The sequence below is a fragment of the Phacochoerus africanus genome, chromosome 7 (genome assembly GCF_016906955.1).
Source record: "Phacochoerus africanus isolate WHEZ1 chromosome 7, ROS_Pafr_v1, whole genome shotgun sequence".
Taxonomy (NCBI): Eukaryota; Metazoa; Chordata; class Mammalia; order Artiodactyla; family Suidae; genus Phacochoerus; species Phacochoerus africanus.
The window spans coordinates 65,954,731-66,074,382 of NC_062550.1; the positions used below are offsets into that span (position 1 = coordinate 65,954,731).

Genomic DNA, 119,652 nt, shown 5'->3' on the forward strand with positions numbered 1-119,652 from the left:
AAATCAAAACTTCAATGAGATATCACCTCACAATTATTAGAACAGCTATGATCAAAAAGGCAAGAAATAACAAATATTGGCCAAAATGAGGAGAAAAGGAAATCCTCATAAACCGTTGGTGAAAAGGTAAATTGATTCAGTCGCTATGGATAAAAGTATGGAGATTTCTCAAAAAATTAAGAGTAGAACTACCACATGATCCAGCTATTCTCATTTATGGTATTTATCCAAAGAATACTGAAACTAATTCAAAAATATATATGCACTCCTATCTTCATTGTGGCGTCATTTACAATAGCCAAGTTATGGGAAAAAAACACTAACTGAATGGTTAAAGATGTTGTATATTCATACAGTGGAGTATCACTCAGCCATAAAAAAGATGAAACCTTGCCATTTGTGATGACATGGATGAACCTTAAGGGTGTGAAGCCAAGTGAAATAAGTCAGACAGAGAAAGACAAATACCATATGATTTCATTCATTTGTAATAAATGAACAAATAAATAAATGAACAAACCAAACTAAACAAGTACAAACATATAGATACACAGAATAGAATAGTACTTAACCCCAGGGAAAATGGTATGGGTGGAGGGCAAAATGGGAAAATAAGTCAACTCTATGGTAAATAATGGAAACCAAACTGTTGGTGGTGAGCACACTATAGTGTATGCAGAAGTCAAAATATAATGTTGTACATGTGAAATGCCAATAAAAACAAAATAAAATTTAAAAACTCCAATAAAAACACTTTTTTGCAGACATTTAAATTTGAACTGCATATAGATTTCTTATATCATTATACTTTTCCTTTGATTTTTTTTCAACAGTTTAAATGCTTTTAGTTTGTAGGCTATAAAAAATCAGGTGACAGGATGGGTTTGATCCAGCGGCCTATATTTGCTGATTCCTGATGTAAAGATTATAAACTGGGAGAAAGTTACCAAAGGAGATTGAGTCAAGTGATAGCAGTCAACAGTTTGAACACATACCAAAAAACTCTTAGAAATACATTAGGGCTAAAAAGGATAATTTCCTTAATATATTAAGAGCTCTAAATAGTCCTTACGAACTCCTCTGAAATTCCGTATCAAAATAGTCAAATGACAAAAGCAGAAAATTTCCCAGAACGATCCACAAATAGCTCTAAAGCACTGAACAGATACTCAGCTTCACTCAGAATTAAAGCAATGTAAATTTTCATCCAAAATGTAAAAAAATATTTGCCACTAAAGACTTTAATAAGATTATAAACTTTCAAAGTTAACAAAAGAAGGCTGTGCACCTACATGCTATTCAATCAAAGGAAATATAGACCATATAGCAAAAGGTAAGCATAAGACACACACAAACAAATAAGGAGATGAAATAATGGGTTCATCTTATGTGATTCTTGTATAAAATAAAACCTACTGGTTATGAAATTCATGTAAGCAAAATGACTAAAAATATATTTAAAATAAAATTATGGCCAAAAGCATGTTTGAGACCTACAGTGGAAAAAAAAAATCAGATAAAGTGATTCAAAATAATATGGCTCATAGGTAATCAAGAGGGACCTACTGTAGAGCACAGAGAACTTTACTCAATATTCAGTAAGAACTTATATGGGATATAAGAATATATATATTTTCTTCTTCAGATTCTTTATACATACATATATATAGAATCAAACCACTTTGCTGTATACTGAAACTAGCACAACAATGTAAATTAGCTCTACTCCAATATAAAATTTAAAAATTTTTAAAAAGCAAACAAACAAAAAAATATGGCTCACATATCACATACATGAACACTTTTGCCCATATTTTCTTCATATCAAGTTAAATAAAATGTACAAACACAAATAAAACCATTTTGGAGTTCCCGTCGTGGCTCAGTGGTTAACGAATCCGACTAGGAACCATGAGGTTGCGGGTTCGATCCTTGGCCTTGCTCAGTGGGTTAAGGATCCGGTGTTGCCATGAGCTGTGGTGTAGGTTGCTGATGCAGCTCGGATCCCCCGTTCCTGTGGCTCCGGCAGCTACAGCTCCGATTAGACCTCTAGCCTGGGAACCTCCATATGCTGTGGTGTGGCCCTAGAAAAGGCAAAAGGACAAACAAACAAAAAAAACATTTTTCTCCATTCTGCTCTCCCTGAAGTGACACCTAATCTGAGGCTGACACAGATAACTTGCACACATGTTTTTTTATGCATTTACTATAAGTTTTATTGATAAATATTACAGAGAATTGTTTTATGTAATTTTTTATCTTGCACAGTGTTCAAAACCCAAGTCTCTTGGCCTATTGCTTTAAGACTTTTTTTGCTGTAGATAAAGTCTCTTTATCCCTAACACTGCAACCATCTACACATTAGCTGGAAATTTGCCCTACTTTTTTATTTTGTGAAGACCTAGGTTGTACTGTATATTTTTGGTTGCTAAGTTTGTGTCATGTATGGATGTTTTCTATAGAAGTTTTAATTACATAACTCGCCAAACAAATAATTTGGAGTGTAACACAGTAGATGTTTTATGAATACAGACTGAATGACTCTACTGAAGTAACCTCATGATCAAGGGAGCATATCACTTTATAAAAAGACTTTGAGATATCTGATTTCCAGCAGCTGCCTTATCTTCTATCCACATCCTCTGTATTTAATAACACAAAAGCAGTAGGAGAACTGTGTTACTCTAAAAATAAATGCAATTCTTATGTTGTAAAAGTAAGTTTTAATAATGTGGATATGCATTTTAGCTATTGAACTTCAGGTAAATGCTAAACAGGGACACCATTAGTTGACACCTTAGCTGTAAATGTTTCTACAGAGATATTTGTGGTAAGTATTTCCTGTGCATAAAGGTAACTGACCTAATTTTGTTGGCAGTGGAAACTTCTGAAACTTAAACACAAAAAAAATTCTGTGCAGTATCTTTGTCTCAATATAACATTGAACATGTTCTAAATGTGGGTATAATCCATTACAGAAAAATAAAGTACATTTACAGTTTGAAAGAGTTAGTATTTGCTCTTGTGTTAATCTATGGTTCAGTTGGTGTGTAGAAATTTTACTCTCGCAGTGTGACCTGCTCCCCAGTACAAATATGAAGCACTGAATAAGGCCAATAAATACATCACTATTAATTTATTTCATATATATGAAATATATATATTCATTTATTTATGTGTTGTGGATAGATAGATAGATGGATAGATAGATAGATAGATAGATATTACACTATCGAGTCCAAGCTTGTACTGCTCACTGCACAACAGGCCAATAACTAAAAGATGAGTTGGAGTTCCCGTCGTGGCTCAGTGGTTAACGAATCTGACTAGGAACCATGAGGTTGCAGGTTCAATCCCTGCCCTTGCTCAGTGAGTTAATGATCCTGCATTGCCATGAGCTGTGGTGTAGGTCGGAGACGTGGCTCAGATCCCACGTTGCTGTGGCTCTGGCGTAGGCTGGTGGCTACAGCTCCAATTAGACCCCTAGCCTGGGAACCTCCATATGCCGCAGGAGTGGCCCAAGAAATGGCAAAAAGACAAAAAAAAAAAAAAGAGATGAGTTGTTGAGGCAAGAAATCACGATTTTATTCAGAAAGACAGAAGATGAGAAGATGGAGGACCGTTGTATCAAAGAATTGTCTTACCCGAGTTGGAAATCAGACGTCTTTTACACAAAAAGGGAGGGGGTGTAGCTGGTTGTTGCAGACTTCTGGGTGCTGGCCAGACCCCAGCGGTAATGTGATAATTATTTATTCTTATGACTATCCACATAAGTCTGGTTCTGATGCTTCTGTAAAGCTCCAACAAAAGTTATTCTGTTTTGCAACTTTTAATCTTTATGTGAATGGGAAATGTCATGACTTTAGAGGTCAAGCCTGGGAGGCAGAGCCTTGAGAAAAGTCTGAGACTAAATATTATGACTAATATTTCAGGCAACATTTTTTACAGAAGCACAGAGCCAGGAGTTCCTGTAGTTAATGTAGTTCATTCAGTGGAAATGAATCTGACTAGCATCCATGAGGATGCAGGTTCGATCTCTGGCCTTGCTCAGCTGGTTGAGGAGCTGGCGTTGCTGTGAGCTGTGGTGTAGGTTACAGACACAGCTCTGATCTGACGTAGCTGTGGCTGGGGCTAGGGCTGGCAGCCACAGGTCCTATTCAACCCCTAGCCTGGGACCCTCCATATGCTGTGGATGCAGTCCTGAAAGAAAAACAAGAGACCAGAGCCACTAAGACTAAGCTCAGGCAATAGTACAAAGGTTAGAGCTAAAGAATAGATCCAACATAAGTCAAGTTCATTCTTCTCTGTTTCAGTATTCTTCTGGCATTAGAAAATAGTCATGATTCAAGGGAAATTTTCCAGTTAATAGCAAAACAGACATAAATTGCTATTATCTCATTGCAAATCAATTACAAATATGTTCTGTGTGTAAGAGCTACAGAACACAGAGGAAGAAGGGACAAAATGTATTTGATTTTACACTGAAGTACTGAGACTTAAACCAAAATCTGATCCTTAAACAGTACCACTGAATGCTAATGAGTGAGAAGGCCAAGCAAAATGATAATCCTGGGGTTCCCAACATTGCTCAATGGAAACCAACCCAGCTAGTATTCATGACGATGCAGTTTCAACCCTGCCCCTGCTCAGTGGGTTAAAGATATGGCATTGCTGCAAGCTGTGATATAGGGTGTAGGTTGTAGATGTGGCTTGGATCTGGCGTTGCTGTGGCATGAACAATTCAACCCCTGCCTGGGAACTGCCATAAGCTGCACCTGTGGCCTTAAAAAAAAAAAAAAAAAGTTATAATCCTTAACCAAATGATGGATTCTTGAATGAGCCGACTTTGTCTTCTTTGGAAACATATCTCATCTTCCATCATTTAAAAGCCTTCTTAGAAGGCATTAAGTATTAAATGTAGCAGGAATCACTTTGTTTATGATTCCATATCTGAATAAGCTGGTTAATGGTACACTCGGGTACATATGTCAATCCAGAACATAAGTGGGGTTATTGCTGCATCCTTCAATCCTTAGAGGCTTCCACTCCATCTCCCATCTCCATTGTCCCACTGCATTCGTCCAACATGAGACCATTTTTCCAATTCTCTGGGTGGGGGAGAGGAGAGATAGACCATTAAAAATACTGCCCTTATGTTTTGGAGACTTTTAGATAATACACCCTCCCTTCCTTCCTCTGTCATTACTGAACACTAGTTTTCCCTCAGATATGCAACTTTCCTTTTTGTTGTTGTTTCTTTTTGTTTTTCTATTGTGGTAAAAAACCCATAACACAAAACTTACCTTCGTAACGTTTAAGCATACAGTTCAGTAGTGTTAACAGAATTCCTGTAAGACAGCTCCAGGTATTTTTCATCTTCCAAAGCCAAAACGCTATACACACTAAAGAACTCCCTTTTCTCTCTCCCCTCACCAGTAGTCTACTTTCTGTTTCTGTGAATTTTATTACTTTAGACACCTCCTATAAGTGGAACAATACACTTTTTTTTTATAACTGGTTTATTTCACAGAATATAATATCCTCAAGATTCATTTATGTTGCAATATAGGACAGAATTTCTTTCCCCTTTAAGGATAAATTGTATACCACTGTATGTATATGCAACATTTTCTTTAACAATGTATCTGTTAATGGATATTTGGGTTACTTCCACTCTTGGGTATTATGAATGGTGCTATTAGGAACATGAGTGTGCAAATATTTCTTTGGGACCCTGCTTTCAATTCTTTTGAATATATTCCTAGAAGTTGGATTACTGGATCATATGATAGTTCTATTTTTAAATTTTGAGAAACTATGCCATTTACTATAGTAGTTGCTCCCTTTTGCAATCCAATCGACAGGGCACAAGTCATTCTTCCACATTCTTGCCAACACTTATTATTTTCTGTAATTTTCTTTATATTAACCAACCTACCATACGTAAGGTGATATCACATTGTGGTTTTGATTTGCATTTCTCCGATGATTAGTGATGATGATCATCTTTTCATATACTTGTTGGCCACTTGGATATCATCATTTGAAGAAATGTCTATTCAAATTCTTGCTCATTTTTAAATCAGGCTCTTTAATTTTTTTGTGGATGAGTCATAGAAATTCTTTCTATATGCTGGACATCAATTCCTCATCACATATATGATTTCCGAATATTTTATCATATTTTGTAGGTTGCTTTTTCACTCTGTCGATTGTGTTCTCTCATGCATAAAAGTCTTAAAGTTTGATGCAATCCCATTTATCTATTTTTGCTTTTGTTGCCTGTGTTTCTGGTATTACATAAAAGAAACCTTGCCAAATCAAATGTCATGAAATTTTTCCTATGTTTTCTTTTAAGAGTTTTATAGTTACAGGTCTTACATTTAGGTCTTGAATATGTTTTATTGAATCTTTGTATATGGTGTAAGATAAGGGTCTAAATTTATTATCGTGCAAGTAGATATCTAGTTCTCCCAGCATTCTTTGTTGAAGAGACTGTCTTTTGCCCATCTTGGCATTGCTGTTGAAGATCATGTGGCCATATACACTGTGGTTTATTTCTGGGCTCTCCTATTTCATTGGTCTGTTTATCTGCTTTTATGTCATATACTTGGTTACTGTACTTTGTAATATGTTTTTGAAATAAGTTGTCTCCTCCAAATTTGTTCTTTTTCAAAATTGTTTTGTCTATTTGAGGTTCCCTAGAGATTCCATGTGACTTTTAGAATAATTTTTATCTATTTCTGAAAAAATCACCATTGGGATTTTGATAGGGATTGCAATGAATCTTTAAATCACTTTGGCTGGTAAGCACATCTTTTTTTTTTTTTTTTAGCTGAAGTATAATTGATATAAAATATATGTTTCAGGCATATAACATAGTGATTCACAATTTGTTTTTTCTCTTTTTTAAGGCCCTAACTTGTGGCATAAGGAAGTTCTCTGGACTGGGGGTCAAATAGGAGCTACAGCTGCTGGCCTAAACCACAACCACAGGAACACCAGATCTGTGTCTTATCTGCAAACCATGATGCAGCTTGTTACAACACCGGGTCCTTAACCCACTGATAGAGACCAGGGATCAAACCCACATCCTCGTGGATAATAGTCAGGTTCTTAAACTACTGAGCCACAATGGGAACTCCATGATTCATAATTTTTAAAGGTTATACTCCATTTATAATTATTATAAAATATTGTCTATATTCCCTGTATTGTACAATATATCCCTGTAGCTTATTTTATACATAGTAGTTTGTACCTTTTAATCCCCTACTCCTATCTTTCCCCTCCCCTTTCTCTCTCTCCCACTAGTAACCACTAGTTTGTTCTATCTGTGAGCCTATGTCTTTTTTGTTATATTCATTAGTTTTTTTTCTTTTTAAATTTCATATGTAAGTGATATCATACAGTATTTGTCTTTCTCTGTTTGACTTATTTCACTTAGCATAATATACTCCAAGTCCATTCATGTGGTAGCAAATGCAAGATTTCACTCTCTCTTATGGCTGAGTAGCATTCAACTAAGCATACATATATCAGATCTTCTTCATCCATTAATCTGTAGTTAGACACTTAGGTTGTTTCCACATCTTGACAACTGTATCTAATGCTGGTATAAACATTGGGGTGCATGTATCTTTGTGAATTAGTGGCTTCATTTTCTTTGAATATATACCCAGGAGTGGAATTGTTGGGTCGTATGGTAGTGGCTAGTATGTACATCTTAATATCAAGTCTTCCAATCCATGAACATAGGATACTTCTTCATTTATGTCTTCTTTAATTTCTCTAAGCAAATTTTTGTATTATTCTGTGTACAAGCCTTTCACTTCCTTAATAGCTTTATTCCTACAGATTTTATTCTTTTTGATGCTTTTGCAAATGAATTAATTTCTCCATTGTCTTTCCAAATAATTATTAGTGTGTTAAAATTCAATTGATATCTCTGTATTAACTTTGTATTCTGAAACTTAGCCAAATACATCTATTTTTATAGGTGTGTGTTGTGTGTGTGTGAAGTCTTTAGCACTTTCTGCATGTAAAATTATTTCATCTCTGAACGAAAATAGTATTTTCTTTTTTTTCCAACTTAGATGGACTTATTTCTTTTTATTGTCTCATTAGCTTGGTTAGAACTTCCAATACTGTGTTGAATAGAAGTGCTGAAAGCAGGCATCCTTATTTTGACCTTAGAGGAAAAGCGTTCAGTCTTTCACCGTTGATTATGCTGTTGACTATGGGCTTTTCAAAAATAACCTCTATTATGTTGAGATAGTTTTCTTCTATTCATTCCTGGTTTGTTGAGTGTTTTTATCATGAAAGAATGTTGAATTTTGTGAAACATTTTTTTCTCCATCAACTGAGATAATCATGTGTTGTTTTTTTTTTTCTTCATTCTATTAATGCAATGTATTACAATGCTTGATTTGCCTATGATACACGATCCATCTATTCCAGGAATAAATCCATTTGGTCATGATATATAATCTTTTTAATGTTCAGTTGAATTCAGTTTCTTAATATTTTGTTGAAAAATTTTATACGACTATTCCTCAGCAATATTTGTCTTTTTTTTTTTTTTGGTAGTGTTTTGTCTATCTTTGGTATCAGGGTAATTCTAGTCTCACAGAGCTTGAAAATGTTCCATCCTCCTCAGATTTTTGGAAGATTTTCAGGAGAATTGGTGTTAATTTTTCTTTAACAAATTCCTAATAGTCACAATCACGCTTCATAACTTGAAACTAAACTTCAGAGCACTAAAAACACTATTTTAAGCTAAGAGTAGTCTATTGATCTTTAACTCTTTGCTTTCTCTGTTGTTTTACTCAGCAGTCTTGCCTACGTTTACAACTCCATTTTCCACATTTTGCATCTTTTTTTTTTAGCACAAACATTTCAGGAAGATTTTAGAGCTTTTGAAAGGCACCCTGTAGTTTTTTCATTAGTGTTTACTTTTTACAACATTGCAGTAAATATTATTTATCTTGATTCCTAAGTTTTTTGGAAGCTTCTTAAATTTGCACTCTAGAAAACTGCCTCATTTACCTCATGCTAGTCCTAACATGGAGAAAGGTACTCAAAAATATAGAATTATCATATGACCCGGCAATTCCACTCTTGGGCATATATCTGACAAAACTTTCCTTAAGAAAGACACATGCACCCTCATGTTCGTTGCGGCACTATTCACAATAGCCAAGACATGGAAACCCAAATGTCCATCGACAGATGATTGGATTAGGAAGATGTGGTATGTATACACAATGGAATACTACTCAGCCATAAAAAAGAATGACATAATGCCATTTGTAGCAACATGGATGGAACTAGAGATTCTCATACTAAGTGAAGTAAGTCAGAAAGAGAAAGACAAATACCATACGACATCACTTATATCTGGAATCTAATATACACCACAAATGAACCTTTCCACAGAAAAGAAAATCATAGACTTGGAGAATAGACTTGTGGTTGCCAAGGGGGAGGGGGAGGGAGTGGGAAGGATGGAGAGCTTGGGGTTAATAGATGTACACTATTGCCTTAGAAATGGATTAGCAATGAGATCCTGCTGTGTAGCACTGGAACCATGTCTAGTCACTTATGATGGAGCATGATAATGTGAGAAGAAAGAATGTAAGCATGTAGGTGTAACTAGGTCACCATGCTGTACGGTAGGAAAAAATAAATAATGTATTGAGGAAATAATAATTTAAAAAAATATAATGGTTACAAAGACAACAAACAAAACTTCCCAGAATTTTGTCAAACAACGGACCAATTAATTGCATGTTACGTATTATGGACACCCAGTAAGTGGATTTTCTCACTAATCTAACCGAAAAAACCCACAGGTTGAAGTGCGGTGACATAAGAGAGACAACAGGGTTTTTCAAGACTGGTCACTTCCTTTTGCTGGTCTTGCCTCATAGAACTTGGAGTTTTTCCTTTTACCCAAGTTTAGTGCTACATTCTTCTGTTTGCAATGGAAAGACAGGTGATATATGCGGATTTAAACTTATCCAGGGATTCCGGCCTTGAAAGCTCGTCAGCTCCTCAGAGTAAGTGCCTCTGCTTTTCCTTTGGGCATTTATATATTTTCCAGAGTTAGATTTTTTTCTTTTAAATTCATGGCTTTAAATCATGGTTTTGAAGATGAACAGCAGTGTATGTTAATGTTAAGTAGGTTTAGCATGGCTGGTCTGTAGGGAATCACAACTGTGGGGAAAAAAACACATACCTCATAAATTTATTTTTTCTCAAGATACCAGTGTGAGAAGTGAACATTGCTCCTATTATTGAGACTTGGCTAAAAGATCCTGAAGGCTATCTTTCATGTTTGAACAAAGGAATATTTTTAGAGATACATTACCTTACTGTAATAGTAAGCTACCTTATTACGATTCCCTCTACAAAATACTGTGATTAAGTTCCAGTGCATTTGCATCCATGGCATTCCTTTCAGATTGTATGGTATAAGCGTAATAATTAACATCTTTCACTCTCCAAAGGGAAGGGGAAAAAAAGTGTTCTGGAAGAAAATTATGTTCAAGATCACAGACTTGAATATAATTACGATCTGGTGATTTTTAAATGAAAAAGTATAATGGTTTAGGAGAAAAAGACACAAGATATGGGAGAACATCACTGATGAACCTATTCTGTATTTGTTGTTGAAGTTGACACTTTTCTGTTTGTCAGAGGAGTTAATATTCCAAGTGAAAGAAATAAGGAATTCTAAGGTGATGGATTCCACGGCCTGGGCTTGGATAAAAAGAAATCAAAAACTAGGCAGAAAAAAAAAAGCATAAAATTATCATGACATAGTATTATCTCGTGAAGTCTAACCAAATTTACTAACATTTAAAACATTGCAATTTGTATCCCATCTGATATTCATTCCATATAAGTGCTTAGCAAGTGGGCTGTATCTTTTTAAGATGATTCATATAATTTGAAACTATTAAATTATCAGCATCCTAAATTGGGGTTTGAAAAGTCTTGGAGTTATCAAATAATTTCATGATCCCCTCCACATGGGGGTGAAAGGAAATTGGAAGCTTTGATAACTACAGTGAGATTCCAGTCAAGCATAAGTTATTTTTTGATGGAAAAGAGCAAGACTTTTTATTCCCTACTCAGAACTAGCAAAAGTGAGGAGAAGGCAGGATGGTCTTGGAAAGAGATTTTGGAGAAAGAATACAGAAAATGACAGCTAGAGTTTCCTCAAAAGCTACAATCTATGATCCCCAACCAATGGGGCCATAAAATGTATCTATCTTGATTGCAATCATTATTCCCCAAAATATGGTTCTATAAGTAAATCTGAAAAATAGCAGAGTTCCCATTGTAGCTGAGCAGTAACGAACCTGACTAGTATGCATGAGGTTGCAGGTTCTATCCCAGACCCTGCTCAGTGGGTTAAGGACCTAGCATTGCGTGAGCTGCAGTATAGGTCACAGACATGGCTCAGATACCACTTTGCTGTGGCTGTGGCATAGGTCAGCAACTGTAGCTCTGATTTGACTCCAGCCTGGAACCTCCATGTGCAATGAGTGTGTTTAAAAAAAGTTTTTTTAGGAGTTCCCATCATGGCTCAGTGGTTAACGAATACGACTAGGAACCATGAGGTTGGGGGTTCGATTCCTGGCCTTGCTCAGTGGGTTAAGGATCCAGCATTGCCTTGAGCTGTGGTGTAGGTAGCAGATGCAGCTCAGATCTGGCATTGCTGTGGCTCTGGTGTAGGCCGGTGGCTACAGCTCCGATTTGACCCCTGGCCTGGAAACCTCCATATGCCACAGGAGTGGCCCTAGAAAAAGGCAAAAAGACAAAAAAAATAAAAAAATAAAAAATAAAAAAATATTAAAATTTTTAAAAGTTTTTTTAATTTTTTTAAAGAGTTGCAACATTTATTTCAGGTTCTCTCTCTCTCTTTTTTTGTATTTTTTTCTTTTTTGCCACATAGGCAGTATGTAGGAATTCCTGGGCTAGGGATTGAACCTCCACCATGAAGCAGCAACCAGAGCCATAGCGGTGAGAAAGCAGGAGCCTCAACCTGCTAGGCCATCAGAGATGCCCTAAATTTTTTTATTAAAAAAATTTAAAAATTTTAAAAAAGTAAATCTGAAAACTAGTAGAATAAAGTCAGAACAAAATAGGTGACTCTAAAAAAACACTTGTCAATTGAAAAAAAAAACCCCTAACCTAAAAGCTGAGAATTATGTATTCAGTGGCTTCACCTAGGATTATAGCCGAGAAGATAGACTCTCAGATAGCTCTGAGGAACTATTCCCAAGAGGTAATGGAAGAGCCTGGATATATAGGAGATTTTGCTGGGGAAAAAAAATGCAGTCAAACATCAAAAATTACTGGTAATCACAAAAACAGACATTCTCAAGTTAATGATTTTAGTGCTTTTCTATTTGTGAGAAGATGCAAGAATCCAGACTTACCAAAATCATTCCTTTGCTATGCATCTTAACTATCTAGGGCTTGTGTCCTATTTTTCTCCATCTCGAATCCCCTCAGGGTGCACAGTTCGGGGGGGGGGGGGTGCGGCTGCAGCGTCTGATGGCTTTAAGGCCACAATATCCTTTGTTTAATGAAATAGCAGGCAACTTTCTCTCCCCCCCCCCAACACTGATCTGGTATTACAATTATTGTGAAAGTACTACTGAGCTCTTTGGCTAAACTCTTCAGGCTGCGGTAACTGTGTAGAACAGTGCTTTTATCGAAGAGAATCAGGAAAGCCAGAGAAAGAGATGTGAGTTGTGACCTATTTTGCTTACAGGCCCGGAATTGATCTCTTAGAAAGGTAGATAGGTGTTGCAAAATGCCTCTAGAGTTTTACTCGTTCACCCCAAAATAAGCACTTGCTCTGTGCCAGGCATGTTCTAGGAGAGAGCAGTGAACAAAACAAAACATAGTTTCCTTCACTGCATTTATGTTGTACTACTATAAAGGCATACAAATAAACAATAGCTAAGTATTATATATAGAAGCTCAGATGGCATTAAGTGCAATGGAGGAAAACCTTTTTTAAAATGGAATTGAGAGGTCGTTTTTGGAGAGGGTATCATATCAAAAAGAATTATCATAGAAGGGCTGCCTGACAAGATGATGTGTGAATCAAGATCTGAAAAGGGTGATAAAGGCATGCTTGCTGGGGGAAGAGTATTCTAGAAGTTGTAGCGGCAGGTGAAAAATCCCTGGGATGTGAACGTGCCTGTCCTACTTTAGAGGGAGCACGTGGGTTTGTGGGAAATGGCAGCATGTCTGTTTGGAAAATAGCAGGAGATAGAGTTAGAAAAATAATGGGAAGCTGGATTGAACAGGGATTTGTAGACAGGTTTATAGACTCATAGACTCAGATCTACTTGATAGAAAGCCATGGGAAAGTTCAGAGCAATGAAGTGAGATGATGTAACATACTATGTATATCCAAACAAAACACAGCCCTAAGTGGGCATTTCCAGATAACTAAATATTCCATAGCCTCTTCACTTTATTGTTGTAACTCTAATCCCATGTCATGTGGCAGAAAAAAAGTAACCCAGGAGAGGCAGAGGCCCCTCCATTCAATTCTTTACGTTTTAGATGCATAGTTGCTATGTGCCAGGCATCATGTCTAAGAGAATGATTTCATATCACCCTTTCCAAAACTTCATGAAGTAGATAGTATTCCACACTTCATAGCTGAGGAAATCTGTAGGTTATGAAGGTTCATGACCAAAGTATTATGCTCAAATACCAATCTGTTAGATCTGAGAGCCTCTCTCTTCACCACCATGATACTTCAGAAAAAAAATACTAACATAGTGACTCTATGAAGCTTTCCCCATTTCTCAAAGTTCCAAGGGAGGGAAGGAAGTATAAGAAAAGAGAGAAAAAGGTAAAATAACATACACTGTAGAGAAAGGTCACCTAGGACTAGGCTTAGGCTTTATGAGTTTGGCCCCTCTATGTCCCACTGGTTTGCATTAAAAGTTTTAAGTCAATATCCTCCCATCTGGTTCTGCCATTTTTGGAAATATGACCTTGAGTCTCCTCTAAGTGCCTACTATTATCTTTTCCTTCCTGATGATAATCCATCTGCCAACAACTTGAATCTACTCTATTATCTGTTTCCTCCCACAATCTTTTATCACATTTAGCTACCCTAATTTCCATCTCTCCAAGGACATTTTAACTTTTTTTTTTTTTTTTTTTGGCCTTACCCACGACATGTGGAAGTTCCTGGGCCAGGGATCGAACCCGCACCACAGCAGTGATGAAGCTGGATCCTTAACAATCAGGCCACCAGGGAACATCCCCCAAGGAATTGTAGAAAGAGCTAAATGTCAGCATCATAGCAGAAGAAATCATTAGTAGTTGTCTGAAAACTGGCGTCACACAACTTAAGCTCCAGGTAGAGTGTATAAAAATAAAATAGAAAAGGACTTACAGGTACTGTGGAACATTTAATGAGAATAAAGACTATATTTTATTACAGACATATCTGATACTAGAATCTTTAACAAGTGACGCAAAGCAAGTGTCCATTTATATTGAGAAATAATAGAAAATACATAAAAGGAGTAGACACTATAAATAAAGAGCTATAGATAAATTAGAAAACCTTTACTTGTTAAGACCCTTGGCTCTAGTAATACATTTTAGAAAACAATTACAATTGTAATATATCTAACTAATCAAGCCAAATGGGAATAAAAGGGGTTTATAATTAAGTCAGATATAGAAATTGTCTAAGCACAATTTGAAGTAGAATAACTGAGGTATGAATTATCAAAATAATTCCTGTCAGAGCTGCTTTAATTTTGGAAGTTGTATCTTAGTGTTTCCCAAGAATTTTTGTATCAGTAAGTTCCTCTTTTCTTATTTTTCTGTATGAAATCCATGTTTTTAAAGATGTCTGGAAGCAAATACATTGATAACATTATCATTAATTTATGATTCCATTTTACTAATTAATAGAATCTCAACTTTTTCTTTTTATGACCACACCTGCAGCATATGGAAGTTCCTGGGACAGAGGTTGATTCAGAGCTGCAGTTGCTGGCCAACACTACAACCACAACAACAAAGGACCTGACCCACAACTGCAACCTACGCCACAACTTGCAGTAATGCTGGATCCTTAACACACAGAACAGGACGAGGGATCAAACCTGCTTCCTTATGGAGACTACATTGGGTTCTTAACCCACTGAGCCACAGCGGGAGCTCCTATAATCTCAACTTTTGATGAACATGAGATACACAGAAGATTGCTATTGACGTGAGTGCAGAGAAAAGCAAAGATTTGACATTTTTTAGATGATGCAATATTGCAGATTTAGGTTCACATTACGGCATACTCATTGAAATATTGAAAACAATGTGCAAACTCACAAACTTCCCTGAATTCCATACATTTGGTCCAAGTTGGAAATGACTGTTTCAGACAACAGCAAAGTGGAGGAATCCATGTCTAAAAATAGAATTGTCCTGGGAGTTCCCATCGTGGCGCAGTGGTTAACGAATCCCACTAGGAACCATGAGGTTGCGGGTTCGGTCCCTGCCCTTGCTCAGTGGGTTAACGATCCGGCGTTGTTGCCGTGAGCTGTGGTGTCGGTTGCAGACGCGGCTCGAATCCCGCGTTGCTGTGGCTCTGGCGTAGGCCGGTGGCTACAGCTCCGATTCAACCCCTAGCCTGGGAACCTCCATATGCCGCGGGAGCGGCCCAAGAAATAGCAACAACAACAACAACAACAAAAGACAAAAGACAAAAAAAATAAAAAAATAAAAATAAAAATAGAATTGTCCTATATCACCAGCACATTAAAAAAAGTTGTTCGGCACAAAATAGAGCCTAAAAAAAAGTGTCTTGAAGAAATAACGACCATCCTTTTAGCCAAAATTCTTGGACTTCCTACAATAGGACACATACTTCATTTTAGTATAGCACTTGGCGCTTTTCAAAACATCGTCACGTCTATTTCATTTGCTTCTTATACTAATCCTTCACATACAAGACAGGCAAAAATTTTTCTGTTTTATCAATGATCAAACTCTCAGCTGAATCTGAGGTTCCTCTTTGTGGGACCCTACTTTAAGATGATTGATGAATATTCTCTCCTGCCCCCACCACCCCTACAACCTGAATCTAACTGTTCTTGTGTGATCCAAACAACCTTTGCTTTTTGTACCAGATGGACTCAACTGAGTTAACCTAGTATGTTTTCTTAATGTCTCAGATGTTTGTCAGGGTCCACCTTGGCATAAATTTGCTCTGAAACTTGGTTGTGCTGGGATTACTCTTCTGGCCTTGGCTGTGATTTGGTTGAGTATTTCAGGTAAGTGATGCAAGATAATTTATATCTTGTTCTACTTTTTCGACCTATACCATAAATATTCAAGTATGTTAGCATCACTTGGCCACCCCAAAGAGTGAAGACAAGTGACAGACCAGTGAAGGAGAAGACAGTTACAAAACCATGCTTCTAACAGTGCTCAGCCCATAGGTGCTTTGTCAAATCAATCCTCTCTTATTTTTCTTCCAAATGGTTCTGATAGTCTTCACAGGGGATTTTACATGTGTTCTAAGAAGTTTTAAAAAATCACAATTATGATTAAAAAAAAAAGGGCACAATAACAAAGAAAAGTTTCCAAATAGTTACAGTTTCTTAAGTGCTCACTCAATTCCAGATTGTCCTAGGCAATCTCTCCCATGAGATAAGCCATGGGCTACTCATGATGAGGCTAGAACGTGCAGGGAGGAGTGTAAGCAATTTAAGAATTTAAGTAACACCTTCGGGTTTACTTATCCATCAGATGACAGGTAACTCAATGTCTGCATGTGTTCACTGGTTATGTGTTCGTTTATGTATGCTGTCTTCTAAGTAGACCCTTTGTTACTACTGCTTTTGCCTCTCTCTTCCATCCATACTCAAGCTTGTTGAGAAAACAATTTGCTGAAGTGATAAATATAATACATCCTTTGCCGTGCATAATGAAGCATTAATCTTTCTTTAATGATTTCTCCTTCTTTACTAGTGATATTCTTACGACAAAAATTGTCAATAGAAAAAACCAGCATGGATGTTCCAGAGAGCAGGAACGAAACCACAGGTATATTTTGTGGCTCGAATTTCCGAAGAATAGCAGCTACCATTCCATAAGTCTCATGCGTTACCTTGTGTTACCTTAGTTAAGGCTCATAACACAGTCCAGGCTCACAACACCCCTATGTTCAGATACGATTATCACTCTGATTTTACAGTTGATAAAACCCAGGCAAGGAAAGGTTAAGCAACGCACTCGGGGTCCTACAAGTACTAAATGGTGACACTGAGAATTGTACTTTGGTGATCTAACTCAGAGCCTATAATCCTAACTACAAGAGCGTACCGCCTTATGAGAGGCTACTGCTAGACAGTCAATAATAATAGCCAAAAAAAAAAAAAAAAAAAAGCTAAAAGACAAAGTATATATTTAAATGGAATATTGATGATTTTAATGATTGTACCAGACAGATAACTTTAGTCTGAAGTTGATTAATGAAACACAAACATGAAATGAACTCTTTAATCTTTATTGTATTAATCAAGACGATCTTGTTGTCACACTTACTAAGTAGTGTGTGTTAAGAAAGTCACTAGCAGCATGTGATCATTTATTCTGCGCATTTGTATGGAACAGAAATGTTAAGAAACCTAGAGGGAGTTCCCGTCGTGGCTCAGTGGTTAAGGAATCCGACTAGGAACCATGAGATTGCGGGTTTGATCCCTGGCCTCGCTCAGTGGGTTAATGATCTGGCATTGCTGTGAGCTGTGGTGTAGGTCACAGATGCGGCTCAGATCTGGTGTTGCTGTGGCTGTGGTGTAGGCTGGCAGCTGTAGCTCCTATTAGACCCCTAGCCTGGGAATCTCCATATGTCATGGGCATGGCCCTAAAAAAAGCACCAAAAAAAAAAAAAGAGAAAGAAAGAAAGAGAGAGAGAGAGAGAGAGAGAGAGAGAGAGAGAGAGAGAGAGAGAGAAAGAAAGAAAGAAAGAAAGAAAGAAAGAAAGAAAGAAGAAAGAAAGAAAGAAAGAAAGAAAGAAAGAAAGAAAGAAAGAAAGAAAGAAACCTAGAAAATCCTTCTGGGAAATGCTATTTAAGAGATCTCACTAATAGGCAAATATATAACTTTGCAAATTAGAAATTTTCTTGTGGGGAGTTCTCATTGTAGCTCAGCAAGTTAAGAACCTGACATAGTCTCAGTGAGGATGCAAATGCAATCACTTTCCTTGCTCAGTGGGTTAAGGATCTGGCATTGCCGCAAGCTGTGGTGTAGGTCACAAACGTGTCTCAGATCTGAAATTGCTGTGGCCATGGTATAGGCCTGTAGCTGCAGCTCCAATTTGACCCCTAGCCCAGGAATTTCTATATGCTACCAGTGTGACCATAAAAAGAAAAAAAGGGAGTTCCCGTCGTGGCACAGTGGTTAACGAATCCGACTAGGAACCATGAGGTTGCGGGTTCGGTCCCTGCCCTTGCTCAGTGGGTTAACGATCCGGCGTTGCCGTGAGCTGTGGTAGGTTGCAGACGCGGCTCGGATCCCGCGTTGCTGTGGCTCTGGCATAGGCCGGTGGCTACAGCTCCAATTGGACCCCTAGCCTGGGAACCTCCATATGCTGCGGGAGTGGCCCAAGAAATAGCCACAACAAGAAAAGACAAAAAAAAAAAGAAAAAAAGAAAAAAAAAATTCCGTGTAATATTTTCTCCATGGTATTTGCCCTAATTTAGTGAAATGAAGTATTAGTTTCTTTTCATTTTACATTTTGTTTAAAGTAGACATTTTAAATGTAAGTTTGAGATTGTTGTCCATGTAGTAGGATAAGCACCAGTGATGAATTTAAGGAAACTCAGAAAGAGTTTGACTCTACCAGCATCTGATTGTGTGGACTTGAACAAGTTATTCTGTTTGTCGGTGATTCAACTGGTCACTCCTTTCTAAATCTTAGTACCGGAACCAACAGTAAGTCTCAAAACCCTTCACCAATCGTTGTAACAGTGATGACCAAAGACCTCCCTTTTTTCTTTATAGTGACCTGTGCATGTATAATTAGTCACAGTGGGGTGGGGACAGGTTAGAAATATGATACTTATTTATGTCTTCTTCCCCTTTCTTATTTTAGAAAGACCAGCTCTGCTAAAGTGCCCAACAAATTGGCAACCATTCCAAGAAAAATGCTTGTTTCTTCATAACTCTTATAAACACTGGAATGACAGTCTAGCTGACTGTTCCACAAAAGAATCCAGTCTGCTGCTTATTCAAGATAATGAAGAATTGGTAAATAATTAAGTAAAAGGCTTTAATTTGACTTAGCACTTTCTTCCAGCCATACTAAGCTCTTCATGCTTTAGCCTGTGCGTTCTATGCAGGTAGAAGTAGTAACTTTGACTTTCAAGAAGCTCACACTCTGAGAGACTAAACAGATGTGTAAGCAAATGATTAGACACAATTTAATGAATTCAACAATATAAACATATAGATAGATATAGCACAAAGGGAATAATTAACTCTGATGGGAAATTAGGAAAGGCTTTATAGAGGAGGTGATACTTGAACTGGGTTTTAGAGGCTGAGTAGAGAATGCAAACCACAAATAGAGAAGACAATTCCATGTCCAATCATTTCTTCTGATTTATTTATAGAGACTCATACAAAATCTGACAGCTAGTGGAGGAATTATATTTTGGATTGGACTAAATTTTTCCTTACCAGAGAAGAACTGGAAGTGGATAAATGGCTCCTTTTTAAATTCTGAGATGTAAGTATTAGAAAAGCTAATATGAATATGCAGTTTCCAATGATTCTGAAGTTGGTCAAAAAATTCCGTATGTGAAAAGACATCAATCAGCCCTTCATAACAATATGTATTTTTTTATCTGCAATGGAGTTTTAGGAAACAAGGAAGAGATTAACTCCTTTGGAAGGGGCACATAAAAAAGTTTTAAAATAACAACATTTAAAAATCAAGAAACTTCTAGGAGTTCCCATCATGGCTCAGAGGAAACAAATCTGAGTAGCATCCATGAGGATGCAGGCTCGGCCCCTGGCCTCACTCAGTGGATTGAGGATCCAGTGTTGCCATGAGCTGTGGTATGGGTCACAGATGTGGCTTGGATCTGGCATTGCTGTGACTGTGGCATAGACCAGAGGATACAGCTCCAATTTGACCCCTAGCCTGGGACTCTCCGTGTGCTGCAGGTATGGCCCTAAAAAGACCAAAAAAAAATTAAGAAATTTCTAGCTGGAAGCTATTGGCACAAAGAATGGTTTAAACAGTGTTCTTCAAACTGTGGGACCATGTATCTTAGTGGGTTACAACCAGCATTAGAACAATGAATAGGAAAGGGAAAAAATAGAGTTAATAGCACAGTGTGGAACCCAGGCATTTGAGAGAAACTACCCACATTATGACAACTATTGTAGACTATTTTAACCAGTGGTATAAGAGAGAGAGTTGTTTCAGGGGATATGGTGGAGAAGCACAAACCACAGAAAAGCTATTCACAGATTCTCGTGTAAGATGGTCGAGATAACCATAGGTGTTACAGGAGGATTCATGCTACACAGTTAAGTTACACATTTAAATGGACTTCATGGTTATTTACACAGAAGAGGGCAGGACGTCTTTTTCCCTTGAAAGCAAAAAACCTGCAGGCATACAAATTTCTGAACAGAACTTTGGATGAGTTTTTGAGAACAGATGCCAGTGTTATGCTGTTTGAGTCTGTGAATGAGTTGTTCACATTTATATAAATTGCAGTTTAAATAAATTTTTTTAAATCACTCAAAAAATAAGAGCTTAAAATTTAAAACACAGGAGCAAAGGATTTCCCTTGTGGTGCAGCAGGTTAAGGATCCAGCACTGTCACTGCAGCAGCTTGAGTCACTGCTGTGGAGAGGGTTTGATCCCTGGCCCAGGAACTTGTGCATGCCATGGGCTTGGCTGAAAAAATAACAACAAAATCATAGGAGCACGTTTATGTTTATCAAAATATAGTAATCATTTAAGTATGGAAAATTATTAAACATTGAAAGAAATATTTGTTTAATCAGCAAATTTTGATATTGACTCATGTTCTAAAATATTTTTTTTAATGCAGCACTTAAAAATGAAAATTATTTTAAAATAAAGTGTTTAGAGTTTCTGTTGTGGCTCAGTGGTTAAAGAACCAGACTAGCATCCATGAGGAGGTAGGTTCAATCCCTGGCCTCGCTCAGTGGGTTAAAGGATCTGGCATTACCGTAACCTGTGGTATCTGATATTGCTGTAGCTGTGGCATAGGGTGTCAGCTACAGCTCCAATTTGTCCCTTAGCCTGGGAACCTCCATATGCCATGAGTGCAGCCCTAAGAAAATTTTTAAAATATAAAATAAAGTGTTCTGGACTAGAAATAATGTATGAAAAGGCAAAATATATTTTATTAAAATCTACTCTAATTTTTTTTTTTTTTGGCCTTTTCTAGGGCTGCTCCAGCGGCATATGGAGGTTCCCAGGCTAGGGGTCCAATCGGAGCTGTAGCCTCCGGCCTACACCAGAGCCACAGCAACGCGGGATCCAAGCCACATCTGCGGCCTACACCACAGCTCACAGCAATGCCGGATCCTTAACCCACTGAGCAAGGCCAAGGATCTAACCCGCAACTTCATGGTTCCTAGTTGGATTCGTTAACCACTGAGCCATGACGGGAACTCCCATACTCTGATTTTTTATGTTTTCTGCAGATTATTTTCTATACTTTATTACATATAAATGTAACTCTGATACTAACTTATTTTTATTTTTTGTAAATAGTAAAGGTTAACTTTGGTTTGTATGTGTGTTTCTTATTGGGACATTATGTTTATTTTTTGTAAATAGTAAAGGTTAATTTTGGTTTGTATGTGTTTGGTTTGTTTGGTTTTGGTTTGTATGTGTTTCTTATTGGGACATTATGTTTATTTTATTAAGGTTTATAATAAAGTTGGAAAACACTGAAGTGTCCCTATGAGCAGAAATATAGGCAAAGTTGATGGATTAAATTCAATTGAATATTCTATTTTATTTTGAGGATGAAAGTGATGGTTTGGTTGAAACAGTGATCAGGTAAACCTGAAAGGTATGATTTTATAGTAGAAAGAGCAGCAGCTAGACTCTGCTTTTATTTCAGTTCTCAGCCCTGGTTTTCAGGTAAAGCAAAACATAAAGGGTGATGATAATTTTTTTTCATCGGACTGTTCTGAGGGTTTAATAAGATAACGGTAGAGAATGAGGTAGAGATCTCATCAAGGAAGGCCTGGGGCAACACCAAAAACTTTTTGGAAAGGGAGTCATCGACTTGGTCAAATGAGCATTCAAAAAGTTCTCTTGAAAACTGAAGCAAAGACCAGAAGGGTGCAAGAAGCCAAATATAGGGCACTTACACAATAGCTTGGTTGAGAGAGGTTACTCATTCAAGCAAAGTGTCAAGAGAAGGAAACCTAATTGGCATCTCAGGGCCAAGGGCCAAGAACCAGAACAAAGTAGCAAAGAAAAGCTCTGAAAGAGTCCTGCCCACGGCCACCACTTCTCTTGCTATTTGAGACAAAGAGGTAAATGGCTTGCACTCAACCCATGCTGGCATCCCAAGCCCAACTTGCATCGTACCTCCCACCTGCAGGGAGCCATATGACCAGTGTTTCTTTGGACCTGATAGTACTGTGTATCATCCTAGAAGAGACCCACCAACGTATCTGAAATGGGAATAAAATGAAACTCCAAGTGCATATGACATGAGCGGAGCCTCCTTTCCCTACTACCTTCAAATTCCTTAGACCCTGCGTATCCACCACCCTCAAAGTACTAACTAACTTTCCTGAGCATGTGCTCTGTTTAAGTGTGATCATGCTTTCACATGCCTCCCCCAATACTAGGGGGCTATATCCTATAACATTTAAGAAAATCAAGGCTCTGTGAAGTTAAGAAACATCCACATGACACTTCAATAGTAGGAAAAAGGAGATTCAATTTCCGGTTTCCAAAGCAGCTCGTTTGTATGTATCGTTATGTCATTTCTTGTTAAAACCATTCTTGGCCAGTGAAGATGGGCTTGCAATTTCCAGAGGTTTAGAATAGCTTTGCATTCAAAGTTTATATCAATATTCACTTGTGACTGTGTACTTCTGCAATGCTTAATAATTGAGCATCCCATTGTTTCCAGAAAGTTGTAGAAAATACCCGCTGGGTGAGAAGAATTACGTGAGAAAAGTCACAAACACTAAGTAGAGGCTTTTCTTCTGCTCCACAGATTACCTATTACTGGTGTTGCTGGGGAAAACAACTGTGTCTCCATCTCAAAGACACAAATGTTTTCTGAGCCCTGTGATACAGAAAATAGATGGATCTGCCAAAAAAACCTAAAACCTGTCAGAAATATAATAAAGAAATAAAGTATATTCTGCCTCTTAGCCATCCATTTCCTCTCCATTTCTTTAATTTCCATTTCAGGTCTCTGTTATTTTTAACTCAGGGTTCTGTTGCAATAGCGGAATGTGCATTTCTTGGTACAAAGTGAACGAATCCTGAGACTTCTCTCATGAATCTTACAGAAGTTCATGTTTAACTTCTTCATTCAGTAGATGAGAAAACAAAGGGCCTGGATAGCTCAGTTGGTAGAGCGTCAGACTTTTAATCTGAGGGTCCAGGGTTCAAGTCCCTGTTCAGGCGCTTCCTTCTGGAGTTCCCATCATGGCACAGTGGTTGACGAATCCGACTAGGAACCATGAGGTTGTGGGTTCGATCCCTGGCCTTGCTCAGTGGGTTGAGGATCCGGCGTTGCCGTGAGCTGTGGTGCAGGTTCCCGAGTTGCTATGGCTCTGGCGTAGGCCGGTGACTACAGCTCCAATTCGACCCCTAGCCTGGGAACCTCCATATGCCACAGGAAGCAGCCCTCAAAAAGGCAAAAAGACAAAAAAAAAAAAAAGAAAACAGAAACATAAAGAAAACATGTATCATTTGAAGTGATGCTCCGTGGAAAAAAAGCCCAGACCAGCTAAGGGGAATGAGGTCTAACCCTGACATACAGATGTGGCCTTCACGCATCCTCTCTACAGCTTAGCTCACTTCCAGAAAAGTTTTAGTAAGTGATTTGTAAAATCCTCTCCTTCTCTCATAGCCTGTGATTTTTTTCATAGCATCACACACCTGTGGGTTGTAGAAGAAACTGGTTTAATGCCCATCGTCGTGACTCACATCAGAGACCCATTACTAAAAGAGTTTGGGAGGGGACCTTAACTCGTCCCATCATTTCAAAGTTCTTCCCATTTTAATTTTCTCATTGCTCTTTGATTTTCCTTCAGCGTCCTTTCTATGGCTCACACACAAGCTGTAGGAAACATAGCATCAAATTTTTCATTACTCTGATGTAAATGTGATTCTTTTTTTCAACCCTGCAGTTGGGGAAATGGAAGTTAAGAGGCATGTTTATTCTGATAGATCTCTTGAGTTTTCACTTTTTAAAACCACATGCCAAGTTTCTATGAAAACAAACAAAGGCCAACATTGAATTTACTCTCTAAGGAGACACATACTAAAATTTCAGAAAAGTAGATATCTACTTACTCTCATAATTCAGTGCAAAGTTGAATTATATAAATTCAAGTAATACTATGGTGACCAAAATAAAAATTTAATTCCAGGTATAATCCCTAAGTGTAATTCTAATTCTGATGGAAATCGCCCTCCACGTATTGCTGTTGTTTCCCTCATCTGATGTGTGAGAGCTGCTCATAGCCAACTTGAGTAAGGTTCCCAAACTGGACATTGATAAAGCCAGGACTAGACACGAGACTTCTCCCTGAAGCAAAGATCCATCCTAGCTTCTTCCTACGTGAATGTTTCTTCCATTTTCCAGCGTGTCTATTTCAATATTAACCGCTCAACTGGGTTTTTACGCATTTCTTCTCCTAGAACCAGCATCTGAGGAATTAAAACATTAAGAAATGTTTTTTTTACCGGCCCCTCCTTTGACAGTAGGAGCGGTCTCACACAAATTCAAAAAGTGAGTCTATCGCCACCTTGTGACCATTATGTACATCTGCAACTGTGAGAGTGCAGTTAGAGGAGCAGTGTCGCATTTACAGAACGGTTCAAGAATAGTTCATTTAACATCAGTATTTTCCTTACCTAGATCCAACAATTATTACAATTTTCTTGCTTTCTATTACCTTATTTTTTGAAAGCATTAAAAGTAAGTTGCATATATAAACAAATCTAAGAAAATTAAAAATAAAGTTAATAAATATTCCAAGATGTATTTTACATCCAGATTTTCCCCAAACGTCTTTTATAACCCCTCCCCTCCTCAATACAGAATCTAATCAAAGTTTACACTTTGCACTTGGTTATTGTCATGTTTAAAGATAATTCGAGCAATATTAAACATTTCTGAGTTTATTTGAGGAAAAATTGATTCACATGAGGCAACATCCAATCTAGCAGACAGAAAGGAGCTCTAAAGGGCTTTACAAAATGAAAAACTTTTATAGGCAGAAAGGAGCAGGACCAAGGAAGTCGTACTTGGCAAAAAAAAAAAAAAAGTGGCCTAGTTATTGCAAGGTGACTTTCCTTTAAGGGATGGCCAAAACCTGTCAAGGAGATGACCTTGCCAATGCTGATCAGATGATTCCTAACTGACTGATGTAAGATTCCAATTCTGGGAGAGCCAAAACTGTCGTTAACATGGGGCTTAGCACAAGTGAATCCATTTTGAGTCTGTTGTTTATTTTATTATTATTATTATTATTATTATTTCCTTTTAGGGCTGCACCCACGGCATATGGAAGTTCCCAGACTAGGGGTCGAATCTGAGCTGAGGCTGCCAACCTACTACAGCCACAGCAATGTCAGATCCATGCCGTGTCTTCGACCTACACCACAGCTCACAGCAACTACCAGATCCTTAACCCACTGAGCAAGGCCAGGGATCGAACTCGCATCCTCATGGATACTAGTCGGGTTCATTACTGCTGAGCCACGCCGAGAACTCCTATTGTCTTGTTTTTTAACATCACTTTGGTATTTTTTATTAAAGAATTGTCCATCTGCTCTTTTTCCCCCAGGGCATTTACTTATTGAAGAGTCTGGGTCACTTTTATTACAGGATGTCCTGCATTATGGTTAGTGATTTGATTGTTTCCTCATAGTTTTAGTGTTGACTTATTTTCTTTATCATTTATTTTAAAAAGTTTTTTTTGGCTGCCCCATGGCATATGAATGTTCCAGGCCAGGGATCAGATCCAAGCCACGGTTGCAACCTACGCAGCAGCTGTGGCCATGCCGGATCCTTTAACCCACTGTGCCAGGCCTGGGATTGAACCTGCGTACCAGCAAACAGAGACACCACGAATCCTGTTGCACCACAGTGGGAACTCCCGGTGTTGCTTTTAAAATGCAGCCCCCACTTTTTTTGACATTTGCCATTGAGAGTATGGATCTGTGCCCACCGCCCTTGAATGTGATTTCAATCAATGTGACATCTCTGGCTAGGTCATAAAACTTTGCTTACTTTGAGAAACTCTTAGGAAGCTTGCTCTCGGAACTCAGGCTGAGACCAAACTTCCCAGGTCTTCTTGACAACAGTCCAACCTGAAGTTCTAAGTGATAGCCATCCCCGTCTTCCACTTGTAAGTAAAGAAGGCATTGCAGTGACTCCAGACCCAGCCATCACTGGATTGCACCTGCACTGGAAACTCTAGGAGAGAATCCCTTGTGAGAGCTGTAAGAGGTAACACAGTCATCATGGTTGAAATATTAGTCAGCCACAAAAAAAGGAGGATGTCCTGCCATTTGCAACAACATGCAAGGGACTCAAGCCATCATGCTAAGTGAGATAAGTCAGGCAGAGAATGATAAGTACTTTATGCTCTCACATGTGGAATCTGAAAAAGAGAGAGTAAAGCAGTGGTTACCAGGGAATGGAAGGTGGGATGTAAGACTGATAATGTTTAAAGGTACAAACTTGCAGCAAACAGTAAACAAGCCACAGTGATCTACAATGAATATAGACAATGATACTGTCCTAGAACTATGCAATATAATACATATCACCACAATGACAATTGTATTACGATACATAAATATACCAAAGTGATGCATCCTACACCTTCAGTATACACAAGTTTCTATGTCAAAAATATTCAATAAAAGTAATTGTGGTTGTTTTAAGCCACTAAGTAATTTGGTATTCAGCGCCAGTGTAATTTATATTGTCCTCCTTCCCCAACTTCAAATCCTGAGGCTGGAGCCACTAAAGATGCCTCGTTTTAACCACTCTTATTTTTGTTTTCCTAAAACAAAACAAAGAACCTAGAGGGGTTCCTACCCTGGCTGTTTAAGTGATCAGAGTATTTGTTTTCAACAAGATGTATCAATCTGTGAAATCTTGTCTCAGTGTTTATGGGAATATTTATATGACTTTCAATATCCGTACTAATTCATTTCTTGTTTTTTATTCTTTAGGCTTGCTTCAGCGGTGAGATAGGAGCTCTGAGAACTGTTGGTTAGCTATTCTTTTTTTTCCTTAAAGTCTTTTATAAACAGGACTATCATACAGTTCGTGTACTGAAAAAATAAATAGGTTCAAGTCCTAATCCAGCCTCCTGAACTCTATGTTCCTGAGCAAGTAAATATCCTGGAAATGTAGTTTGCTCATCAATAATAAGAACATTCAAGGCAGTGATGTTTGCTCTGTGAAGGACTTTGGCCATATCTCATCCATTTAGATATTGCAATGCTGTCAGTATCATTTTGTATAAATAATCTGTGTTTATTGTTTGAAATTCTCTTCAGTTCAAGAATTATTTAGAGGAGTGATTTTCTTTCTTCCAACTATTGAGTTTGGGGTTTAAAATATCTTAGTAATTTCTAAAATAATGACAAAATATTTAACTCTGGAAAAGAACCTGAAAAAATGGATATATGTATATGTATAACTGAATCACTTTGCTGTACATCTGAAACTAACACAACTAAAATAAAATTTTTATTAAATTGAAAAAAATATTACTATTTTTTGGAAAGGAAATGATGTGTTCTCAGAGGTGCGTAATTTAGAAGCCTCATAAATCTTCCTTATTGTTACCCAAAGTGAGGTCCGGCTGCTCATTGCTCAAAAGCCAATTGTCAAGAAGTAAGATTGGTGGAAAGGAAAGTTTGCTTTATTTTGGAGTCAGGTAGGGAGGGCAGACTCGAGTCCAAAGGCTAACTCCCCCACTGACAATCAATAGGCAAGAGCTTTTAAAGGGTCTTTTCAGGAGTGTAAAAGCGGAAGAAGGGGGCTACATGCAGAACACTACAAACAGCTCTGATGGTCACTTTGAAACTGGTCATATGCCATGATGCATCAGTGTACACTTCCAAACATAGCCATAGACAGATCTGCCTGGATTTATGATGGGGCTGTGTCCCAATAAACCCATAGTAAGTTGAAAATATTGCAAGTCAAAAATGCATTTAATGCACCTAACCTCCCAAACATCATGGTTGAGCCTAGCCTACCTTTAACAGGCTCCGAACACTTACACCAGCTTGCAGTTGGGCAAAATCATCCAACACAAGGCCTATTTTAAAATGAAGTGCTGGAGTTCCCGTTGTGGTGCAGTGGTTAACGAATCCAACTAGGAACCATGAGGTTGCGGGTTCGATCCCTGGCCTTGCTCAGTGGGTTAAGGATCCGGCGTTGCCATGAGCTGTGGTGTAGGTTGCAGACGTGGCTTGGATCCAGCGTTGCTGTGGCTCTGGTGTAGGCTGGGGCCTACAGCTCCAATTGGACCCCTAGCCTGGGAATCTCCATATGCCGTGGCAGTGGCCCAAGAAATGGCAAAAAGACAAAAAATTAAATAAACAAACAAATAAATAAATAAATAAATAAAATGAAGTGCTGAACATCTCATGTAATGTACTGAATACTGTACTGAAAGTTATAAATAGAATGACTCTATGAGTCCAAAACATATGTAAGTGTATGGATGGTTTACACTTGTGAAGGTGGGCTGATGGAAGCTGGGTTCATGGCCACTGCCCAGCACCACGAGAGAGTATGGTTTTACCCATTGCTAGCCCAAGAAAAGATTAAAATGCAAAATTCAAAGTATGGTTTCCACTGAATACATATTGCTTTTGTACCACGGTAAAGTCAAAAAATTGTAAGTTCAGTCAAACCACTCTAAGTCAGGGACCATCTGTACTATGGTTGCATATGCTTTCTCTCCAAACCTTTTGTTCAACAAGTTGAATGTAGTGTAGATATTTGTTTTCCACTGATATAAGTTATGTCTCTAATTTGGGGCTGAGATCTCTACCTTGATTTTCCACATTGATGCCTACAAGCCCGAGACCCACAAGAACAGATCTAAGTTAAAGCTGCATTTATTACGAGCTATAGCAAGTACCACACACCATGGGAATGCGTGGGTGCAAGGTTTTGCCAATTTGGATATTTGAAAGCAACAACAAGACTCCACAGAGCATGCTCACCTAAGGCCTTTAATCTAAAGTCCACAAATACTGTGCCACAAGAGAAAGAGAATGCAGGCAAACATTTGAGAGGCCAGAGAAAGGGAAGGACAAACACCATATGATATCACTTATATGTGGAATCTAAAATATGTCACAAATAATCTCAAGTTGCTGTGGCTGTGGTGTAAGCTGGCAGCTGCAGCTGCAATTCAACCCCTAGCCTGGCAACCTCCATATGCCCACAGGTGTGGCCCTAAAAAAAAAAAAAATAAGGCATAAATGAACCTATTCACAAAACAGACTCACAGACACAGAGAACACACTTGTGGTTGCCAAGGGGAAGGGGGAGGGAGTGCGATGGACTGGGAATTTGAGGTTAGTAAATACAAACTATTCCATTTAGAATAGATAAGCAATGGGGTCCTACTGTGTAGCAAAGGGAACTATATCCAGACATCATAGAGCACGATGAAAGCAAGAAAAAGACGTATATATTATATATACTGCTCCTGGGTCATTCTGCTGTACAGCAGAAATTGGCACAACATTGCAAATCAACTCTACTTTAATTAAAAAGTAGAAGTTCCCACTGTGGCACAATAGGATAAGCAGTGTCTCTGTAGTGCCAGGACACAGGTTCGATCCCGGACTTGGCACAGTGGGTTAAAGGATTCAGTGTTGCAGCAGAACTCCATATGTGGTGGGGCAGCCAAAAAAAAAAAAAAAATTAAGAGATTATCTTAAAAGGCCGCAGATATCATACAGCAAGAGAAAGAGAAGGCAGGCAAACATTTGGGAGGCTAGAGATTTCTAGGGGCAATCACCCAGGGTTCGTTTCACATGTCTTCTATGTTCTGGCTCTGAATTGAACTCCCAAGGTCATCTCAAGGAGTTGTAGCTCTGGGAAATTTCAGGGCAGAAGTTCTCATGTGGGTTCTTATTCCCCACTTATCCCGTTGTCCAGGTTCTCTGGTTGGGCCAGTTGGAAACCATCTATCAACAAACTGCTCCAAGGGTCACCATGGGAGTTTCAAACTTTGAACAACACATTATGAATTCCATTGCACATTTTTTTTTTAGCCAAGAGTCAAAGCCAGACCAATAGTTCCCAAAGCTAAGGCTATATATAACTTTTCTGGTCCAGTTCAGCTGAAAGTCAACTTTATCCTAAGCAGTCCAGTATGTCAGTAGGAAGGAATTAGGAAAGGGCTGTTATAAGATTGAGCCTTGTCCTGGGAGGTTTGGGGTAGAATTCTATAGAGTGGGGCTTGCTCTAGATCAGATGTCATCAGAAACCAGTATTTTAGTTCACTGGGTAACTTGGTTTACTGGGTTACTGGGTGTTGTAGAGAGATAGGACTAACTTGTAGCTGTTTTATGGTAACTCTATGATTATCTCCAAAGGCACCTGAAAACATGGGCAAGTTAAGGATGAATGAACTAGTGATTTACAAGACGAGGTTTAATGTGCCAAAAACGCATGCATGCATGCATGCATGCATGCTTTATCAGCTACGCTACATGTGTTGCTGAAAATGTACAGATCGGTGTTCTACATCAGGTTTATCTGATTACACAGGCAGGTATAGGATAAAAGATGTCTTAACAAACTCATGCTTTGATTTCCCAGAGACTGAGATATTACACACACATCTTGGAGGTTCACAGTCTAAAAGACAAAGCAGGTGTCATGTCCAGGGCCTTCCTGATATTTTCCTGTGATTTCCTTCTCCTAGGGTATCAGATCTTTTGCCTCCCCCTTTTTAATTTATTTTTTTTAAATGGCCTCAACTGTGGCATAGTGACATTCCCGGGACAGGGACTGACTCCAAGTCACAGCTTCAAGCTACATCACAGCTGCAGCAGTACAGGATCCTTTAGCCCACTGCGCCGGCTGGAGATTGAACCCGTGCCTCCATGGTGACCAGAGCCCCTGCAATGTGATGCTTGACCCAATGTGCCACAGTGGGAACTCCTCTCTTGCCTTTTTTAAATTTTTTAAAGTTTTATTGACGTATAGTCGACTTACAAGGTTGTGATCATTTCTGCTGTACAGCAAAGTAATTCATTTATATATGTACACACATCCATTCTCTGTCAGATTCTTTTTCCATATAGATAATCGCAGAATATTGGGTAGAGTTCTCTACTACACAGCAGGCTTCCATTAGCCAAAACGTCACTTAAGCATACTTTTTGGAGAGTTTTATTCCTTTAGCTTGTACAGCCCTGTGTAATTGCTGAAGATTTCTTAGTAGTTTTAATACATTAGGCAGGGAAAACATACCAAGACTTAAGCGGTAAACGGCAAAGAAGCTACAGTCACTGATATGAGCTGGGAGAAGGACATATCTGGTTATTTGTGTAGTTACACAATGTTCAGATTTCTATCTGTACTTAGAGATGATTGATGAGTGACCTTGTTTCTGTCTCAGTCTGTCTGGCTCCAGAGTGACCTTGTGGAATGTTTGTACTCTGTGAAATTGGTATGTTCAGCAGAGAACTCCAGCTAAGAACTCTCAGGGTGCTTTTTCATATCTTAATCCCCCGCTTTTGGTGAAAAACAGATGGCTTCAGGTCATAGGCTATCAATCTGTGATATGCAGATCTTCATCATTGCTAAAATCAGGAGATTTTCCAGAGGACGCCGTTTGTAGCTGGATGAGAGGTGGCCCTTCATGCTGCTGTTACAAGCTGGTGAACCACGTGATGTGATAATAGCCGTGGAGTAGCACCTAAGACTTTGGGCGGGATGCAGAGTCCAGTGCAACAGAGACAGCTCCCAGCAACAACATTGTTTTACTCCTTGAAATAGACCACAAAGCCAAGAACTGAGATCATTAAACCTAGACCAGTAAAACACATTCCAATATCCTCGTAAGCTCATTTCAGAAAGCCGGGTGGTTTTATTCTTCTAGCTTAGTCATACGCTGTTCATTTGTTTGTATTTCTTTAATGAAGTACAGAAAGCATTGTTCACTGTATTTGCTATAGCGTGAATGTCCTCCCACCCTGAGAGTTACTTAAGAGAAAACCATAAGCCATGCTAAACTTGGCTAATAAATTTAAAATGATTTGTTGGGTTTTAAGAGTAGAAGTGACGTCCTCGGAGTTCCTATTGTGGCTCAGCAGGTTAGGAACCTAACTAATATCCATGAGGATGCAGCTTTGATCCCTGGCCTGGTTCAGCGGGTTAAGGATCCGGCAAGCTTCAATATAGGTCACAGATGGGGCTCGGATCTGGCGTTGCTGTGACTATGGTGTAGGCTGGCAGCTGTGTCTCCTATTGGACCCCTAATCTGGGAATTTCCATATACTGCAGTGGTGCCCCCTTCCCCCAAAAAAGAAATAATGTCCACACAAACAATAGTACCCTAGATGGGCACAACCCTAACTGGTAGAATAAGTATCCTTCATTTTAATAGGAGGGAATCAATCATTGGTCCTTTAAGGTGGTCAGATTTTCTGAGTAGAGGTAAATAATTCCTCCAAAGTTGTTAAGGATATAGTATCCTCAATAGAAGTATTTTAAGGCAAGTGGTGGTGGCAGTGGGGTGTTCAAGGTTGAATCTGTGAAAGATTAACTGTTGGGAGTTCACATTATGGCTCAGAATGTTAAGAGCCCAATAGAGTCTCCATGAGGATGCAGGTTCAATCCCTAGCCTAGCGGGTTGCATTGCCGAAAGCTGTGGCATAGGCTGAAGACATGGTTTGCATCCAGTATTGCTGCGGCTGTGGTGTCACCCAGCAGCTGTAGCTCCGATTCGATCCCTAGCCTGGGAACTTCCATACACCCAGGTACAGCCGTTAGGATTAATGATGTAAAAATAATTTAAGTATCACACAAGACCTGTAAAATATAATCCACTTTTTGAAATATTTTAGCAACGTCTCTCAATCCTTTTTCTATTTTGTTCCCTGAAAAGCTTTTTAGACATTTTGTTTCGAATGGCCATAACCAAAAGATTTTAGTACCATAGATAAAGACATACTGTGTACTGTTATATCCTATGTGTACAAATAGCTTATACATAAATAGAGCAAGACATCCTCAGCCCAGAAGAACTAATTTTTGCCCCCTTGGGGGTGATGTTACCCTTGCTGAGAATGCATGTTTTAAAGGAATAGCTATTAGAGGATTGACAGCAGGAACAGATAGAAGATAATGGAAATGCCAATCAGACAATTCAAATTGGTAACTATTGTCTGAAGAAAATGCACAAGATCATTTTGTTTTTCCTTGGGTGATAGAAGAACATAGGTCACCAACAATAAGATGAAGAAAAACTCAGAGAGCTTGTCGAGAAATCATTCAGTCCACACTAGGTGTCTACATTATATTACAGTTAACAATGTTTTAATAATATAGAACAATATCTATATTATGTTACCATCTTAATAAAGTGTAAATATGTCCTTTATTTAATAAAATATTCTGGTGTTTTTCTTTCCCAGAGCTCAAATGCTTTGGTATTCAGCCTGCAAATCTTTGGAAAGCTAGGATGATTATAGGTATTTGGATTTTTAAAAATATGCGTGGGAGTTACTGTCATGGTGCAGCAGAAATGAATCCATCTAGGAACCATGAGGTTGTGGGTTTGATCCTTGGCCTCGCTCAGTGGGTTAAGGATCCTGCATTGCTGTGGCTGTGGCGTAGGCTGGCAGCTACATCTCTGATTCAACTCCTAGCCTGGAAACCTTCACATGCCGAAAGTGCGGCCCTAAAAAGCCAAAAAAAAAAAAGCTCCATTTCTTTCTCTTTGATGTGGATGATAGATTGGGAACCCTTCTCTTTACAATACTTTAGACACATCACAGGTTGAAGGGAAAACTGAATTTCAGATCTTTCAAAGGCTTTCAAGAGCTCCTGTCACGGCTCAGTGGTTAACGAATCCAACTAGGAACAATGAGGTTGAGGGTTCGATCCCTGGCCTCGCTCAGTGGGTTAAGGATCCAGCGTTGCCGTGAGCTGTGGTGTAGGTTGCAGACGCAGTTCGGATCCCACATTGCCGTGGCTGTGGCGTAGGCCGGGGGCTACAGCTCCAATTGGACCCCCAGCCTGGGAACCTCCATATGTCACAGATGCAGCCCCAAAAAGACAGAAGGAAAAAAAAAAGCTTTCAACAAAGAACCTTAGTGATTTGTTGATGCTAGAAAATTTTCTAATCCCAAATAAGTGATTTCTTACTTACACAATTGTTAGTTCATAAAGAAAAATGGCTGGCTTTCTAAGACTTTGGCTGCACTTGGATTTTTTTTTTTTTTTTTTAAATGCTGGTAGAGGAAGTTGGTAAGAAAGAAATTTGCCCATGTTTGTGTTGGACTAAATTAATGAAATATTAATTTGCACAATTTGTACTAATTTTCACATTTCCAGACCAATTAGCCAGAGTCAAAATCACAGCAAGCAACTGATTCTCCTTCCTGGAACAATGCAAATCATTCTGGCACCAAGCAAATGACCACGTACTTTGCCAAACAACTGATCCTCTCTGTGTCTAGAAATATCAATTAATCTAACCACAGACATAAGATGTATAAACATAGAAGGAATCATAGAAATTGTGTATCGTACAATGGCCATATTCTACAAAAGCAGTGATGAGGCCAGATAAATGTTTTACTTTGATTAAGTCCAATCCTTTACCTCACCTTATATGTCCTAATATTTACTGAGTTTTTACCATGTGCCAAAGATTGTTCTAAAAGCTTTATCTCCAAGAACACAGTTAATCCTTCTAAGATGCTTGTAAGATTAGCATTATTATTTTCTTCATTTTGCAGATGAGGAAATTGATTTCCAAGAGATTTCAACATGCCCAATATCAATTGGTCTCTAAGTGAAAGAACCTAGATTTGAACCCTGTCATCCTCCACAACCCATTTTTTAAACACTCCACCTCTCAAGTTATTTTATAACTAGCAAGCAATATTGCCTAATGAATTTACTCAGAGTGAAACTGTGCACAAATATTTTCATTATTATATCAATACAATTGTAGTCACACTTTACATATCTCATTTTTAAATGGTGGTAACATAATGTTTTTTTCTTTTCTCTTTTTTCTTTTCCCAGCTCCACCTGCAGCATATGGAAGTTCCTGGGCTGGGGTCAAATGGAAGCTGCAGCTGCAGCTGCAGGCCTATGGCCACAGCCAAGGCAACACCAGATCCAAGCTGCATCTGTGACAAATGCCGCAGTTTGTGGCAATGCCAGATCCTTAACCCACTCCGTGAGGCCAGGGATTGAACCCACATCCTCATGGACACTATGTCTGGTTCTTTACCCACTGAGTCACAACAGGAACTCCAGCAACATATTTTAAACTGTATTTATTTAATCTCGTTTCATAAATATTGTATTTTTCAGTTTAGACAATGGTGAATCCCTTTCCAACATTTACACTCATCATCGATGCATCTATGAAATGTAGCAAGCTGCTCAATACTAAGTCCATTAAATACATCACACCTCAAAAATAAGCAACAATGTTCCTTAAAAATTTTCTCCTTTTACCAGTCAGCTAATAGTAAGAAATTTTAATTTACAATGAATGATGTATTTTTCCCATGAGGCGTACACAAAACTCAGCTTATTTCTTTCCAACACTTTTAAAAATGATGAGTCCCAGTGCTTGGTATATAGCAGGTACTCAGTAAAAACGACGAATTTATGAGTGGACGGGAAGGGACAAATTCATTCATGTCACTAAAATCTGAATTTTCTCCCCTGCAATTACAATCTGGTGAATATTCCACCTAAATGGAGGTGAAAATATATATATCTGGAACTACATTTGTGGAAAATATTACTGTATCGTTGAAAAATTCACAAGAATCCTTTGAAATAGTCCTATAAAACAAGTTAGTGAAATATAAAGGAAACATTCAAAATTCAGTGGTCTTCAACAAAAAAATCAGTGGTTTTTATATGAAAAATCAAAAATTCCTTAGGATCTGCAATAGAAGATACCATTTAAAGTGGTAACAAAAAAGACAGAATAATTCAAAATAAACTTAACGATGTATTAAAAAATTGTATCAGGAAAGCATTAAAATATCCCTGAAAGATACAAAAGAGACTTGAAAGAATAGACAGACATACAATATATTAAATTAATATAAAATATTAGCTCTGCATACTGAGGTATGTGGAATGATTGGCCAACAGGGACCTGCTGTATAGCACAGAGAACCATGCTGAGTATTCGGTGATGATCTATTTGGGAAAAGAATCTGAAAGAGAATGGGTATGTGTATATGCATGAACGAACCACTTTGCTGTACAGCAGAAACTATCACAACCTTGTAAATCAACTGCACTTCAATTAAACTTTAAAAAATATTTTAAAAACTCAACATTTTTTAAAAACATCAATTCTCTCTAATGCAACTCCAGTAAGACTGACGAAGGAGGGAGTTTCTACTATACTGGAAAATCTGGATTCTAAAATTGCTATGGTTAAAAAAAAAAAAGATTAAAAATAAAATAAAACTGTTATGGTAAAATAAAAAATCAGGAAGAATCTAGAAAACTCTAAAAAGGAGAAGCACTGAGATAGGGCATGGGCATTAGAAAGAAAGCAGGTATGACCAAGTATTAGAGTCTATTAAAATTTTTGATAAAATAAATAGATGGCTGTTTATGTTACATGAGTATAGAATTAGACTAAAGGAATGGAACGGAAAAAAACAAGAAATAAACCAATATATATATGGAAATTTAGTGTTTGGTATATACAACATCTAAAAAGCAACAAGGTAATTTGATATTTGAACAACTGGATAGTCATCTCCAAGTGGGAAAAGTTGGATCCAAACTTCACACTGTACACCAAGATAAATATCAAATGGATCCAAATTTTTGTTTGTTTGTTTTAAAAAAAAAAAAACACACCAAAAAAACCAATGTACTGTAAAAACTCTAGAAAACAGTATAGGAGAATGTTTTCCTTATTTTGGATGGGAGACCTTTCTAAAGATAGCTCAAAATCCAGAAGCCAAAAAAGAAAAAAAAATTAAATCTACTTTTAAGGTTCTTGCAACAATTTTTTTTTCAAAAAAGTTGTAAGCAATGTCCCCCCAAAAAAGATAACGCTAAGAGCTTATTTTCTTTGAGCATAAATTACAGCTACCAGAAGTGGAAACAAAAAGTAACATCACTCATAATTGATACCCAGGTTCCAAATTCAAATTTTTGGGAGGTGGGGAGGCTTCCTAGTCTAGCTTCATCCAGTCTCATTTATTACTGTACCATTAGGCCTAATCAGGTTAAAGAATAACTGTCCTGGGTATGGAGTACAACATCTGTAAGGCTTCTAAGTTTTAGATAACAATAAAATTAAAAACCCGAAGATTCTCAAGTGTCACCTCTTTGGTGGAATTCTCTTTGATCCTGTCCTCCTCCAGAGAGAAAACATCCTAAAATTCATGCTTCTCTGTTATTGCATTTACATGGTCTAGAATCGATTTTGTGTTTATCTCACCAATAATATCAACGTATTCTCTCTCTCTCTTTTGTATTTTAGCTTTTTAGGGCTGCACCTGCAGTATATGGAAGTTCCTAGACTAAGGGTCAAATCAGAGCAATAGCTGCTGGCCTAGACCACAGCTACAATAACAGCAGGTGTGTCTTTGACCTACGCCACAGCTCATGGCAACACTGGATCCTTAACCCACTGAGCAAAGCCAGGGATCAAACCTGTGTCCTTATGGATAATAGTCGGGTTCATTACTGCTGAGCCACAATGGAACGCTTATCAATATCTTTTAATGAAAATAGACCATATATTATTTTTCTTTGTTTCTACCCAATTGTGGGAACTAAAACACAAATTAATAAATATTTTTGGAACCAATGAATAAACCTCTTTATTTATGTTTTACTCATCCTACAAAACTGAGAACTTCAACCTGGGTCACAGACTCTCCCATGACTCTGAGAGATTATTCCAAAGAGGCAGGGGGAGGAATCAGGATATACAGGAGTTTTTAACAAGAAAATCAGGTAGTTGGAACATCAGATGATTACTGTTAATGAAAGACAAACCTACTATCTCAAGTTAAGGAGTTTAGTGCTTTTCTACATGTAGGAAGATGCAAGAGTCTAGGCTCACTGAAATCACTCTTTTGATATGCACCTTATGCCTTGGTCAGTTTCCTGTGTTTTCTCATCCTGAGTCTCCTCAGGATGCACCATCCAGAGGAGTGGTGATTGTTGTGGCTGATAGCTGCAACATCCTTTGTTTACTGATATGGCAGGGGGTATTTTTAGTTAACAATTGATAGCGTTAGTTGGAGTCTAAATGTTTTGTTAAGGTCATGTTTCTCCAAGGACTGTGACAGAAATTTCCAACCAGATGGTGGTTTCAGTGATGAATTACATAATTATGAACACTGCCTTATATTTTTATCATGATTACGCATCCTTCCCCCATTCATCTCAAGATTTTAATATTTTCTCTAGTAAAGAAAAGCGTCATGGCCCTGAGATGTCTAACTCACCACACAGGTGGTAGCATTTGGTAAGATGCCATTTTGCAAAAGCAAGGATTAAAAACCCTGACCCTCAACAAGGTTGGATAAAATCTTATTTTTGACACTGTTGAATTTTGTTTGTGAAACTTAAAAAAACATAGCTCTGTAAACCTGGCCACATCATACATATTCACTTGGCCCTTTATTATCCATCTGTCTTTCCCCCATGACTTTTTTTTAATTACCTATCAATAGGTGGGTGTTGTATGATTAGAAATTTTCTTGGCAACCCTAACAATCAGTTAGTGATGAAAGAGATAAACATCTGAAAACAAGAAGGGCAATTTCACCTGTCCTTTCTGAGGAAAAGGTGATTTCCTTTTCAATGGATTGCAACATCAGGAACTGAATAGTTTTGTTTATTTTAAAACATAATTCACTGTGTATATATTACTGGTCTTGGGCAATATGCCTTATTCGTAGTGTTGACTTAAACAATTCAGAGAGGTGAACTGGAATTTCAAGATGTTCACAAGAACTCTCAAATAGATTTTAAATTTCTTTCCCTTAACAATGACCATCATGGGGAGTTCCCATTGTGGCACAGTGGAAATGAATCTGACTAGTATCCGTGAGGATGTGTGTTCGATCCTTGGCTTTGCTCAGTGGGTTAAGGATCCGGCGTTACCGTGAGCTATGGTGTAGGTCACAGGTGCAGCTTGGATCCCATGTTGCTGTAGCTGAGGCATAGGCCAGCAGCTATAGCTCCAATTTGACCCTTTACCTGGGAACTTCCATTTACCATAGGTGCAGCTCTAAACAGGAAAAAAAAAAAAAAAAAAAGAACTTCATTAAAGATGCAGTTGGGAAAATCAAGAAAATGTTTTCTGTTTGTTTAGAGAAAACATATCACATACAAAATATGTATGATGTCAAGAGAGCATTTCAGATCACTACCTCAGATTCCACTCAGTGGAGCCAGGGAAATAAACCAACATTGCCCCTCACCCGATCAATATCACCCAGTTGGAGTAGCAGGAGAGCCATTCTCTCTCTTCCATTGGCTGTCTTTCCCTTTGCAAATGGTTTTCCAGTATAATTTTGGCAACATCCCTAGATGTAGGATATTAAATATCATTTGCATGGTGCAAGGATTCCCAATTGATAGCCACATCTCTCACATTTATCAGAACACCAGATTTTTTTCAACCCTCTGCTGGGTATCGCCTCTCTGTTGCATGGCAGTCACCTCATACTTAATACACACCGAACGTAAAGATCACATCATCTGTGGATTCATTTTGTCTTCCCTGACTACATGCAATAGTATTCACCAACAGTGTCAATCTCACTCTCTCCCGCTTCTTCATCCTCAAATCAAAACTGCCTCACCTTCTAACAATTGGAGTAAAAAAAAAAAAAAAAAGTGTTTTGAAGACATATTGCCATTGTTCAGGGTCTTAACTCTGTAACCGAGACAAGCAGACTCATCTAGTTCTCTTTCCACTGTTTCACTCTCTCTTTTGTTTTCCATGGTTTACCAAGTTATTATGTTCACAACTCTGCAAAATAACATTCAAACTCTTTAGTCCAAGACCTTTTTCAAGAGGCCTATTGAATGTCATTTCATACACTGTCTTTTCTCCAAGAGAATGGAGACTACCATTATTTTTAAAACGCACGCAGTATTTGATTATAATTTTATAATTTTCTTTCCAAAGCTGTTACCTTGGTTTCTACTCTACCTGAAAAAATTCATAATCATGTTCATATTTCCAACTCAAAACTTCCTTATGAAATTCTTTTCAACTTCCCACTTATCATTTTAATGTGATTCCATTGAATGTTGTTCATAGTTTCAATATAGGCTTTGTATCACATGGATTTGCAATTTATGTTTACATATCCTGCTGAGTGGACAGTGAGCTATTCTAGGAAAAGGTGGACTTATTCATCTATTTATCACCAGGACCTGGTTCAATACTATGTCCCTCACCTAACACACATTTTTTTTTCTTATATTTAGGAACCAAAAAGAAAAACTCACTAAGAAAAATCATAATAAATGTTGAATACATATCAATATTTTAAATGTATTCTGTATTATGAAATTATAGAAAAACCACAGTTTCAATGACCTCTAAAATGAGCCCATATTGAGATAAATATTTGCATCCAGGTTTTGGCAATATGGCACATGGTACTCCTCTCAGAAGCCTGGAAAACTTACCTTTGGAAATTCGGAAAGATAACAGCAATTTGGAAGGGTATTTTTCTTCCAAGTGCTAATTCCTATGTGTACTAACCCTTTGGATGCTTGGGGCAGCCCTATGAGTGAGGTGCTAAATTAAACCTATGAATGCCTAAGTGCCACACAAGTGTTTTCTTTGTTATTCTCCTTCTTCCTGTTAAACCTGTGCTGCTAATTCCAAAAACAGATCAGCATCCAGTGAACTTAAGAAGGAAGTGGTACCGTAAAGTGACACCCCCACCACCCCAAAATAATGGAAGAGGCAATCTAAATGTGATTTGATTGGTGGGTCCATGATACTTGCTCCAAAAAAGCAATTGATCCCTCATTGTGTGTGACTATATAAAAGCAACAATATGTGGAGAGAGACAGAGTGGAAGGAAGGAAAGAAAGTAGAGAGTTAAGACAACTGATGTCCAATAAGAAAGACAGAGAGGAGCAGAGAATCTTTATTTTGAAGTTTTTATTGTTCAGGCATCAGGATAGAATGGTGCCTATCATTTTTCTGAGCACCTTTCTGCTTCATTTCACTGTTTCTGTGGCTTCAAAACCGTAAGGGAATATTATTTTTTCTACTCATATGAAAGTACCAGTGAAGTGACTTTATTAGCTATGCTCTGTGTTAAGATGTGATTGTATTTTACCATTTTAACTTTTGAGACTGAACTTTGGTTTCCCTTCTGAATTTTAGGGTTTTTGTGGGGGGTTTTTGCATGTTTGTTTGTTTTGCTTTGTTTGTCTTTTTAGGGCTGAACCCACAGCATGTGGAAGTTCCCAGGCTAGAGGTTAAATTGATGCTGTAGCTACCAGCCTACACCACAGCCACAACAACGCTGGATCCGAGCCTCTTCTTTGACTAAACCACAGCTCATGGCAACACCAGATCCTTAATCCACTGCGGGAGGCCAGAGATCGAAGCCTCATCCTCATGGATACTAGTTAGGCTTGTTACAGTTGTTCCCCCCCTGGAACTCCCTACCTTCTAAATTCTAAACAAGTGTAGGAAGGGAACTGACAGCTTTTTCTTAAGATACCTCTCTCTGCATACTCAAGTTTATTGTAATACTGTGAAAAAAAAAAGTATGTTTTAGGACTATTTCAATAAGCTAAAATTGCTTTTTATGCATGTTCTGCATTTCTCCTACACTTGTTTTGAGTGTTGATGACTCTCTTTGCATAGGCAATATATCCTATGGGTCTCCTCTGTGATGCAAAGTCATTCTACAGAGCAAGCTTGTCTCCACCTTTTAAACCTTAATGAATCTGTATCCTTGAGTGTTGTCTTAGAATATGATGGATCCAGTACCACCATTTTTGACCAGTCTGTGGAAGAGGATAACTTCTATGCTTGTGCAAAGTTTGAGGTGAGGCACCACCAAATTTGACATTTCAGAGCTTCCGATGGGAAGAGAAAAGGATGGCTTAGAATTATTTTTAGAGAAATAACGAATCTTGATTTCTAGATTGGTTGTGGAGGCAGGGAGGAAAATTGGGGAATTCTTGAAAAGCAAATAAAAGAAAAAGTTATATGTACAATAAAACTTGTGAAATATCGCACTTTCTGATTATAGGGAATGGTATTTTTAGATAGGAGACCTGTTTCACCATATGAAGCAAGAGAATTAGGTAAAGGATTGGGACAGAGGGGAACATGAAAAGAAAATGGAAGACAAGAAATCACAAAATAAGTGTATTAGAAATGGGCCCCATGCTAGCTAAAAGGATGGTAAAAATTAATCCCCAAGTCTCTCATTAAGAAATAATGGGTTTTCCTTGAGCATGTTGGTGGCCTTCTTATGTGCTTCTATGTGCCTCGGAATACTGGATTTATTTTCTTTTCTTTCTTTTTTTTTGTCTTTTGTCTTTTTTGTTGTTGCTGCTGTTGCTATTTCTTGGGCCGCTCCCGCGGCATATGGAGGTTCCCAGGCTAGGGGTTGAATCGGAGCTGTAGCCACCGGCCTACGTCAGAGCCACAGCAACGCGGGATCCGAGCCGCGTCTGCAACCTACACCACAGCTCACGGCAACGCCGGATCTTTAACCCACTGAGCAAGGGCAGGGACCGAACCCGCAACCTCATGGTTCCTAGTCGGATTCGTTAACCACTGCGCCACGACGGGAACTCCGGGATTTATTTTCTCATTGTAATTATCTTAATAAAAAATAACTTAACCATTTTACAAAAAGAAATAATAGGTTTAAAAGGCAAATTAGGGTATCATTTTCCTTCCTAGTGCCTAAAAGTAATTTTCCCATTCTCTGCTCTTTAATGTAAATAGGTTTCTCACAAGTCCTTTGAAAATTTGGCTTTTGTGACCTTGTTGGCTAAGGGAGCTACTCTTAAAATCTTTGAGAGGAGATCTGTAGCATTCTCTTCAGAGGAGACAGTAACGTTTGTGCAGACAAATAAACCCATCTATAAATCTGGAGAGAATGGTAAGTCAATGCTTATGTTTCCTTCATATGGTTGACTTTAGAAACACATTCTTCCAATTGTTAGCCATCCAAACACATAATTAAATATTAATCCAAGCACACAGTCTTAAATTTAATCTTAATGTCTCAGGGTCAAGAATTTCTAGAATTTTGACTGGTTGTCCAGGTCAGTTATGAAATAGTGCCCTTCACATCCAGAGACTGAATGCTTTGTTTTCCAGGATTTGGCATGCAATTTCAGCTTACAAATTCTCTTGACAAGCTTACATAACACAATGGCTGTAAGCATGGGATGCGTGGCCCCGTAATTTATCAGTTGGGCAAGCTAATTAAATTTTTATTTAAACTCGGTTTTCCCTTCTCTAGAATGGAGGCAGTACAAGTAGCTGTGTTATAGAAATATTGTAAGAGTAAAATTAGTTGATGAAAATAGTACCTAGTACACAGTAAAGAGTTGTTATCATCATCATTCATACTAGCAGAAGTCATCATAAATCTAATAATCTAGGCAGAGCCCTTCTATTTTCTTTATTAGTGTTATAAATAAAAAGAGTTGAAAGAACACCAAATGAGGATTCAGGAAGATATGATTTTCATCTTAGCTCTGTCAATAAATTATTGACTTTTGCCAAGTAAATTCTGATCTTGAGTTTTTTTTGTTTTTTTTTTTTTTTTTTGCTTTTTAGGGCCTCACCCATGGCATATGGATTTTCCCAGGCTAGGGGTCCAATCAGAGCTACAGCTGCTGGCCTACACCACAGCCACAGCCACAGACAGTCCTAGCCCCGAATGCAACCTACACCATAACTCATGGCAAGGCTGGATCCTTAACCCACTGAGCAAGGCCAGGGATTGAACCTGCATCCTCATAGATCCTAGTTGGTTTTTCGTTAACCACTCTGAACCATGAAGGGAACTCCTGATTTTGAGATCTTTAGTTTTCTCCTTTATAAAATTAGAGGTTGGATGAGAACCTCTACACACTTTGTTCTGACTGATATGTATTTGTATCATTTACTGAAAAGAAATAAGAGAACTACAACAGAATCTTAGAATGAGATTTTTCGCTACATTATGATTTCTCTTCTGAACTTATTAAAGTGCTATGATGATAGCTAAAATGCTTTTTCTGGAATTCTGCTAAAATTAACTAATATTTGCTAACATAAATACATTTTCAATTTACATCAATTATGCGTAACCCCTACCATACCTATTTCACATTTGTCCTTCTGCAACTAATTTTGCCAGCTGTTGTTAAGCCATTTCAATGGGCTGTTAGTGTAGGAGTTTCCAACAATGTCAGCTTTGGTAACATCAAATCTTCGACAACAGAGGATTATTAATGTGCAATAAGAGATCTTCCCAAAAGGACCCCAAATCTTTTGAGATTTGGTTAAATTAGAGGAGAAGGAAGTGCAGTATTCTAAGATAGAAAGGTAATTAATTTCTATGTCTATTTATGAGCAATCACACCTGGGAGTGAAATAATAAAAGTATATTGTCCCCTCTTCTTCCTTCTTTCTTTTAGTTAAAGCTCGCATTGTGACACTGGATACCAAATTCAGACCTGTCAAGGATTTGGTGAGTTCAATTATTTCAATGGGGCAATGACCTTTAAGCAAATTAAATAAATCCATTGCTTTGTAAAGTAAAATCAGGAAGCTTTCCATAAGCATGAAGAATTATAGGTAAAATTGCAAAGATAAACCTCAAATTTAAACATAGAACTTTCCTTTACAGTGCATTGATTTATACTTCTTTAGGTCTTTTTGTAAGACAAGGAACAAAATAGCTTTTCTGAAGCCTGATTTCCACTGCTCAAAGGAGATTTTTCCTGGCATCTTTGGCTATAGAAACTTTGCTGTCTGGGAAAGTGGGGAATAAGCCAACATTTAAGTCAGATGATTATCTTACGACTTATATTTATAATGCAGTACCTAGCAAAAAAAGAATGAACTATTTCAATATTAACTTGCATTTTTCTTTCTTCTTTCAGTATCCCTTGATCACACTTCAGGTAAGAGATCTTTTTCACACCCATCATTTAAAATTTTCAGACAAATAATGTTGTGTGTCTAGTTTTCATTAAGAATAGTTAGAGGAGTTCCCGTCGTGGCGCTGTGGTTAACGAATCCGACTAGGAACCATGAGGTTGCGGGTTCGGTCCCTGCCCTTGCTCAGCGGGTTAACGATCCGGCGTTGCCATGAGCTGTGGTGTATGTTGCAGACGCGGCTCGGATCCCGCGTTGCTGTGGCTCTGGCGTAGGCCGGTGGCTACAGCTCCGATTGGACCCCTAGCCTGGGAACCTCCATGTGCCGCAGGAGCGGCCCAAGAAATAGCAACAACAACAGCAATAACAACAACAAAAGACAAAAAAAAAAAAAAAGAATAGTTAGAAATTAAGATAACTGAAATAAGGGGGAAGAGAAATCCTTACACACATATACAGTGTAAGGTATCAGACGACTATCTAAAATAAAGTGTCAGCTGTGGGGAAAATGCACTAACTTGCATTTTTGTGGAAAATAGAGTGGGGTCTTTCTAAGGAAGACATGTTCACAATTGAGTGATTTTGGCTGCTGGCCCTTCTCAATTTTAACTTAGCTACATCTTTTTGAAGAAAATAGAAATCATAAACACCTAAAAATTTTAAAGTATGCCAGAAGTGACCTTATTATAAAATGGACTTTCCTTTCAGAAAATAGTTCGTGACTCCTTCTACTAATTCAAATCTCTAGTGTAGTCACGTGTGGCTTTCAAACAGATTTGAAATCTCATGCTTTTCAATAAATAGATTGTATCGACCAACTCCAATATGTGTATTTTAGTATGAGTACCATTCCTGTTAACTAATTCTGAAGGTTAATGCTGAGATTGAGTTCATCATTCATGATTATGTATTTAAAGGTATACTTCAGATAGTCTTTGTAATTTGACTGGTTTCGACTTTGCTATATGAGTAAAAAATAGTTCACACTTCTAGCAGGATAAATAAATATAAAGTTAGCCATTTTCATATTTTCTGCATTATTAGTAATCCATAAATACAGTCACATTTCAGTATTTTAATTCAGCTGGTGCTGTGTTCTATTGAAAGCAACAGAAAGCTTAACTAACTGAAATTGATTTAAATGAAAAGATAGTTTATTGTTTTTACAAACTGCTATATCTGAAGGTAATCACTTCAGGGTTAGGACTGGAACAGGATTACCCAGGATTCTTCTATTTAACCCCTCTGACATCCTCAATGTGTTGCTTCACTTTCAATGGCCTCTGAGTCTGATTCCTTCTGAAAGAGTTTTCTACCCAGTGACTTCTATTTACCTGTAATTGACCACCCCCATCACATGAACAATCCTTAGTGAAAGAAAGAGTAAAAAGTTAATTTAGCTCTCTAGAATTTATTGTAGAGATAAGCCAAAAAAAAAAAAAAGCAATGTTTTTGCTTCTTTGTAGAAATCTTTTTATCAGGATTTCTTTATCACAGTTTGATGATATTAGTACACTTATTGAACCAGGCTCACATAAGTTGCAATATGCCACAAGCAAATAAAGGAGAGAGGGTGGCGTTACCGATGCTTTCTTATTGTAGAATTTCCATTTAACTGCTCTTGCATGCAGTATGTAATGCATGACCAACTTACACACCAAATACAAACCTTTACAAGTATTTGGTGGGATAAGTATCTCCTGTGCACCTGTCAGTGTGTATCCACCTGCTTTGAAAAGCACTACCCCAGAGCATGCACATTAGGTTTTAAATTCCTTAAGCAAGTTCCCTGGTGGCTGAGTGGGTTAAGGATCCAGCATCACTGCAGTGGCTCAGGTCACTGCTGTAGTGTGTGTTTGATCTCTGGCCAGGGAATTTCTGCATGCTGCAGGCATGGCCACAAAAAATAAAGTCTTTAGGAGTTCCCGCCATGGTGCAGTGGTTAATGAATCTGACTAGGAACCATGAGATTGTGGCTTCAATCCCTGGCCTTGCTCAGTGGGTTAAGGATCTGGCGTTGCCATGAGCTCTGGCGTAGGTTGCAGACGCGGCTCCAATCCCGCATTGCTGTGGCTCTGGCGTAGGTGGCTATAGCTCTGATTCAACCCCTAGCCTGGGAACCTCCACATGCCGCGGTCGTGGCCCAAGAAAAGGCAAAAAGACAAAAAATAAAATAAAATAAAGTCTTTAAGGATTTAGAGATTATCCTACTAAGTCAGTCAGTCAGTCAGAGAAAGACAAAAATTACATGATATCACTTATAGGTGGAATCCAATAAAAATGATACAAATGAACATATTTACAAAACAGAAACAGACTCACATATCTCAAATTCAAACTTATGGGTTACCAAAGGGGAAATGTGGAGGGAAGGATAAATTAGAAATTTGCGATTAACAGATACACACTACTATATGTAAAATAGATAACTAACAAGGACCTACTGTATAGCACAGAGAACTCTATCAATACTCTGTAAGAATCTGAAAAAGATGGATACACACACACATACACACATACATGTACAACTGAATCACTTGGCTGTATACCTGAAACTAGCACATTATATGTCAGCTCTATGCCAATAAACTTTTTTAAATCAGAATCATTAGTTACAGATTTTTTTTTATATACTTTTGGACTTAAGAAAGATATACTGTAAGGATGAATTTGAATACCTGAGGAAATTATGCTGTTTCTACAATTTGAGACATTAATGCCATAAAATGACAGAGCTTTGTTACTTGAATCGATGACCTAAAATACCTCAAATAGGGAAGGAAAAGATAATACTTTCATAGGACTCCTGCTTTTCTTTCTTCTTTATTTCCCAGGACCCTCAAAACAATAGGATTTTTCAATGGCAAAATGTGACTTCTTCTCAAAATATTACCGAACTCTCGTTCCAATTGATCTCAGAACCAATGGTTGGAGATTACTCTATTGTTGTGAAAAGGGAATCGGGAAAGATGTTGATGCACCAATTCACTGTTAATAAATATGGTAACCAATTCCTACTATGGCTGTTGTCCTCTATAAATGGAGGGTTAAAAGGACCATTCAACAAAACAACTTTCGTGTTAGAATTAGACAAGAGTACATGAAGCTTCATTTGGTTTTCTGCCATCTCTCTTTCTTGCCTTTCTATGTTTTGTCATCTCTCCTTTCTCGTTCTTCATTCCTTGCCCAGATTCTTCTTTAGAACCCTTCCTTTTCTCAGGAGGAGAAATCCAGATAATTTTCTGGAAAGGATCTAAAAGGATCACAGTAAATAAAACGTGATGTTCCGAGAATAGGGAAGAGAAAGGAAAGGGGGAACAAGTAATCATTAATGGGACATCATCACCCTTTGGTGCCATACAGAATTTAGGACCTTTAGAAATGTGATCGCTACAGAGGCACGCATGGGAAAATGTTATGCATGGAAACGCAATCACATGACTGCAAAATTTTTGCTCAACAGTGATTTGGAAGTTGAAGTATATTTGTTTTTGTTTCTAGTGTTGCCCAAGTTTGAAGTTAAAGTCAGTGCACCACAAACAATAACTATTTCAGATGATGAATTCCAAGTCAGTGCATGTGCGAAGTAAGTATTTATTCAGGCGATCTGACTCCAGAGAGAATGAAAAATAAGATTAACCATGTAACTTACATTAAAATTATTAAAGAAGGGATTCTTATCGTAGAATATTTGAAAAATATAAAGAAAAACATGAGAATTACTTATAATTAATTCCATAAACTTCCATCAACATTGCAATTTATTTTCTTTTGGTCTTTTATGAATATGTCCCACAATTGCAATCACAGTCTTCTACCCTTATAATTAAGAAGACATATCTGCATATTATACTAATCTTTCTGTGAAGTTCAGTTCCTTGCTACATAAATACATCTCCCTCTTTCATTTTGTTTTCCTAATGACAAAGAATGTTATAGTAATGTCTTTAAATGCACAGAGTAGCTTTTGTGTTAAAAATTATTTACTTAAGAAAAATTCCCAGAATGGGATTTACTATGACAAAGTGCGTGACATTCTTTTAGTCTTTTGATTGTCATATCGATCACTAAAATATGCTGTGCCAGTGTACAGCAGAAATTGGCACAGCATTGTAAATCAAAAATATTTGAGTTCTTTACAAAAGAGAAATTTTGAAAATGTCATAGTGGAAAAACAGGCATTTCATCAATTTAATTTAAACTAATTTGAATCCTCTTATGTAAAAAAAAGTCCTATGAGGTTTGAGAAATTTTGATTTTCTTTTGGGGAAGTTATCTCTAATGCTGCTTAGCTTTTTAAAGTGGTGGTGCCTTTTCTCAAATTTTTTTTTTGTCTTTTTGTCTATTTAGGGCCGCACCCAAGGCATATGGAGGTTCCCAGGCTAGGGGTCTAATCGGAGCTGTTGCCACCGGCCTACACCACAGCCACAGGAACCCGGGATCTGAGCCACTTCTGCAACCTACACCACAGCTCATGGCAATGCCGGATCCTTAACCCACTGAGCAAGGCCAGGGATCAAACCTGCAACCTCCTGGTTCCTAGTTGGATTCGTTTCCGCTGCACCACAGTGGAAGCTCCTCAAATTTCTAATTATAGTTAAAAATTTATTGAGTGCCAATTTCCATGCTAAGCATTACACCTATTATGTTCTTACCACATCACTATGAGAGAGGAGCTATTATCACCTCTATTTTACAAAGAGCAATAATAAAACACAGAGACTTGAAATAATTTATCAACATTAATGGAGTTTTTGAAGGCAAAACTAGAATTTAGACCCAACTATTTGTCTTCAATACTACTGCCCTATACAAGACCTCTGCTATACTTTATAAAAATGACTAAAATATTAATATTTGCCTTATTCATTAAACATGGTTTATTTAATTGGTGACATGAAAATTACTTGCTTTTGAATGTTTTCAGCCATATCTTAAAGATGCACTGGCTGCCTTGTACAATGAGGGGGCAGGGCTAAGGGTGCCCTGGAGAATCTTAGAAACCATTTTCTAGTCTTTTTTTCAAAAAAATAATAATATTTAAAATGTTCTTTGAACTCTATGAAAATAATTATAATGTTTTTCTGCTTTTCAGTGAAGAGAAGCTGACTCTGTGCCAAAATTTCATAAATGGAATATATGAGAGACTGTAGATTATCTATGTTAGAAATAATGGGATAATCAGGAGTTTTCTGGTGGCTCAGTGGGTTAAGGACCCAGCATTGTTATCACTACAGCTCAGGGCACTGCTGTGGCGGGGTTTGATCCCTGGCCCAGGTACTTCTGCATGCTTTGGGAGCAGCCCAAAAAAATATAATAAGATCATCAATACATGCATGAAGAAATCTAGGCTTCTAAACTGGCTTCACTGGAAAAATCCTACAGAAAGTCAGAACTGTCAATGAGATTAACATCTATAATTTATGTCCTGAATAAGATGCTAAGAAACAACACACATTTATCAACTGAGTTAAAATATCTATCAAGTACCACCTTTTTTTTTTTTGCCTTTTCTAGGGCCGCACCTACGGCATATGGAGGTTCCCAGGCTAGGGGTCAAATCAGAGCTGTAGCCACTGGCCTACGCCAGAGCCACAGCAACACGGAATCCAAGCCACGTCTGTGACCTACACCACTGATCCAAGTACCACCTTTCTAAAAAACTTCTCAGCTACGTGTTGATATGGAATTGGGATGCATTGAAACCTCCTTACTGTTATATTCCACGCAGTTCTGCCATGAAATAATATGGCAGCATCAGCAATAATAATATTTGCAACAGAACCAGGCAGTTGAGAGGGGAGCTGTGCTGGCTCCAAAGTTATTTCTGGGCCAATTCTGAGAACATGAGGAAAGCCATCTGTGTGTCCAGAGATTAACATCAGTGAATGATGTGCCTGCCTTAGATTGTATAAAAGACTGTGTCAAGGAGTTCCCGTCGTGGCGCAGTGGTTAACGAATCCAACTAGGAACCATGAGGTTGCTGGTTCGGTCCCTGGCCTTGCTCAGTGGGTTAAGGATCCAGCATTGCCATGAGCTGAGGTGTAGGTTGCAAACGCAGCTGGGATCCCGCATTGCTATGGCTGTGGCTGTGGTGTAGGCTGGTGGCTACAGCTCCGATTGGACCCCTAGCCTGGGAACCTCCATATGCCGTGGCAGCGGTCCAAGAAAAGGCAAAAAGACAAAAAATAAAATAAAATAAAAGACTGTGTCACTGTTCCTTAAGTACTCCCTGGGACAGAGCTTGAAACAACTAGAGAAAACAACAACAGATTAGATTATTTTAACCAACCACTTCAGAGTTAAATTAAGCTTTTCAGAAGGAAGACATTTCCCCACAGGCAAAGGTAAATTTTAATGAACTGCATTAGTACCCACCAAAAGCTTTTCAAATTACAAAAGTAGAATATTTATTCTGTCCTGCCTGAAAAGCTTAAGCTATATATTTCATGGATGTTTGTCCACCTGTGGATCAAATGATGATGAGTTTTATAAATAAAAGACAAGAAGAAGAAATAAATAAGTTCAGATATAGTATTTGAGGCCTGATGGTAGTTTTGCCTCTATTTTACATGTAATTGATATTTAGAGCTGACAGATAATTGTAGCTATTTTGGGATGAGTTAAAATTTCAGGAACATTAAGAATTTTTGAATATAGAGATAAACAAATTAGTGGAATGGAAAGGTTGTGGAGTGAGAATGATCTAAGTTTGAATTTTAATCCCATCAGTTACAGTATGAAGAAATTTCTTTTTTTTTTTTTTTTGAAGAAATTTCTTGATCTCAATTTACTAATCTGCAAAATGAGATAACATACCTACCTCCTGCAGTCGTTGGGAAAAATAAATAAGGTGATGGGTGTGAACACCAGTGTCCAACAATTAGAAAAAAGTGTTAAAATCAATGAATTTAATGATACTCAGTTTTACTATATACTAATTTCACATTTGTTATGTTTTTCTAAATCCTAGTAGAAAGAAGCCTCAAATAACCAAAAAACTCAGACTACAACTGTATTTGCCTTTGAACCTTTAAAAAACTCGTGTTGTAGTTTTTTGTGTTTTAAGGAAAAAGTGAGATATTTATTTAACTCCATCCCAAAAGACATTATACTTTTAATTAAAGCATGTCCAGTACATGCCAATCCTTTGATATGCAATGAGAACTTTTATTTAAAATATTGATTTCTACTTCAAGATCCTGAGTAATTCTAGTGTTATTTACCGGCATATAAAACACGTGCTGCAAACAATTTTAATATTTTTATCAGATTAAAATATAATTTTTAAAACTATTTATTTATTTATTTTTGGCTCTGCCCACAGTGTGTAGAAGTTCTTGGGCCAGGGATAGAGCCCGCATCACTACATTAACCAGAGCCACGGCAGTGACAACACTGGATCCTTAACCCACTGAGCCACAAGGGAACTCCTAAAAACTCAATTTATTCATTAAAACCTATTCGCTGAGATTTTAGATTCCACATTACCTTGAACTTGATTTTTTTAAAAGCAGCTTAATCCTTCTAACAGATCAAATGCCTACTTTTGCCTAAATTCCCTGGGGAAGATAGCCCCAATAGATGAGGATTCCTAATTGAATTTGGTGTTGGGATAGTCGTTTAGAGATTTCATATATCATCTCTGAAGACGTGACTATAAAATATTACCATGGTGTTGTTCATCTGTTATTACCAGTCCACTTTCTCCGACTAGGTACACCTTTGGACAACCTGTACAAGGAAGAGCCCAAATCCGGGTGTGCAGAGAACTTTTTTCCTCTGGGAGTTGTGAGAACAATGAAATATGTGAACAATTTGTTGCACAGGTACAGATCATGACCTTCACTCCAAAAAAAATTCTTGTTCATTTTCATTCTTCTTCTTCCTTTTGATTCCATTTATAAAAGGGACTGAACAACATTATTTTCATTTTGTGGATAACAGAGGTTGCAGTTTGATGAGATGAAGAATGAAGAGAAATGTGTGACTCATTCTCTAGGTCAAGGAAATCTCTGTTCACCTACACAGAAGTTTTTGAATTTGGAAGATTTACTGGCTTTCCATTTTTACATAATGTGAGACAACCTATCTGATTTTTCTTTCTTTCTTTTTTTTTTGGTCTTTTTTTTTTAGGGCCTCACCCATGGAATATGGAGGTGCCCAGGCTAAGGGTCAAATCGGAGCTGCAGCTGCTGGCCTACCCCACAGCTCACGGCTATCCAAGACCCTAAGCCAGTGAATGAGGCCAGGGATCAAACCCATGTCCTCATGGATGCTAGTTGGGTTCATTAACCGCTAAGCCACGACAGGAACTCCTGACCTCTCTGACCTTTTTTGGGGGAATCATTAATCATCCTTTACATAAATGAATCCTTGATGGCCTTCACCACGCAACCTAGGATTGCCCCTACCGAAGAAAGTTCATTTGCAAACATCTGCAATTCAGAGTATGTATTTCTCTTCCTTTAGATGTGGTGTTCACTTTTGAAGCCACCATTTGCTTTTTCAGTCTGTAACATCGTCACTTTAACAATCCCACTCATCTCTTGGAGAATCACCTTTGAGCTTCAAAAGTGAAATCTGTATACACCAACCTGTTTATATTTCAATTCTGATTTTCCTAAACTCTCCAACTTTAGTGACCATCCTTTAAATATCAATACTTGGTTAAGATGGCTAGAAATTTATTTTTGAGGTAGGAATTGCAGGCTGAGAAAGGTTGAATGGAATCCTTTCAGATCAGCAGCACATTATTCTGCTGTGTGGTTGTAATGTAAGTTACTCCATTTTACCCAAATGATGGGTGTGCATTCAGCTGTTTTATTTTTTCCCCAGTGGGAAAAATGCAACAATAAATAATCTGCTAAAACTATCTTTATTTATTTATTTATTTGCTTTTTAAGGCCACACCCACAGCATGTGGAGGTTTCCAGCGTAGAGGTTGAATCAGGGCTACAGCTGCCAGCCTATACCACAGCCACAGCAATGCTCTATCCAAGCCATGTCTACAACCTACACCACTGCTCGTGGCAACGCCAGATCCTTAACCCACTAAGCGAGGTCAGGAATCAAACCTGAATCCTCATGGATACTAGCAGGATTTGTTTCCATTGCGCCACAATGGGAACTCCACGCTCAAACTATACATGTGAGATTGTATTTATTTGAAATAGATTCCTTGGAACAAGTTACCTGAGTCAGAGTAGATGGATGATAGATAGATAGATAGATAGATAGATAGATAGATAGATAGATAGATAATAAATAATAGAATCATTTAAAACTTTAATTAAAAAAATTTCCTAAATTACTGCCAGCAATATATGAACTTAAATTTTTTTTGCCATTTTGATAGGCAAATATTTAGTTTGTTTTAATTTGAATTACTGGTGAGTTTTGAGCATATTTTTATATTTTCATTATCAGTTTGGATTTGTTCTTTTGAGAACTCTTAATTATCCCTGTTTTCTTGTTTCTGTGAAACTGACCCTCTGCTTAATTATAGATATTACCCTCTAGTCTTTTTTTTTTTTCCAAGTCTGTTATTTCAATATTGACCTTACAGTGTTTTTGAAATTCCAGAGTTCCTAATGTTTCTGGGTTCTCAGTCTTAGAAAAAGGTCTCACTTGCCTCTGTGTTGTACAGGTAGCTAAAGTGTGCTTTTAAGATTTTAAAAATTTCTCTAATCAACAAAACGTAGTTTTTTATTATGTTCTAAAATAAGAAATTTTCTTTTTCTGGACACTCAGTTGTTAGTACCTAATCTTATACAATTTTGCCCTCCCTCTTTATTCTAAATTATGTTCATAAAATGTTCATCTGTTTTACTGGTCTTGGACTTTTGCTTTCACTTTTTCCCTAATATTTTTTGTTGTTGTTGTTTCTAAGTAATTTATTGTAGTTTCCTCTGTATTCTTTTCTCTAAAATTTTAGTTGATTTTGTTGGTTTTAAAAAAAAAAAAGCTAGTTGCTTCTTTCTGTTAAAACACAGTGTTTTATATTTTCATTTAACCACAGCTTAACAGCACACATTTTGATGCCAAGTATTTTTCCCTTGACACTAATAACATCTAGATTCCTATTGATTTACTTTGCATTTTCCCTCTGACTCAGGGATTACTGAAAAATACTTTTCTTATAATTCCAAAGCAATTAAGTTTCTTCCGATTACCTTTTATTATTTCTTTTTAATTTGATTGTATCATAACTAGACAAAGTAAAATTGCCCTTTTTTGTTGTTGTTGATAGAACAGCTGATAGTTCAGAGGAGCCTACATTCTCAAATCAGAATGTCTGATTAGTTCCACCACCTTCTGACTGTGTGATTTTGGGCAGGTTGTATAACCCACCTGTACCACGGTTCATTCATCCATATTATGAAGATGATAATAGTGTCTAGTTCATAAAGTAGTTCTAAGTATCAATGAACTGAAATCTCCTTCTAACATTTTTTTTTTTTTTTTTTTGACTGCACTCATGGCATGCAGAATTTCCCAGGCGAGGGATCAAACCCACACCACAGCTATAACCAGAGCCACAGAGGTGACAATGCTGGATATTTAACCCACTGAGCCACCAGGGAACTCCTCCTTCTAACATTTTAATTTTGAAATTAATAAACCCTTCATTTTAAAAGAGAACTAAATCTATATTTTTCTACTGATGTCTCTACTGAAAGATTACTCATCTTTTTCTCCTAATTTTAAATGAACAATTTACCTTAAAAATGTTTTGGTGTTACACATTTGAAGAGTGCTTCTGTTTCATCCATTCCTAATACCTCTCAAGCTGATTTTGATTTCTTTTTCTTTTGTTGTCTGTGCCCACAGCAGGTGGAAATTCCCAGGCCGGGGAGCAAACCCAAGCGACAGAGATAACCCAAGCCTTGCTGCAGTGACAAGGCCGGATCCTTAACCTATTATACCACAGAAGAATTTTATAATTGCTTAATCTTAAAATATCATTCAGTTCCATCTTCATTCTTTGTTCCCATTCCAGGAACTATATCCCTGAAATCTGTAAAGCAGACATTACCTCCTTTGTTTTAATTGCTGATGCAAACACCACCTACTTCCTTCTCCTTGTTTTCATTTTTTGGCATTTCAACAAGTTTGTGAAATGGAACCGTGGGGCAGTGGAAGGAGTCATGTATCTGTGCTGAAATTACATATTTTAGGAGTTCCCGTCGTGGCTCAGTGGTTAATGAATCCAACCAGGAACCATGAGGTTGCGGGTCCGATCCCTGGCCTTGCTCATTGGGTTAAGGATCCAGTTGCCATGAACTGTGGTGTAGGTTGCAGACGGGCTCGGATCCGGCATTGCTGTGGCTGTGGTTTAGGCCGGCAGCTACAGCTCCGATTGGACCCTAGCCTGGGAACCTCCATATGCCGCAGGTGCGCCCTAGAAAAGGCAAAAAGACCAAAAAAAAAAAATATTACATACTTTAATAAGACTTTTAAATCCCTAACTTTTTCATTATTCTATTTTTCAGTTGAGAAATGGTTGTGTTTCTCAAACAGTAAATACAAAAGTCTTCCAACTCTACCGTTCTGGACTTTTCATGTCATTTCATATCACCGTAACAGTTGCAGAAACTGGGACAGGTAATGCTTGTTTTATGGGCATCCTGGGGGATATGCAGCTTCCTGGGAGAAGTTATCCAGTTAGCAGTACTCACTAAATACAGATCAATACACCTAATCCCTTGGGGTAGAACATGATGGAAGATAGTATGAGAAAAAGTATTATATAAAACTGGGTCACTACGCTGAACAGCAGAAATTGATACAACCCTGGAAATCAATTATACTCTAACAAAACAAAAAGGAAAAAAATCATGAGATAAAAATTTTGTACTCATTGGATACCAAGATTAAAATGTCGTGAAAAAAAATAATCATTCAATATAGCAAAGTGGAATACCTTGTCCATAGGTCAACTTGACAGCTGCTTTTTTTTTTTTAAAGGTGCTGCACCTGTGGTATATGGAGGGTCCCAGGCTAGGGGTCGAAGTGGAGCTGTAGCTGCTAGCCTAGAGGGCTGCTTTTGAACAAGATTTCCCTAATAATACTTAAAATTATTATCTAAATGCTCCATGTTTATGTCTGCTGTGTGCCTGCATCAATCAGACAAATGAGCTCCCCTCGAAGGTAGTAGAGCCAGCTAAAGAACAAGGAAAGTATCTCTTTCTAATTTTGTGTCAGTCATTTGATAATCACTTGCCAAGGTCTAATCTTTGTTGTTGTTCATTTGTTTGTTTTGCTTTTTAGGACCACACTAGTGGCATATGGAAGTTCCCAGCCTGGGTCAAATTGGAGCTGTAGCCACTGGCCACGGCCACAGCCACAGCAACTTGGGGTCTGAGCTGCATCTGCGACCTACACTATAGCTCACGGCAATGCCAGATCCCCAACCCACTGAGCGAGGCCAGGTATCGAACCTGCATCCTCACAGGTGCTAGTCGCAGATGGAACCCCCTAATCTGTATTTTAATGCCGGAGCTCACAGTCTACATCTGGAAGGTCAAATCCAGGTCCTTGCCTATTTATGTAAATGAAGTTTTATTGGAAGATGACCATTTTGATCACCTTGCTTAAGAACTACGACAACAAAGTTGAGTAGCTGGGACAGCGATACATCAGTCTTAGGCTTGAGTTATAACTGTCAGATCCTTTACCAAAGTTTGCCAACTTCTGATTCACTATAATTGGGTACATCTGCAAGTGTAAAAATTATTTGTGAAAAATTTGCAAGATTGCACATGGCGAGGACTCATTAAATATTTTTTAAAAGAATGACAAAGCAGAGGAAAGTGAGATAAAATTTGGATTGGCAAAAACGAGACTCAATTACTAATTATTTCTTGTTACTTAAAGATCGTTAGGGAGTTCCCTTGTGGTACAGTGAGTTAAGGACCTGGCATTGCCACTGCAATGGCTCTGGTGGCTGCTGTGGCGCAGGTTCAATCTCTAGCCCAGGAATTTCCACATGCTGCAGGTGCAGCCAAAAAAAAGGATTGGGATGGTATTATTTATAAAGTGCTTTATATAAATATGCTTGATCAATATTGTGATGGCATTCATAATGGATAAGTTTGACACATTTATAGTCCTACTTAGATATGTTTGCCTCTACTTGTCACACGCTTTGTCCATATCACGATGCATTTCTATTTACTTTGCTATTAGATATTTTTGAATCTGGTAAAAATCTGGAAACAGTTATCTTGTAGGCTAAAGACATTCTCTGTCTATGACATTGTCTGCCATAAACAAGTGTTCCAAGCCAGCATTGAGTAGAATGGTAGAACAAAGGATAATGTGTTTTCTCCTGGTTCTGACTAAAATATTTTCATGTTAATTACATTATTCAGTTTGATGAATTCTATAACCAGAGAGTACTCTGAAGCCTGCTCCCAGCATCCATACCTCCCTTGCAACACAGAATAAGAATGTCATTCTGTCTACATGTGTTTGCACACATACAAACACAATCTAAGCTATTTGTTCTGTTGAAATTCTTGATCAAATGATTTATCTACTCAAACACTGTCTTTCATTTCTAACAGGTGTGCAGATCAGTGAAAAATCTTCTATTTTTATCACTCAACTGCTTGGGATTGTGACATTTGAGAATACGGACACTTTCTATAGAAGAGGAATTCCTTACTTGGGAACTGTGGGTTTGACTTTAAAAATATATGCTCTCATTTCATTTTATTAGATCATAGATTGTCCTTTGAAAATTTCTGGACCCTTTTTCCTACTTCCAAACACCTACATAGCATGACTGCATCTGATATATTGGGAAAAGTCCTTCACAGGAAGAAAGCAATAGATAAAATTATAGCTGTTTCCATACTGTGTTTACTTAATAAAATATCCTTCTGTCTATTGGAATTTAAGAAAATTCAAAATAAACATTTGTGAATAGAAAACTCCTTCTTTGTAGAAATGAGACATTTAGAATTTTAAAAATGAATGTCTCTTTTGGTTTGTGTGCAGCTTAAACTGTCCGGTCCTGATAATGCACCGATGGTAAACAAGTTATTGCAGTTGGAGCTCAATAACAAATTTGTAGGAAATTACACCACGGATGAGAATGGGGAAGCTCAGTTTTCCATCGACACTTCAGATATATTCGATCCAGCGTTCAGCCTAAAAGTAAGGCATCAGCATAAATGAGATCTGGCAGGGGATTTCAATGTTAGCAATTCTGACTATTAGGAATCTCTTAAAAGATAACTTGTGGGCATTCCTGCTGTGACACAGTGGGTTAAGGATCCAGTGTTGCTGCAGCTGTGGTATCACTGAGATTCGATCCCTGGCCCGGGAACTTCCATATACCATGAGTATGGTTGAAAAAGGAAAAAATAATAATAATAATAATGTATTGGGAATACCTTTTAACAAAGCTTTAACTTGTAGTGTATTTTATGTTTACTTGTTCATTAAATAATACATGGGAATACTTATTGAAGATAACAGCCTATTATAATTTTCATAAATTCTCTAACAATCAATATTTTCCTCTGAGAAACTAGAAATAGCTCGTGAAGGTGATTTGGCTTTTTTCCTTTGATCGTTTCACACAGAGATGAGAGAGATTCTGTGCTTTGTCTTTTTCTGCTTAAACAGAATTTTGCAAACAATCTAAGTGTTCAAATGTAGCTGAAAGACATAGGGCTTAAAGCCATTCCCTGACTTCCATTACAAAGTAAAAATAAACACTTTGTTGGAGGCCTAATGAAATATACATAAATTAAGGTCCTCTTTTTATACGCAAAAAGAGGAGAGTGCTGTTACTGTTTTTACTTCCAATTGAGAGGTCAGCCACAAGCTAAGATGCCTCCCTGCTTTGAAGAGATAAGACGCCTTGCTTTCTGCAGTGACTGTGCCTGGAAGGTCTTTGGAGTGCTGAAATCCTCTGCTGCCTCTTATCTTCTCAGGCCACGTATATCCGGCCCAAGAGCTGCTACCTTCCCAGCTGGTTAATGCCAGAGTACATGGATGGTCATCTCTCAGTCCAACGCTTTTACTCCCGAACCAACAGCTTCCTAATGATTGAACCTGAACCCAAGCAGCTTCGCTGCGATCAACAAAAGATTGTTACTGTGCATTACTCCCTAAACAGGGACGCTTACAGAGATGAGCCAATTAACTTCTTCTATTTGGTAAGTCTCAGTGGGTGGATTCCTGGATCTTGTCTAATTGTCTGCTTAGCCCAGAACCTGTACATCCATCCTTGACAACCAGAGTGAACCAGCCTTCTCACTTTGCTGGTCAATACTACTGGGTCCATTAAGAACGAACTCAGAAACAAATAAAGGCACACATCAGAAGTTCCAAGGCAACTTCAGTTTGCCTAAGGTTGAAAATCTTATTATTCAGAGTCTGTTCTTTTAAGCTTTCCACTCTAACTCATACCAAGTATACATGATCTATCAGGAAGATAAACTGTTAGGCAGCTACTAGGGAGTAAGGTACAAGGCTGAGCTGATGAGCAATAAAAAGAATCAGCCGTTTTGGTTCTGTCCCCATATTCATCCCTTTTTGTCTCTACAAGGCTATGGAAAGAAGAAAAGCTACAAAGTTGGATACTAAGACTTCCGATTGGAATCCTCCCCCCTCTCCTGTTTTATCATGCAAACCAGTTGCTCTTGGGCAGATTGTTTAAACTCTCTAAGCTTTAGTTTCTTCAGCTGTATATTTGTGATTGGAAATAATAAGACTTACCTCAGAGGGTAAGTATTTTATGTCAAGCAGTGTTACAAGGGTTTTTTGTATGTGTTCATTAATCAGCCCTACGAATATCTCCTTTCTCCAAATAAGGGAACAGAGCAAAGAAGTGAAATGACTCGGTTTATTGGAAGCCAGATGGTCTAAATGATTTCAGAGCTTTATGCACCCCTTAGACAGTGATTTGCATTATCCTTCACCAAGTTTCTAGCACATAATAGACTCTCCATCCATTGCAGTCACGTTCTCTGTTCTTTTCCAAGTTGTGCAGAGTCCATTTATAATAGTTGTTGGTGGAAGCGACCTTACCTTATGAATATAATGATCATTAGATCATTCATTATTTAATAATTTATGATGTATTATCTGACATGATATCACATATTGCGTTTTTTCCACACAGATAATGGCAAGAGGATCTATCTTCCTCAATGGACAAAAGGAAATCCAAAACAAAGGTGTATATGATACATTCATATATATTCTCCCTTCACTTTTTTTCTTTTAAAGAGTCAAGCGGTTAGGAAAGGCCCTTAACATTCCAATTTGTGGATGGAAGGCAATAGTGAGAATACTTTGATGAAAGAGATTTCAACCTGTTTCAGTTATTGCCAGGTTATCAAGTACATTATAGAAAATTTATGTCCAAAACCCAAACATGGTTCTTATCTAAATTTTACAGCCTTCTTCATTTGTGTATGTAAACCTTCCATTATTTATTTGCCTTTAAAATAAAGCCTACTTGCTCTTTCTATGCATGCCATTCTCTTCTACCTAAGTGTCCCACTGAGCTGGGAAACTGGTGGCATTATATCTGCTGATGACCTCTCCTGTCTACACAGCCTGGACGGGAAACTTCTCATTCCCCATTGATGTCAGTGCTGACCTGGCGCCCATGGCTGTCATGCTTGTCTACACTGTTCACCCCAGTGGGGAAATTGTAGCTGACAGTGTCAAATTCCAGGTTGACAAGTGCTTTAAAAACAAGGTGACGTTTCTTCTATACCTTGTCTGTCCTGAATGAGAGGGGTGGGTGGTTTCCTCCCTGGTATCTCATTGTTTTCTCACTGCCATAACCCTTATAGGGTCATCTCGAAATCAACATTGGGTATAGTGAAATTGGCATTGGAATTAAAATTGGAATTGGTATAGGAGAGGAGAGAATCATCAAACAGAATAAACGTTGGCATCAATGCCAATCCTGAGATGATAGGAAGGTGGTGATGGTGGTGGCCCTGTAAGGAAGGAGAATTAAGGGTGAAAGTGGGCAAGAGAAAAGTTAGTACAGGGAGTTCCCGTCGTGGTGCAGCAAAAACAAATCCGACTAGGAACTATGAGGTTGCAGGTTCAATCCCTGCCCTCACTCAGTGGGTTAAGTATCCAGCATTGCTGTGGCTGTGGTATAGGCTGACAGCTGTAGCTCCGATTCGACCCCTAGCTTGGGAACTTCCATATGCCAAATGTGCAGCCCTAAAAAAGACAGAAAGAAAGAAAGAGAGAGAGAGAGAGAGAGAGAGAGAGAGAGAGAAAGAAAAGAAAAGAAAAGAAAAGAAAAGAAAAGAAAAGAAAAGAAAAGAAAAGAAAAGTTCGTATAGAAACCTGTCAAGATTAATTTGGAAAAGGTTGGATATATTCAATCTATTTTCACAGAATTACACATTCCTTTTCTTCCCCTACTTTAGGTTAGCATAAAGTTCTCGAAGGAGCAGGGGCTACCTGGCTCCAGGACCAGTCTCCATCTTCAAGCAGCCCCTGACTCGGTCTGTGCACTCCGGGCTGTGGATAGAAGTGTTCTCCTTCTGAAATCAGACCAACAGCTGTCCGCTGAAAGGGTAAGCTCTCTGACCTCCTCATTTTTATCTGGACTCCTAACAAGTCTTACCCTCCAGATGATGGTTTTTTTTTGGACACAGCAGCTTAAAAAAGTCAAATATTGCCTTCCTTTTTTCTTTTTCTTTTTTTTTTTTTTTTTTGTCTTTTTGCTATTTCTTTGGGCCGCTCCCGCAGCATATGGAGGTTCCCAGGCTAGGGGTTGAATCAGAGCTGTAGCCACTGGCCTACGCCAGAGCCACAGCAACGCGGGATCCGAGCCGCGTCTGCAACCTACACCACAGCTCACGGCAACGCCGGATCGTTAACCCACTGAGCAAGGGCAGGGACCGAACCTGCAACCTCATGGTTCCTAGTCGGATTCGTTAACCACTGCACCAAGGTGGGAACTCCTTCCTTTTTTCTTTCATGGGTTATTTTTCATGACTGACCCAGTATTCATAGCAATACAGAACTCTCAAGATAATTGTAATGGGTTAGGGGTTATAAAACAAGGTGATTTTTTAAAAAAAAACTATAGATGTAACCATGCCTGTTTTGAAGGATATATTTGGACACAATCTGAAAATATTATCTATTAATGGATCTTACATTTTCATAAGCATTTCCAAACCAGTAATTCTAGAAGTTTACATGAAAATTGTTTCTGTTGGATATTTTACTTTCCCCTTCTCTCTCATTTTATTTTATTTTATTTTAGGCATTTTTTTTAATGGTTATTTCCCCAATACTTTTTTCCCCCCTTCTCTCTCATTTGAAAGTGGCATCTTTCCTTCTTTGTCAGAAAGTAAAAGTTTATGTTCTATTTTCTCCTTCCTATTCACAAAGTTTTGCCAGTTTCTTCAGTCATCTTCTGGTTGCATAAAGCTCTTCTGTACTAGATTCCTCAGAAGCTCTTGTGGAAATAGAATTCCCTGAAATTTGCATATTCAAACTGTATAACCAAAGCTTTGTAATGGGAAGGACAGGTTATCTGTGTGTTAAATCCTTGTTCCCACTTTCTTTAAATTTCTTAAAAATACTCCTCCATAGCCTGGCTTTGAATATTGCTTTTAAGAATTTTGTTTTATTTCCAGAATTTGTCTTGAATTAGTTTTAAATATTAGCTTTTTTATTTTTTTCTCTTCTAAAAAAAAATTCTATAAATGTGTTGAATCTACTTTGCCTGCCTTCCAATTCAACCACTTTGCTTCTGACCCATTTTCACTCTTTTATTTTTATTCTTTTGCTTTTTTTATACTGCTTTTTAAAGTTTTTTTTCCAATTAATTTTTTCTGGAACTTCTTAGAGTTTATTTCTCTAATAAAATATTGTTTACATGGTGTTGACTATTCCTGACTTCAATACATTTTCTTCATTTTATTTCTTCCTGTGTTTTGTTCATTGTCCTTATTGAGTCTGTAATTCACAGTGCCTAAGTGAATGTGGAAGAACATTTCATTTATATGAAGTGTTTTGATATGGTTTTTCTCTATTGGTTTATTTAGTTAGTTCATTAACTTGTTAGTTAATTACTTAATTAGTTGCTTTATAGGAGAAAATGTCCCAACAAAAAGGTAGAAAGGAGACACCCCGGCCATGATGACTAAGCAAAATCTGGCCAACTACCCCTAACCACCCCTCCCCTACACATCTGCTTCTGTAAACTTGCTCCCGCATCTATTACTTTGCCAGTTCTCACTCTGGTCCGCCAAGCACGGACCCGGAAGAACTAGCCCGTAAAAGCCTTGTGAAACCCCTCTTCAGGTCTCAGACTCGGGAGAGCCATCTCCTCTGAGCCCACAGCATAATAAACCTGAGTTCTCCAACTCTCCGGGTGCTCAAGTGCTCGCTTGGTTTCTCGCCGGGTGAGAGAGCTGCTGGAGCTGGTACACAGATTTAGAGTCAGGTAGCTCCCATTTTCCTCCAGACCTGGGAGGCCTACTATTACAAGGAAGTTTCTGTACTCCATGACTTGGAGACATCCATAGATCTTCAGGCATCTCCTTCTTACATGCTATCCTAAATCTGGCATCAAAACTAAAAACTTTCTGGAAACATGCTGTTGACCACATAAAACAAAATTGAAGGCTTCCTCTTCTGGAATGAGTTGACTCAAAAGCGTTGGATTAAATAGTATGGCTATAAAGAAAAGGACAAGAATAAATGGTTCTAGCACAACACTTGTCAATTTTGCAGTTATGAAAAGAGTGCTTAAAGTAATTGGGAACCATGTGATTTTTCTTGCAGGTGTACAGTATGCTTCCAAATAAAGAACTATATGGGTATATCTATCATGGTCTCAACCTTGATGATAGCAAGTTAGACCCTTGCATTCCTCAGAAGGATATGTTTTACAATGGTTTGTATTATACACCTGTAAGCAACCATGGGGATGGAGACATCTATAATGTTGTCAGGGTAAGATCATTTAAGATTTTAAAAATTGTTTCATATCAGTTTTAATTTTCATAATGCACATCCATGCTTTATTAATTGTGTTCTCTTCCTATTCTTTGAGATGGGTGTCAGTGATCTGCTCATAGAACACTTAGAAATTGTCTTATAAAAAAGATATCATGGTTCCCACTGTGGCTCAGTGGGTTAAGGATCCAATGTTGTCTCTGCAGCCACGTGGGTTCAGTCCCTGGCCTGGTGCAATGGATTAAGGATCTGGTGTTGGGCAGCTGTGGTGTAGATCAAAGCTGTGGCTCAGATTCAGTCCCTGGCCTAGGAATTTCCATGTGCCACGGTGCAGGAAAAAACAAACAAACAAACAAACAAAAAACCAATTTTTGTTAATGTTTCTCTCTTTTGTGGAAAATAAGGTGACTGAAGAAATGATAAAACCTGATATTAGAAGCAATGAGACAGTCTTCAATTTACTACAATAAATTTTATGCAGAAATCTTCAAATCAAGAGGCTAAAATACAGCCTACATATATTATATTAAATATGCTGAGATCTCTCTGAAAGGATCTTTCTAATTGAAATCACAGCTATAAAAGAAAAGGGGCATAGAATCAAACAGGCATTAGTTCAAGTCCCAGCTGTTGACAGTGCATTGTATATGTGTGTTGATGTGTGTATATATGTATCTCCATGTGTATGTTTTATGTTAATTAAGGCAATGGTAATATTTTTCCCATAGAATTAAATAGAGAATGACATAAACCACTCATCAAAATCCTCATACACAAGTGCTAGATAAATCATAGTGATTATCCTTTTTCCTCCAAATCAGGATTTTCCACACATCAAACAGAGGTGACGTGGCCTCTGAAATCCCAGACCCTTACTACCATAGGAAATGTATATTTATCATCTATTTTTTTATTGCAAAGAGTTGATAGGCCTTTTGTAGGTTTTGCACGAAAGGAATGCATAACTTTTCTTTTGCTGTCTGTTTCCTTGAAGGATATGGGTCTGAAAGTCTTTACTAATCTCCATTACCGGAAACCAGAAGTATGTTCCATGGAGAGAAGGATGCCGTTCCCCGGGCCATTGTATCTAGACTCAGGAGCATACATGCCCATGGATAATGCCCCCTTGAGAACTGCATGTGGGTAATCTGGAATGCCATATGTGGGAGATGGCTGAAAGGTTTCATGGAATTGGGTGTACTTGGTATCAATCTATACAAAATTGGGATTTTACATGTGAAGTATGTTATGTTTTTGCTGCAACTAGATACCTTGCCATTGAAAAAGCAGTATAAAGCAAGTGGACATGGCTTTAGCTAAAAGGAAGAATTAGTTTCAGATATGAAAGGAATCTATTTTGGGGGGTATAGCACCACCTCGGAAATGCACAGGAGCCAGAAGTTTGTGGAGATTCGAGAGGACCGTCATTATAAGTGAGTGTAATACAGGAGAACGATGTCCTTATGGGGTCCTTATGCCCTGATTATGTATGGAACGTAATACACAGAATTCAAGGCAAACCATATTTTGATTCTCGGATATCTAAATAGGTGCATCAGAGAAGTTTGTTCAAATCCCAGTCCATTTCCCTGCTGGAAGGGCTGGAGGCACAAAACTCAGCCATGAATGAGATCTAGGCCAATTTCAAACATGGAAATTTAGTCAGGGAGGCAAAAAGAAACCAAGTCATCAAAGCAGAACCAGAATCAAAGCTTTATTCCAGATCTGAACATACTATTCCTTAAATCTCTCTGCCCTAACATTGAGACTAATCCAATAATTGAAGTGATTATCAGAAGTGTTTATCAGAAACTCCACTTGAGAGAAATGAAAGGCCTGACGATTGTATACAAGGGTAGACTCAGCAAGAATTCAGGAGGCCCTATAAAGTCCAAAGGCTGAATTCACACTAAAGTCCTATTCAAGAGGTTGAAGCTATCTACTTTTCTGCCACTAGATTAAACCATATGTAGTGAGCTTTATCAGAAATCTCTAAGCTTTTTAGTATCTGAATAAAATGTACTGAACCCCAGAGTCATTTATTTAAATGTCTTCTTTCTTCAGTTGTTTATTAATTCCCTCAAAAAGCCTTTATTGTGTCCAGGAACTGAGCTATAGATTATAAATACAGCAGCTTAATCTCTGCTTTCCTGGAATTTTAGTCTAGGAGGGAAGCATAATGAAATAGGTAATTCCAAAAACCTGGGAAGAGCACATTACATGGAAATAATACGAAGAGAGACCTAAATTTCTCAAGGGCCTATTATGACCTCCTGGAGGAAGTAGACTCTATACTCAGATCTGAAAGTTGAATGATAATATGCCACAAAAAGGGTTAGAAAAACATTCTGGGCAGAGAGGGAAGTACTAAGAAAGATAAGATAAGAAAAGCCCTTCAAAATGACAGAAGATAAGGTTCAATGGCAAAAGTAGGGAGAGCTAAAGCTACCTCTCTTCTACGAAGCTCTAAAACTAACTACAAAGCAAGGCACAAAGTTTTAGAACTTTATAGATGAGTGTTTGGAATCCATTCTAATGCAGTTATATACTACTGACAAATTTTAAGCAGACAGCCTAATATGTGTTTTTCAAAGACATAGCTGATTGCAATGCAGAAAAAAGAGATTGGAATTTGTGCTGTTGAAGTCCGTATGCATCAAATGCTATCCAAGCTAGTGATTAAGATAAGAGATAGTGGTGCTTGCATTACTAGGGCAAGGCAGTGGAAACTGAAACATGGATAGATTTGAGCTGGTTTCAAGATATTTTCCCTTGGTTGGTTATGCTAGGAAATGCAGGATGGAGAGAGGTGGGTTAAGGACTATTCTTAAATTTCTGATTTGGGTAAGTGGTTGGATATGAAACTTGGTGTGGAAGTGGAAAATACTGGAAGAAGCGGGAAGAGGATATAATGCTTTTGGAATGGGTCTATTTTCACTGCCTGCAAAGCCTCCAAAGTGAAAAGGGCACAGGGCCGTTGCATGCCCACATCTGGAGCTCAGAGGAGAGGTCCATGTGGAAGACACAGACGGGGAGATGTCAGCATCAGGACTGTGATGAAACCAGGCATGAGGGTACCAGTGTGGAGACAGTGCTCAGTAAGAAGAGGACCTAAAACAGAGCTCTTAGGAACAGGTCAAGGATGAGGAATTACATCCTCAAAGGAGGATGGCAAAAGAGAAATGGCCAAGGAGATGAGAACAAAGCTGGAAGGATGTAGTGTTATGGAAGTTAACAATAGCGACTGTTTTGAAAAGGACACCATGATTAAGAATATCCATGACAGCCTAGAGGCCAAGGCAGCCAAAGAAAGCATTCTTTAGAAATTAGCGATATTAAAGTCATTGTCAATTTTATTGATTAGCATGATGAAGAAGGTCAGATGAGAAACTCCATTCGGTATATAGGCATTACTTTCTCTAAACATGGCTGTAGAGGAACAACGGAGGCTGATCGTTATTATTGTGTGTGTGTGTGTGTGTGTTGCTGTTCTTTTTAACAGTGGGAGCGATTTGAGTATCACAATGCTGACGCCTTGGTTGGGATGCACATTTATCGGCCATGAATCCCAGGAGCAGTCTCTATATTGTTTCACACTAAGCACGTGTGTTTAAAGATGGAGTTCATAGGTGTATCATTGCAACACTTATTTTTTATTCTCTCTTTTCTTTTGACTGGTGAAGTCTCCAAGAAGAATTTTAACTACGTAGAACAGGCCATAAGGGAAACAGTCAGAACGAACTTTCCAGAGACATGGATTTGGGACCTTGTCAGCCTCGAGTAAGCTTCTGGCAGTTTTCTTTGATCTTTGTCTTTATTTCTATTTTGTTTTTCTTTTTCTTTCTTAAACTTTATTTCTGAGTATATAAAGCAGTACCATCTTTGTAAAATACATGATACCACCCAGTTGGGTGTACTGACCACATACTGTATTTTATTTTTCCTCTGACATTGTTTTATATCTATTAATTTCACACGGATAGACATAAGTTGCCTCAGCTTTTTTTAATAATGTGATGTTTAAAGACATGTGACCTTTTTAAGATTAAACTGTATAGAAATCGCTCTCCTAAGATATTGATCTAATGCCCTGTCCAAACATCAGCACTCATTTTTAGCCTTCCGTGAGTACTTTTTTGTTTGCTCCGGACTAATGTAGGTTCCTGGTTTAGACAAAGAATGCATTTCATCAATAATCTCTCTTTGTAGTTCCTCAGGTTCAGCAAATCTGTCATTCACCATCCCTGATACTATAACCCAATGGGAGGCAAACAGCTTCTGTGTGAATGGTGAGGCCGGATTTGGCGTTTCATCAACAATTGCTCTGGAAGTCTCCCAATCTTTCTTTGTGGAAATGACCTTGCCCTTTTCGATGGTTCAAAATGAACAATCTGATGTGATTGTCAATGTCTTCAGCCACCTGAATACGTGCATAGAGGTAAGTTATTCCCTTTGATCTGGAGTCAAAATCCAACAAGGCCAAAAGACGCTTTGAATATTGCCATATTCTTTCTTCTTTCAAATGCAAAATGGTACTATACATTAATAAGATTTATTCGCCTTTTCCTCAAACAAAAACAATTGCTTTAATTCATAGCACCAATTTAAATATTGCTTTAAAATTGCCGTTTCATTGTCTGTGTTCTACTGTATTCATCTTCTTGGGAGAGGAGTCAGTTGGTATCTTATTTTCGATGACTTAAAATAGATAAAGCAGAATCTTCGCAAGATGGGAGAAGGAATATTAACAGCCAAGTATGGAGAGTATCACCCTTATTGTCATGACTGTTATTTTAGATCTTTGTTCAGCTGGAAGCATCTCAGGACTTTGAGGCAAATCTCAGCAGCCCTAAAGACAATGGCAGTGAGGTTATCCAAGCTGGAGAGAGGAAGACATATGTCTGGACTCTCATCCCTAAGAAACTGGGTAAGCAACTGTGTGTCTGTGCCAACCTGTCATGGAAAACCAGCCTACTTTTATTGCCTCTATTTATTTCCCTTAAATCCTCTATACCAAAAGAATTTTCCGCCTCACATTTTTAATGTCTCCATTTTAAAATTTCTCATTTTTTTAGACTCTCAATATAAAATATTTTTCTTTGTATTTCTTTTTTCTTTTTTTTTTTTTGGTGTTATTGTCTTTTTAGGGCTGCACCCACGGGATATGGTTGAAATGGGAGCTACGGCTGCCAGCCACAGCCACAGCCACAGCAATGCCAAATTTGAGCCATGTCTTCGACCTACACCACAGCTCACAACAATGCTGGTTCCCACTGAGCAAGGCCAGGGATCGAACCTGCATCCTCACGGATACTAGTCAGATTCGTTTCCACTGTGCTACAACAGGAATTCCCTAAAACCCTATTTTAAGGATCTCATTTCTGGTTGTTAATGCTTGTGTAGAACAAACCCATCCTTCATTTGTATAAAAGCCTAACGTGATTAAAATAATTATAAATACTAACTTGCATGACCTATCAAGACTATATATCATATCCCAAATGAAGGCCGTATTTTCATTAATGCTGCCCAATTCCTTCACTTCTCGTTTCTCCTTCACCTATTTTTCACAAACCCGAACCCATGTCACCTATACAAAAATTGCTCCCCACTCACAGTAATTGCCAGGATTTGTAAATTTACTAAATGTATTACGAGATGCCCCAAACACTTGAATGAGGATCAAACACTAAGAGTTCTGTCTTGTTGTATATATTATCTGCAACATATAAAAATAAATTGATAGCATCTTGTTAAAAATGTAAGAGAAGGGAAAAGTTAAAAAGAGTCTAGTGAATGAGAATGTGGTAGACACATGATAATCTTCATAACAAATTTCAAAAAAGAAATATCATTAAAATTTCTGTATTTCATGTTCTAAATTCATTATTTTGGCAATAAAGAATCATATATGAGATTATTTTAGTTGACTTGTGACATTAGTGTGCCTAAGACTAGTTTCCCTATTAGATTTTAAGTTCCTCAACTTTTCTAACTGCACTAGGTCTTCAGAATTCTGATTCTGGCAGTTGAGATATAAACTATACTAACTTGTATGGTTTTATGCCAGTAAGTGGAGGACGCACTTCCAAGAGTGGCGTATCAAAGGCCTATCTAAAAAAGAAGCAAATAAAACGAAACACGGTAACAAAACACAAGAACAGTATATGGGTTACATACAGCTGTGTAGGCATACAGGTAATATTAAGCCAAAAGAGTTTTATTTTTTTAGTCCCCTAATTTTTACAAGAAAATTGAAGACCATGGAGTTCCCATCATGGCTCAGTGGTTAACGAATCCAACTAGGAACCATGAGGTTGCGGGTTCAATCCCTGGCCTTGCTCAGTGGGTTAAGGACCCTGCATTGCCGTGAGCTGTGGTGAAGGTCACAGATGTGGCTTGGATCCTGCGTTGCTGTTGCTCTGGTGTAAGCCAGTGGCTACAGCTCCGATTCTACCCCTAGCCTGGGAACCTCCATATGCCGCAGGAGAGGCCCAAGAAATGGCAAAAACAAAACAAAATAAAACAAAAAAAGAAGAAATTGAAGACCAGTTTTAATTACACGACCTATGATATCATAGGGAATTAAAACAGTGGGTCCCTTGCTAGCACTTGCTTAAAACCCAGTGCTCTTTCCACTATGTCATATTTTACTATTTTTGTTCATTTGATCATGGAAATGTCAGGAACCCTAGTTATCTGATGTTATGTCCTAATGTCGCAAGTAACTTTTAAAAACCATCAATGTCAAGGAATTGGCTCAGTGGGCTTTGAAGGATATTATTTTTTTCTTAAAATTTCTTGAGTTCTAATTAGGCAAATGAATCACTTATTTAATATGAAGAATCTTGACATGGGTAAAACAGAACCTATCATATTATTTCCAGGCAGGACAAGAACGAGTTATTTTGGTCCAAGCACAGATAGAGTGATTGGATTCAGTTCATCTGATTCAAGACGTGGTTTATAGACTCTCATCATTTCCCTTTACATAAGGGGCCAATGGTCAATTTAACCTCTATTTGGCAATATTTTTCAGGTAAAGTGAATATCACAGTAATTGCTGAGTCCAAACAAAGTAGCGCTTGCCCAAATGAAGCAAAGGAGCAGCAGAATCTAAATTGGAAAGATACCGTGGTGAAAAGTTTGTTGGTAGAGGTATGTACGTGCAAAACTATCCCTTCTAGATATGACGTGGGAAGTATCTAATAGGTTAAATATTAAAGGACATTCTCCTTGAAGAGACTTACCTGACCAGAGATACTAGTGACACAAACAGGCCATTGGATATGAATTAAAGCAGCAGTAAAAATCATCCTTTCTTTAATCAATATCTGACCCAGGATAGAAAAACTTCAGCCTTGAAAGAGGCTTGATGGTTGTTGGTTTGCTCCTGACTCAGGATGCTTCCTGTGCACCTCATCCTCTCCCCTCCCTTTCTTTTATTTTATTATTTATTTATTTATTTGTCTTTTTGCCTTTCCTAGGGCTGCTTCCCGCGGCATGTGGAGGTTCCCAGGCTAGGGGTCACCGCCGGCCTACACCACAGCCACAGCAACGCGGGATCTGAGCCGCATCTGCAACCTACACCACAGTCACGGCAATGCAGGGTCCTTAACCCACTGAGCAAGGCCAGGGATCGAACCCGCAACTTCATGGTTCTTAGCCGGATTCGTTAACCACTGCGCCACGACAGGAACTCCTCCCCTCCCTTTCTTTGACTCTCAAATCCAAGAGACAAATGTGCTTGTCCTACACACCCATGTAGCGCTCCTCATCCTCCAGAAGAACCAACTCTTGTTGGCAGAGCCTTCTCACTTCACCTCGTGGCATGTTCTTACTCTGCAAAACACTTTTGTTTGTCTGCTGGCGAAGCTGGACAAGATCAGAGGGGTTAAGGTTGTCCCACCGAGGCACTGATGTTATCCTTGTCCTGAAAAGAGCTACAGGAACACAGGGCCAAAATGAGTGTTGGTTATGTACACTGATTTCCAGATATAAACAGAAGGGCATAATGAAAGAATCTTCTCCAGGAACAACCCTCTGCCAGTCACGCCTATGCGAGCTGATGCCTGGTTGCTTTTCCTTCATAAAAAGATGGCCCAGACTCCTTACTCGGTGTTTCTTTTTGTTTACTCTTCGATAGCCTGAAGGTATTGAGGAAGAGATGACTCAGGGTTTCCTTATCTGTACAAAAGGTAAGAGGGTCTTTTGAATGGTCAAATTAGTCCTAAGGAAAATGTATCCCACAAATGAGCTTATTCCCTCTCACTTTAGTTCTCTTGCCGTACTGAGGACCTCACTAATTTCATTTTAAATATCTGATGGATGAATATTTCATTTTAGGTCTGATCTTCGTTGTATAATTTTAGCAAATGAAAAGGATATTCATGATTTTTTTTTTTTTTAGTTCATGGATCTGTCTCAGCCTATTTCTCCCATCTTGTACGTTTTTGGTTTCTCTTGTCATGTGAATGTGGCACAGTTTTGGACAGTGGAAAGTCAAGATTATGCCCAAACAGCACACACTGTAACCTTTGCTTTTGTACTCTTGGAATGAAACAACCATAGATAAATCACTGCCCCTCAACAATCTGTTTTATGGCCATACAGAGTATTGCTTTATTTGATTGATGATCTGATTTTAATGCCTAATAGGATTCTCCAGACTTTACCATTTGTATGTGATGCTTTATGTCATAGTAGTTGTTTACGTTTTTTTTCATACGTAGCTAAGTACTAAACTAATGGAGAAAAGGGGCCATTCTCTAAAACATAGATTTATATATTATTTTCTGAAAGTATTATTATTCTAAATTTATCAAGACCTCAATTTCATCTCTTCTAATGGGCAACTTATAATATAAAAATAAATAATGGAATATATCTTCTAATATGTTTTGTCCCACAAATCTGCTGCTATTGGTTATAAAAGGAAGCTATAACATTATGTATTTTACTGTTATTTTCTTTCCAGGCACCAAAGACTCCAGGCAGGTAGATCTGGATTTGCCAAACAATGTAGTAGAAGGATCAGCCAGGGCCTTTTTCACTGTTGTGGGTAAGTTAAATGTTTTGTTTCACAATAATTTGGAAAACCTTTCTTTTTTCTTTTTAGGGCTGCTCTCAAGGCATATGGAAGTTCCCAGGCTATGGGTCGAATTGGAGCTGCAGTTACCAGCCTACGCCACAGCCACAGCAGTCCCAGGTCTGGGCCACATCTGCAGCTTGTGCCAATGCCAGATCCTTAACCCACTGAGCAAGGCCAGAGATCAAACCCACCTCTTCACGAACACCATGTCTGGTTCATAACCCACTGAGCCAAAACGGGAACTCCAGTAATTTGAAGATCTTGATTGAGGTCATCTTAAAGAAAAATTCTCAAAATAAAAAGATGGAGCGATTTGGTTTTTCCATTGTCATTTGGAGGGAACTTGCTGAAGATGCTCCCCTGGGCTTTTTTCCATATGTGATCAGAAGGTTCTGCAGCACCATTTTCAAATCTGTGTCTCTAGAAGACATCTTTTCTGTTGCATAATTGGTTTAGAAAACAAAGGGTTCTGTCATAGCCCACTAATCTGAAATATTAAATTCCCCCTTGGAGAACCAGAATACCCTTTTCTTGTTAAAGATACTGGAAACTTCCTCAGTAATAGGAGAAAACTTTTACCAAAACCAACTTCTTTGTCCATTAACATTAACACTTTTGAGGAAGGGATGGATTACAGTGCACAGCTCCTAGGGTCAGTTTGTCAAAAAAAATAAGCAAGCAAGCAAACATCCTTTCTTAACTTAACCCTCTCTCTGGGAATGAGATTTTCAGAAATGTTTTTCATTCTAGAAACCTTTTTTTTTTTTTTTTTTGGTCTTTTTGCTATTTCTTGGGCCGCTCCCGGGGCATATGGAGATTCCCAGGCTAGGGGTCCAATCGGAGCTGTAGCCACCAGCCTACGCCAGAGCCACAGCAACGCGGGATCCGAGCCGCCCGAGTCTGCAACCTACACCACAGCTCACGGCAACGCCGAATTGTTAACCCACTGAGCAAGGGCAGGGATTGAACCCGCAACCTCATGGTTCCTAGTCGGGTTCGTTAACCACTGCGCCACAACGGGAACTCCCCAGAAACCTTTTTAACGTCACCTTTCATGCCTCTTTCCTCTTCAGAATCACTTCATGAAAACTTTCCTTGTTTCCACCTTTTAGGCTCATTTTTATTTTTTTATTTATTTTTTATTTTTTGTCTTTTTGCCTTTTCTAGGGCCGCTTCCTGCGGCATATGGAGGTTCCCAGGCTGGGGGTCTAATCGGAGCTGTAGCTGCCGACCTACACCACAGCCACAGCCACACCGGATCCTTAACCCACTGAACAAGGCCAGGGATGGAATCCGCAACCTCGTGGTTCCTAATCAGATTCTTTAACCACCTCTTTTATCTATTGTTGTTCATGTTGAAATGCCAAGTTAGCAATAGTAACTTTCCACTTTTTCTTACTTTTAGGGGATATTGTAGGACTTGCAGTGCAGAATCTGGAAAATCTTCTCAAAATGCCCTCCGGAGGTGGAGAGCAGAATATAGCCCTGCTGGCCTCTGATACCTACATCCTTGACTATCTGAAATCTACTAATCAATTGACAGAGGAAATGAAATCTAAAGCTTTCTTTTTCTTATCTAATGGTGAGCAGACAAGGAATTTCTGCCTGTAATAGATGAAATAAATTGTTACTAATATCAAGATGTCCTAAAGCTGTAATTATGAGGTAGTCTCGTGGAGAAAAAGTACATCTGAACTGAGATACTCTGTGTTAGCAGTGGTTTGGGCATTTTTTGTTTATTTGGGGGTTTTTTGGGAATTCATTATCTATGTGGTCATTTACCTGCACAATTTAGACCAGTAGTGTTTCAAATTATGAGCTCAGCTTGTCTTTAATGCCTAATATTTTGCCAAGCTACCTTTTTTGTTGTTGTTACTAATGAAACCAAAAACACCTCTAACTTGACCCCGGCCTAAACCCAGTTAGGGACTTGAACTCATGATTTTATTTATTTATTTTTTTATTTGTCTTTTTGCCTTTTCTAGGGCTGCTTCCCGTGGCATGTGGAGGTTCCCAGGCTAGGGGTCTAATCGAAGCTGTAGCCTCTGGCCTACGCCAGAGCCACAGCAATGTGGGATCCGAGCCACGTCTGCGACCCACACCACAGCTCACGGCAACGCCAGATCCTTAACCCACTGAGCAAGGCCAGGGATCGAACCTGCAACCTCGTGGTTCTTAGTCGGATTCGTTAACCACTGAGACACTACAGGAATGCCCATTTTTTTTTGTTTTTTTGTCTTTTTTGTTGTTGTTGTTGTTGTTGCTATTTCTTGGGCAGCTCCCGCGGCATATGGAGGTTCCCAGGCTAGGGGTTGAATCGGAGCTGTAGCCACCGGCCTACGCCAGAGCCACAGCAATGTGGGATCCGAGCTGCGTCTGCAACCTACACCACAGCTCACGGCAACGCCGGATTGTTAACCCACTGAGCAAGGGCAGGGACCGAACCCGCAACCTCATGGTTCCTAGTCGGGTTCGTTAACCACTGCGCCACGACGGGAACTCCTCATGATTTTTTAAGATAGAATCACTCACCTTGTGTCTGGACTTACTGAGGTTCAGGTTCTTTATGCCTCAGCACAAAAGGAATTGAGCAGGAGACAAAGTGATAGGCAAGAAATAGATTTTTTAAGATAGGACGCTTGTCAGAGATGCAGCTGGGCAGATGAAGAGACTCAGCCCCAAGAATTAACTGGGCTACACTTTTATAATTCAAGGAAAGTGGAGAGGGGGAAAAGACTGCTTTCTTCCTCTTTCTTCAAACAGACATCAGGTTTACATCATTAGCTCCTCCTTCCTATTGGGTAAGAGCGTAGTTGACCCTATAAGGTCGAACTAGGACTGTCCTGGCCCTTATTCAAATCAGCAGAAGGGCGGTAACATATGCTAAAATATGTTGAGTCAGCTCAGGTTTCTGTATAATGCGGGTCATCTTTCCCTTAAATTTCTCTCCTTGACCCTAAGGATCATTACCTTGCTGAACTTGAATGCAGGCCCCATTTTATCTTTCATTTAATGACTTACCTGCGACATCTCCCATGTTTTTATTTACGGTTTTATCGTTAAGCAAGCCTGCTTTGTTTCATAATATTCTGATGGTTTTCTTGAGGGATTATTAATTTAACAGTATTCTCACAAAATTCCCTAAGTTTCCCTTTCCTCCTATGATCCCCTACTGGGACTTCTACAGCTAGCGGTGTAACTATCCTACTCCATTCTTACTACTAATAGGAGTTATAAATGGCTCATTTACCACCTCCTGTGTTTGCTCAATTCATTGCAATGAAACGATTGAATTTGTATTTAGACAAAGGGTGTGTAAACCTTGTAAATGCGAGGAAAAGCTCAGAGTATGATTTCTTTTATTTATTTTTCAGACAGATAACACTGAAGTGAAGTACCCTTAAGGAAAAGATATAAAATGTTTAGTAATATTAGAGAATTACTGAGCCAGATACAGTCATATGTAATATCTTGTCATTAAAACCCTAGAAGGTAGAAGTTATTTTTTCTCCCTATAGTTAGAGAATCTTTGGTTTCAGAAATTAAAACTAAAATAAATGAGCATCCTTGTGATTTATGTATAATACTAAAACACAGGGTTGGCATTACACCATTCTTTTTCTTCTAACTTTCTTAGATTAAAAAGTAATTTCCTGCCATGTTATATTTTAGGTTATCAAAAGTTGTCTTTCAAAAACCCTGATGGTTCCTATAGTGTGTTTTGGCGGTTGAATCAGGAAGGAAGCATATGGTGAGAGACGAAAATTTTATTTTAAATAATACGGAAATGATCTATGGATGGCTTGAAGGGGGTGAGGGAAGTTGGGTGTGGAAGGGTTTTGAAAGCAAGGTGGGTTTCAAAGTGAATTTATAGAGGTGAATTGGAGAAAACTAAAACATTTGATTATTCCCACTTCAATGCAACAGTATACCTAGGGTCTCGTGGCAATTTGCTCCGTAGTCCAGTCATTTAATGACATTCCCCTCAACACTTCCACAGCCTGTGGAAATTGGCACATCATAGTCTGCATCTTTCAGAGTCTCCCATAGATTCAGGAAAGGAAAACCAAAAGACTCCAAAACATTTACTTAAAACCATTCTTTCTTCATGTATGGATGCTCTGATAGACTATATAGGAATTTGGGTAAAAACGATAGGAAATATTTGCTCTTATTTTCATATATTGTGGTTCATATCATTACTGACCCAAAGGAAAGAGCCACCATCAGTTAAGACTTGTTACCATCACTATCAGACAAATTGAAACACCTATTACCCAAAGGAAGGAATGGTGAAGGACCTGCTGGGTAGCTGACATCATTTCTTTCTTATCTATTAGCTAACTGGGAATTTGCCTTACAGGCTCAGTGCCCTTACTTTTAAGACATTAGAGGGAATGAAGAAATATGTGTTCATTGATGAACAAGTTCCAAAAGAGACCTTGATCTGGCTTTCAAACAAACAGAGAAGAAATGGCTGCTTTCAAAGTGACGGCAAGATTTTCAACAATGCCTGGGAGGTGAGAGATGAATACAAGTGGGCTTGCCTTGCTTCTTTGCTTCCTCTGCCCTTCCCTAGGTCTGACCTCCCTAACTGGGAGTATGAATCCTTTCTCGCGAATACTACCGTGTACCTTCTGAGTCTGCTGTTGTCATAGGCTTGTGCTGTGTTGGTCGACGGCATCATACCTGCTTTGCGATGTTAACCTCAGCCTGGATGGAACGCCTCCTGTATCTCTTGTTTGCTTTACTGTCTCCTTTAGTAGATAAACTGGAAATAGGAGAGAAGGGAGAGAAAAAGAACTTAGAGAGGAAACATTCATAAATAGTATTCATTCCTACTTATGGATGGGAAGATGGTTCAGGGAGAGCATCTAGTCATTTTTATTTCATTTCAATGAAGAGCAGGAGGACCTTGCTTGCCCCAGGTCAAAATGCAAATAAAATGAAGTATGCCCTGGAGCGTACCTATTCGTTCCCTTTTCCTTCGCGTATTTAGCTGAATCACTTGGTATCCTCCCTTCCTTCGGATTTCCTTTCTTTGAAGACAGCTGTCCACTTCACCCCCTTTTTATGTGCCTTTTATTCCCTGATCTTTGTATTCTCCCTTCATAATAGTTTAGCATGCCCTGATAACCTCTGAAATATCCTGGGTTTTTCCTCTCTGCTGTTTTTCCGGCTCACCATTCCTCTTCTTGGATTTTGGAATGTAAAGCTAATCTGCCTCAAAATGTGGATAAATTGCAACTGGGTAGAGCATATCATTTTGATGCAAATTGTTTTCAAATTGCCTTGCTATTACACAGAGTGGAAAAGTGTCTTTAAATGATTCCAAACATCATCTTTGCAATGGGAGGATCCCGACAGAGAAGAGCTCTTGTTCCTGGGTAGAGAGATGAGAATAGTCCATGTTCTCTTCTAAAACATCTCCACATCTTGCCTCTTATTGGATTCGTTATTGATCAGTGCTTCAGTTTGCCTAATGTTACACAATCCTTTTTCCATAATTGTGTGTGTGTGTGTGTGAGAGAGAGAGAGAATTGAGGAGTAATAAGCAGGGAAAAATGAAGAGTTTCACTGCAGAGAAATGACAGTGTTTCCATCATGGCTCAGCAGAAGCCAATCTGACTAGGAACCATGAGGTTGTGGGTTCGAACCCTGGCCTTGCTCAGTGGGTCAAGGATCCAGCATTGCCGTGAGCTGTGTGTGTAGGTCAGCGTCTATAGCTCTGATTAGACCCCTAGCCTGGGAATTTCCATATGCCACAGGTGTGGCCCTAAAAAGATTAAAAACAAAAACAAAAACAAAAAACCTTGCTATCATTCAAGTGCTTTGAGTCCCTGGATCTTATTTTCTTGTCCACTATCTGTACTTATTTTTCCATGAAAACAGCTCCTAAGAAATACTCCTTTCCTAAAAAAGAGAGATTGCCTTTTGCCTTTTGCTTTAAAAGATAAAATGAGAGATTTATAGTAGATCAGTGAATCCCAAATGCCATTTGAATGCCGTTTGCATCAGTATCACAATTCATTTTCTTATGTCATATTCTTGACATTTTCAAGGAGAATCTCTTCTGTGCATACTGGTTTATTTCATGGTTAAGTTCCCAGGGGAGTTTTACCTGCAGTCAGTTTACCAATCACATAACTTATAAGTGTTTTTCTAATTTTTCACTGTGAGATTCTGTCAAACATGACTATTGTTACCTCCTAGAACACTTTTCCAGAGGTGTTCGGGAAGTTTCACAGCAACTTTCTGCTCCACCCTGTTGTGGTCCATGCAAAATAGGTCAAAAAAAAATTTTTTTTCCCAGCATAGCAAGGTGAAGAGAAAGAAGAGTTTATTGAGAAAAGGGACACTGCTAGTGCAGTGGGATGACTTCCTGATAATTAGGGAAAGCCGACCCCAGGCATGTGGTTGTGTGTGTTTTTATAGCCCAGAGAGACAGGAGAGGTCTTGCTATACACCTGCTGACCTACTGATTGGTTGGGGAAAGAGGGATCTTAGGATACACTTGCTGGTTGGTTGGGGGCATATAATGCCCCTATAGGTGTGGGGTGAGGAGTGGGCCACATACCTTTTCTAGTAGGGGCAGGAAGGAGTAGGCCAAGTTGCTCAAGGTAGGAGAGGGGGCACTACAGATGGGGTGATGATAAGGGTCTGGTAATTCTTATCTTGGCCAGTGGCTTCAAGTTCTATATCCTTGAAGAGACCATGAAGCCCCACACACTCCATCAGAAATTCTTTGTTTGCCTTTCCAAATTAATACCAAATAGAGTAAAATGAAGTCATATGAATGGCTTGAAATTCATGCTTAACAACAGTCCACCTAAAATGATTATATATGTCATTAAATTTACTTGAGATTAATCGTATGTTTTATTTCATTTTACACTGGATCTTGATGGATTCCTGCTCAGAGAGTTGCCAGCCATTCCCTTTCAAAATGACTCATTTTTAGATGTTTTGAGGAATAACAGTGTTTGTTCCAAGGTTTCCTTAATACTTAGTTTCCCTTCAGAAGCGTAGCTCTTCTTCTGTGCTCTGCTGCCTGTAGGACTGATTGTTCTTTTGTGTTTAGGTTGGCGATGAAGAGGACACTTTACTCACTGCCTATATCGTTGGTGCATTCCTCGAAGCTGGACTCAATTTCACTGTATGGATTCCCATCTTCTTTAACTTTCAGTTGGCTGAATCCATGCTAAATAGACTATGGGTTCAGAGTGATTTAAAAACTCTTGGACTGGGTGAAACATCAAGAGAATAGTTAATTGCATTGCCCTTCTTTAAATTGATGCTACTTGAAGTTTCTGATTCATAGAAACCTTGAATGAACATTATTGAGCTTTTCCCCAGGGCAGACAGACATTGCACATGTATGGGATACACATACTCATATCACTTCAGGTAGTTACATATGTCCTGAAGTTCAGCCATTAATTTCAGATTAAGAACCCTTGTTCCAAGTATAACCATCATCTACTAGCTAGTTTATCTAATCAATTCTGTATGCAAACATTTTCAGCTTAACTGTGGTCCATCCTGGCTGCCTCTCAATTCACGGGTCAGATTAACTGATTGCAAAGTCTATTCTTGAAATAAGACAGTTGGAATTTTCAGGCTCCTTGGTACATCTCAAAAATTGTCTTTAGAAATATAAGCCTCTGGAGTTCCCATCGTGGCGCAGCAGAAACGAATCCGACTAGGAACCATGAGGCTGCAGGTTCGATCCCTGGCCTTGCTCAGTGGGTTAAGGATCCAGCATTGCCGTGAGCTGTGGTGTGGGTCACAGACGCGGCTCGGATCCCGCGTTGCTGTGGCTCTGGCGTAGGCTGGTGGCTACAGCTCCAATTAGACCCCTAGCCTGGGAACCTCCATATGCCATGGTTGCGGCCCTAAAAAAGACAAGACCGAAAGAAGAAAAAAAAAAAAAGGAAATATAAGCCTCTTGAGTTTCCTGGCAGCCTAGTGGTTAAGGATCCAGAGTTGTCACTACTTGGCTCAGGTCATTGCTGTGTTGCAGGTTCAGTCCTTTGCCTGGGAACTTCCACATGCCATGGATGCAACCCCTCCAAAAAAATAAGCCTCTATTTTAGGCAACAGTGTGAGATATCTTAGGTCTAAAAATAAATTTGCATGCTTTGCTGCATGGAAAGCATTTATATTATTAACTAAAATATGACTGATCAGATACAGAGACTGACATTTTCATTAAAATTAAATTTTAATTTTCAAGTACCCTAATCCATTAAAATTAATTGTAATGATCTTTATAGAGTATGATTCATACATGTATGTAAATGAACAGTTTTATATGTGAAATATATTGCAGGGGCATATGATATTATACATTAGAAATAATGATTAAATTTTCAGCAAGCTTTCAAGTATTATTTTAAAATTTATTCTTGGAGTTCCCACTGTGGTGCAATGTGATTGGTGGCATCTCTGCAGCTTCAGGATGCAGGTTCGATCCCTGGCCTGGCACAGTGGCTTAAAGTGTCCAGCATTGCTGCAGCTGGGATAGGTCACAACTGTGGCTTGGATCTGATCCCTGGCCCAAAAACTATATGCCTTGGGGCAGCCAAAAAATTAAAATAAAATAGGGGTTCCCGTCGTGGCTCAGTGGTTAATGAACCCGCCTAGTATCCATTAGGACGTGGGTTCCATCCTCAGCGTTGCTTGGTGGGTTAAGGATCTGGTGTTTCTGTGAGCTGTGATGTAGGTCACAGATGCAGCTCAGATCCTGCACTGCTGTGGCTGTGGCATAGGCCGGTGGTTACAGCTCCCATTCAACCTTCTAGCCTGGGAAACTCCACATGCCGAGGGTGCGGCCCTAAAATGACAAAAGACAAAATAAAATGAAATAAAATAAAATAAAATTAATTAATTTAATTAAATAAACTCTTCTTCTTCATCACTAGTTTCCTGCTCTACGAGATGCCCTCTTTTGCTTGGCGGAGGCCTTGGAAAATGGTGTCACAAATGGCTATAACCGGGCAATCCTAGCTTATGCTTTTGCATTAGCTGGAAAAGAGGAGCAAGCAGACTCCTTACTCCAGATCCTGGATCAATCTGCTACCAAAAAAAGCAAGTACCTTTGTTCCTTTTTGCTCATGGAGATGAACTTTAGAATCAACTGATGAAACTTAGCAATCACATAGCAACCCTCTCTTCACTATTGTGATTCCATTTCTCTTATGGAATTGGAGTGGCCCTTTCTTTTTATCTTTTTAAAGAACATTAGGTATTTTCTAAATTTCTCTCATTCTCTTTTCTGCTAACTTCTTCTCAAATGAATGAAATAAAGGAAATCAAGCACAGCGACCATCGATAATGAAAACTGTTCGTGAAACATAATCACCTCCACTTCCGACCTCAGGAAGCTGCTATTTGAAGTTGTACTAGTTTGCTAGAGCTGCCATCATAAAATATTGTTTGTTTTCTTCTTCTCTCCTTGGTTTGTAGATGGCCTTCCTCTCCCTCCATCTTCATGTATTTTTTTTTTTTTTTCCGTGTATGTGCATCCACTGTGTCCAAATTTCCTGCTCTGACGAGGACTCCAGTAAGATCGGGTCAGGGCCCATCCTAATGGTCTCATTTTAACTTCATCACCTCTTTCAAGGCCCTATGTCCAAATGCAGTCACATATTGAGGCTCTGGGGAGGAGAGCTTGAATGCATGGATTGTAAAGAGCACTATTCAGCCCCTAACAAAAGCCAAGGACGGAATTTGCATCCTTCTATATGTAATCAGTTCTCTTTGTTAGGGACCGTGTGAAAATTCTTCCTTTCTCTCAGATAATGTGATATATTGGGAAAGAGCGAAGAAACCCAAGACAGATGCTTCCCCATCCTTTACTCCTCTGACTCCTTCTGCTGAGACGGAAAAGACTTGCTACGTGCTATTGGCTGTCCTTTCCCGGAAAACTCCTGACCTGACCTATGCTAGTAAGATCGTGCAGTGGCTTGCCCAACAGATGAATTCTTACGGAGGCTTCTCTTACCCCCAGGTGATTGGTGTGGCTCTGACATTAATAATGATATGTTTGATATGCTCGATGCAAAAGGTACTATTTGGCAAGAATCTAGAAAGGCAATCATAGAAAATACCATCTGAGATGAAGACTATTTGCTATTATAAATCTTATTTTATTTAGTCAACTGTTATTCACCAGGCAGGTCTTGTTATCGGGAACTCTAGTAGGGGTTCTCTATATACAAATGAATAAAAGGAGGTGCCTTTGCAGGAAATGTATGCCTGACTTATATCTCCATTTGCACAGTAAAAGCAGAAGGGAAATTTGCATAGTAAAAATAGAATGGTCTAGAAAAGGCTGTTGTTATAAGCACCGGAGACTTGATGATAAGTTAGAAATCTGATGATACTATGGTCAAACTACATATTAAGAAGAAATACTTCTCTCTGTTTCTGTGGTCTACACATTTGGAAAAACAAATGAAATGAATGAATAACCAAAGAAATGGATATCAAAAACAGTGTTTTATGTCTTTCCTTTAAGGGAAAACAATTTAAATGCAACAAAATGCAGTTTTACTCCCATAAGAAAAATCTTCACTTCTCTCCTTACTTTCGTTTTTTTGTGGTCTTAGCTTCTGAGTAAAACCATGTGTTAGTGAATCTCCTAACATCGTTTCTGGATTCTGACTTCCCATCTTTGAAGATGGTTGGGCCTAAATGTTATCTAAGGCATCCATGGTACATAACACTTTAATTTTCAGAAAAGATTTGGCACGATTATAAAACTCATTAGAAAACGAAAAGCTGAAGAGTTCCATTATGACACATCAGGTTAAGGATCCGGCATTGTCACTGCAGTGGCTCTGGTCGCTGCTATGGTGCAGGTTTGATCCCTGGCCTAGGAACTTCCACATGCCATGGGCATGGCCAAAAAAAATTTAAATAAGATTTGTTGAAAAGATTAAATGGCAACAACTAGCACAAGCAAATATATTTTTTCTATTGTTCGGGATACTGCTTCTCAGTGTTCTAGTGACCTGTTGCAGGATTATTTCTATGGATTGATTTAAAGTTCATGGCCAAATGATGACTCCTACCGCATGGTACCAGAGTTGATGCTTGTACTGTTCTGTGCAGGACACGGCTATCTGCCTTCTTGCTGTGACCCGCTACATGACATTGACCTTCTCTGACAATCAAAACAATGTCACCTTTAGCAATGAAGCATCCAGTGAGATTGTCCAGGTTAACAGTGACAACCGCTTACTGGTCCAGCGTTCAGAACTGCCAAGAGCAGGTGGACAATACACAGTAGATGTGGAGGGACAAGGTTGCACATTCATCCAGGTAATAGAACTCTACCTGTGAGGGAGATGAATGTTTGCCAGTAAAAGGAAGTCAGACTATCTGTTCGGTTATGTAAGAAGGGCTATTTTATCATTTTGCACATTTTCACGATTACTCTTCCTCTCATTGATATTTTCTGCTCAGTAGCTGAAAACGAAAGTTATTTTGTAAAGAGCTACTTACTCTTAAGGATAACGGGGGGACTGAGAAGTTTCTTGAGGAGTGTCACTGTAAACGTGTTTTCTGATATTTTTATTAAATTACATTGTTAAAGCTTCTGGTGTCTTCTGAAAACTAAATGATTACATTTAACTTTATTCTCTGATGGTGAAGATGTAAAATGAAGTGCATTTGGAGTTCTGGTTGTGGCTCATCAGGTTAAGAAGCCCACTAGCATTTGGGTTCGATCCCTGGCCTCGCTCAGTGGGTTAAGGATCCACCATTGCTGCAAGCTGCAGTGTAGGGTGCAGGTGTGGCTCGGATCCCACATTGCTATGGCTGTGGTGTAGGCAGGCAGCTGCAGCTCAGTTCAATCCCTAGCCTAGGAACTTCCATACACCACAGGTGCAGCCCTAAAAAAAAAAAGTTATTAATAATGGAAATAAGAGAAATAGTAAGTGCTTCAATTTTTGCTACAAGATAAATTGATGGATTTTCTTACAACTTGCTCTCCTTTCTAGGCCACCCTGAAATACAATGTGCTTCTACCTAAGAAGGAATCTGGATTTTCCCTTTCCTTGGAAATAGTAAAGAAAAACTCTTCTGATACATTCCAGAGTCACTTTGGCCTGACAATAACCCTCAAGTAAGTGTATTATTTTGACATCAAAACTCCTGGGCTAGGAAGTTCCTGTCGTGGCTCAGCAGAAAGGAATCTGACTAACATCCATAAGGATGCAGGTTCTATCCCTAGCCTCACTTAGTGGGTTAAGGATCTGGCGATGCCATGAGCTGTGTTATAGGCCAGCAGCTACAGCTCTGATTCAACCCCTAGCCTGGGAACCTCCATATGCCACAGGTATGGCCCTAAAGAGACCAAACAAATAAATAAATAAATAAATAAATAAATAAATAAATAAATAAAAACCCCAAACTCCTGGGCTAGAGAGAAAGTAGTACACCAGAAAAAAATATTTTAAACGATAACAAAAAATATTTTAAACAATAACAAAAATATTTTAAACAATATCAAAAACACTAATGTGAAAAGGTACACAGATGCCAATGTCCATAACAGCATCATTTATAATTTCCGAGATATGGAAGCAATCTAGTTGTCCATCAACAGATGAATGGATAAAGAAGATGTAGTCCATATATGTATGTAAATGGAATACTACCCAGATATAAAAGAGAACGGAATTTTGCCATTTGCAGTAACACGGATGAGCTTTGAAGGTATTATGCTCAGTGAAATAGGTCAGACAGAAGATAAATACTGTATGATATCACTTATAAAAAATACAACAAACTAGTGAATAAAACAAAAAAAAGAAGCCTAGTCACAGAAATAGAGAAGAAACTAATAGTTACCATTGGGGAGAGGTGATGCGGGGAGGGGCAATATCAGGGTGGGAGAGTGGGAGGTACAAACTCTTGGGTGTAAGATAAACTCAAGGATGTATTGTCCAAACAGCAAATATAACAAATATTTTGTAATGACTATAAATGGAAACTAAGCTTTAAAAATTATATTAAGGGATTTCCCATTTGTGACTCAATGGTAATGAACCTAACTAGTATTCATGAGGACACAGGTTCAATCTCTGGCCTCCCTCACAGTGGGTTAAGGATCTGGCATTGCCATGAGCTATGGTATAGGTTGCAGATGTGGCTTGGATCCTGCATTGCTATGGCTGTGGCTAGGCTGGCAGCTGCAGCTCTGATTCGACCCCTAGCCTGAGAACTTCCATATGCAGCAGGTGTGGCCCTACAAAGCTAAATAAATAAATATAAATAAATAAAAATTGTATTAAAAAAGTAAGGACATTTTAAAAATACTAATGATGGTAATTATCTTTAGTTTATATGTTTGTGGCGATACTTCTATGGCAGTCTCTTTATGGCTCTCTATGCACACACCACAATTTAGTACATCTTAAACTAAAAGCTAAAATAATGCATATGTCATCTGTACTGTACATAAAGTATGTAAGTATCATTTGAAAGCTTCTGCCACAATGATGCTCCAGCAATGCTTTCACTTTTTTGTATGGAAGTACTGTCAGTTTTGGACAATGGAGATTTGATTTTTCCTTCTAAAGACAAACATGGGTGATCCAGGGGGAGAAAAACCTGCAAATGCTGAATTATGACTGCACAGAGAAGAAAAGCAAAATAATTCCCTTGAATTAAAATGTAATTTATTCCAAATCATTTTAATCTTGATTACTATGTAGAGAAACACTGAGTAAAATTAGTTGGGGGATTTTTTCTTAGGATTTTCATTTGAAAATCTGTTGAATACCAGTGCTGAATAAGAATTTAATACACTGCTGTTAACTTCATGTCCCAACAATCCTGTCCACAGTCAGGGAACAACCTAGAAGTTCTCTGGGGGACATGCCTTTTGATAGTTTGGTCAACTTCCTACTTTGTAAAAAAAGGTCTCGTTTAAGTTCTGTACAAATCTAAGGCTAACATATGTATATGTAATATAAATTTAAAAGTTTGGTCTACAAGTCCTGAGGCTGAGACCTCAGGTAAACTTAAAAGCAGGATTTGGGGAGATTCCAGGTCCAGACCACTCACTTTTTACTCCAATTTATGTTACTCTGTGTCATGTCATCCATTGTCACTCTGGTTGTACCTGTTTCCAGATGGGTGAGAATGACTGTCTTCAAATGTTTCTTCTCCGGCTTTGCCTCTTGTCCTGACTTATAACCAATTGGGATCTACGTACTCATACCCTTGCCATAAGATTAAGTCACTCTTCTAAAATGATGTCTACACTAGTATTTTGTTTTTAAATTTCAGATATACTGGAATTCACAACAACTCCAACATGGTCCTTGTTGATGTAAAAATGCTCTCAGGATTTACTCCAGTCATGTCATCCATTGAGGAGGTAAATAATAGAAGCCCAGCCTTTCAGCACAGAAAAAGCAATTGTGTGTTTATGAAATAAGTGGTGAGCCATGGGATTCTTGGCTGAAACAAACTTATTCGAAGCTCACACTTGTATTTTTGCTGGAACACTGGAGGGATGGGTTCTTAATTTGTAGCTATTAGCAGTCATTATTTCCCATATCCACAGTCCTCTTTTTTTTTTTAATTTAGTTCCTCCTTGTGCTTATGAAAACATCATTGCACAAGGGAACAGTCCATAAAATAAATTCTTGATAACTGGTTAAATAAAAAGCATGAAACATTCAATTCTGGAATGGTCCTCTTTAATGTCTATCCCTCCTGCCCATTCCTTTAAAGCTTGAAAGCAATGGTCAAGTAATGAAGAGTGAAGTCAAGAATGACCATGTTCTTTTCTTCCTAGAAAATGTAAGTTGAAGATATTTTTTTTTCTTCCAAAAATTTCTTTTTCTTCTGAGGATAAATGGATGCTTCTACTTCTTGTAGATATGCATGATGGGGCTTGCCAAAATTATATGGGACATTAAAAATGATCAGTATTCTTCCATCCCACTAATCTCTCCTCCTGATTAATTTTTATGCTATTTCATACATGCCTTGGTTATCTGACTAGACGATTCTCAAGTTTATAAACATCATTTCCCTGTTTTTCATTCCTCACGGCATCTAACATAGTCTGGTCCAAGAGTAGCTATATAATTCCTTTGTAGTTCAACCTGAACTCCAGTGTAGGCTGGCATGAGTTTTAGAGTCCCCCTTTCTCTGTGTATATCATTAACATTCACATAAATGCCTGCATTACTCTGCTGCCTTCAACTAAATTTCTTGCACCTCAATATGAGGTGAAACTTAAACTTTATACAGTTTAATGTTACCTAACTCATTATTTTCTCATTATGTAAAATTGTGATGCCCGGGAGTTATTTAATTAGGTAGATCATGAACTTCTGGAAATAATTTGCTCAGTGATTTCCCCTCTGGAGACATGCCATAATGTATTTATAATTTGTATCTTTATAGGTTTGGGGTATAGCAAATAGTTTCTCCTTCTCTGTTGAGCAAAGCAACCGTGTGTCCAACATTCAGCCAGCACCTGTCATGGTCTATGATTATTATGAAAAAGGTAGGCAAGCAACAATCATGCCCTAAAGCCACTGAACATGATATATGTATCTAAGATTCCCTGAGCTACTTAATTTTCCAGAACCATCCTCAGTCTTCAAAAATAAGCAATATTTGGTTTTACTTTATATATTGATCCTTTTTTTTTTACTACATGATATAACTTCTAACTGGGCTTTTTTTCTATTTACCAGAGTTTTCCAGTACCTAGACTCTTTTTGATATAATGTAAAGAATTCCCTTGTAACTTAAAATACAAACCATGCTAAGTTTCCAGGTCTTGTTGCTGTTGTTTTTGTTGTTAATGCCAAAACTCACCATCATATTACCTCTATCGACTTTAATTTGAGAAGAGGAGTGAGCAACGTTCTGAAGTGTTATTGGAAAAATCTTGATAGACTAGGTTCCAAAACAATTACTAAGATGTTGTAAAAATGATCAAAAATTTCCCTGGAAAGAGAAAGAAAAATACCATATTATATCACTTATATCTGAAATCTAATATACAGCACCAATGACCCTTTCCACAGAAAAGAAAATCATGGACATGGAGAACAGACTCATTGCCAAGGGGAAGGTGGACGAAGTGGGGTGGACTGGGAATTGGGGTTAAGAGATGCAAACTATTGCCTTTGAAATGGATAAGCAGTGAGATCCTGCTGTATAGCACTGGGAGCTATATCCAGCCACTTATGATGGAGCATGATAATGTGAGAAAAAAATGTATATATGTATGTGCGACTGGGTCACCTTTCTGTACAGTAGAAAATTGACAGAACACTGTAAACCAGCTATAATGGAAAAGAATAAAAATCATTTTAAGAAAATGAATGATAAAAATTTGCAAACCAAGGAAAAAAATTTGAATCTTTACTATAATAATGCAAAAATTTAAACATTGGTACAATTGGATTGAAACAGAAAAACTTAACAATAGTAAGAAAAATGTCTACTTACATGGTAATTTCTTCGTCAAGTATCCTATCAAAATGTGTACCATTCATAAAACCTGGATCAACCACAAACAGACACCATTATGTCTCTTTGTTCTCCATTAAAAACAAGCACACGACAATGAAAAGAAGTTCCCATTGTGGCGCAGCAGAAACGAATCTGGAACCATGAGGTTGCAGGTTCGATCCCCGGCCTCGCTCAATGGGTTAAGGATCCGGTGTTGCTGTGAGCTATGGTGTAGGTCACAGACGAGGCTCGAATCCCCTGTGGCTGTGGCATAAGCCAGCAGCTGTAGCTCCAATTAGACCCCTAGCCTGGGAACCTCCATATGCCACAAATGCAGCCCTAAAAAGAAAAAAAAAAAAGTTTAGTGCTATTGGTTTCTTGTTGAATATCAAGCAGAATTTGTCAAGTCTCTGGCTCTTCTATTTACTAGTTCAATATATTGTGTCAAGTGCTTAAATTTTAATAGGATATTCCTGGCTTTAGAAAATAGAAGTGACTGAGTCTCTTCCAGAATTATTGGAAAGATTAGACCTAGTGTGTCTATATTGTCTGACATAATCTGGTTATAGAAAGTTGGAGATTTTATAAGGATGAACTTTCCTTTTATTTTCAGATGAATATGCCCTTGCTTCTTACAACATCAACAGTGTCTCAGTTTCCCAGTGAAACCAAAGTATGTGAAAGGGTAAGAAAATACATACGTTGCAGATCATTAAAAACACATCTAGTAAGAAACTGTAAACCTAAGGAAATAAAAAAAATAAAAATAGATGAATCAACGACAAGTCCGTGACTTCACGGGGCCTATACAATTATAAGCACTAGATAAGCCCTCAGATGGGATAAACATTCAGATTTTTATTAATTTCTTTAAAACAGTTTTAAAGGATTTTCAGCTATATATGTGCCACTTATAAATGTTTCATTAAATAAACTCTTCTTTGTTTTATAAATTGATACATTATTAAATATGTACGTATATATTTTATACATATATGTTAATGTGTATGTATTTGTGCATGTTGGTATATGTATTTGTTTATATCTATATATTTATTTATATACACATACACACATTTATATATTGTTTAAACAATGTTTTTAAATCCCAGGTTTAAAATAGAAATAGAAAACTATTTACTTTGAACAAACTCCCTCTTCTGTATCAAACCTGGAAGAAAACCATGAACCACCTCAAGTTCTGAATAGCCTGCAATCTGCCATGACGTCTTATCAGATTTTGTTTCTTTTCTATTCCATTAAACCCTCTTATTCTGCATCTGAGTCTATGATCTTTAAGTGCAGCATTCATAATTTTCATTCTAGAAAACTCAGAGCTTTGTTTGATAGTGATTCTAATAAGTTACTTTACTCTTTTTAGGCATTATGGGGTACTGACTATGGAACCCACCAATATCCAGAGAAAGAGAGAGAGAAAGGTAGGGTCCCCTGAGAGCAGGGAGAGAAAGAGGACTTCATGTGAGCTCAGTGAAATAAAAAGAAATACAAGACACATAGACTATTCTTAGTGAAAGAGGTGGGGGAGAGTGCACTTCGAAAGTCACAAATGAACTGACAGTTTCATTGAATTCATACACATGATCAAGAGTTGCCCAAGGACATTTTATTTCTCTAAAAATCATTTTATTGTTCTTATTACTGACAAGCAGTACTCAATGTCTCTGCTTTGCTTAACTTTATTGTTGTAGCAATGAGGTAATGTTTAGAAGAAGGAGACAAGAAGAAACTGGAGGGAACTGGGCTGGAGCTGAAATAATTTCTCTACCAACTTCAACACAGGCTTTCTGACTCTGAGTCTCTGCTACAGATTAGAAAAAGCTGGAGATAAATTCTCCAGTTGTAGAGTCAAAAAAAAAAAAAAATGGAAACAGAGTGTCCTAGGGCCTAACAGTATTCAACAAATTAAAAATAGCGTGTCTTAATGGAAGACAGTTGGGGATTATTTACTTTGTAGTCTCTGTGTACCAATGTAAGTTACACCTGGGCTTTTAAATATTTATTTATGGATTCGTCAGAGGTAAACTGCTGTGTCAGCCCATGTGTGGTGCTACAAGAGGAGTTTATTTCACTGTGTTAAGAATTCCTTTACACCTAGTTTATCATAACATGGCCTTTCACATGTGTAGATAATCGGTACTCATATATTTTTTTAAAAACTTGCTGGGCTCTACAGATATTCAAGGATTCCATTCAAGGAAAATGTGACTCTTCTAGTACATTTTGTGCTAAAGATTTGAGAAAAAAAAAACATGAAGAAAATTCACTTGGTGGTAAATAAGCTCTCTTGGTGGGAAAGTTCCCCTTTTTTGCCTAAGTAAATAATCAATTCTCAGTGCTCATTTTACTTGACATGTATTCAACAGTTAGCCTATTCCCATAATAAAATTGTCCCTCAAATGATAATGAGGGAAGAAGGGCATGGCAAAGTGAGCTACCTGCTATACCTCAAGGCACAGAGGAAGTCTGGGATTCAGTGTTTACCCCTGCAAAATTGTTTGGTGTCATAATGAACCGGTATCACAGACTGAGATCAGAGTATCTTCTAAAGAACAGAAAGCTGTGGATAAACAATACGCCTCTGTTACTTACCTCCACTAAAGCATCTCCCCAGTTTATTTTGGACAGAAAACCAAAGTCATTTCCCTGGTCCAAATTTTAATGGAAATGAGACATTCTATTTCAGGAATGGTTGAATGGGAAGTACAAAACTTTAATATGATTTTGTGCACGTGGGTGTTTAAGATGCTCTTAGTAAAGCAGACCACTGTGGAATATTTCATAGAGGATGTATACCTTTCATTTGGTTGAGGCTGGTATTATCAAAGCATGGTATGGTATCTGCCCCTCTTTTCCCTCCACACAAAAGTACTTGGACAGGGAATTCCCATCCTGGCTCAGCAGAAACGAATCCGACTAGGAACCATGAGGTTGCGGGTTCCATCCCTGGCCTCACTCAGTGGGTTAAGGATCCAGCGTTGCCATGAGCTGTGGTATAGGTTACAGATGCAGCTCGGATCTGATGTTGCTGTGGTGGTGGCGTAGGCCGGCGGCTACAGCTCCAATTCGACCCCTAGTCTGGGAGCCTCCATATGCCATGGGTGCAGGCCTAAAAAGAAGAAGAAAAAAAAAGTATGTGGCCAATGGGAATAATTCATTCCATCTATCACATTCTTACAGTATAGTAATCACGCCTAACTAGTACCTGAAAAGCCTAACCCTAGCATTCCTTTTACTCTCTTCTGTAAATCTCATCTTCTCTGGCCTTCTCCTCTTTCTGTCAACTGTTTCTTTCTCTTGTCTTTGGATCCAGCCTCTTTCCTTTTACCGTTTTTTTTTCTTTCATCATCACATAAAGGTGTGATTTTCCCCCGTAATACACATATTTTCCTTCCTTCCCACTTTCTGGATAATTACTGGTCTTCCTTTTTGGCTCCACTTTCTTTTCCCAAACATTAGATAGTATTTTTCTTCATGATTCTAACGTGTTCTCTTCTCTTTTCACTATGCATACTAAAAATATTGTGATTTAAATTATCATCTGAATTTTTATGATCCCGAGAGCTCCCATCTTTGCTCAGGAGAAATGAATCTGACTAGCATTCATGAGGACACAGGTTCGATCCTTGGCCTCGCTTAGTGAGTTAAGGATCCAACTTTGCCGTGAGCTGTGATGTAGGTCACAGATGAGGTTCAGATCTGGCATTGCTGTGGCTGTGGTGTAGGCTCGCAGCTATAGCTCTGATTGGACCCTTAGCCTGGGAACCTCCATATGCTACAGCTGTGACCCTAAAAAAAAAAAAAAAGACAAAAAAAGGTATCCAGGAGTTCCCATGGTGGCGCAGTGGTTAACGAATCCGACTAGGAACCATGAGGTTGCGGGTTCAATCCCTGCCCTTGCTTAGTGGGTTAACAATCCGGCGTTGCTGTGAGCTGTGGTATAGGTCACAGACACGGCTCGGATCCTGTGCTCCTGTGGCTCTGGCGTAGGCCAGCGGCTATAGCTCCGATTAGACCTCTAGCCTGGGAGCCTCCATATGCCGGGGGAGCAGCCCAAGAAATGGCAAAAAGACAAAAAAAAAAAGTATCCAGGAATTTTTATGAGTCCCAAATATCTGCATTTCAGCACCATATATCCCACAGATTCCTACTTCTTTAACCAAATGTCTCATGGACACCTTTATAGGATCCTTCATCTACTCATAAACCAGCTTTTACTGAGAGGCCCATAAGTGTGTGATATCATCACCAATTATCTGCATACCAACCTTAACTCCTTCCCTCTCATCTCTCTAGTAGTACTATTCTATTAATTACTGTTGATATTGGACCATTGTTGACCTACAGCTGAGTGGCTCATAGGTCCACTTGCTTTTATCCACCACTAACATGCTGCCTTCAATCAGACCCCCAGCCTTGAGTGCCTATATGTGCTCAGAACTCTCCTACATGGCTGGGGTATATCAATGAATGAAACTAGTAAGAAATAGCTGTCTTTGTGGATCTTACATTCCAGTGGGGGAGAGAAACTCTACAGGTAATGTAGTCAATATATTCAGACATAAAATCAACATAATAGATAAGCAAAAAATAGGAAATCAGTAAGCGATGCGTTATGGAAAATAAAAACTATAGAGACAGTAGTAGGATCTAGAATGCCCAGGGAGATGGGAAGAGGGGAAAGTCTGAAATACTAAGTAGGAGATTTAGGATCGGCCTCAGTGAGGCAGTGAGATTTGAGCAAAGTTTTGAAGGAGGTGAGGGAGTTAGCCACGTAGTTATCTGAAGGAAGAATATTCCAGACAGCAGAAGCAGCTAGAAAAAAATTTCATGGGGCATAGAGTGGAAGTGTATCTTCTATGTTCAAGGAGCAGCAGCTCTGTCAGTGTAGCTAGAATGACAGAGGAAGAAGGAGTCTACAGCGCTAGGTGAGGCGATGGAAATTCTAACAGGGCACTACACCAGGTTGGGGATCGAGGGTCCTTGGTAGGATTTTAGTTTTCACACTGAGCAAAAGGGATCCAATGCAGGGCCCCAGACTGAGAAGTGACCTAATCTGGTTATATTTAAAACTGATCATCTGGCTGCTGTGTTGAGAACAGCCTGTCAGAGACACGGCAGCGCCTTCTGCAGAAATCCAGGCAAAAGATGATGGTGGCTTTGGACCAAGGTTGTAGCAGTGGTGATAATCAGAAGTTATCAAATTCTAGGTACATTTTGAAGGTATAACCAGTAAGATTTCCTGATGGGTTGTAAATAAGAAACGAATTATCCATTGCTCACAGTAATGCTCTTCACGACTAGAACTTTGGGTGTGTGTGTGTGTGTGTGTGTGTGTGTGATATTTAGTCTCAAAAGGGATATATATATCCAATGTTTTCTACATGACAGGCACTGCACTAATCACTTTATATATCTTAATTTATTTTACCCCCTCTATAGACTTATAAATCATTGCTATTATAACGATTCCCATTCACAGACAAAGAAAGAGAAGCACAGGGAATTTAAGTGAATCCTTGAAGGTCATTTGTTCCTTAAGTCATAGAACTAGAATCCAAACGTGGCCTGTGAGGTTCCGCCCAGGGGCTTGCAAAGAAAGGAAGGAAAATTGTACACACAAACCACATTCTTAATATACTAATATTTAAAATACAGGGAGAATAGGAGTTCCCGTTGTGGCTTAGTGGGAATGATCCCAACTAGTATCCATGAGGATTCGGATTCAATCCCTGGCCTCACTCAGTGGGTTAAGGATCTGGTGGTGCTGAGAGCTGAGGTATAGGTCCCAGACATGGCTCAGATCCTGCATTGCTGTGGCTGTGACTTAGACCAGCAGCTGCAGCTCCAATTTGACCCCCTTGCCTGGGAACTTCCATATGCTGGGAACACATGGCCCTAACAAGAAAAAAATAAAAATACAGGGAGAGAAAATGTAGTTTCCTTTTGGCTACAACAAAACTGTAATTTTTTTCTGCAAAAGGGTTGCATTTAGGGCAACCGTTTCCCAGCAGAGACCATCGGCCTGAACATCAGCCTCTGTTGGCAGAAAGATTCTGGAAATTTTTATAACTTGCTGTGACAACTTTGATGTTATAATCCAAGCAAGTTTACAGAAAGCTTATTATTTTCAGTGACGGTAATTCCAAGGAGAACGCCGGGGGCTTGCTGCCCTGACACAGCCCCACCCTCGACCTTCACACAAAGAAGCCTCTGAAGGGAGAAGACAGAGGAGCCTTGCTCACCACCTATTGCATGACGGGCCTGCCTGCTGGGTTGTGGGTAGAATTCCCGCCAAGAACAGTTTCTGCAGGGGGAAGAAGGAGTTCTCATTTGTTACACAACACATGATAAATTCCTGGCCCATTTTCCCTTTGCCCTGTAGTATCAAAGAGGAAAGACTTGCATGACATTCCATGTTATGCAAAGTAATATCACTATCAGCGAAGTGATTATCATAAAGTTGGCAAAATTGATTTTTTTCCAGAAGGTTTCTATTTTCCTGATATTACAAATTGTCAATACCACCTGAGACACCATACCTTGAAGAAAGTAAAGACCAAAGGTGAGAGGGATACAGGACAGAACAGAAGTTATGCTCCAAACTTGACTTTGGAACTTGGAAAATATTTTCACAGGACTGGAAACAACTTAATTTCTCTCTTCTTTATTTTTACTTTCACCAATATATATTAACTACTTACTTTTTAAGAGTATAGAAAACAATCATTCTTCATTGTAGACAAAAGTTTATGGATAGAGGAGTTCCCGTCGTCGCGCAGAGGTTAACGAATCCGACTAGGAACCATGAGGTTGCGGGTTCGGTCCCTGCCCTTGCTCAGTGGGTTAACGATCCGGCGTTGCCGTGAGCTGTGGTGTAGGTTGCAGACGCAGCTCGAATCCCGCGTTGCTGTGGCTCTGGTGTAGGCCGGTGGCTACAGCTCTGATTCGACCCCTAGTCTGGGAACCTCCATGTGCCGTGGGAGCGGCCCAAGAAATAGCAAAAAAGACCAAAAAAAAAAAAAAAAGCTTATGGATAGAAAATGTCTTTGCATATTAAATATATGGATATCTTTGGAAACAGAAGTACAAACTACACATTAATGTTATTGCAGTATATACGCAAGAGACACAGGCTTGAACGTATGTCTTATTTATATTTTATCTTGATAATTCCTGGACTCGTTTTCCAGATTTCATAAAAGAAACTGTTGATGTTTTGAAAATGTTTTCCATAAGAAGCATCCGCAAATGCATTTTTGACTAGAGCAATGATTTTGAACTTGAGAGCATTCATTTAGATTTTTGTTTGGACCTCTTAGTAGTAGTAACTGTACAGTGGCCTTATCCCAACATTACACTTTCACAGTTCACGATGAAACATATCTCTGCTTTACCAGAAGCGGGAAATGCACACTGGAATGTATGGGAGTGGGAAAGGGGGGTATTTTCCATATGCTGAACGTGTTACACCAGTTTTCTTTGCTCCACCTTCCTCCACATCCTTAACTTTACTAGTGAACTCTTTCCTCACTAGTAAATGGTGAAGGCGATTTCCCCACGAAATGAACAGAATAGGAAACAATGGTTCTGCATCCTCTAAGGAAAGAACATTCGTGAACACAGGATTTACCTTTAAAAAAAAATCGTGTGTTTCTGTGGTTGATACCTTTACCCATTTAAATTTCACATTTAAAAAATTAAATGACTTTCCCAATTTAGAGGGGATGTTAAGGAAGCAGGCACTGCTCATGGGATTTATGTTCTTCATTTTAATTAATAAGAATGTTCTAAAAGTAAACACATAGCTGACTATTTGAATGTTCTTCAAATATGAGGTGACTATCTTAGGGTCATAAGTTAGAGTGAGTGTGATGACAAGGGACAAAGAAACTCCAAAGGATCAGTCATGGACCAACATAGAGAGCAGTAGATTTGTGCGGCTGCTTTTCATCAGGGATGACATAAACGACCACTGACCCGAAACTGTTTCTGTGCTGTAGAGAAGAATTAAGTGAAAATATGAAGTCACAGCTTTGGTAGAGTGGAGAAAATTTTCTTTAGATCTGGCCCAAACCTTTAGTATGCAATACCAGACTGTCTTCTTAGAAAAGGATGGGTGAAAATACAACAGGAAAAAAATGCAAACTAACGCCTCATTAAGCTCACCAGCCCCTGAATACTAGAGGATGCTTGGCTTTCATCCTTTCTAACTATCTGGAAGGTGCAAGAGTGGGAATCCAGCAGAAGACATTGTTAGTTGGAAAGATGCATCTTTCTCATCCAAAAACAGAGTGTTTCTTGAATAGGAAGAAAGCACCCTGAGAAATGGGTTTCTGCTTTAAAAGTTTGGGGATCAAGAGTGCATAGTTCATGGTGATATATAGACAATGAAACATTATTCTGCCAAAAAAAAAGAGACAAAATTCTGTCATTTGCAAGAACATGGAATCTTGAGGTCATTATGCTAAATTAAAAAAGTCTAACAGGGAGTTCCCGTCACGGTGCAGCAGAAACGAATCCAACTAGGAACCATGAGGTTGCAGGTTCGATCTCTGGCCTTGCCGTGAGCAGTGGTCAAGGATCTGGCGGTGCCGTGAGCTGTGGTGTAGGTTGCAGATGTGGCTCAGATCCCACATTGCTGTGGCTCTGGCGTAGGTCAGCGGCTACAGCTCCGATGCGACCCCTAGCCTGGGAACCTCCATATGCCACGGGAGCGGCCCTAGAAAAGGCAAAAAGACAAAAAAAGGAGAAAAAAAAAGTCAAAGACAAATACTGTATCATCTCCTTTATGTGCAGAATCCAAAAAAAAAAAAAATTAAAAAGGCAAAGTCATAGAAAAAGAGATTTGTGGTTACCTGAGGCGAGAGTGGGGGGAGGTGTATTGAATAAAAGTGGTCAGAAGATACAAACTTCCAGTTTGATAAATAAGTACCAGTGAGATAATATCCAACATGACGACTATAGTTCACACTGCTGTGTAGTGTATTTGAAAGTGAAGAAAGTAAATCCTAAGAATTCTCATCACAAAGAAAAGAATTTCTTTTTCCTTTTTCTGTAACTCTATTAGATGATAGGTGTTAACTAAATTTATTGTGGTAATCACTCCACAATATATGTAAGTCAAAACAGTATGCTGCACATCTTAAACATATACAGTGCCATCAATTATATCTCAATAAAACTGAAAAAAGAGAGAGAGCGAGCGAGCTTACTTCAAACACAACATAAATTGACTAAAAGCCACAAGGGGTTCAAAAGATGCTTGCATTTATTAAAGACTTAAAATACCGTTAGCATTCATTAAGGACCCATAATATTGCAGCCTTTGGAAAGTTAACCATGAATAAAATATACCAGCAGTGCCTTTAAGATTCTCACAGCTAAGTGCAATAGTAACATGAACATACATAATTATGGTGTAACAAGATATTCTGTATCAGAGCTCTGTCCCTGAGTTCTGGGAGTTCAAAGCAGTTCAAAGCGATTTCATCTGGGCGTTCATGAAAGTTTGACAGGATTCATGAAGCAAGAGCTAGATACCCGGCAGAAAGGTCATTATGGAGAAAGATATTCCAGGCAGAGAGTATCCAGCTCATGTATATATGTTTAGTTTATGTATACAGCACATGTGTATATGTGTGTGGCTCATGTAAGAAACTGATAATGTTTTCATCAAAAATACCCCCAAAAAGTGTCTGTGGGGAGGTGATGGGTGCCACAGCTGGAAATCTTATGGACTTGCTTAAGAAGAAACTTGCTAAAGAGTTTGGGATTTATCCAGCAGATAATTATGACCATAAAAGAGTTTATAAAGAGGACATGATATAATTAATGTGCATTTTAGGGGAAAAAAAGAGTCCATTGGTAGTGTAAAATGGCTTTCCTGCTGTTTTCAGTAAAAGGGCAATGTTAGCGAAGAACTCAGCAGAAGATTCCTTTATGATACACGATGTTACCACAGCAATCCTGAGATGTCTTCCAAGAGTTTCCCATGGACTCAAATCCCTAGCGATAAAGTAACACAAAATGTGTTCAACTTTAAGGTAAATACTTGGATCTGCTTTGTAGGAAAGAATATTGCAGGAACATGAAAGGTACCCATACACATGACTTTCTAAGGGAAAAAAAAAAAAAAGACTTTTCAGATTTATTTTACTGTGTATGTATAAGTTCTTTTAATTTTTAAAATAATAGAATGGGGTGACATAAGTACAGTCATAAATGGTGACAAGGGGATGAGCCAAATCATTGGATTTTAGGACAGAAATTTGTGGATCGGAATAAGAGAAATAAAAGGAAAGATTCCCATACAGAGAAGGAAAGATTTAAGAAAGGAAGAGAAGAATTCATTTGAATAAGATGAGATAAGAATGATGAAACAAGAGAAATAAACAAGGTTGGTCATTCAAAAAATCGATATGATGAGTTATGAATTAAAACTTTAAGTGATGCCAACGCATACTTGGTGGTAAGGATTTTTTGACAAAACATCGATCTTGTATTTATTTGCCCCCCCCACTTGCCTCCTCAGGCCAGACCTGACCCGCTGGCTTTTGTTACATTCTCTGCTAAAGGAACAGTTCTCAACCTGGAAGAAGCTTGAGAGCAATCAGGTCTTAGGAAAACATGGTGTTTTTGCAGCCATCCGCAAGTCCCAGCAGAAAGGTGAGTGTAAACTTCTTTACACTCAAGTAACAGCGTTTATAGGATATCTAAACTGATGGAACATGCTATGTGCTTAGCAAATTGGTTGCATTAAAAATCCACCAGAGAGTTGCTTTAAATAGAAAATAAAAATATAGATCGCAGTGCTCATGTCAGCAGTACATATACTAAAATTAGAACAATATAGAGAAGGATTTCCCTGGTGGCCTAATGGCTAAGAATCTGGCATTGTCACTGCTGTGGCACAGATTCCATTCCTGGCCTGGTAACTTCTGCCTGCCAGGGGCATGGCCAAGGGGAAAAAATAATAATAATAATAACAATGCAGAAAGATTAGCACAACCTCTCCGCTAGGAAAATACACAAATTCAATTTTTTCTCACAGATGTATTCTTATCACCTATTCATTAAATATATATGGCATTCTGAGTATCAGTCATACTCCATGAAGTGATTTGAAAATATATATTATGCAGCATAAAGGCTAGAGATTTAGTTTCAGTAAATCTAGGGTAGGGAGCCATGGAAACTTTATTTTTAAAGCACCTTTAGGTGATTCTAACAATAATCAAGTTTTGGAATCACTAAATGACAGCTTAGGCAAATGTAAACTTATAACTGAAGTGAAAGTAAAACAGCCATAAAGTGTATCAAGAAGAGGTAGAGAACCCCAGTGAGTGGAGAACTGACCAGGGATGGAGTGACCAGCATGGCATGGAATTAAGCTGAGCAGTCTCTTATCTCCTCCGCCTGGAAGGAGTTCTTAGACACAGATTACTATGGCAAAGGAAAGATGTTTCTGATGAGATGACTGATGCATGAGAAAGCAAAGACATAGCATTAATCTGAAAACCATTAAAATGAGTCTAAGATCGACTTAAAGCCTTAAAATGAGTCTAAGATCGACTTAAGCCTTAAAATGAGTCTAAGATCAACTGATTTGCTGTGAAGAAAAAAAAAAAAAAATAACCCCAGAAGGGAGCAAAACAAGTTCAAGTGAATAAGAGAGTTACAGGAAAGCCTTGGCTGTGGCACTCAAGAGCTGTTTTCTGCAGATTGGGGGATTATACCCTGATGAAAGCAGCCTGAAGAAGATTATCCTTAGCAACTGACATTATTAACTGCTAATAGGCTTTCTTTCCTGATAGGAAATATTTCAAGAAATTGGAATTCGTCTGGGATGCCTGCTAAGCGCTAAAGAAGGCAGAGGTTGAAAAAGATGCTACTCTTTCAAACAGCCCAGAAATATAAACACTTAATTCAAATGAGTTTTTTCTCTCAGCCCATCCATTTTCTAGTAAAGAGCCTAAGGTCCTGGAAATGGTTATAATGTAGCACCAAAGGTGAATCATGAGTTTTGCATAATTGAGGATATCTAGTTTTCAAAAAAATTGACCTTTAGTGTATATTTTATTAGACACTTTAATATTCACAGCTTCAAATATTCATAGCTTACCCAGTGTTATACTCTGTTTTAAAAAAAGGAGTATATTTTCATATTAACTATTGCTTTACGCTAAACATATTAACTATGTTTAAGATTGTTGTGGCTTCATATGATCTGCATTTTGATCATTTACACCTTCATCTCTCTCCCTCTGAGAAATTACAGATGATACAATTTCAATACAGGCTGAAAATTTTACAGAATATTGATGGCTAAGTTGTTGCAAAGTTAGCCTTTGAAAAATTTTGAGGGGACCCATAAATTATCTAGATACACCTTTTGACTTTATGTTTCCCAGCTTCACATTTGGCATTTCTCATACATAGAAGCAGCCTACATTTTTGTAGTTAATGTTATCCCAGGGCCTAATAAGCCAGGTTTGCTGAAACATCTAAAAAATTCAGAACGAATGCAGTTTACCGAGGAAGACTGTCTAATCTAATTTGTCACAGAATTATTTATTTCACGTAGCCATCCTCAAGAAACTAGAAATAGTTTTTAATAATAAGGCTGATATTAACATCTACCAGTTAAACATTAGGCAAGTATGAATTCATCTCATTTCATGCTTACTTATTGACTATATGTAAACATGCACTTCGGGATAAATTATGGTTTACCCTTAAGAAATCAGAGACAGACATTAAATTAGGCTTGTGAAAAATAGCAACTCCAAAATTTACTAAGTGCTGCAATAGGTAGCTAAGTGAACCCAGATGGGTTCAATTCTCCCTGGGGCATTAGAGGACCTACTCATGTTTTGACACAGTAAGTTAGATTGTTAACAACTGTGCCTTGCTAAAATTTTCCAGTAAATGAAAACATCCAGCATGCAACAAAATATACTTTCTTTAGTCTCAGGATCCACGTGGTGATCAAAAGTCACAGGAGGTAAATGAGGAGTCTGTGGCAGGTACCCTACCACTTCCTTCCAAAGGACACAGAAGGACAAATATTACCTGATCCCACTTTTACCAGGAACCAAAAGCATTCAGACTCAGAGGGAGAGGGTTCAAGATCCTGAACTCACCTCCTCGCAGGAACACAGCATGGAATAATATGTTCCCAGGAACGCAATATGGAATGATTCCCTCGGAAAGGGCCCAGAAGACTTGAGCAGAGTCTCCACAACAAAGGGTAAAGGACAGCATCCCGATGGCTGCGAGAGGTAGAAATGGTCTCACCGAGGAAAAAACACAGCCCAGAGATCCACAATCAAGAGGGTTCACAAGGTTTGGTATCTGTTCCCTTTATCACGAAGGTAAGGTGTCCCTTCCCCGAGGAGTGAGGCGTGAGGGATTCGAGCTCCCCATCAGGCCTCCAACCCCTAGACCAGCAAAGGAAAGACAAGCCCCCCTAAAACACATGGCTTTGAAAACCAATAGGGAATAAATATGTCCAAGAATACCATAAAACTTCAGAGATCAGAAAAGCCCTCTTTGGGAGTTCCCACTGTGGCTCAGCAGTTAGCAAACCCGACTGGCATCCATGAAGATGTGGGTTTGATTCCCGGCCTTGCTCAGTGGGTTGAGGATCCTGCGTTGCCTGTGAGCTGTGGTGTAGGTTGCAGATGCAGCTGGAATCCCACAGAGCTGTGGCTCTGGCATAGGCTGATGGCTACAGTTCCGATTGGATCCCTAGCCTGGGAACCTCCACATGCTGCAGGTGTGGCCCTAAAGACAAAAAGACCAAAAGAAAAAAAGAAAAACCCTCTTTGAAAGAGTTGGTGTGCAACACACACTCCATCTGAAAATCAGTGCAAAAACACCAGATTGAAAAGTACATGGAGCATACATGAAAGACACCCCCTTGCTAACCTTAAAGCCTCTGACAGAGAGGCAGGAACCAGCTAGGACTGAAACACCAGTGGGAACCATACTGGCAGTGATTGGTACCATCTTGAAATTCTCCCTCTAACCTGTCAGTGGGTGTGCCATGCACCTCAGCAAAACCTCACAACCATCCCCGTGATGGCCCCACCCACCAGCACACAGCCACCGGTCCAGGGGCCAGCCCTGTCCACCAGCGCCCTGTGGCAGTTGCAGCCCCACTATAGCATGAGAGCACCCAGAGCCCACGTAGGGAACATCCGTGGAGCTCCTGGCTCTGTGGCCAGATGAGATTGCATTTCTGAGTTCCACCGGACATCTCCCAAGTGGGGCTACTCCTTCAAGACTGGGAGAGAGAGCTGATAATGCCTAATACATAAAAACGACACAGAAAATTAGGCAAAATGCAATGACAGAGAACTATGTTCCAATCCAAAGAACAAAACAGAACCTTAAAAAAAAAAAGAACTAAACAAAAGAGAGACAAGCAATCTATGAAATTTTCATGTAGTGGGTATAAAAGATGCTCACTCTGCTTTTTTTACTGGATGAGTAGCAGTGGATTGGAAGGGGAAGGGGTGGCTGACCTGGAAGCAGATCCAGCCCCATGAGGAGAAGCATTTAACAGTTAACCTAATCAAGTCCATCGTGTCTTGGTGGTCATTAGATCAGGCCCCAGATTACAGAAATGGTTAATTCAATCGGCGTAGTTTTAATGGGTCTATAATTTTGAGAAAATGTTGACACGTCCTTAATACTTCATGTCTTTCTTATCACTTCAGGATGAAAGTCCATGTGTTGATCAGCAGTTTAACATGAATGGTGATGATGAGAGATCAGTAAGTATAGACCCTAATATGATGTTCTTTCAGGAAGTCATACTAAAATCACAGCTCTTAAATGGTATTCTATTGTGACTCTTATCAAGGTTCAAACAAAAACTGGTGATTTGAAGGGTGTACCTCTTTATTTGGGGACCTTCTTAATATCACGTTCTATTTTCATTTTCATTGCCAAATTCCTCCACCTGTTTCTAGACCTGAACAAGCTCCTTTTGCCTAGGTTGCTAACTCTTTCTAAGTCTCTCCTTTTTTACATCCAAAAGATGACTTTTTAACTTTAAAGCAAAGCGTGACATCTATATTCCTAAAAATACTTTTTCCATTTGTTAGGATGCTTTGGAAGACACAGGTTATATTTATTTTCGATCATTTTTCTCTGAACATCAAAACCACTTCCTTTCGAATTCCTTTAGACTCTTTATCATTTTGGTCTTAATTCGTACTTATCATCTATGTCAGTAGTTCTATTTTGAACCAGATTTCATCTATTTTTTTTTAATTTTAGAGGAATGTTTTGATTGTTCTAATGATGTTATTTTAGCTCAGTATATTTGCATATATTTATTTCTATTACCTTATTTTCCACTCTATCCCTTTTTTAAAATAAACATGTACTTGAAGTAATTTTATCTGTTGTTGATAAGGAAGTTGTAAGTTTAAATTTCTAATTTATTTAGTAAGTTATTTTTAAAAAACTTAAGCTATTCCTCTGAGTCTTAAAGTTTATGGCCGTATCTAGATTTTTTTGTATTTCCAATTTTTTGCATTTTTATCCTCAAATGAACAGTGGTCTTGTCAGATTCACTTGCTAAAAGGCTTGTAGATTTCCCTTGCTTTTCTTCACTTGATATACATGTAGGTGGTGTGAATGCCTTTTCAATATGCCTATAGGTCTCTTTGTTGTCATTAGCAGTTATGTCAGTTCCCAGGACTTTCACCACAAAATATTTCATCTAGGGCAGGGTTTTTCAAACTGACGATTCCAACCTATTAACAGGTCTTGAAATCAGTTTAGAAAAACACAGCTAGCAGTAACACTATCCATTGCAAGTAACTGTTTTTAAGTATTGCTTGGCTAGCACTCTTTTCAATTGTATGTACATACACATGTATTTTGTATGTTAAATGCATTTCTTACTGTGGTTACAGTTAAAACTGCTTGAAGAGCACTGATCTTGGCTGAACCTGTTGTGCTAAACAACCCCACTGCTTGTTTCTCTAACTCTATGCAATAAGGGAACAATACAAACCTCAAATCTACCTTCAGAGGCAGGTATTTTGTTACAAATCAGGATGCCATAAAACTGCCTTTGAAACCCAGATGCATGTCTATTTTCCCCTCTCCACAGACCCTTCTGGCCCCGGCCTTTACAAAGGCTGCTGTCAGAGTTGCTGACTTCCTCCGAGGGACAGCTAACCCAGTTCAGGGACAGCTGTTCCATTTTTAACACGACCCTAATTCTCTAGACAGAGGAGCAGGAAATGAGGCAAGAATGAAGCATCCTTCAGCCTTCATGTAGGTGGAGCTGCTCTTTCAGTTTGGAAACCTATCACCACCTGCCATGCATTACTGATTTGCTTTGTCTTTTATTTAATTATTATTTTTGAACTTGTCTGTTTGCATTTAAGATATTTTATGGAGAAATTACAGCGACGTTTCTAGCCCAATGACATTTGAAAGCACCTATTTTATTTTAAATCGCCACTTGCCTACCTTGTTCCATTCCATATACATTTTCTTGCTTTGTCTCCCTTTTTCCTGTTTCCTTGTATCCTTTCAATTTATTTTATTTCTTTCTACTTTTCCCTACTTTATTTCATTTTTCATGTTGGACTTTTTTCTTTAGCATGCATTTACTCAGTTGCTTCTCTATTTTTCATTTTTAAATTGTTTATTATCTTAATAGATTATTACACAATTCTAACCATATATTTTTTAATTTAGAAAATTTTTGTTATACTTGATTTACAATGTTCTGTCAATTTCTGCTGTACAGCAAAGTGGCCCAGTTATACATATATATATACATATATATATTCTTTTTTTCACATTATTGTCCGACATGTTCCATCGAAAGGGATCAGATATAGTACCCTGGTCTATACAGCAGAATCTCATTGCTTATCCATTCCAAGTGCAATAGTTTCTAACCATGTATTTTTGCTTATTTTACCTTTTTGTGAAATTATTTATGCTTTTATTTAGGAAACATTATTTTAAAGGTACTATAGTTTCAGTTCCTTGACTTTTCTCTCAGCCTCAAGAAAGACTAATTTCCTTTTCTGCTCCTATAGCCTCTTGTTTTCCAATCTCAATGGTAAAAAATTTCAATGACTAATTCTAAGGACTTATGCAAAATCTCCACCACTGCCTCTCAATAGCTCAAATTAGTGGCCACGGTCGTGTATTTTTTTTTTCATATAATATATGAAGCAGCTCTTCTAAAATGACAAATGAAATATAAAATACATAGTATCTAATAAATATAACCACTCAGTATTGATTAAATCCTGAAGAGGTATTTCTGCAAAATAGGAGGGAGAGAGAGATTACAATTTACAGAAAGAACATTAAATATAAACCCCAGCTTTAACTGTAACTAGTAACCATCTTGCTTCCAGCAGGCTCTCTAGAGTTGCTTGTAATAAATTTGTCAAGATAATTAAGAAAAAAAACCTGCTTCTGTTACTCTTCATTTTTGACAAATAGACTTCATTTTTTTCTGCTTCTGATCTGACAAGGAGGACTACTAATAAAAATTATAATACTACTAAATGTTGGACCGACTACTGAGGGAAAGATATGAACTGAAATGCTCAAGAGACTCTTCTAAAATTTATTTTAAACGCTTCAATCTTGGCAACATTTTGCTGTCTCCAAATCTTGAGCCCCATTAATCCCCACAGGAATCTGTGAAAAATCTGGAATTCCTGTCCAGGACTTGGGAGTTCCCAGGGAAACCTGGTTTGTATAGGGGATGTTGGGTAGGGAAAAGAGGCTTTTCAGTCTTGTGTTCAGAGGAACCCTCTCACTTGTCCTTACCTCGCCTCCTGGCATGAAGAGCGTCAGCAGGTTTGCTGTTCTCAAAAGTCTCAGATTAGAAGTTAGGCAGCAATGACTTCTGTTCCTGAGTTGTCTACACCCCAGGGAGGGGCACTTGCTGTGATATCATCTGCCTTCCTTTACCTGTATTTCAGTCCAGCCCAGTAGCGGGCAGAGGAACAGAGACCATGTCTAACTTACTGTCTCCCCTCTGTCCTCTAGCTTGGAGCTCTCTTAGGTCATCTGGGGAAATGGAGGGTCCCTTTTTGGTGTTCAAAAGGGGGCACCATTCCCTCAAAAACAGCCAACTTATTTTTCTGAGTAGTTCCTTAAAAAATATCTGGGAATTTTCTTTTCAGGGAATTTCAGATTAGTATCTCCCAAGTTCACATGTTTTTTATCTGATGAAAATCACGGTTCAGAGACTGTTATTTACCATTAACTACCACTGAACACTATCATTTTATTGCAAAATAAACCTGTTTATTTTAGACCATAGACCATAAACCTGTTTACTACTTAAAATGACCTTCGACTGATCCTTGACTCTCTGGCCACTCCCTGGCTGTGGAGTAAGCTCCCTAGCCTCCAAAGAGACTTATCATCTTACAAAAAGATTTTAATACTACCTCAAAAAGTAATTATAGAGAAATATTCTACCATCAGAAAGTGACAAATGCTATGCTGACCACAGCCTTTAAATTGCTGTGGCACCTTTCTATTTTGTGGCACTACTGATCACGCTTGTTCTATGAAAAACGTTTTCATAGCATTGTACTTTTCTGACATAACATAATGTAATGCACTTACTTATTATATTTATTGTTTATTACCTGACTCCTCTCACCGGACGATAGGGCAGCGTTTGTCTCATTCGTGTTCCTGGTCTCTGAGAACAGGGTTCAGTAGTAGCAAGCATTCAGTAATTATTTGTTGAATAAATGGGTGAAGAATCAGGTGCCCATCCAACATGACCCCTGCTCTCAATGCGAAGTTGATAGATGAGCAAAGGTTGAAGGTCAGGAAGTTAGCACTGTGAACATCTGGAAGAAGACAAATACAAGAGAAGGGCACAAAATCACGTCTTCAATACAGGAGGGTTCTCAAGGGCTGGAGGAGAGCCAGGAGGTCAGAAGGGCTGAAAGCAGACAAGGCAGAGGAGTCAGCTGGTTGGAGGTGTGGAGACTGGGGATCCCAGGGCTGGGAGGGGTATGCAGGCATGGAAAACATCACTCTCCTGGACAAAACTTCCACTGATGACTCAGAGGAAGAAGACTGAGCTGGATGGAACAACATTGTGCCACTAGGACAGTTTTTAATGCTCTGGATTGAAGAAAATAGGACTGTTGTCTTGAATAAAGTGGACTGGAGGAATCACAGCTCCACTGGCAAGTCCACTGGCCTGAATCAGCATGCTGATGCTAACCACGCATCTTTCTAGGAAGACAAAGAAAGAACACCCTCCTTATGTTCTTTTTATCATTTGCCCTGCCTCTCAGAATCAGTGCAGGGAAATCCTCAAAGGATGGAAATGCATCTTATAAGCCCCAATTTTTTGCAGCCTGCTCTCCCCGAAGCCACGTATTCATAAAAATACTTGGAAAAGTATGCAGGGTTCATCGGCCAGTTATCATGGAGGACCATCACAACCAGGATTCTTGCTTCTTTTGTTCATTAAAAATATTGCCATGATGAGAGTTCCTGTTGTGGCACAGTAGAAGCAAATCCAACTAGTATCCGTGAGGATGCCGGTTCAATCCCTGGCCTTGCTGAGTGGGTCAGGGATCTGGCGTTGCCACGAACTGTGATGTAGGTTGCAGATGCGGCTCAAATTGTGCATTGCCGTGGCTGTGGTGCAGGCTGGCAGCTGTAGCTCCAATTCAACCCCTAGCCTGGGAACTTCCATGTGCCGTGGATGCAGTGCTAAAATAAAATAAAATAAAATAAAATAAAATAAAATAAAATAAAATAAAATAAAATAAATAAAAAATATTGCCATGAATATCCTTCCTGTGTCCTGTGAGTTGCAATTTCATTCTACATATGCCAGTAATCCAAACCGTACCTCCCCCAGTGTACACTAAGTGACAAGGACACCTCGATTCTCACCCACTCATGGTTGCTCAATGCTCTGTAAATATATTTTTCTTTGTAAATAACAGTTCAGAACTATGTCCAAAGGTAATGATGTCTTTCATAGACTTTTCTAAAAAATAGCTTTTAGGATTTAAAAAATCTGCTTGTTAAACAATTAACCTTTTATGAGAATTATCAACAATGGCAAAGTCAACTCTTTTCACATTTACTTATTCTTCTCTCTTCCTTGTTTATGTCAATATTTAATGTTATTATTACTGTCCACACTTAGCTTTTGTTCTTTATCATATGGCAGTAGATAAAACTTTTCATGTTGTGATAAAGTCTTCTTATTTATCGCTTTTGATAAATGTGTAATATTCTACTAAGGCAATGTACAGCATGTTATTAAAAAACTCGGTTCATCTACAGTTTTATTACAGTTATGGTGCTTTAGTGAATGATTTAGAGTGTGCCATTTTACTCTGTGTGAGAATTTCTTGGCTGAGTTGGTTACCTCTGGCACTCAAAACCATGGATCTTACACATCGGTTATGTACAACAGATGTCTCCTGCACAAAAAGAGTTCCTAAGATAAAAAAAAACTGTGAAGGCCGTCTTATTAATAATAAGTAGCATTTATGCAGCACTTACTCGATGCCATATACTCTCCAAGTACTTTACGTTTGTCAGCTAAGATAATCTAACCCTACAGAAAAGCTCCTCCTTCCTTCTGTATAATTTTGCTTTTTTTTTTTGTCTTTTTGCTATTTCTTGGGCCGCTCCCGAGGCATATGGAGGTTCCCAGGCTAGGGGTCGAATCAGAGCTGTAGCCACCGGCCTACACCACAGCCACAGCAACGCGGGATCCGAGCCGCGTCTGCGACCTACACCACAGCTCAAGGCAACGCCAGATCCTTAACCCTCTGAGCAAGGCCAGGGATCGAACCCACAACCCCATGGTTCCTAGTTGGATTCATTAACCACTGAGCCACGACGGGAACTCCAATTTCACATTTGATTCTTTCTTTTTTAATTTTATTGAAGTATAGTTGACTTACAATTTTGTGTTAGTTTCAGGTGTACAGCAAAGTGAATCAGTTATACCTATACATATATTTATTCTTTTTCAGATTCTTTTTCCATATAGCTTATTACAAGAGTATATTTCCCTGTGCTATATGCAGTAGGTCTTTGTTACTTATCTATTTTATACATAGTAGTATATATATGTTCATCCCAACCTCCTAATGTATGCCTCCCCTGTGACATTTCCTCTTTGGTTACCCTAAGTTTGGTTTCAAAATCTTTGAGTCTATTTCTGTTTTGTGAATAAATTCTTTCATATCATTTTTATTAGATTCCACCTATTAGAGATCTCATATGATATTTGTCTTTGTCTGACTTACTTCACTTAATATGATTACCTCTAGGTCCATCCATGTTACTGCAAATGGCATTATTTCATTCTTTTTTATGGCTGAGTAGTATTCCATTGTATATATGTATCACATTTTCTTTATCCATTCCTTTGCGGATGGACATTTTAGTCACTTCCATGTCTTGGCTCTTATAAACAGTGCTACGTTGAGCATTGGGATGCATGCATCTTTTCCAATTTTTCTCCAGATATATGCTCAGGAGTAGGATAGCTAGATCATATGATAGTCTATATTTAGTTTTTAAAGGAACCTCCATGTTGTGCTTCATAAGGGTTGCACCAATTTACATTCCCACCAACAGTGGAGGAAGGTTCCCTTTTCCTAGAGGAGCTACTCTTAAGGCCAACTTTATAGATGAGCTGAAGCACTGAGATAAGAGGGCATGTAATTTGCCCAAAGGTGGCACACCAAGTGAGGAACCTGGACTTTCTTCCCTGGCAGATTGACAGTTGAGACTATTCTCTTAACGACTATGTCACCCTGCTTTGAGGGCAGTTAAAATATTCTCATTGTATTTCAGATTTTTTCTTCTCCAGGTGCTTTTCTTGCTTATGTGAAATAATACCAACTTATTTATTCTTTCACTCAACAAATACTTGCTGAGTGCCTGTTAAACTGATGACTGGAACTTCATTACTGTATTTTCATTCATGTGAGTTAAATGGCCACATATTATTGAAAGTTGGAATACTGTGGAATTCCCATTGTGGCTCAGCAGTGATGAGCCCAACTAGTATTCATAGGTATGTGGGTTCAATCCCTGGCCTCACTCAGTGGATTAAGGATCCAGTGTTGCTGTGAGCTGAGGTGTCCCAGACGTGGCTCGGATCCTGTGTTGCTATGGCTGTGGTGTAGGCCAATAGCTGCAGTTCTGATTGGACCCCTAGCTGGGAACTTCCATATGCCACAAGAGTGTGGCCCTAAAAAGAAAAAAAAAGTTGGAATACTGTTACACTAATCATTGACTTTGACATTTGGTTAAACTCTGCCATTAAGGTTCAGCCTTAGCCTCAACCTATTTCAACATCATTTTGGAATCCCGGAAATTGTGCATGATTAATAATCTTATTATGATCCTGGTAGGTAATAATCCTATAAAATCACTATCATAATGTTAATAATTCCATCAATGCATGACTTACGGATTTATTTTAACATGAATTTTATGTATTTTAGATAGATTTTGGAGTGAATATCTTGCTTGTCTTTTAGGAAAAAGACATTCAAAATATTGTTATTGGCACAAACTCTCTTAAGTCAGGGAATCATAAACCCACTGTAGGCCACACATATCCATCTGTCTTAAATAAATTTCTGGTATAAGGAAAACATGACATTAAAAATGTATGTGTTGGGAGTTCCCGTCGTGGCTTTGTGGAAACGAATCTGACTGGCATCCATGAGGATGCAGGTTCGATCCCTGGCCTCGCCCAGTAGGTTAAAGATCCCCGCCTTGCTGTGAGCTGTGGCATAGGCAGGCATCTGCAGCTGCAATTTGACCCCTAGCCTGGGAACCTCCATATGCCACAGGTGTGGCCTTAAAAAGGCAAAAGACCGAAAAAAAAAAATGCATATGTTGGGCCCATTTTGAAATTGTATGTATACATTCATATTGTAGTGGTGGGTGGCAGAAATAACGAATATTTTTATTTTGAAACCCCACCTCTTCCTTCGTCACCTCTTGTCAGTGTTTGCATTGCCCCTGAGAGTTTCATATAAAGTAGGAAGAATGGAAAGAAATAGTGAATCTAGGTAACAAATACCAGCACAAATGTTTATATTATCTTATTCAAAAGTGGGATAATTGTAATAGAAATGTATATTTTTGAGTTTATCAGTATTAACAATGAAATACTATTCTTCCTGAAGTTCCTGTTGTGGCTGAATAGGTTAAGAACCTGACTAGTATCCATGAGGATGCAGGTTCAATCCCTGGCCTCACTCAGTGGGTTAAGGATCTGGCATTGCCACAAGTTGTAGTGTAGGCAGGCAGCCTCAACTCCAATTTGATCCCTAGCCTGGAAACTTCCATATGCTGAGGTGTGGCCATAAAAAGAAAAAAAAATACAAAAATGAGATAATATTTTTCCTATAAGTGATAAATTTCATTTGCCAGATTATCTTGACCATGAGGCCTGGCTTTGCAAATTAGGTTATTGATAGACATTTCCTAGAAATTTAATCAGTTACATGTGCAAAAATCATAATTTTGACAATGATAAAAAGCACTTTATAGGTTTTATATTGACAACAGTATGTTTAAATTAATAATATTTCAACTTCCCTAAAGTTCTTGAGTATATTAGGTATCTTTAAATGAGACAGTAACAATTAGTAACCATTTATAAGTGCTGGTAAAACTTGCTTGGATTCTTTCTAGAAACTGAGAATGAGAACGACTCTAATGACTGAGTTCAAAATCCTTTTGCAATTGACCTAGTTTCCAGTTGCTTTCAGCAGAATTAAAGCGGCCATATTTGATTCATCAGCCAATAGATAATCAAAATTATTTTTTAATGATAATTTAATATGACCTGTGTCTTATGAGTTAGGCACATTACTAATTAAATGATAATGTTAGAACTTCTCACATTTCTATTACTCTCTTTATATAAATGAGATTTCCTCGTGCTTATACCTATAGAATAGGAGTAGTCTAGAATATAAATGGAGTAGAATAGAAAACATAGCAAGAGAAAATTGAAATTTGTGTCAATTTAGCAATAAGTAATATTTAGCCAGACGGATGGAATGTATAATTAATTTCATTAAGAAATTGTTTTTTGGGAGTTCCCGTCGTGGCGCAGTGGTTAACGAATCCGACTAGGAACCATGAGGTTGCGGGTTCGGTCCCTGCCCTTGCTCAGTGGGTTAACGATCCGGCGTTGCCCTGAGCTGTGGTGTAGGTCGCAGACGCGGCTCGGATCCCGCGTTGCTGTGGCTCTGGCTTAGGCCAGCGGCTACAGCTCGATTGGACCCCTAGCCTGGGAACCTCCATATGCCGTGGGAGCGGCCCAAGAAATAGCAACAACAACAACAACAACAAAAATAAATAAATAAAAATAAAAATGTGTCATATATTAAAAGAAAAAAAGAAATTGTTTTTTGGAGCTCCCACTGTGGGGCAGTGGGTTGAGAATCCGACTGGAACAGCTGCAGCTCCAATTGGACTCCTAGCCTGGGAATTTCCATATTCTTCAGGTTTGGCCCTAAAAAACAAAAAGAAAGATAGAAAGAGGGAGAGAGAAAGAAAGAAAGAAAGAAAGAAAGAACCATATTGGATGAAGCACGATGCCTTAACACATGATGCCTCCTGGCCTACTAAGAAGAGATTTGTGATCTACATCTACGTTAATAGCTCTTAAAAAAAAAACAACAAGAATATTGATTGATTTCATCAAATCATGTAATTTACTTTCTTTTCTTAAAGTGCCAACTCATAACCAGAGCTAAGGTAGCCTCCAAATACTGCTTTTATTTTTTTTTCTAATTCCCATAGTTGTTAATTAACTCTCTATGTAATAAATTTATTTGCATATCATACCAAAACATCCTGTCATGCCTACTCATGGCCTTTTAAACCTTTCTTCTTAAATTTTCCACATTTCAACCTTGTTCCTTCTATATCTTTTCTCCAAATTCTCAGGTAAACCCTATATTTGAAAATTTTTTCCTTTCATTTGTCTTATTAACAGTTTACATGCAATAACATGCACTCACATTTTGACAAATGTAAATACAGCAATGTAATCACAAACACCATAAAGATAAATTTATGTCCCTTTTGCAGTAAATCCCCAACTCCACCTCAGGCTTGCTGTCACTGTAGACTTGTATAAGTGAAATAATTTTAAGCAATAAATGAGGGCCAAACTAAAACAGCTGACAAATAAATGTACTACCAACATGAATAAAAATATGGGAAAGCATGCCCTGCTCTAAAGGAGAAAAATTTAGAGCACATGTAGAGTAGGACATCATTGAAATAAACTCTCCCTTCTGAAGTAACCATTTGGGTTAGTTTATACCAATCTCTAGCTGACTCACAAAAGAACTGTGATAGAATAAAATTATAATAAAATTTGCTAGCTGGCAGTATCTGACAAAAAGGTTGAGACCAACACACCTGAAACCCCTAAAAGCAGGCGTAAATGCAGTATTTTTTTTTTTACCTAATTATACCGAGCGCCACAATAATAATTGATTAAAACTCATACTAAGTCCCACTGTGGTGCAGTGGGTTAAGAATCCAACTGCAGGAGTTCCCAGTGAGGTGCAGTGGAAACGAATCTGACTAGGAACCATGAGGTTTCAAGTTCGATCCCTGGCCTCGCTCAGTGGGTTAGGGATCTGGCATCGCCATGAGCTGTGATGTAGGTTGCCAATGCCGCTGGGATCCTGCATTGCTGTGGCCCTGCCATAGTCCAGCAGCTACAGCTCTGATTTGACCCTTAGTCTGTCCCAATACTGCTTTTAAAGCACTTTAGAAAAATCTGAGAAAGTGGATGAAAGTGAGCTGCAATTGATTTTTTTATACTGGAAGTAGTTAATATGTTACAAAAATAAATGGGTAGCAGTTTACTTTTACTGCCCATCAGGTAAAATAAAAACCAGTGATTCTGGAACAAGAACAGAGTTCAAGGAATCCAGGACTCGAGACTCTCCATCTTTCCTATTCCTCTCTACACCATGAGGGGACATCCACGGCCTAACCCAGTCTGGATTCTGCTTTTCTTGCTCCTTCCCAGAGATGCTTCCGCCGACTCCAAACCGTAAGCAACATTTCCAAAAAATTCCATGGTCCTCCTCTTTCCCATTGTGTTATTTGCTTCTGGATGTCTGTCTCTTCATTTCCTTCCTGATTCCTTTTGAAACTATCTGTTGTTGAAAGGGCTTGGAAGAGTCAATCAGTTGTTATTGCTCACGAACTCAGAGACATACTCCAGTTCTAGAAAATTCAGAGACAAATGGCAGTAACATCAGTGAAACAGTCACCAAATAAAATGATAGAATTCTACAACATTCATCAAGTAAGAGTATAGAATTCCTACCAAAAAAAAAAAAAAGGATAAATTCTTCATTGGCTGATGCAAAAGCTCATGTAAAGTGACTCAGTGTATGTGTTTTTCCCACATCAGGGCTTCCCCAGTTGGATGCATGACCCACAAACAAGCCAGGATTTCCTTCTTTTTTGGGCCACACGGGAGGCACGCAGGAGTTCCTGGGCCAGGAATTGAACCCGAGCCACTACAGTGAAAACTGCTAGGTCCTTAATCTTCTGAGCCACCAGGGAACTTCATGGATTTCCTTCTTTTTTAAAGCTGAATAACATTCATCTACGTGCATGTGGGCATGGGCGTGCATGCGCGGGCAGTTACATTTTCTTGACTCATTGCAAATTTCTAAAGTGTTTCTATCCAAAATACATAACAATTCATGCAGTGCTTATCCATCGCTCACGCATAGGTTCACTAGTGGTATGAGGGTGACTAGTTCCACAAGCCAAGAGAAGCATATTGATGTTTAACTTGGTGTGTGTGGCGGGGCGGGGGGGGGGGGGGGGGGGGGGGGGGGGGGGGGCTTGGCGAGGTTCTGAGCTTCTAAGGCCTTCTGGATGGGCCATTAAAGAATATGCTCCTTTGGAGTTCCCGTTGTGGCTCAGTGGTTAATGAATCCGACTAGGAACCATGAGGTTTCGGGTTTGATCCCTGGCCTTGCTCAGCGGGTTAAGGATCCCACGTTGCCGTGAGCTGCGGTGTAGGTTGCAGACACTGCTCCGATACCGCGTTTCTGTGGCTCTGGCGTAGGCCGGTGGCTACAGCTCCCATTTGACCCCTAGCCTGGGAATCTCCATATGCCGCGGGAGCAGCCTAAGAAATGGCAAAAGAGAAAAAAAAAAAAGAATATGCTCCTCTCCACTCCTGCTGAAATCTGGCTCTGCTCTGTGTTCAGGGACAATGGCAAAGATTACCTAGAAAACACATCCAATAACAGTACCTTTTTAAGCCCTTCACCGCTGACCCAGACTGCTCTTCTCTGCAGACAGTACCTGGTGCTGGTGCCATCACAGCTGTATGCTGGGGTTCCTGAGAAGGCTTGTGTCATGCTTAACCACCTGAATGAGACAGTGACACTGACAATAACTCTGGAATATGAGACGCGCGGCATGGATCTCCTGACGAACAAGCAGGCAAAGAACGCTTTCTACTGCAGCACCTTCATGGTCAGTGTCGCTCCTTGGGATGAGGGTGATTGAAGAGAGAGAGCATGTCAGTTAATGCCTTGTGTCCTGGCCCCCAGCAATAAAAAAGAAAAAGGAAGAAAAAATGAGCAGTACAGAGAACAGTTCAAATTAGATTCTAAACATAAAAATTCTACCGAATAGGCTTCATAACATTTGCAAGCAGAACTAGTGCAACATGCAGAAGATAATCATAGTTACAGGAAGGATTCCATTTGCTCTTAAACTTCTAAAGTAAATAAAGGTCACACCCTTACAGATACAAGCAAACACAGAGATTCATAAAGTTAAGTGACCTATCCAAGATCTCACAGATGGTTGATGGGTGAATGTATTGTTCTTATAACCTTTTAGTAACTTAAAGTATTAAATATTTAGTTACTTATACGAGCTTACTAGCAATGATAATAATAATGTTATTTTTGATCACTGGAAAATAAAATTTAGTAATTATTTTACTAGCACCCCATTGCTGTGAAATGTGAACTTGTTCTGGCCTTCACTGTCATGACTTGTTGAAGAAGCAGTTCATTTTGTCTCAATGACTTTTTTTTTTTAATTAAATCAACAAATTGTTACTGTCATGTCATACAGTCACAAGAGTCTGTAAACTAAGGGGCATCATGTTTGACCCCAGCCCGTACTAATTTTAATGGGACTAAACAGAGACAATCACAAAGGCTGAGACCTTCAGCCGTGGATCCAGGCAGATTATTCAGCTCATTTCTGTTTTACAGATTCCGGAGGAGTCCTCATCTTCCTCAGCATCCATTACCGTGCAGGTGGATGGGCCCACCCAGAAGTTCATGAAGAGGAAG

The 119,652-nt window shown here is 38.6% G+C and overlaps 2 protein-coding genes and 1 non-coding gene across 5 annotated transcripts; all 3 read left to right on the top strand.

The window, feature by feature from the left end:
* The first annotated feature begins 9,868 nt into the window (after window positions 1-9,868).
* Window positions 9,869-27,946, top strand: KLRB1 (killer cell lectin like receptor B1). 3 transcript variants are annotated; one of them, XM_047787587.1, is made up of 7 exons: window positions 9,870-10,061; window positions 16,236-16,334; window positions 17,035-17,109; window positions 19,160-19,314; window positions 19,680-19,795; window positions 26,113-26,169; window positions 27,512-27,946. In XM_047787587.1, the coding sequence occupies exons 1-6, from the start codon at window positions 9,986-9,988 to the stop codon at window positions 26,126-26,128; spliced, it is 537 nt and encodes a 178-aa protein (XP_047643543.1). In that variant the 5' UTR covers window positions 9,870-9,985; the 3' UTR covers window positions 26,129-26,169; window positions 27,512-27,946. The 3 variants fall into 3 exon arrangements, with proteins under 3 accessions (XP_047643542.1, XP_047643543.1, XP_047643541.1); XM_047787585.1 differs by lacking the exons at window positions 26,113-26,169; window positions 27,512-27,946 and adding an exon at window positions 23,301-23,448; XM_047787586.1 differs by lacking the exons at window positions 16,236-16,334; window positions 26,113-26,169; window positions 27,512-27,946 and adding an exon at window positions 23,301-23,448 and having other exon boundaries at window positions 9,869-10,061.
* On the top strand, window positions 23,647-23,719 carry TRNAK-UUU (transfer RNA lysine (anticodon UUU)). The gene has a single exon. It is a non-coding gene; the product is annotated as a tRNA-Lys (tRNA).
* Window positions 27,947-41,724: 13,778 nt separating the features above from the next.
* On the top strand, window positions 41,725-92,507 carry LOC125130422 (ovostatin homolog 2-like). The gene is given in 37 exon segments (XM_047785764.1): window positions 41,725-41,789; window positions 42,418-42,601; window positions 43,516-43,702; window positions 45,204-45,256; window positions 45,672-45,692; window positions 48,501-48,669; window positions 49,168-49,252; window positions 53,384-53,495; window positions 57,162-57,273; window positions 59,238-59,347; window positions 59,674-59,832; window positions 60,618-60,856; window positions 62,195-62,225; window positions 62,228-62,395; window positions 63,090-63,239; window positions 65,467-65,637; window positions 66,635-66,783; window positions 68,643-68,649; window positions 69,335-69,420; window positions 69,850-70,078; window positions 70,438-70,567; window positions 72,680-72,798; window positions 73,787-73,838; window positions 74,618-74,701; window positions 76,137-76,313; window positions 78,404-78,482; window positions 79,095-79,251; window positions 81,813-81,887; window positions 83,656-83,821; window positions 84,532-84,743; window positions 85,850-86,059; window positions 86,740-86,864; window positions 89,036-89,126; window positions 89,486-89,554; window positions 90,167-90,269; window positions 91,842-91,913; window positions 92,341-92,507. Coding segments are annotated over 36 exon segments (4,389 nt in total). The 3' UTR covers window positions 91,895-91,913; window positions 92,341-92,507.
* The last annotated feature ends 27,145 nt before the right edge of the window (window positions 92,508-119,652 follow it).

What these genes read in the sequence shown, in the direction of transcription:
- KLRB1 (XM_047787585.1), top strand. Translation starts at nt 9,986, where the DNA reads ATGGAAAGACAGGTGATATATGCGGATTTAAACTTATCCAGGGATTCC. An exon ending in AAGCTCGTCAGCTCCTCAGA is followed by an intron (nt 10,062 to 16,235) that starts GTAAGTGCCTCT and finishes TTAATGTCTCAG; the next exon opens with ATGTTTGTCAGGGTCCACCT. An exon ending in TCCTTTTTAAATTCTGAGAT is followed by an intron (nt 19,796 to 23,300) that starts GTAAGTATTAGA and finishes TCTGCTCCACAG; the next exon opens with ATTACCTATTACTGGTGTTG.